At 38.2% G+C, this 144,179-nt stretch overlaps 6 protein-coding genes, 2 long non-coding RNA genes and 1 pseudogene across 12 annotated transcripts; 3 read left to right on the top strand and 6 right to left on the bottom strand.

Annotated features, from left to right (window-relative positions):
* Positions 1 to 65,599: 65,599 nt before the first annotated feature.
* nsun3 (NOP2/Sun RNA methyltransferase 3) lies at positions 65,600 to 71,448 on the bottom strand. The gene is made up of 6 exons (XM_052544893.1): positions 71,267 to 71,448; positions 71,011 to 71,120; positions 70,410 to 70,768; positions 69,091 to 69,245; positions 66,710 to 66,831; positions 65,600 to 65,883 (listed from the first exon to the last, which is right to left on the bottom strand). Exons 1-6 carry the CDS (start codon positions 71,375 to 71,377, stop codon positions 65,616 to 65,618), a joined length of 1,125 nt encoding a protein of 374 aa, XP_052400853.1. The 5' UTR covers positions 71,378 to 71,448; the 3' UTR covers positions 65,600 to 65,615.
* A 3,023-nt stretch (positions 71,449 to 74,471) lies between these two features.
* On the bottom strand, positions 74,472 to 88,414 carry arl13b (ADP-ribosylation factor-like 13b). 4 transcript variants are annotated; one of them, XM_052546490.1, is made up of 10 exons: positions 87,804 to 88,414; positions 82,982 to 83,052; positions 82,646 to 82,895; positions 80,075 to 80,180; positions 79,672 to 79,874; positions 78,637 to 78,751; positions 78,395 to 78,554; positions 78,088 to 78,207; positions 76,307 to 76,375; positions 74,472 to 76,152 (listed from the first exon to the last, which is right to left on the bottom strand). In XM_052546490.1, the coding sequence occupies exons 1-10, from the start codon at positions 87,860 to 87,862 to the stop codon at positions 76,061 to 76,063; spliced, it is 1,245 nt and encodes a 414-aa protein (XP_052402450.1). In that variant the 5' UTR covers positions 87,863 to 88,414; the 3' UTR covers positions 74,472 to 76,060. The 4 variants fall into 4 exon arrangements, with proteins under 4 accessions (XP_052402450.1, XP_052402451.1, XP_052402452.1 ...); XM_052546491.1 differs by having other exon boundaries at positions 74,472 to 75,783; positions 87,804 to 88,413; XM_052546492.1 differs by lacking the exon at positions 87,804 to 88,414 and adding an exon at positions 83,969 to 84,137 and having other exon boundaries at positions 82,982 to 83,048.
* Positions 88,415 to 88,819: 405 nt separating this feature from the next.
* znf654 (zinc finger protein 654) lies at positions 88,820 to 102,449 on the bottom strand. Its single transcript, XM_052545851.1, has 9 exons — positions 102,275 to 102,449; positions 101,328 to 101,473; positions 100,308 to 100,389; positions 100,021 to 100,156; positions 99,685 to 99,887; positions 94,469 to 94,605; positions 94,151 to 94,292; positions 90,103 to 93,877; positions 88,820 to 90,027 (listed from the first exon to the last, which is right to left on the bottom strand). Exons 1-9 carry the CDS (start codon positions 102,398 to 102,400, stop codon positions 90,017 to 90,019), a joined length of 4,758 nt encoding a protein of 1,585 aa, XP_052401811.1. The 5' UTR covers positions 102,401 to 102,449; the 3' UTR covers positions 88,820 to 90,016.
* Positions 102,450 to 102,917: 468 nt separating this feature from the next.
* Positions 102,918 to 104,443, top strand: cldng (claudin g). Its single transcript, XM_052546412.1, has 2 exons — positions 102,918 to 103,082; positions 103,646 to 104,443. The coding sequence occupies exon 2, from the start codon at positions 103,648 to 103,650 to the stop codon at positions 104,266 to 104,268; it is 621 nt and encodes a 206-aa protein (XP_052402372.1). The 5' UTR covers positions 102,918 to 103,082; positions 103,646 to 103,647; the 3' UTR covers positions 104,269 to 104,443.
* Positions 104,444 to 109,842: 5,399 nt separating this feature from the next.
* On the bottom strand, positions 109,843 to 111,253 carry LOC127949087 (5-hydroxytryptamine receptor 1F-like; annotated as a pseudogene).
* A 357-nt stretch (positions 111,254 to 111,610) lies between these two features.
* LOC127949311 (putative SCAN domain-containing protein SCAND2P) lies at positions 111,611 to 115,460 on the top strand. The gene is made up of 2 exons (XM_052546410.1): positions 111,611 to 112,837; positions 115,340 to 115,460. The coding sequence occupies exons 1-2, from the start codon at positions 111,716 to 111,718 to the stop codon at positions 115,340 to 115,342; spliced, it is 1,125 nt and encodes a 374-aa protein (XP_052402370.1). The 5' UTR covers positions 111,611 to 111,715; the 3' UTR covers positions 115,343 to 115,460.
* A 154-nt stretch (positions 115,461 to 115,614) lies between these two features.
* Positions 115,615 to 117,067, bottom strand: LOC127949312 (5-hydroxytryptamine receptor 1F-like). The gene has a single exon (XM_052546411.1). The coding sequence runs from the start codon at positions 117,052 to 117,054 to the stop codon at positions 115,936 to 115,938; it is 1,119 nt and encodes a 372-aa protein (XP_052402371.1). The 5' UTR covers positions 117,055 to 117,067; the 3' UTR covers positions 115,615 to 115,935.
* A 5,421-nt stretch (positions 117,068 to 122,488) lies between these two features.
* LOC127948546 (uncharacterized) lies at positions 122,489 to 125,274 on the bottom strand. Of its 2 annotated transcripts, none has more exons than XR_008152110.1 (4): positions 125,136 to 125,274; positions 124,404 to 124,477; positions 123,952 to 124,278; positions 122,489 to 123,544 (listed from the first exon to the last, which is right to left on the bottom strand). It is a non-coding gene; the product is annotated as an uncharacterized LOC127948546 (long non-coding RNA). The 2 variants fall into 2 exon arrangements; XR_008152111.1 differs by having other exon boundaries at positions 124,209 to 124,278.
* Positions 125,275 to 125,436: 162 nt separating this feature from the next.
* LOC127948547 (uncharacterized) lies at positions 125,437 to 126,346 on the top strand. Its single transcript, XR_008152112.1, has 2 exons — positions 125,437 to 125,568; positions 126,044 to 126,346. It is a non-coding gene; the product is annotated as an uncharacterized LOC127948547 (long non-coding RNA).
* Positions 126,347 to 144,179: the final 17,833 nt, after the last annotated feature.

The following is a 144,179-nucleotide window of genomic DNA, read 5'->3' as shown; positions in this document are numbered from 1 at the left end:
TAGAAGGCTAACAAGGAGAAGAAAGTGAGAAATATAAAGCATTTCATCTCAAATTGAAATATATAGAGAGAATCTATAGAGAATATAGAAAGAGAGAGATCGAGAAAAAGCAAGAAGAAAGAAAAGGAGATAGAAGACAGCTTACATGATAGGTTGAGTGTCAGGAGGGAATCATAAGAGATAATGACAGCGGTGCTGTGCTCTAACACACTTCAGCACTCCCGTCAGTGCCTGATGGATGAGGTCTGGGCTCTTAACTACTCGCTGGACTAACTCAAACACACTCCACACTGCTCCTGCTCCGCTCCTGCCGTCTGAACCACAGCCTGCAAGGTCATATAGGACTCAACTGATCAAATTACTGTTTTCTAATAAACGTTCAGTGCCAACACTTCAGGGGCTTTTTAGAGTCAAAGAAAAGAGTTGTTTCAGACTTACAGATTTATTTAAAATTGAACCAAAAGTGTTTCAAACAGCCCATTTGCTAGACATTTGGGCTTCTTTTTTTCAAGCCCATATGAATTTATTTTTATTTATTTTTTATTAAATATAAAGAGAGGTTGTGAAAAAGAAACATTCATGCTTGCTATTTTTAATACAATAAAATCATATGGTGAACTAGCTCTAGGGCTGCGTTATTATTCAAAATGAAACAAAACTCGCCATATGGTTATGTGCGATTATCACATTGAGAATCCTTAGATTTAATTAAATATAAATATACTTTGTTTTTCAGAATGGACTGACAATTATAAAATGCATTAGAACAGAACATGTGCCAACCATACTCCCAAACCTATAATGACAAGCACCTATAAAGTGGTTCTTGAAATAAAAATAAAATAAACTTACGAAAGAAAGAAAGAAAGAAAGAAAAACAGAAAGAAAGAAGTCATTATTCACAAAACTGTGTCATAGAACTCAAATATGGACTTTGATTTGATTTAAAATCATAATTGTTGATGACTGATTTATTTTTTAGATAAGGAAAAGAATGCTGTAACTTGGAGTGTGTCTTCTCAAAGTCCAAACACACACACACACACAGATCCTCGTGGCTCACCTTTCAAAATCCAGACTAGACTAGGCTCAGAAATTGTGGATTTATGTCATTGTAGTATACAATGTTCTACCTTCAGCCCTGAAAGGAAAAGCTCAGAGTCGACCGAGCTAGTCTTCTGTCTGCTTTGAATGTTTGTCCTGTTTCAGTACACTGGTTTTGTTCAAGGTTACTTTAACTATGCTACAGCAGGATCATGCCGGCCGGGACAGACTGATTTGAACTGAGAGAGATAACTGAGCCTTTAATGTCTAGGGAAACATTGGTATATTGCTAACACAATGGCCTTTCTCCCCGCATCGCTGATAACGCAGGGCCTCGAGCGACTCAACAAAAGTTGTTTTGAGAGCGTAGAAGCCTGTACATAAAGATCTGGGATTCTGGCTAAAGCATTGTGATTATTGTAATTTATTTGCGATTCATACAAGCGCGTCTGACCTTTGCTCCACGTCTGGCTCTGGTACAGGAGACTCGCATTAGTGTGATGCTCGACTTTACCGCTGGGGCTCCGTCTCTTCCGCCAGGACTCGCTTGATTCATTTCCCCTTTAAAGTAAATGTGTCACTTGTGGTTTAGCTACTTTGTGGTGTATTCAGATGCTGAATGAGGGTTTTGTGCCCTTGAGGCAGAATGCAAACAGGTCTCGAGGAGAGAGAGAGAGAGAGGGTAGACTGATGAAGGAACACAGACAATGAGACTGTCAGGTGGCCTCGGAGGCGTGGCGCAGGCCATCAATCATTCCGGCCATGAACATCAAAAACAACGTGAATATCAAGAGTGAAGGTCCGAGAGAAAGCCAGACTCTAAATATAGAGCCGCCTATTGGCGATGCAATTTTTCACGGCAGTTAAATGCGCCCTGACAAGAATGTGCAAGACGCTTTTCTCTGCGTCGGACGCTTGACCTTCGCGCGAACGTTTCTATATCATTACTATCCTACCTTTGACTTTTTCCCAGACATATTTTGTTCCTTTTCAGACTCACTTCATTTATCAAAGTTTGCATGGCAAGTCTTATTTAGGTAGTCCAAGGCTGACAAAGTTTGTGGAAAGAGATTCAATTACTGTGTTTGAATGGGTCCAGTAACTCGCAGGCAAACTAAAGTCTATATTTCCTCTCAGGTTATTGAGCGGATGAATTGGCCGAGAGTGCATTCTTCATCACCACTGCTTGTTATCATTAACGTGAAAGGTCTTGTACTCCACTAATTGCTTTTCAGCCATAAGTATACATTTCAGCGTGCTCGTTCTTGCTCTTTTGACCCAATGTGCAGACGGAGAAGAAGAGGGTCACAGAGAGGTGTGCCAGAAGTGAGAAAAAAGAGACAAGCGAAACAGACGAAGCTTCATTAGCTACAACACCACTTAACAGTATCCAATTTTGTCCAAATGTGCAGTATTTTATACAAGCATTCACACAGATACTAGTATAATTGGTGTTATTTGCTAATACAAACATCATTATTATTATTGCTCATACTTAAGGCTAAGAATCTGAACAAACCGGCAACCTTAAGCATTTTGGGTCAATAAAGACAAAACTATCAGGGTGATGCAACTGTGTGGAAACCATAAAAAGAAACTCATTTACTCATTCTTCCTGCAAAGAAACACCATAAATGCTATCCCAGATGTATATGACTTAACTCCATGCAAAAAAAAATAATAATAAAAAATACTCCATCTGTAGAATTTAGCTCCAGCACCAATTGAACACACCTGAACCAAAGTAATCAAGGTCTTTAAAAATTCTTCAATCTTGCAGGCAGTTTTTTGGGGGCAGGTTGGAGCTAAACTCTGTAGGACACTGGCCCTCTGAACAGGGAATGGACATCTGTTTTTTTTTATAAGTGTTGTGAGTGTTGCTAAAACACGTTTTTTTTATCCAAGCTCATATACATTTCTTTTTCTTTAAAAGGAGAGGTTGTGAAAAAAAAAAAAAAAAAAAAAACACTTCATGCTTGCTATTTTTATATAATGAAAGCATATGGTGAACAAGGTCTAGGGCTGCTTAATTATTTAAAATTAAACAAGAATTGCAATATGGTTATGAGCAATTATCACACTGAGAATGCTAAAATGTAATTAAATATATACTAACAAAAATACTTATGTCATGCAGTGCAAAAAAAAATAATCTAAATGAATAAATTGTATGTTATAGAGGTTTATTAATGATGTATTAATGTCTGATAAAATGTGGGACAGAAAATAAACTGAATTAAAATGTATGACATTTGAAAAGTGATTAAATTATTTTGTTGAAAAATTGTATGCAAGCTGCAAAAGAAATATCAACAAAAACAAAAAAAGTACATTTCTATATTGTTTAAATGCAATTTTGAAAAGGTTTTTGCTTTTCGGATACCTTAGCAACCACCTAAAACATGAAGCTTGATGGGGTCAATTTTTACATTGGCATTCGCATAAAAATAAAACCTAGAAATGGGTTTATTATTTGCCATCCAATATTTTACAGCTTCTTCCTGATTGGATGTTTTGATTCACATTTTCAAATTATTATTCTGCCTGTTTATTTATTAGAAAATGAATGCACTCGGGCTGATTTTCATAATTTGGTTTACTGCTGTGAATTACTGGAAAGAATTAAAGGTCTCCTCTGGCATGTGTCAACAAATACTGTCAACAAACATATTCAGGGTCATTTAAAGAGACTGTGTTATACCACACACACACACACACACACACACACACACACACACACACTACATCAGCCAGAAGCAAGTGAGGCAGGTGGAAATTTGCATCATGTCAAGCCTTGTCCTGTCTGCTGGCTGCAAGAGATTGTCTCTCTCTCTCTCTCTCTCTCTCTCTCTCTCTCTCTCAGAAACACACACACATAGTCAGACACACACAGAGACCTTGAAATACCTTGTTTACCTGGATTTGTGTGGCAGTCACAGTCAAACCTAATCCCATTTAAAGCTTATGTTTCTAATTCAACCTGACACAAAGCATGCAAATGAATCTATCCACAACAAACACTCACACGCAGACGCCAGTTCGCCTCATAACACTTTGTGACTCGTGGAAGATCTCTGTTAGACCAGCTGTTACAAATTAACACCTCTGTAACATACATATACAGAGCAGCATAAAGAATTATCACAGGCCTATCAGTGGCGTGTTTGGCAGGCTAAGCAAATAAGCAAGCGAGGGAAACAAAATGAGAACTTTAAGCCAGATGCACATTACAAGACTGATGATCATTGCCTTTAGATGTATTACACATACTATGAAACTAGATAATATTTAGCATATATACATTCATTGCAGTGCCAGAGGAGCAATCCCAGCTGTGTCTGATTCAACTCTTCCTAAACACCTTATGGAGGATTGTTTTATATATATATATATATATATATATATATATATATATATATATATATATATATATATATATATATATATATATATATATATATATATATATATATACAAAGCTGGAAGCTTTAATGCATTCAGACATAATTATCTGTAAAGCTGCTTTAAAACAACAATCATTGTTAAAGGCACTGGCTATACAAAATATATATATATATATATATATATATATTTTTTTTTTTTTTTTTTTTTTGTAAATATACAAATTTGTCTTTTCAAGACTTGTATTAAATGGCTTGAATCAATTGGCTTTTACAATGTTTTAAATAACTTTTTGAAGTGCAAAAGCTTGCATGGATTTTCACTGAAGAAATGAATTAACTTTTAAGTCACAGGTAACCAAACAGACTAGTCGCTTACATTAGGCTAAATTGTCACATTGCTGTACATGTGAATACAAAATCATAGGTAAGTTAACTGACGACGTGTAACAAAATTATGAATTTAAAGAGCTTCGGTCTTAATAGACAGATATTACTTTGGCCTCACAGCTAACTTAAAGCCTCACAAGGAGACCCTGTCAACATTTACTAATGCAGACTGTTGTTTTCCACAAACCTAGTACTACTGAATGTCTTTCATGTCATTATGACAGGCCATAAATTGTTGCAGGCTTGAGCTATTTTTATGCTTTATACAACATAACTTATTTTTTTAAATAACTCTTCTAATATTTTTAGTTTCCCACATAGTTTGACAGGTCTGTTTGCGTTTTGAAAGATTGCACGAGCTTCTAAAGACACTACAGACCCTTTAATATCCCTATCCAAACCATAAACTTTTAGGCAAACTTTGCAGTTGTACTAACACAGAGAGACATGCTCAAAAGTGCACGCGCAAACACCGCGGCGTATCAACCTCTAAACTTGTAATAAGTGTCTACTGAGATACGCCACATATCATAAATCCTTCATTAGTCATTCTCTCCCAGCGTGATGAATGTCTTCCCCCAAGTGAAATCTATATCAGATTACAGCAATATTAATGTTTCAGACATTTTCACAATCTCCCTCCCCTTTACATACACAGATCCCCCTGGAGACCGAGCCGTTCCGAAGCTTAGTCTATGTTAGCACAACTTGCACAATGCATACTCAGAGTTGCGTGATCGAGACGCTATACACGAGGCTTGCGTTTGCTATGCAAATGAAGGAAACAGAGACCTTGATCAAAGAATCATCAAGGTATACGTGCAGGGAGAAAAAAGCATACACAAATAAACCTCAATTGCTCTACAGTTGTCACCTTGGAAAGCCTTAATGAAGGTGTATATATTTGGTGAATATATATGTGAGTGAGTAATAAATGTGAATGTGGTTTATGTTACACTAGCCAAACATTGATAAAGCTACAGCTGAATGACAAATCTGCAATTCTCCTAGAAGATATAGGCCTAATATTAACCGTCAATTTCCTCACTCGGGGGGACTAACAAAAGTTATGGCGCTGCATGGATGTTAGCTTAAAATGGCAGCAATTTTGTGCTGTTGTAAGCTCATTTTAGCTCAATTTCATTAGCTAATATTGGACTCCTCCTTGGCAGCGCCGGATGTCTTCGCCTTTTTCAACAGCCAATTTTGCTGTCCAATATTAGCTAATGAAGTCAGCACACTGGAGCTCGGAGTGCAGACTCTAATGAGACAAAGCTGTGTAGAGTTTAAAATGGGATTATGTCTGTTTTACACAGTCTTTCTGTCAAATTAGCCCTGTGGCAGCAGACCCGTGAAAAAACAATATCCACTTCCTCCTCACATCCACATCGATTCATATTAAATGTAAAATTAAAACGGTATTTTAAAATTTTAAAGAAGTCTAGCCAAGGACAGAGGCTGCAAATGAGCTATTAGCTAGAAGCCTATGCACACAGCATCCTCTGCATTACGTAACAATGTTATCCTGCATTATTCCTGTCAAATAAACAAATATATAAATTAAAATATAGGGGTTGGACAATCTTATGTGAACATTTCTACCACCATTTGCCTTTAATACAGCTTAGCCTTCTTAGAATAGATTCATACAACTTTCGAATAGTTTAATGTTAAATTGTCTAACAACGTCTGCCAGTTGAATCAAAGATATCGGAGGACAGAATCTGCTTCTCACTTTGCTCTCCAAAACTGTCCACAGTGCTTTGATGATATTCAACTCAGGTGAGCTGCTTTCTCATGTTGGTGCTCCATCTGTCCAAGTTTAATGAACACCATATTGTTCATATTTTAACATTGGTTTATGTGCGTAAAGTTTCTGCAATTGCAGCTCTTTCATGGACATTGGTCGTTTTTCATGGAAACGTGGCTTTCAGAGCAAATACTTTTTCTCTGCATAGTTATGTTGTTTGGATACAATCCTTCTCAGTGTTCAAAGGGGTCCCTATAATTCACTCTCGGTCATCACCCATGGTCGGTTATCTCTGATGAAGTCTTGCCATGCTTTGTGTACACAGTCATAATCATAAAGACTCTGTTTAAATCGTCAAACAACTGGGCTGTTAAGGTTATAGATCCTTCTAAATGGGCTTTCCCATGATTTGCTCTTTTTGTAAATCTGATAAGTCACCATTTTTACCCATTTCATTTGCTTGCACTAAACACAACTTATATCATATATTTGAGGTGGTATTTTCCTGCCTAAAAAGCATTAGAGAAGTGGCTCCATATGTGTTCCCATGAACTATGAAGCTGAGTCATACACATGAATGGCCAAGAGAAATCAGGAACTGTAAATGATTTTATATACTGTATATGTTAAGAGAAAGAGAGAGAAACAGAGAGTGAGAGAGCAATGTATGTGTGGCCACATAATTAGATCGCATCTAAAGAAATGGAGCAGTGAGCAACACTTCTACTGAGATCCACACTACAGACTCCAGAGGGAAGCATGATTAACTTTAAACAATATCTGTTCCAGTCCGTGGGGGAATTTTCCATGGACTGTCATTTAAACTAAAATTTTCAGGCGAGCTAAGTAATCCCACGCAACCAAACTGACATGTTCAAAAATCGTATGGCAGATTTCAAACAGGTTTAAAATATATCAATTGTCAAATGTACATATTGTCCTTAGCAAAGAGCACCAATGAGAATGCACAACAGAAACTGATGCGAAACCAAAAAATATGATTTTTTTTTTTATAAATAACTGAAAGTGTCTCGTTTTTCAGCTCTTTTTATTCTCATTTCATTCTGTGCCAGTCCGTGCAAAAACAATTGTGTTGAATCAAGAATAAATTGTCACATTGTACAAAATCATAGTTACATTCAGGGCAAATGATGATGTGTAGTCACATACCAAAATTGTGAGTTTAAATATTCACAAGCCAAGTCTTATTAGACTGAAAATTATTGTGGTCTCACAGCTAAAGCTATGAGCTTAAAACCTCGCAAAGAGACCCTGTCAGCATGTACTGAAGTAGACCGTAGTTTTGCACAAATTTAGTACAACTGCATGTCTTTCATGACATTTTGACAGGCTATAATTTGCTGACAGGTTTGCAGGCTTGAGTTATTTTTATGCTTTAATAAACAACATACATAACTTATTTTTAAAAAGATGACTTAAAATTTTGCAACATAGTTTGACAGGGCGGTTTTCTCTTTGAAAAATAGAAAAATAGTATTACTAGTAATTACTATAATAGTAAACTAGTATTAGTTAAACCAGTCTCACTTGTTATGAGATCCCTTAATAATTGACATTTATTTAGGCTAATATTTTGGCTACATGTCACATTATCTTGACCACATGTAAGCCCCAATGTTGCGGGGAGGCAATTTAAATTTAACTTCTCTTACTGCATTTTTTACATTATATGCACCACCTGCATATCACATCAGTATATGAATAAATGAAAACAAAAGTTAAGAACATTTCAAACATATTTTTGAGGAAGACCAAATAACTTTGAATGATAATCATTCTTATTCATTATTATGGACCAGCTTCTAATTGGGTTTTATTATTATTGGGATTTATTAATTACCAAAACTCCCATATATGTGAAGTAATTTTCTCCTGTAGTGTTCCTAGATGATTCAGCGCAGCTATGTTGGTGTCCAGACCTGGGGCCTCATTTATAAAACTGTGCGTAGGATCCTTACTAAAACTCTACGTACGCACAAAAGTCAAAAATAGCGTACGCAAAAAAAATATTCAGATTTATAAAACCATGCGTACGCACACAAGGTTCTTGTGAGTGAGGTGGATGAAAGGAAGGCTATTTTGTTTGGTGGCCACAGCAGTGGAATTACCAATAAAAAAAATATTTAGAGTGGCAACACATCACTGCTGCGGTAAACGCAGTTTCTTCGGCAAACAGGACGGTTCCAGATGTAAAAAAGAAGTGGTTCGATCTTAAGGTGGGAGCAAAGAAACGGCTTGCCTCTCACCGACAGAGTGTGTGTGCGACTGGTGGGGGCAAAGGCGCTCCCGATTTGTCCCCAATGGAGACCCAAATGGCCTCGATTCTCGGCCAAACCAGTGTGTGTGGCATTGTGTCTGAGAGGGAGGGAGACACAGATGTGTTGGATACAGGGGAACCAGGTAAATAACTTTATTGCTTGTGTGCTCAATGAAACAAAATAAATTATATTGGTTTAGTCCTTATTCTTGCAGAGTATGCGGGAGACCGGTGTGACGAAACTCCCAGCGCAGAGTCTGCAGGGGCTATGGAGTTTCCCGAGGTTCCCAGCACAAGTGCGTCCCGACTTTATGGCACGGCGGGAAGTGGCCGGGTGCTGACTGAGGCTGTTCTGCAGACACAGAGAGACACCATTAATGCAATTACTGTAATCGCAGATGAGCTTAAAGGTCCCCTTCTTCGTGATCCCATGTTTTAAACTTTAGTTAGTGTGTAATGTTGTTGTTAGAGTATAAATAATATCTGTAAAATGCTAAAGCTCAAAGTTCAATGCCAAGCGAGATATTTGATTTAACAGAATTCGCCTACAAAAAACGACCCATTTGGACTACAGCCCTCTAGTTCCTGCAGGAATGACGTCACTAAAACAGTTTTTTTTGACAAACCTCCGCCCACATGAATTCACAAACAGGGGGCGTGGCCTTGTTGCGCTCCGACGGAGAAGAAGGAAGAGCTGTTTGTTTTTGTCGCCATGTCGTTGAAAAGCTGTTATTTTCATCTTTGAGTCCAATCACCTTTGTTTGGGCTTCCCAGGAACGCTGTACTTTGAGATTAATGGTTACAATTTATGTTTAACTCGGTTCCCGAAAATTATAATGCACATGTGAAACTATGTGCAGCACATTTTGCTGAGGACAACTTTCTCAATCTCAATCAGTTTAATGCCGGATTTGCACAAAGATTATTCTTGAAAGATGAAGCAGTTCCCTCTTTGTCTGGAGAAGGCGTTGTTAATGGACCACAACTGATAAGTGTATTTTATTATTTAAGTTGGTGCGTTTAACAGTTTCTGTAACTTATTACACAAAGGGCAACGCTGTTTAGCTTTGTTAACTAGATCTTAGGGCTGTGCAAAAAAACTAATGCGGTTTTCATGTGCATCTCGTCAGTAAAAACCTCCTGTGACTATAAATACATCTCCAGCACGTGCGTTCTAGCCCAATCACGTTACCAGGAGGGCAGCCTGCTCTCAGCTGCTGTCGAATCACTGGACGGGAACCGCTGGCCCAATCAGAACCCGTTACATATTTCTGAAGGAGAGGCTTCATAGAACAAGGAAGTCATCAGCCCGTTTTTGTGACAGTGAAAACAGCGGTATACAGATAGGTGAATTGTGTGAAAAATCCTGTGTTTTTTTACACGCGAAACATGAACACATGTTATATTGCCCATTGTAAACACAATCAAAGCTACAAAAAAGCGCTTAAAACGGGACCTTTAAGCAAATAAGGGTTGTGCTTGGTGACATTGCATCTACATTAAAAGATCTTGTTAAAAAATTAACCTTTGCACTGTTGTTCTTCACAAATGGCGCATTACTTCCTGACGGAGCCTTGCTCCCTGATGATGTCCTTCTTGTTGGGGAGGGGGGTGTGGGTCAGGCTCTTCATGCTATATGTATATATCTACATCCATTTAAGATATATACATATAGTTCCTTTTATGTCTGTAAACTAAACATGCATGTATGTATCTTTAGGACCCATAATGGTGATTTAATGTTATTTGTATTTTTTGTTGTAACCGGGACCTATGAGCAACTTGTAAATATTGTAAATATTGAAATATGTCAAAGTAAATTTTGCCATTTTGCAAAGGGTTAATTCCCTTTATCCGCAGTCAGTTCCTCAACTCACCATCAGTGTCGCCAAACTGCTTTGTCTTCAAAATGTGCGTATGCATGGGTCAGAGTTTGCGTGTAGGTGCGCATATTTTCACGTCAAGTTTTTCTTTATAAATCCCACCTTTTGCGCAAGAACTGGCGTACGCATGTTTTCAGCACCGTTTTGTGCGTACGCAAGCTTTATAAATGAGGCCCCTGATCAGGCTTGACGTCATTGTTATATCAATCTAATATAGATTCAGCAATGTATACTAATGAGAACTTGCCTATCCAAGTGAACACAAAACATTCATCTCACAAGAAAATAATCTATAGTAAATTTATTTTGATTCACAGCCGCCTCACATCCCAGATGACCATCCTGGTTCACTTATAGCTGCCTATCATCCGTTCCTTAGCGCCTCTAATCTGCCTTCTCATCAGGTCTTCAAAAGAGATCACACTCTGTTTTTAATTGACCTGATGCGTCAGCATATCATGAGCAATGAGGCAGAGCTCCCAAACGCTTGCCAGAGCTTGGCACAGGGCCAGAAGATGTTATCTTGCTCAGTCAGATCCCAGAAATTAATTGAACAGTTTTAATTCCCACTTTCAACAACCTTGGACCAAGTAAGCCATCTCCACATCTCTTGGCATTAAGCAGCTGTGCTTCATCGTCCGACCTCTTTACCCTAAATAGATGCCACTCTTCTTCTGTTGTCTATTCAATTGTACAGTGGAGAGAAATAAGAGTGTGTTTGTCCGTTTCTCTTGGTTCTCTTGGTCTAGACCAAAAAATAAAATAATCCTGGTTCGCTACGTGTTCACACTGTCATATTTTAACACCAAAACTAAAGATATAAAACAAAAGCCATACGGATAGTTACAATCTGGTTGGACAGATGTCTGCTGCATGAAGACAACAGTTTTGATGTCTGTACCAAACTGTAATGAACATCATCGCTCCTATATGAAATCTTTTACCTTTTTATGGATTCATCAACACCAGGTCCTGTTTTCGGATTGTTTATGTGGTCTATGTCAGTTGTACATCACTCGAACCACACCATTCAACATTCATTTGGAAGCAGACTGAGATCCACCTTTTCAGGGGTGTCTGCGTTCACACTTCTTCAAATGAAACGCAAACAGTTCGTTTTAATCAAACCAAACCTGCCAAGTGTGAACACAGCCAAAAATAAATTCAGGATGAAACAAGAAAAGCTCCTAGAGCTTCTGATCTGAAGAATTATTTTGAAAATTGTATACATTGCTTTCTTGAATGAACTTTGTACTGACATAGAGTTCCTTCCTAGATTCATTAGGATTCTAAAAATGTACATTGTAGCATTCACATGTAAAAGGGTATTTTAAAAGGTGTTTAATTATAGTCATTACTGACAAGCAAGGATAAGTTAGACATTCAGGTGCAAAATAATAACCCACACACTCCAAAGAATGATCCAGTTATGGGTGATAGCTCACTTTTGTCATAGCCTTCATAGTATAATTTAGGATAAGACTAAAGAAGTAAAATTTTTAAGCATTTATAACAACCTCTTTTTTATATAAAATAATATCACATAATCATAACACTGCACTGAGTATTACAAAATCTTGTCTGTTTAGTTGGCTGTGGGTGCAATGGCACCCACTGAAGCTACGCTATGGCAATCGAGGCAATGACTGCCTGGCTTCACATTTAGAAAGAATGATCATTTCTATATTCTTATATTTTTATGACATAGTCTACGAGGAGCTAAACTCTTGAGACGAGACTTATGACAGATAAAATATGTTACTAAATAAATACACAATTGTGATCTGATTTCTTCAAGCAGTCTCATTTACCATGTTTACTGTGGTTATGGTAACGTTTAATGCCTAGTGTGCATCTTTTGCATCGCTTTTAAATATTTTTGCCTTGTATGGTGATTATATTCAACATCGGATCAAGTTATTTCAAACACTCGCTGTGGACAGAAAGTGAGTTTTGAGCTCAATTTATTTTAAAAAGATTCTAATTCTGGTGTAAGCTGTTAGCTTTAAGACTTAAAGTTGTGGTTTAAGTTTATCACATAAATCGCCTTTTTATTATTATTACAAATTCAGTTTGAAACTATATAGCAGCGTGGCCCTCAGAGATATTCTCCCTTCGAAGTGCCCTCTGGAAGCATTAATCTTGCCGATTTGCCATTGTTTCGTTTGTGCGAAGAAACGGTGAGTTTGTCAAGTGAGTTAACTTTGTTTAATTTTAATTTTTTATAAACATTCCAAAATACATATCTCTCATATGACAATATTGGTAAAACAGTGTTATAGAGGTTTTCACTTATATAAAATGTTAACACTCAAATTACAGTATTTTTTATAGTAAATGAATTTTTAATTTTAAATGAATGTACCTAAATAAAGTAACAAAAAAATTATAAATAAGTGAGTGATTTTGTTGTTTTTACTGAATAAGAATATAGAATACTCTCTACAAATGTGTTAGTGTGTGAATACATATATATATATATATATATATGAAGAGTTCAGATGCAAAAGCCTCTAAATGCCATCTGAAATTTGCATCTGTCAGGACCGGGAACCAGAACTCAAATGCAGACCAGAGTGTAGTTCAATTGAAGGTAAATTTATTAACACCAGGTTTTTAACAGAGATGTATGCCGAGCCGGATATGTTCTCGCAGAGATGACGGTTGGTGATCCAGTTTCAGTAATCTGTGTCCTGAGGTTCTGGTGAGAGATTTGATTTCAAGGTTCAGGCTGGAGCACTGCGATCAAAAAAAGGAAAAACTTAGTTAGCTCTCAATTTCCCAAACAAATGACAAAACACAGATAACTCAAAATATTGGTCGGCTGACGTGTACTCGTACTGAATGGTACAACGATCCGGCAGGGACTGGAAAGTTGGTCTGGCTTTTATAAGAGAGTAGATTGCTTGAAATGGAACAGGTGTGCTTGACTGAGGTGATGAACTGCAGGTGAGAAGACAGGATCACTGGAGAACACGCCCACCAGCAATCTCAAATCAGCCAGAGCCAGGATCATGACCAAGGGTTCGTGACAGTACCCCTCCCCCGACGAGCGCCTCCAGGCGGTCCTCCAGGCTTCTCAGGGTGAGAGCGATGGAATGCCCGTATGAGAGCAGCATCCAGAACCTGCTGCCGGGGAACCCAGCTCCTCTCCTCTGGTCCATAGCCCTCCCAGTCGATGAGATACTGCACGCCGCGCCCCCGGCGACGGGAGTCCAAAATCCGGTGAACCGTGAACGCCGGATGGCCATCAATCAGCCGGGGGGGTGGAGGGGCCGGGAGAGGAGGGAGTAGTGGACTGATAACCACAGGCTTAAGCAGAGATACATGGAAAGCAGGGTGGACCTTGAGAGTGGGAGGCAGTCGGAGGCGGACGGTCACGGGGGTGATGACCTTCTCGATTACCAAGGGACCAATGTATTTAGGTGATAATTTCTTAGAGTCTGTCTTTAACGGGAGATTCCGGGTGGAGAGCCATACCTTGTCCCCCACGGAATAGGAGGGTGCAGGAGTCCGACGACGGTTGGCGTGGCGCTCATATTGGGCAGAGGTCCTCAGAAGGGTGGCCCGGGCTCGGTGCCAGGTGCGATGACATCTGCGAATGTATGCTTGGATGGAGGAAACAGCCAACTCTTTCTCCTGAGAGGGAAACAACGGGGGTTGAAAACCATAGACACATTGAAAAGGTGACAGACCTGTGGCAGATGTGGGAAGCGTGTTGTGGGCATACTCCACCCAAGGAAGCTGAGATGTCCAGGACGTGGGGTTGGAGGAAGCCAAACAACGCAGGGTGGTCTCCAGTTTCTGGTTGGCTCTCTCTGCTTGGCCGTTAGCTTGAGGATGGAACCCAGAGGTCAGGCTTATGGTGGCCCCTATGGCTCGGCAGAATGACTTCCAAACGGCTGAGGTGAATTGTGAACCTCTGTCCGAAACGATGTCCAAAGGCAGGCCGTGGACCGTGAACACCACAGAGACTAAGAGTTCAGCAGTCTCCTTAGCTGTGGGCAGTTTGGGCAGAGGCAGATAACGTGCAAACTTGCTAAAACGATCCACCACAGTGAGAACCACAGTCATACCCTTCGAGGGAGGTAGCCCAGATACAAAATCCAGTGATAAGTGAGACCACGGACGACGAGGTATGGGAAGCGGCTGCAGGTACCCTGGGGGGGGTCGGTTGGAACCCTTATTCTGTGCACAGACGGGACAGGCAGAAACAAAGGTCTGGACATCGTTCCTCATCTCTGGCCACCAGAACCGTCTGCGCATGAAGGCCAAAGATCGTGCCACTCCAGGATGGCATGAGAGTCTGGAGGAGTGACCCCACTGTAATACAGATGGACGGACAGAGAGAGGCACAAACAGACGACCCGGGGGGCCATTACCTGGGTCAGGCTGGTGCTGCAAGGCCGTTCTCACCACTCCTTCAATCTCCCAAATGGCTGCCCCAATGACACAGGTTCTTGGTATTATGGTGTCGGGACAGGAGGGAAATTAGACACGGACCCCTGTGCATAACAAATATCAACTTGTTTTTATTCATTTATTTATTTACGTATTTATTTATTTATTTTCCACCCAGGTACCAGGAAAACAGCTCATTTTACAGTCAGATTTATGGTTGTCGGGCCACCGTTCAGGTTCAGAGGTGTACTACAATGACGCCAAGTTTGTTTATTCATTCAAGAAGAATATTAATTTGTGGCTTGTTCCACTTCGACTTCCTCTGGTCTGTGTGCGAATTTTTAAAAGGATGCTAAATTATTTTAATTAGTAAAAACACCACGCTGTAATCAAAAGGGAAACAAAATTTGGATTAAGTTTGTGATTTAATGAACCCCCTTTTCCCTTAAACTAAAAGTAGTTATACACTATGAACTATGAGCAAAACCCTATGTGGCATCAAGTTCATTGATGTACAATACCTCAAAAGATAGGGCCATTTTTTGATTAATTATTTTTTATTTTCTTACTTTTATTTAACAACAATGGTGCATTAAATAATGACCAAAGTTGAAAGTAAAGATTTTTACATTGCTACACAAAAATTATATTTTAAATAAACTTTTATCTTAAATGTTCTACTCATAAAGGATCTTATAAAAAAAAAAAAAAGTACACAAGTTTCACAAGTATTAAACATTAATAATCATAATGAGAAATGTTTCAAAGAGTGGCAAATCAGCATATTAGAAGGATTTCTAAAGGATTGTGTGAAACTAAAGATTGGAATAATGGCTGCTGAAAATTCTTCTTTGAAAATTTTACATTTTAAAATATGAAGAGTTCATTTGCAAAAACAGACAACTCAGTTAAAATATCATTTTATTTCATTGTGTGCATTTCAGTTAATCTCAATCAAACGGCAGTTGGGTTTTGATTAGCTTTGAAAAGCTAAAAAATACAGCTAACTGACACAATAAAACACAATAAAAACATGATAACAAAGAAAAAAAATATTTTTGAAAATAAAACAATTTAGTTATCTGATTTTGCAAATAAACTCTTTGTATTTTCAAATACAAAACAGTTTAGCTATTTTAAATAGTAGTAATATTTCACAATATTAGAGTTATATTATATTTGTTTGAATAAATGCAAGCTAGCTGAGCATAAGAGACTTTAAAAAAATATTAATTAAATAAATAAATAAAAACTTACAAAGCCATACTAACTCTTAACTTTTGAACAGATCATCCATTCCAATCCCTTCCCTCTTTAGACTTTTATGTATGAAACAATAAACTGTAAAGAGTAAAGTTTTACAATAATGAGTAAAGTTCTTTATTTCTTAATCCCTGATTCTTTGAAAGCATGAATCTCTGCAGGAATTACATGATGTGGTTAGTAAGTATACACTGTTAATTTTTATCCAGGGACCTTGACTGACAGTACACTGATTTTCTCGGATAATGTGGATCTTGATTGTAAGAAAAGCAAACCAAATATTATTTTTACTGCAGAAGCTTGGGTGGTTGAGAGAGCCAGACTGTTTTGTCAGCTTTGTTTAGCTATTTCCAGGCTATTTCTAATTTAAAATGTAATGTTTAATTATGTTTGTAACTTTCTTTATTTGTGAAATGTATTTGTAATAGATGATCACAAATTGTTTCTACACCCCTTTTCAGTGCATTATATAATTATACTATAACTATATCACTTCTTTATATAACTTACAATCTAACTGACTACTTTCTAAAAATAATAACTTTAGTTTAACTATTTTATACAGAAGCTTACTATGGACCACAAGTGAGTGATTGACACTGCATGAAAAGAGCTGTATTTGGACCAGTAAACTCTTGTACACACCACTGATTTTTTAGACAAATATGGGAATATTACTGACCTGATACAGAAATGCAACAGCCATTTGTTGCCATTGCAAGTAATCCCCTAAATGAAGGGTACGTTGACACCTTTGTGCTATTGTGCCCTACCCTTTTGGTCATTCATGATAAACTGGATTGGTTGATTTGAAACTAAACCCCACCCTAAACCAGACAGCTATTGGGCCACTAACTTTCCTCAAAAGACATTTCACTGGTTTCAAAACTGTGGTTTATCCCACCCAAAACCTTAGATTGGTTGTTTGTCTTAATTAAGGGTAAACAGATAGTAAATAGTAAACCAAATCCAAAACGAGAGTTTATCCAAAAGTTTACCATGGCCAGATATGACCAGATTTGGCTCTTTTCATTCAGTGGGAAAGACAGGAGTGAATTCCCAGGCCTCAACCATACCATGTAAATTAACTGCTCTGTGGGGACCGTGCTAAAATATCCAACAGACAGTGTAACTGCAGCGGGAGGCAAAAGTGTCCTGTGGAGTTACAAAGATGGATTCATTTTAGGTTACGTGAGTGTGTGTTTGTCTGTGAGAAGGAGAGAAGAGAGACATTGGACTGGACTGAAACTGTAATAGAAGGCTAACAAGGAGAAGAAAGTGAGAAATATAAAGCATTTCATCTCAAATTGAAATATATAGAGAGAATCTATAGAGAATATAGAAAGAGAGAGATCGAGAAAAAGCAAGAAGAAAGAAAAGGAGATAGAAGACAGCTTACATGATAGGTTGAGTGTCAGGAGGGAATCATAAGAGATAATGACAGCGGTGCTGTGCTCTAACACACTCAGCACTCCCGTCAGTGCCTGATGGATGAGGTCTGGGCTCTTAACTACTCGCTGGACTAACTCAAACACACTCCACACTGCTCCTGCTCCGCTCCTGCCGTCTGAACCACAGCCTGCAAGGTCATATAGGACTCAACTGATCAAATTACTGTTTTCTAATAAACGTTCAGTGCCAACACTTCAGGGGCTTTTTAGAGTCAAAGAAAAGAGTTGTTTCAGACTTACAGATTTATTTAAAATTGAACCAAAAGTGTTTCAAACAGCCCATTTGCTAGACATTTGGGCTTCTTTTTTTCAAGCCCATATGAATTTATTTTTATTTATTTTTTATTAAATATAAAGAGAGGTTGTGAAAAAGAAACATTCATGCTTGCTATTTTTAATACAATAAAATCATATGGTGAACTAGCTCTAGGGCTGCGTTATTATTCAAAATGAAACAAAACTCGCCATATGGTTATGTGCGATTATCACATTGAGAATCCTTAGATTTAATTAAATATAATATACTTTGTTTTTCAGAATGGACTGACAATTATAAAATGCATTAGAACAGAACATGTGCCAACCATACTCCCAAACCTATAATGACAAGCACCTATAAAGTGGTTCTTGAAATAAAAATAAAATAAACTTACGAAAGAAAGAAAGAAAGAAAGAAAAACAGAAAGAAAGAAGTCATTATTCACAAAACTGTGTCATAGAACTCAAATATGGACTTTGATTTGATTTAAAATCATAATTGTTGATGACTGATTTATTTTTTAGATAAGGAAAAGAATGCTGTAACTTGGAGTGTGTCTTCTCAAAGTCCAAACACACACACACACACAGATCCTCGTGGCTCACCTTTCAAAATCCAGACTAGACTAGGCTCAGAAATTGTGGATTTATGTCATTGTAGTATACAATGTTCTACCTTCAGCCCTGAAAGGAAAAGCTCAGAGTCGACCGAGCTAGTCTTCTGTCTGCTTTGAATGTTTGTCCTGTTTCAGTACACTGGTTTTGTTCAAGGTTACTTTAACTATGCTACAGCAGGATCATGCCGGCCGGGACAGACTGATTTGAACTGAGAGAGATAACTGAGCCTTTAATGTCTAGGGAAACATTGGTATATTGCTAACACAATGGCCTTTCTCCCCGCATCGCTGATAACGCAGGGCCTCGAGCGACTCAACAAAAGTTGTTTTGAGAGCGTAGAAGCCTGTACATAAAGATCTGGGATTCTGGCTAAAGCATTGTGATTATTGTAATTTATTTGCGATTCATACAAGCGCGTCTGACCTTTGCTCCACGTCTGGCTCTGGTACAGGAGACTCGCATTAGTGTGATGCTCGACTTTACCGCTGGGGCTCCGTCTCTTCCGCCAGGACTCGCTTGATTCATTTCCCCTTTAAAGTAAATGTGTCACTTGTGGTTTAGCTACTTTGTGGTGTATTCAGATGCTGAATGAGGGTTTTGTGCCCTTGAGGCAGAATGCAAACAGGTCTCGAGGAGAGAGAGAGAGAGAGGGTAGACTGATGAAGGAACACAGACAATGAGACTGTCAGGTGGCCTCGGAGGCGTGGCGCAGGCCATCAATCATTCCGGCCCATGAACATCAAAAACAACGTGAATATCAAGAGTGAAGGTCCGAGAGAAAGCCAGACTCTAAATATAGAGCCGCCTATTGGCGATGCAATTTTTCACGGCAGTTAAATGCGCCCTGACAAGAATGTGCAAGACGCTTTTCTCTGCGTCGGACGCTTGACCTTCGCGGCGAACGTTTCTATATCATTACTATCCTACCTTTGACTTTTTCCCAGACATATTTTGTTCCTTTTCAGACTCACTTCATTTATCAAAGTTTGCATGGCAAGTCTTATTTAGGTAGTCCAAGGCTGACAAAGTTTGTGGAAAGAGATTCAATTACTGTGTTTGAATGGGTCCAGTAACTCGCAGGCAAACTAAAGTCTATATTTCCTCTCAGGTTATTGAGCGGATGAATTGGCCGAGAGTGCATTCTTCATCACCACTGCTTGTTATCATTAACGTGAAAGGTCTTGTACTCCACTAATTGCTTTTCAGCCATAAGTATACATTTCAGCGTGCTCGTTCTTGCTCTTTTGACCCAATGTGCAGACGGAGAAGAAGAGGGTCACAGAGAGGTGTGCCAGAAGTGAGAAAAAAGAGACAAGCGAAACAGACGAAGCTTCATTAGCTACAACACCACTTAACAGTATCCAATTTTGTCCAAATGTGCAGTATTTTATACAAGCATTCACACAGATACTAGTATAATTGGTGTTATTTGCTAATACAAACATCATTATTATTATTGCTCATACTTAAGGCTAAGAATCTGAACAAACCGGCAACCTTAAGCATTTTGGGTCAATAAAGACAAAACTATCAGGGTGATGCAACTGTGTGGAAACCATAAAAAGAAACTCATTTACTCATTCTTCCTGCAAAGAAACACCATAAATGCTATCCCAGATGTATATGACTTAACTCCATGCAAAAAAAAATAATAATAAAAAATACTCCATCTGTAGAATTTAGCTCCAGCACCAATTGAACACACCTGAACCAAAGTAATCAAGGTCTTTAAAAATTCTTCAATCTTGCAGGCAGTTTTTTGGGGGCGAGGTTGGAGCTAAACTCTGTAGGACACTGGCCCTCTGAACAGGGAATGGACATCTGTTTTTTTTTATAAGTGTTGTGAGTGTTGCTAAAACACGTTTTTTTTATCCAAGCTCATATACATTTCTTTTTCTTTAAAAGGAGAGGTTGTGAAAAAAAAAATAAAAAAAAAAAACACTTCATGCTTGCTATTTTTATATAATGAAAGCATATGGTGAACAAGGTCTAGGGCTGCTTAATTATTTAAAATTAAACAAGAATTGCAATATGGTTATGAGCAATTATCACACTGAGAATGCTAAAATGTAATTAAATATATACTAACAAAAATACTTATGTCATGCAGTGCAAAAAAAAATAATCTAAATGAATAAATTGTATGTTATAGAGGTTTATTAATGATGTATTAATGTCTGATAAAATGTGGGACAGAAAATAAACTGAATTAAAATGTATGACATTTGAAAAGTGATTAAATTATTTTGTTGAAAAATTGTATGCAAGCTGCAAAAGAAATATCAACAAAAACAAAAAAAGTACATTTCTATATTGTTTAAATGCAATTTTGAAAAGGTTTTTGCTTTTCGGATACCTTAGCAACCACCTAAAACATGAAGCTTGATGGGGTCAATTTTTACATTGGCATTCGCATAAAAATAAAACCTAGAAATGGGTTTATTATTTGCCATCCAATATTTTACAGCTTCTTCCTGATTGGATGTTTTGATTCACATTTTCAAATTATTATTCTGCCTGTTTATTTATTAGAAAATGAATGCACTCGGGCTGATTTTCATAATTTGGTTTACTGCTGTGAATTACTGGAAAGAATTAAAGGTCTCCTCTGGCATGTGTCAACAAATACTGTCAACAAACATATTCAGGGTCATTTAAAGAGACTGTGTTATACCAACACACACACACACACACACACACACACACACACACACACTACATCAGCCAGAAGCAAGTGAGGCAGGTGGAAATTTGCATCATGTCAAGCCTTGTCCTGTCTGCTGGCTGCAAGAGATTGTCTCTCTCTCTCTCTCTCTCTCTCCTCTCTCTCTCTCTCAGAAACACACACACATAGTCAGACACACACAGAGACCTTGAAATACCTTGTTTACCTGGATTTGTGTGGCAGTCACAGTCAAACCTAATCCCATTTAAAGCTTATGTTTCTAATTCAACCTGACACAAAGCATGCAAATGAATCTATCCACAACAAACACTCACACGCAGACGCCAGTTCGCCTCATAACACTTTGTGACTCGTGGAAGATCTCTGTTAGACCAGCTGTTACAAATTAACACCTCTGTAACATACATATACAGAGCAGCATAAAGAATTATCACAGGCCTATCAGTGGCGTGTTTGGCAGGCTAAGCAAATAAGCAAGCGAGGGAAACAAAATGAGAACTTTAAGCCAGATGCACATTACAAGACTGATGATCATTGACTTTAGATGTATTACACATACTATGAAACTAGATAATATTTAGCATATATACATTCATTGCAGTGCCAGAGGAGCAATCCCAGCTGTGTCTGATTCAACTCTTCCTAAACACCTTATGGAGGATTGTTTTATATATATATATATATATATATATATATATATATATATATATATATATATATATATATATATATATATATATATATATATATATATATATATATATATATACAAAGCTGGAAGCTTTAATGCATTCAGACATAATTATCTGTAAAGCTGCTTTAAAACAACAATCATTGTTAAAGGCACTGGCTATACAAAATATATATATATATATATATATATATATATATTTTTTTTTTTTTTTTTTTTTTGTAAATATACAAATTTGTCTTTTCAAGACTTGTATTAAATGGCTTGAATCAATTGGCTTTTACAATGTTTTAAATAACTTTTTGAAGTGCAAAAGCTTGCATGGATTTTCACTGAAGAAATGAATTAACTTTTAAGTCACAGGTAACCAAACAGACTAGTCGCTTACATTAGGCTAAATTGTCACATTGCTGTACATGTGAATACAAAATCATAGGTAAGTTAACTGACGACGTGTAACAAAATTATGAATTTAAAGAGCTTCGGTCTTAATAGACAGATATTACTTTGGCCTCACAGCTAACTTAAAGCCTCACAAGGAGACCCTGTCAACATTTACTATGCAGACTGTTGTTTTCCACAAACCTAGTACTACTGAATGTCTTTCATGTCATTATGACAGGCCATAAATTGTTGCAGGCTTGAGCTATTTTTATGCTTTATACAACATAACTTATTTTTTTAAATAACTCTTCTAATATTTTTAGTTTCCCACATAGTTTGACAGGTCTGTTTGCGTTTTGAAAGATTGCACGAGCTTCTAAAGACACTACAGACCCTTTAATATCCCTATCCAAACCATAAACTTTTAGGCAAACTTTGCAGTTGTACTAACACAGAGAGACATGCTCAAAAGTGCACGCGCAAACACCGCGGCGTATCAACCTCTAAACTTGTAATAAGTGTCTACTGAGATACGCCACATATCATAAATCCTTCATTAGTCATTCTCTCCCAGCGTGATGAATGTCTTCCCCCAAGTGAAATCTATATCAGATTACAGCAATATTAATGTTTCAGACATTTTCACAATCTCCCTCCCCTTTACATACACAGATCCCCCTGGAGACCGAGCCGTTCCGAAGCTTAGTCTATGTTAGCACAACTTGCACAATGCATACTCAGAGTTGCGTGATCGAGACGCTATACACGAGGCTTGCGTTTGCTATGCAAATGAAGGAAACAGAGACCTTGATCAAAGAATCATCAAGGTATACGTGCAGGGAGAAAAAAGCATACACAAATAAACCTCAATTGCTCTACAGTTGTCACCTTGGAAAGCCTTAATGAAGGTGTATATATTTGGTGAATATATATGTGAGTGAGTAATAAATGTGAATGTGGTTTATGTTACACTAGCCAAACATTGATAAAGCTACAGCTGAATGACAAATCTGCAATTCTCCTAGAAGATATAGGCCTAATATTAACCGTCAATTTCCTCACTCGGGGGGACTAACAAAAGTTATGGCGCTGCATGGATGTTAGCTTAAAATGGCAGCAATTTTGTGCTGTTGTAAGCTCATTTTAGCTCAATTTCATTAGCTAATATTGGACTCCTCCTTGGCAGCGCCGGATGTCTTCGCCTTTTTCAACAGCCAATTTTGCTGTCCAATATTAGCTAATGAAGTCAGCACACTGGAGCTCGGAGTGCAGACTCTAATGAGACAAAGCTGTGTAGAGTTTAAAATGGGATTATGTCTGTTTTACACAGTCTTTCTGTCAAATTAGCCCTGTGGCAGCAGACCCGTGAAAAAACAATATCCACTTCCTCCTCACATCCACATCGATTCATATTAAATGTAAAATTAAAACGGTATTTTAAAATTTTAAAGAAGTCTAGCCAAGGACAGAGGCTGCAAATGAGCTATTAGCTAGAAGCCTATGCACACAGCATCCTCTGCATTACGTAACAATGTTATCCTGCATTATTCCTGTCAAATAAACAAATATAATAAATTAAAATATAGGGGTTGGACAATCTTATGTGAACATTTCTACCACCATTTGCCTTTAATACAGCTTAGCCTTCTTAGAATAGATTCATACAACTTTCGAATAGTTTAATGTTAAATTGTCTAACAACGTCTGCCAGTTGAATCAAAGATATCGGAGGACAGAATCTGCTTCTCACTTTGCTCTCCAAAACTGTCCACAGTGCTTTGATGATATTCAACTCAGGTGAGCTGCTTTCTCATGTTGGTGCTCCATCTGTCCAAGTTTAATGAACACCATATTGTTCATATTTTAACATTGGTTTATGTGCGTAAAGTTTCTGCAATTGCAGCTCTTTCATGGACATTGGTCGTTTTTCATGGAAACGTGGCTTTCAGAGCAAATACTTTTTCTCTGCATAGTTATGTTGTTTGGATACAATCCTTCTCAGTGTTCAAAGGGGTCCCTATAATTCACTCTCGGTCATCACCCATGGTCGGTTATCTCTGATGAAGTCTTGCCATGCTTTGTGTACACAGTCATAATCATAAAGACTCTGTTTAAATCGTCAAACAACTGGGCTGTTAAGGTTATAGATCCTTCTAAATGGGCTTTCCCATGATTTGCTCTTTTTGTAAATCTGATAAGTCACCATTTTTACCCATTTCATTTGCTTGCACTAAACACAACTTATATCATATATTTGAGGTGGTATTTTCCTGCCTAAAAAGCATTAGAGAAGTGGCTCCATATGTGTTCCCATGAACTATGAAGCTGAGTCATACACATGAATGGCCAAGAGAAATCAGGAACTGTAAATGATTTTATATACTGTATATGTTAAGAGAAAGAGAGAGAAACAGAGAGTGAGAGAGCAATGTATGTGTGGCCACATAATTAGATCGCATCTAAAGAAATGGAGCAGTGAGCAACACTTCTACTGAGATCCACACTACAGACTCCAGAGGGAAGCATGATTAACTTTAAACAATATCTGTTCCAGTCCGTGGGGGAATTTTCCATGGACTGTCATTTAAACTAAAATTTTCAGGCGAGCTAAGTAATCCCACGCAACCAAACTGACATGTTCAAAAATCGTATGGCAGATTTCAAACAGGTTTAAAATATATCAATTGTCAAATGTACATATTGTCCTTAGCAAAGAGCACCAATGAGAATGCACAACAGAAACTGATGCGAAACCAAAAAATATGATTTTTTTTTTTATAAATAACTGAAAGTGTCTCGTTTTTCAGCTCTTTTTATTCTCATTTCATTCTGTGCCAGTCCGTGCAAAAACAATTGTGTTGAATCAAGAATAAATTGTCACATTGTACAAAATCATAGTTACATTCAGGGCAAATGATGATGTGTAGTCACATACCAAAATTGTGAGTTTAAATATTCACAAGCCAAGTCTTATTAGACTGAAAATTATTGTGGTCTCACAGCTAAAGCTATGAGCTTAAAACCTCGCAAAGAGACCCTGTCAGCATGTACTGAAGTAGACCGTAGTTTTGCACAAATTTAGTACAACTGCATGTCTTTCATGACATTTTGACAGGCTATAATTTGCTGACAGGTTTGCAGGCTTGAGTTATTTTTATGCTTTAATAAACAACATACATAACTTATTTTTAAAAAGATGACTTAAAATTTTGCAACATAGTTTGACAGGGCGGTTTTCTCTTTGAAAAATAGAAAAATAGTATTACTAGTAATTACTATAATAGTAAACTAGTATTAGTTAAACCAGTCTCACTTGTTATGAGATCCCTTAATAATTGACATTTATTTAGGCTAATATTTTGGCTACATGTCACATTATCTTGACCACATGTAAGCCCCAATGTTGCGGGGAGGCAATTTAAATTTAACTTCTCTTACTGCATTTTTTACATTATATGCACCACCTGCATATCACATCAGTATATGAATAAATGAAAACAAAAGTTAAGAACATTTCAAACATATTTTTGAGGAAGACCAAATAACTTTGAATGATAATCATTCTTATTCATTATTATGGACCAGCTTCTAATTGGGTTTTATTATTATTGGGATTTATTAATTACCAAAACTCCCATATATGTGAAGTAATTTTCTCCTGTAGTGTTCCTAGATGATTCAGCGCAGCTATGTTGGTGTCCAGACCTGGGGCCTCATTTATAAAACTGTGCGTAGGATCCTTACTAAAACTCTACGTACGCACAAAAGTCAAAAATAGCGTACGCAAAAAAAATATTCAGATTTATAAAACCATGCGTACGCACACAAGGTTCTTGTGAGTGAGGTGGATGAAAGGAAGGCTATTTTGTTTGGTGGCCACAGCAGTGGAATTACCAATAAAAAAAATATTTAGAGTGGCAACACATCACTGCTGCGGTAAACGCAGTTTCTTCGGCAAACAGGACGGTTCCAGATGTAAAAAAGAAGTGGTTCGATCTTAAGGTGGGAGCAAAGAAACGGCTTGCCTCTCACCGACAGAGTGTGTGTGCGACTGGTGGGGGCAAAGGCGCTCCCGATTTGTCCCCAATGGAGACCCAAATGGCCTCGATTCTCGGCCAAACCAGTGTGTGTGGCATTGTGTCTGAGAGGGAGGGAGACACAGATGTGTTGGATACAGGGGAACCAGGTAAATAACTTTATTGCTTGTGTGCTCAATGAAACAAAATAAATTATATTGGTTTAGTCCTTATTCTTGCAGAGTATGCGGGAGACCGGTGTGACGAAACTCCCAGCGCAGAGTCTGCAGGGGCTATGGAGTTTCCCGAGGTTCCCAGCACAAGTGCGTCCCGACTTTATGGCACGGCGGGAAGTGGCCGGGTGCTGACTGAGGCTGTTCTGCAGACACAGAGAGACACCATTAATGCAATTACTGTAATCGCAGATGAGCTTAAAGGTCCCCTTCTTCGTGATCCCATGTTTTAAACTTTAGTTAGTGTGTAATGTTGTTGTTAGAGTATAAATAATATCTGTAAAATGCTAAAGCTCAAAGTTCAATGCCAAGCGAGATATTTGATTTAACAGAATTCGCCTACAAAAAACGACCCATTTGGACTACAGCCCTCTAGTTCCTGCAGGAATGACGTCACTAAAACAGTTTTTTTTGACAAACCTCCGCCCACATGAATTCACAAACAGGGGGCGTGGCCTTGTTGCGCTCCGACGGAGAAGAAGGAAGAGCTGTTTGTTTTTGTCGCCATGTCGTTGAAAAGCTGTTATTTTCATCTTTGAGTCCAATCACCTTTGTTTGGGCTTCCCAGGAACGCTGTACTTTGAGATTAATGGTTACAATTTATGTTTAACTCGGTTCCCGAAAATTATAATGCACATGTGAAACTATGTGCAGCACATTTTGCTGAGGACAACTTTCTCAATCTCAATCAGTTTAATGCCGGATTTGCACAAAGATTATTCTTGAAAGATGAAGCAGTTCCCTCTTTGTCTGGAGAAGGCGTTGTTAATGGACCACAACTGATAAGTGTATTTTATTATTTAAGTTGGTGCGTTTAACAGTTTCTGTAACTTATTACACAAAGGGCAACGCTGTTTAGCTTTGTTAACTAGATCTTAGGGCTGTGCAAAAAAACTAATGCGGTTTTCATGTGCATCTCGTCAGTAAAAACCTCCTGTGACTATAAATACATCTCCAGCACGTGCGTTCTAGCCCAATCACGTTACCAGGAGGGCAGCCTGCTCTCAGCTGCTGTCGAATCACTGGACGGGAACCGCTGGCCCAATCAGAACCCGTTACATATTTCTGAAGGAGAGGCTTCATAGAACAAGGAAGTCATCAGCCCGTTTTTGTGACAGTGAAAACAGCGGTATACAGATAGGTGAATTGTGTGAAAAATCCTGTGTTTTTTTACACGCGAAACATGAACACATGTTATATTGCCCATTGTAAACACAATCAAAGCTACAAAAAAGCGCTTAAAACGGGACCTTTAAGCAAATAAGGGTTGTGCTTGGTGACATTGCATCTACATTAAAAGATCTTGTTAAAAAATTAACCTTTGCACTGTTGTTCTTCACAAATGGCGCATTACTTCCTGACGGAGCCTTGCTCCCTGATGATGTCCTTCTTGTTGGGGAGGGGGGTGTGGGTCAGGCTCTTCATGCTATATGTATATATCTACATCCATTTAAGATATATACATATAGTTCCTTTTATGTCTGTAAACTAAACATGCATGTATGTATCTTTAGGACCCATAATGGTGATTTAATGTTATTTGTATTTTTTGTTGTAACCGGGACCTATGAGCAACTTGTAAATATTGTAAATATTGAAATATGTCAAAGTAAATTTTGCCATTTTGCAAAGGGTTAATTCCCTTTATCCGCAGTCAGTTCCTCAACTCACCATCAGTGTCGCCAAACTGCTTTGTCTTCAAAATGTGCGTATGCATGGGTCAGAGTTTGCGTGTAGGTGCGCATATTTTCACGTCAAGTTTTTCTTTATAAATCCCACCTTTTGCGCAAGAACTGGCGTACGCATGTTTTCAGCACCGTTTTGTGCGTACGCAAGCTTTATAAATGAGGCCCCTGATCAGGCTTGACGTCATTGTTATATCAATCTAATATAGATTCAGCAATGTATACTAATGAGAACTTGCCTATCCAAGTGAACACAAAACATTCATCTCACAAGAAAATAATCTATAGTAAATTTATTTTGATTCACAGCCGCCTCACATCCCAGATGACCATCCTGGTTCACTTATAGCTGCCTATCATCCGTTCCTTAGCGCCTCTAATCTGCCTTCTCATCAGGTCTTCAAAAGAGATCACACTCTGTTTTTAATTGACCTGATGCGTCAGCATATCATGAGCAATGAGGCAGAGCTCCCAAACGCTTGCCAGAGCTTGGCACAGGGCCAGAAGATGTTATCTTGCTCAGTCAGATCCCAGAAATTAATTGAACAGTTTTAATTCCCACTTTCAACAACCTTGGACCAAGTAAGCCATCTCCACATCTCTTGGCATTAAGCAGCTGTGCTTCATCGTCCGACCTCTTTACCCTAAATAGATGCCACTCTTCTTCTGTTGTCTATTCAATTGTACAGTGGAGAGAAATAAGAGTGTGTTTGTCCGTTTCTCTTGGTTCTCTTGGTCTAGACCAAAAAATAAAATAATCCTGGTTCGCTACGTGTTCACACTGTCATATTTTAACACCAAAACTAAAGATATAAAACAAAAGCCATACGGATAGTTACAATCTGGTTGGACAGATGTCTGCTGCATGAAGACAACAGTTTTGATGTCTGTACCAAACTGTAATGAACATCATCGCTCCTATATGAAATCTTTTACCTTTTTATGGATTCATCAACACCAGGTCCTGTTTTCGGATTGTTTATGTGGTCTATGTCAGTTGTACATCACTCGAACCACACCATTCAACATTCATTTGGAAGCAGACTGAGATCCACCTTTTCAGGGGTGTCTGCGTTCACACTTCTTCAAATGAAACGCAAACAGTTCGTTTTAATCAAACCAAACCTGCCAAGTGTGAACACAGCCAAAAATAAATTCAGGATGAAACAAGAAAAGCTCCTAGAGCTTCTGATCTGAAGAATTATTTTGAAAATTGTATACATTGCTTTCTTGAATGAACTTTGTACTGACATAGAGTTCCTTCCTAGATTCATTAGGATTCTAAAAATGTACATTGTAGCATTCACATGTAAAAGGGTATTTTAAAAGGTGTTTAATTATAGTCATTACTGACAAGCAAGGATAAGTTAGACATTCAGGTGCAAAATAATAACCCACACACTCCAAAGAATGATCCAGTTATGGGTGATAGCTCACTTTTGTCATAGCCTTCATAGTATAATTTAGGATAAGACTAAAGAAGTAAAATTTTTAAGCATTTATAACAACCTCTTTTTTATATAAAATAATATCACATAATCATAACACTGCACTGAGTATTACAAAATCTTGTCTGTTTAGTTGGCTGTGGGTGCAATGGCACCCACTGAAGCTACGCTATGGCAATCGAGGCAATGACTGCCTGGCTTCACATTTAGAAAGAATGATCATTTCTATATTCTTATATTTTTATGACATAGTCTACGAGGAGCTAAACTCTTGAGACGAGACTTATGACAGATAAAATATGTTACTAAATAAATACACAATTGTGATCTGATTTCTTCAAGCAGTCTCATTTACCATGTTTACTGTGGTTATGGTAACGTTTAATGCCTAGTGTGCATCTTTTGCATCGCTTTTAAATATTTTTGCCTTGTATGGTGATTATATTCAACATCGGATCAAGTTATTTCAAACACTCGCTGTGGACAGAAAGTGAGTTTTGAGCTCAATTTATTTTAAAAAGATTCTAATTCTGGTGTAAGCTGTTAGCTTTAAGACTTAAAGTTGTGGTTTAAGTTTATCACATAAATCGCCTTTTTATTATTATTACAAATTCAGTTTGAAACTATATAGCAGCGTGGCCCTCAGAGATATTCTCCCTTCGAAGTGCCCTCTGGAAGCATTAATCTTGCCGATTTGCCATTGTTTCGTTTGTGCGAAGAAACGGTGAGTTTGTCAAGTGAGTTAACTTTGTTTAATTTTAATTTTTTATAAACATTCCAAAATACATATCTCTCATATGACAATATTGGTAAAACAGTGTTATAGAGGTTTTCACTTATATAAAATGTTAACACTCAAATTACAGTATTTTTTATAGTAAATGAATTTTTAATTTTAAATGAATGTACCTAAATAAAGTAACAAAAAAATTATAAATAAGTGAGTGATTTTGTTGTTTTTACTGAATAAGAATATAGAATACTCTCTACAAATGTGTTAGTGTGTGAATACATATATATATATATATATATATGAAGAGTTCAGATGCAAAAGCCTCTAAATGCCATCTGAAATTTGCATCTGTCAGGACCGGGAACCAGAACTCAAATGCAGACCAGAGTGTAGTTCAATTGAAGGTAAATTTATTAACACCAGGTTTTTAACAGAGATGTATGCCGAGCCGGATATGTTCTCGCAGAGATGACGGTTGGTGATCCAGTTTCAGTAATCTGTGTCCTGAGGTTCTGGTGAGAGATTTGATTTCAAGGTTCAGGCTGGAGCACTGCGATCAAAAAAAGGAAAAACTTAGTTAGCTCTCAATTTCCCAAACAAATGACAAAACACAGATAACTCAAAATATTGGTCGGCTGACGTGTACTCGTACTGAATGGTACAACGATCCGGCAGGGACTGGAAAGTTGGTCTGGCTTTTATAAGAGAGTAGATTGCTTGAAATGGAACAGGTGTGCTTGACTGAGGTGATGAACTGCAGGTGAGAAGACAGGATCACTGGAGAACACGCCCACCAGCAATCTCAAATCAGCCAGAGCCAGGATCATGACCAAGGGTTCGTGACAGTACCCCTCCCCCGACGAGCGCCTCCAGGCGGTCCTCCAGGCTTCTCAGGGTGAGAGCGATGGAATGCCCGTATGAGAGCAGCATCCAGAACCTGCTGCCGGGGAACCCAGCTCCTCTCCTCTGGTCCATAGCCCTCCCAGTCGATGAGATACTGCACGCCGCGCCCCCGGCGACGGGAGTCCAAAATCCGGTGAACCGTGAACGCCGGATGGCCATCAATCAGCCGGGGGGGTGGAGGGGCCGGGAGAGGAGGGAGTAGTGGACTGATAACCACAGGCTTAAGCAGAGATACATGGAAAGCAGGGTGGACCTTGAGAGTGGGAGGCAGTCGGAGGCGGACGGTCACGGGGGTGATGACCTTCTCGATTACCAAGGGACCAATGTATTTAGGTGATAATTTCTTAGAGTCTGTCTTTAACGGGAGATTCCGGGTGGAGAGCCATACCTTGTCCCCCACGGAATAGGAGGGTGCAGGAGTCCGACGACGGTTGGCGTGGCGCTCATATTGGGCAGAGGTCCTCAGAAGGGTGGCCCGGGCTCGGTGCCAGGTGCGATGACATCTGCGAATGTATGCTTGGATGGAGGAAACAGCCAACTCTTTCTCCTGAGAGGGAAACAACGGGGGTTGAAAACCATAGACACATTGAAAAGGTGACAGACCTGTGGCAGATGTGGGAAGCGTGTTGTGGGCATACTCCACCCAAGGAAGCTGAGATGTCCAGGACGTGGGGTTGGAGGAAGCCAAACAACGCAGGGTGGTCTCCAGTTTCTGGTTGGCTCTCTCTGCTTGGCCGTTAGCTTGAGGATGGAACCCAGAGGTCAGGCTTATGGTGGCCCCTATGGCTCGGCAGAATGACTTCCAAACGGCTGAGGTGAATTGTGAACCTCTGTCCGAAACGATGTCCAAAGGCAGGCCGTGGACCGTGAACACCACAGAGACTAAGAGTTCAGCAGTCTCCTTAGCTGTGGGCAGTTTGGGCAGAGGCAGATAACGTGCAAACTTGCTAAAACGATCCACCACAGTGAGAACCACAGTCATACCCTTCGAGGGAGGTAGCCCAGATACAAAATCCAGTGATAAGTGAGACCACGGACGACGAGGTATGGGAAGCGGCTGCAGGTACCCTGGGGGGGGTCGGTTGGAACCCTTATTCTGTGCACAGACGGGACAGGCAGAAACAAAGGTCTGGACATCGTTCCTCATCTCTGGCCACCAGAACCGTCTGCGCATGAAGGCCAAAGATCGTGCCACTCCAGGATGGCATGAGAGTCTGGAGGAGTGACCCCACTGTAATACAGATGGACGGACAGAGAGAGGCACAAACAGACGACCCGGGGGGCCATTACCTGGGTCAGGCTGGTGCTGCAAGGCCGTTCTCACCACTCCTTCAATCTCCCAAATGGCTGCCCCAATGACACAGGTTCTTGGTATTATGGTGTCGGGTTCTGCAATAGTCTCCTCCTTCTCGAACAGCCGAGACAAAGCGTCAGGCTTCACATTTCTGGATCCGGGCCTGTAGGTAAGGGCAAAATTGAAGCGACCAAAGAAAAGAGACCACCTGGCTTGACGAGGATTCAGGCGTTTCGCCGAGCGGATGTACTCCAGGTTTTTATGGTCGGTCCAAACCACGAACGGTTGATCTACGCCCTCTAGCCAATGTCTCCACTCCTCGAGAGCCAACTTCACAGCCAGCAGTTCCCGGTTCCCTACATCATAGTTTCTTTCCGTGGGGGATAAACGATGGGATAGAAAGGCACAAGGGTGAAGTTTGTTATCCTCAGGTGACCGCTGGGACAGGACTGCCCCCACTCCCACATCCGAGGCGTCCACCTCCACAACAAACTGCCGGGACGAGTCAGGGTTTATGAGAATGGGAGCAGATGTAAACCTCTTCTTGAGATCCAAAAAGGCTCCTTCTGCCTCAGAGGACCAATGAAACGGTTTAGCTGGGGAGGTTAGTGCAGTTAAGGGTGCAGCAGTGCGGCTGTAATTTCTAATGAAACGTCTATAAAAATTAGCAAACCCCAAAAATCTCTGTAGCTGTTTCCTTGTTTCTGGTCGGGGCCAATCTAAGACTGCTCTCACCTTCTCCGGATCCATCCTCACCTGACCTCTGGCAATGATGTGACCGAGAAAGGTGATGGTGGAGGCGTGAAACTTGCACTTCTCTGCTTTGACAAATAGACGGTTCTCCAGTAGTCGATGGAGGACCTGTCTGACATGCTGGACATGTTCCGCTTGATTCTGGGAAAAGATGAGGATATCATCCAGATAAACATACACAAATCTGCCAAGCATATCTCTAAGCACATCATTGATTAGACACTGAAAGACGGCAGGTGAGTTAGACAGGCCAAAAGGCATAACCAAGTACTCAAAGTGTCCCAGAGGGGTGTTGAAGGCCGTCTTCCATTCATCTCCTTTACGAATTCGGACCAGGTGGTAGGCATTGCGGAGATCTAGTTTTGAAAATACTGTGGCTCCCTGGAGAAATTCAAAGGCTGAGTTCATGAGTGGTAGTGGATATTTGTTCTTTACAGTGATATCATTCAAACCTCTGAAGTCGATACACGGGCGGAGGGTCCCATCCTTCTTACCCACAAAGAAAAACCCGGCTCCAAGAGGTGATGATGAAGGGCGGATAATCCCAGCTGCCAGGGAATTGTTAATGTACTCCTCCATTGCCACCCGCTCTGGTCTGGAGATGTTATACAGACGGCTCCGAGGAAACGTAGATCCGGGCAACAGGTCAATGGCGCAGTCATAGGGTCGGTGCGGGGGAAGTGAGAGAGCCTGTTGTTTACAGAACACCTCCGATATCTCGTGGTACTCCGTGGGGATTAAGGACAGGTCTGGCCGGTCTGGTTTGGGTTTCTGGCGGGTTACAGAAGAAGGCAGAGCAGACCGCAAACAACTAGCAAGACAGGCTGAGCTCCAGTTATGAACCTTAGCAGATATCCAGTCAATATGAGGATTATGTCTGGTTAACCAGGAGTGCCCCAAAACTAACGGTATAAATGGTGAGTCAATAACAAAAAAGGAGATTTCTTCAAAATGATTACCTGACAACTGGAGCTGGACAGGGCAGGTTCGGGTCGTTACTCGAGCAAGCAGCCTCCCGTCAAGTGTACTAGCCTCCAGTGGCTCCTTAAGCTGCTCCGTGGTTAATCCCAGCTGATTTACTAATGTGGTGTCCAAAAAACTCTCGTCTGCTCCAGAGTCAATAAGGGCCTGGAGCTCCAGAGTCTGATTCCTCCAGAAGATAGTGGCGTGTAATTGGGTTCGTGGACGGGAAGACAGAGGTATGGTTGCTCGGCTCGCTAGGATGCTCCCCCTGGTTAGCGAGCCCTCCGGTTTAACGGTCGGATGGGACAATTGGCGATGTAGTGGCCTGGTTGTCCACAGTAGAGGCAAGCGTTTGTTCCTCTACGGCGTTCTCGTTCATCTGCACTGAGACGGTTCCGACCCAGCTGCATAGGCTCACCCTCCGGGAACTCCTCTCGCAGCACGGGCTCCAGTGGAAGTACAGGACGAGGAAAAGATCTGGATCCTACCGGAGCTGGGGAGTGATCTCTTCGGCGAGGAATGACGTCACCGGCAGGGTTGCGTTGTCTCTGTCGTCGTCGCTCTCTACAGCGATTGTCTATACGAATTGTCAAAGCAATGAGATTATCCAGGTTCACAGGTTCAGGATGTGTCACCAGTTCATCCTTCAATCTTTCACTTAAACCATTGATAAACGCAGCCAGCAGGGACGCCTCATTCCACCCACTCTCTACGGCCAATGTTCGGAACTCAATGGCATACTCCGCCACGCTCCGGAGTCCTTGGTGAATAGAGAACAGTCTCATGGAAGCGTCATTACCTTGGACCGGATGGTCGAAAACCTTGGTCATCTCTGCAGTAAATGCAACATAAGTGGTGGTAAACTGGTCCTGTCTCCTCCAGTGAACTGAAGCCCACTCCAAAGCCGCTCCTCGCAGCAACCCGATGAGGTAGGCAATCTTGGATCTCTCTGTGGCATAGGTGAGGGGTTGGAGAGCAAAAACTAGACCACATTGCATGAGAAATGTCTTACACTGACCTAGGTTCCCATCGTACCTCTCCGGTGGTGAAACCCAAGGTTCCCTGGCAGGGTTAGCTGTGACTGATTCGGCCAGTTCAGGGGCTGGAGGAGGATTTCGCAGGGACTCCTGAAGGGTTCCCACACGGAGGGACAAGTCCTGAAGTCCTCCCATAATTTCCCTAAGTGCGGTACTGTGCTGATCCAGAATTGCTCCTTGAGTGGATACCGCGTGGCGAACTGGCTCTAGGTCTGCTGAGTCCATAATGGCCGGATCGTTCTGTCAGGACCGGGAACCAGAACTCAAATGCAGACCAGAGTGTAGTTCAATTGAAGGTAAATTTATTAACACCAGGTTTTTAACAGAGATGTATGCCGAGCCGGATATGTTCTCGCAGAGATGACGGTTGGTGATCCAGTTTCAGTAATCTGTGTCCTGAGGTTCTGGTGAGAGATTTGATTTCAAGGTTCAGGCTGGAGCACTGCGATCAAAAAAAGGAAAAACTTAGTTAGCTCTCAATTTCCCAAACAAATGACAAAACACAGATAACTCAAAATATTGGTCGGCTGACGTGTACTCGTACTGAATGGTACAACGATCCGGCAGGGACTGGAAAGTTGGTCTGGCTTTTATAAGAGAGTAGATTGCTTGAAATGGAACAGGTGTGCTTGACTGAGGTGATGAACTGCAGGTGAGAAGACAGGATCACTGGAGAACACGCCCACCAGCAATCTCAAATCAGCCAGAGCCAGGATCATGACCAAGGGTTCGTGACAGCATCTTAAATTAGGATTTTTATCAAGCTCCTATGCTTAGGTTCAGTCATTTTACTTTAATGGCAATGTGCAGGTCCTTTTCCAGGTTATTAAAGTGAAATAACTGAACATAAATATAGGAGCCTGATAAAAATCCTAATTTCAGATGAAAATTTCATATGGCATTTAGAGGCTTTTGCATCTGAACTCTTCATATATATATATATATATATATATATATATATATATATATATATATATATAGAAAGAGAGAGAGAGAGAGAGAGAGAGAGAGAGAGAGAGTACATTGTACACACAAAAAAAGTATTTTTTAAAAATGTTTTTAAGTGTTCATTTAATACATACCGGCAAAGAAACCAAATATTTAACAGAAATTATGTCAGCTTAAACAAATGGTTTAAACTCTAGTGGTGGCTGGATGCTGCACAGGTGACAGGCAAATGGGCGAAGAGGACATGTCTCCAGCAGCCAGCTATCACCAAAGCCATGCACCCTCTTCAGCCACCTGCAAACTGCAGAAGTGGCCCACACAAAAGAGTCATGTATGCTTCCATCACCCACCCATTAGGCCATCACCCCCCACCTCCATAAATTTCCAACAGTATAATAATGCAGTGTAGCTAACAACTGAATTTAAAGCATTGTTTCTTCTTATTGCCCTCTGAAGATGTGAAGCCTGATGTTGAAGGGCCAGACTGGAGAGGGCCTGATGTTGGAGGCCTGGACTTTGAAGGCAAAGGCCTGGTTGATGCACATGTATCCATATCTCCAAGGATCCTTCCATTGCAACAGGCCCTAGGATGGCCAAAACTGTCTCTTCCTCTGTAGGGACAGGAGGAACTGAACTAATACCGGATCAGTATTGTTTGCTTCCCTCTTACATCCCACAGCCCTCTGTTTTGTCACACTTGCGAAGTCCATCCACTTATTCCTAACTTTCTCTGGGCTTTGTCCATATCCATACCTAGCATTGTTTATTTTGAGTGATTTCTGCCCAGATTTTATTTTTGTCAGCATTTGTAATGCTATTTTTCAGCTTTGAAAATAGCTGGACTTTACTATTTTCCACCACCTTCTCGAAAAGAACTGCAATTTCAAGCTTTCAAAATTGGGGTTTTGGTGTCATTTTCATTAACACGTCAGAATGGCAAGAAGAAATAAATAGGAAAGATTGAGCAAAATAAGCAATCCACAACAGTACATCACAGTTTTTCAAAACCCATCTTTTTTCAATTGTGGTTAAGTAGCCTATCAATATTACATAAGAAATAGTATTTATCTGAAATTGTGAAATTATTGACATTGGGATCAGAAAAGAGCACATTTTTAACTCCGTGTGTGTATAATGTATTGCAGAACAAATGAATGATTCGTTATTACTCGACTCCTACGTAACGTCATTTCAAAAGCGTAATTCGAGTCGAAGAAAAGAGAAAATAAAACCAAATTACTGTAGGTGGCGGTATGTGCTCATGTCTCCAGTCAGCCATTAGATAGAAGAAGAAGAAGAACGACGGCTCAAACCAACGTAGTTTGAACTATGGATCTGCGACACAGGTACCATGGTTTCGGGAAACAGTCATGACTAGCTCATTCGTTTTCATAAAGATGCATCGTACTATGGTAGTCAAACCAGCGAGTTGCATCGTTGTACGGGAAACGCACCCCTGCTTTGGACCAAGGTTTTCGTTGGGCCAAAAACCCTGATGAGGCATGATCAAGCACTGGAAGTGAAAGTGGAAACGCAACTGGCCCTGGCATGCACTAGTACGCCCGCTTTTGGCCTGACAGTGGAAACGCGGCTAATGATGCCCTCAAGACCTCACACTTGATGAAAGACAGCTGAACTACGCCTCTTGTGTGTGCCAGGTGATGAGAGACTAAGCCAGGGCACAGAGAAGCTCTTGCCAGGGCTGTACGGTGTAACAAGCTTGACACACCAGAAGGGAATTTTGATTTGACGTGTATCAGAATAACATGAGAATGTTCTTCCATGCTGGTATTTACTTCTGCTTTCTCAAAAGTGAACAACAATGAAGCCAGTTGCCATTGTATTGCTTTCTTTATTAGAAGTCATAAAACACTTAAATGTGTTTGTGAGAAATAGCAATATAAAGTTAATGTTGTTAATTGTTATAATTGCACCTATTATGTGAAAAGCACAAATGAACGCACACCATGATTACAAGGTTTTTATATTAAGCTTATTTGTCACTGAATGTGTGGGTATTTTTCCTCTTCGATAATCTCCACAAGCAAAAAGTGAGGGCATATAAGATATTTTGCATTTCAATATTTCCGCAATCAAGTCTTGAGCCTATTACAGTAACATTATATTTTGCTGGCTATTTAGAATAACAATGAATCACTTTTGTATTCAGTTCCATTGAATAAACAAAGTAGCCAGGTCACCAGATAATTTTTTGAGCTGGTGCCAATGACAGACACAACTCCTTCCAACAACATTCACTCCAGCCTTTTTGTTGCTCTGAATAGACTGGAGGTTGACTGGATTCACGCTGTTAGCATGGCAACGTATGGTGCTCCATCCATTGTCAGCAAAAAGGCAGGAAATTAAAAGAGCACATTCAGAAACAGAATCCAACACTCTAATTCTCATTGTTTATTACATCAAGAAGCATTGTAGCCAAAGCCTGAAAATGGACACCATGAGTAAAGTGATAAAAATGGGTATTTTATATTAGCAAAGGGGCTCAACCATCTGCAGTTTGATGTTTTTTTCTGAAAAACGTTTAAAAAAAAAAAAAAAAAAAACTAGAACACAGTCTAATCTACCACACCATTTCTTTGATCTGGACTCAGAAATCACAAAGTTCATGAGAGACAAAGAGAAACCAGTGGCTGAGCTGGATGACCCGGAGTGGGATCGTGATCTTGCTTTTATGGTTGACATAACAGAGCACATACATGTTCTCCATGCAAAGATTCAAGGCCGTGAATGAATATTACAAATGCATTCGCACAATTTGACTGAATCTCAGTGGGTGACACAGCTGCTCCCAAGGTAGCCCAGCTCATTTCCCCACTTTAAAATCTGTGCACACTGTTTATGACCAAAACAATACAACACAACTGCTTCCGGGTCTTCAATGAACATGAGAAGAAATTCTCACTCTTCTGATCACCATTTAGAGTAAGATGTTCTAGAGGAACTCCAAATAGAAATAATCGAACTGCAGAGCAACATACCTTTGAAAGATAAATTTGCAATAGTCACTGTGGATTATTTTAACAACACCTCAAACCGCCGTTTCCCAAAATTACAGCATTTGCCTCTAAAATTCTCAGCAAGTTCAAGGCTGTAATGAACATTAATAAGTCCATCCTGTGCTCCACCTCACACACACATCTAAAATGACACTATGACAACTGCAACTGCACAAAAAAGATGTCAGTTGTCAGGAAGCAGAATTTAAATGCAAAATGCCTGCGTTTCATGATCTAAACTCCAGACTGTCGTTGTTACTGTAGTGTATATTTGATTTCATTTTTGATTTCAATGGAAGGTTAATGGTTTTGATTGCCATCAAGTATTGCCATTTTCATAAGTAATAACTGTGTTAATATTTTCTAGTTTTATATTGGTGCATATTAATAATTGTCTGTGCACAAATCACCTATAACATAGTTTTTCTAGTTTTTTTGTAAATAACTCTGTATTTTGTAATTTTTATTAAATTTTTAGTTCACAAAAGTTTAATAAAATGTCATTTGGTCTGCACAAGGGGAAATTTTATCTTATCCGACCCTCAATCTAAATTGAATTTGACACCCGTGATTCAATTAGAAGAATATTCCACATAAAATAAGAACCCCCTGTACTTTACTCGAGTATCATTTTTGGGGAGTACTCATGACTTTACTCAAGTACACCTGAAAGGCAAATATTGTATTCTTTACTCCGCTTCATTTCTATCCATAACCGTAAGTACCCGTTACTTCTTCGGCCCCGTCCACACGGAGACGGAGCTTACACCAATCCGATCTTTTTTCCCCTCGTCTCAAGAAATATCCGCGTCCACACAAAACAACAAAACGATGTAGCATAGATGCCAGACCAGCATGTAGCGCTGTAATTCTGCCATAGAGATACACTTAAAATGGAGAAGAAGACATGAACTATGCTCATAAACCTTGCACGTGGTAAATAAACGAACATGGAACAATACATTTATTAATCTGTGTTAATGTTAGTTAATAAAAAGACAAACGTTCAGTGTTTGTTCATGTTTTTGTTGCTGTTACGTGATGTAGCGGTGTCTGATTAGGGGCTAGACGTGGGCTGATGTCTTCATCGTTTCAGAAAATATATAGATTTCGCCGTCCAGACGATAACGCAAAGGCAGCGTTTTCAAAATTATCCACTATGGGACCCAGTTTCAAAAAACATCGGCTTCACTCTTCCAAAACGCCGGATTCCGTGAGGACGCAACGCCTATCCATTAAAAAAAAAATTGTGCATATTCACAGAAACGCATTTCCGTATGAAAGGGAAAAAAGAAAAATCGTTGAAACCCTAAATTTGTTGTTTCCCTCTCAAACATGATTGGATTGTGCAGGCGCCACTGATTGGGACAGCCTATCAGCAATCACCTTCAGCTTTCCGCCAAAGACTTCATGACATTTGATTGAATTGAAGTACAGTACACACACACACACACACACACACAGAGAGAGAGAGAGAAAGAGAGAGTTGTCACACATAGATTGTGTGTGTGAGAATGGTGTTAATTTAGCTGAAAGTACAGTATTTTCTTCTGCCTTTGCCTGTATGTCAGTGTGAGAGTAATGGGCTTAATACTGTCACTCAAATTAAACACAGCTGATTTTCTTTAATCATTATAATTTTCTCTTTTATGCTGCTTGTATAACACGGTAAGGTTCAGAGGTGGGTCAGAACATTGCTATATTGCCTTCTTTACTGGTTTAGGTTTATTGATTTGATAGATGAAAAACTCACATGTACACACAATTGTTAGCTGAATTTTCTTTTCTGATATTATGTGCTTTGATAAGGGGGGAGTCATGGCCTAATGGTTAGAGGGTTGGATTCCCAATCAAAGGGTTGTGGGTTCTAGTCTTGGGCCGGACGGAATTGTGGTTGGGGGGAGTGCATGTACAGTTCTCTCTCCACCTTCAATACCATGACTTAGGTGCCCTTGAGCAAGGCATCGAACCCCCAACTGCTCCCCGGGCGCCACAGTATAAATGGCTGCCCACTGCTGTGTGTGTGTGTGTGTGTGTGTGTGTGTGTGTGTGTGTGTGTGTGTGTGTGTGTGTGTGTGTGTGTGTGTGTGTGTGTGTGTGTTCACTGCTCTGTGAGTGTGCATTTCGGATGGGTTAAATGCAGAGCACAAATTCTGAGTATGGGTCACCATACTTGGCTGAATGTCACTTCACTCACTTCACTTTCTTGAGTATGCGGTGTGTTTAACACAGACAGGTTCAAATGTGGGTGCAAAAAATCCATTAAAACACTAGCAGAGGTTTGTCAGAGTTGCCATTGTGCTATTGCCTTGTGGGCAAGTGAGAAATGTTAAAGCAACATGGTAAAAAGATGAAAGTGGCTTGATTTTACTTTCAATTCCTTTTACATTCTCCAAGTTATTAACATTAACATTTTTCATAACATTTTCCATGTAGGATGTTTCTGTACATCTAAATGTTCTGTAAATGTAAGCACTGCGGCAGTAGTAATTAGAGGGCGACTGATAGAGTGGTCAGCCGATATATCGGGCCGATATTTGTCATTTTTTATATATCGCATCGGCCCATATCCGTGTTTGGTAGCTCCGATTTAAAGTCAGACATGTCGGCGGGCAGGCCCATGTTATTGGTGCGTTGGAAAGTGCTGCTGCCGCATGTGAAGGATCCCAAGCCAAAACTTTTGGAAGATTCAACAACAGTCCTGGGTCCTGGGAGATAAAGGTAGTCAGAGAATTTCACTCTCTAAATGGGGTGGAGAAGTTGGCAGCTCTCACAAACACTGCAGCGTGATTGAGGGCTACGTTACTCTGCCCCGCTCACAGACAGCACCGTGCTCGGAGAGACAGCTGTCCTGGAGCTGCCCAGAACAGTGAATGACATGTCTTTTGAAAGCATGGTTTGATGCAGACAATAGCCAGGTTTCCATCCAACTCATTCGCATTTAGGGATGTCAATATTCAATAATTTCCATGATCTATCGTCGTTTAAATTAATGATCCATTAATAACCTTAATGCTGCAAAATGCGTCTGCAGCGGTATTATTATTATTATGTGCATAAGCCACTTGGAAAAAAAAGCTTTCTTACCCGAATTAAAGGGGTTTTATTCTGAACAAAATGCTAGTAGCAGGACTGTAAAATGAATAGATGTGATTATGATCATTTGATAAAATGAAGAGAGCACGCCATACGTTTGAGATCATTTTACTTTGTTGACTGTTTCCCGTTTATATATTTAAAACTTTTATTGATTTGTTTGGTTAACTTTGGATACATTTTTTTATTTTAATACCATGCAGTGGACACAAGTAAGATTCGAGAGATGATTTAGAATTGAAGTTAAGAATTGTTGTGCATTCACTTATTATTAGTGTGACATTTTAGCATGCAAATGAAGGGGAAAACTTCAAGATATCGGTCCTAAAAATCGGCAGCACATATCGGCCATCGGCATCGGCTATAGAAAAACCCATATCGATCGATCTCTAGTAGTAATGCAATATTTAGAAAATGTACTCTTGATACTCAAGTACTTTTGAAAACAAGTGCTTCAGTACTTTTACTTAAATAGACATCTGACTGTAGTACTTTTACTTGTACTTGAGTAAAATTTAGCAAGGAGTATCTGTACTTTTACTCAAGTAATGAAGCTGTATACTCTGTCCGCCTACTGTATATATATATATATATATATATATATATATATATATATATATATATATATATATATACAGTAGGCTGCTGTTAAAAAATATATTATATATATATATATATATATATATATATATATATATATATATATATATATATATATATATATATATATATATATATATATATACAGTAAACTTTTTAACAGCAGTACTGTAAAAATACAGCACTTAATTTACAGCTCAAATAAATGAACATGCCATAAAAAAGTAGAAAGCAATTATTTGCCCATACTTGATTAATATAGAACTGGTAAACACACTGGGTATGTCAAATCAAATTCAGAATATGTTTATATAATAAAATTAATAAAATGGTCATATTGCCTGGTGACTCATACAAATAATGCCTCTGGCTATTAAAAAGCCCATTTAACGAGGCATTTAAATATCTTCTCCATACTCTCTTTTCTCCCCTACACATACAAGTCCCTTAGCCTTCTACTTGCATCATGCGGCACCATTCATTTATTTTTAATGGTAGGTTGGTCAGTTAGCTAATATAGTCAGCTTTATTAGGAATCATATTTAATGGGCTACATAAAGCAGGAGAGACTGTTATGGCCGCAGCTGGAGGGTGATGCTCTCTGTCTTCATGCCACCTTACAGTCAAAACCTCCTTCTGAATCTGCTGCAGGAAAAAAAGCCCATGACAGAACTGTAAAACCGGTCTCAGATCAGCAAAAGAACTGCTTCAACCCATTACTTTCAAGTGATGGACATTAAACAGTGCTGGACTGTGACTGACCCTGCTGATGAGGAGTTCACAGGATCTAAGGCCAGACCTAACTCAGCATTCCTTTCAGGCAGGATATTTGGACAGAAAGTTTTGTTATGAGCTCTGGGAAGTATTTTCTAAAAGCAGAAATGTCATAGGTTGTACATCTATGCTGGGTCTGAGCAGAAATGGTTTAATGAGGTTAATGAGATCAAGTCCATCTGCTGGTTCAAGAAGAAGAGCTGTGAGGCGAGATCCATTACAGAATAATCAAAAATGACAGCTTAATGTCAAGAGATTAATCATGACTGCTTGATCTGTTTTTAAGATTGAGTTTAAGAAATTTTCAACGCAGCCAGCAGGGACGCCTCATTCCACCCACTCTCTACGGCCAATGTTCGGAACTCAATGGCATACTCCGCCACGCTCCGGAGTCCTTGGTGAATAGAGAACAGTCTCATGGAAGCGTCATTACCTTGGACCGGATGGTCGAAAACCTTGGTCATCTCTGCAGTAAATGCAACATAAGTGGTGGTAAACTGGTCCTGTCTCCTCCAGTGAACTGAAGCCCACTCCAAAGCCGCTCCTCGCAGCAACCCGATGAGGTAGGCAATCTTGGATCTCTCTGTGGCATAGGTGAGGGGTTGGAGAGCAAAAACTAGACCACATTGCATGAGAAATGTCTTACACTGACCTAGGTTCCCATCGTACCTCTCCGGTGGTGAAACCCAAGGTTCCCTGGCAGGGTTAGCTGTGACTGATTCGGCCAGTTCAGGGGCTGGAGGAGGATTTCGCAGGGACTCCTGAAGGGTTCCCACACGGAGGGACAAGTCCTGAAGTCCTCCCATAATTTCCCTAAGTGCGGTACTGTGCTGATCCAGAATTGCTCCTTGAGTGGATACCGCGTGGCGAACTGGCTCTAGGTCTGCTGAGTCCATAATGGCCGGATCGTTCTGTCAGGACCGGGAACCAGAACTCAAATGCAGACCAGAGTGTAGTTCAATTGAAGGTAAATTTATTAACACCAGGTTTTTAACAGAGATGTATGCCGAGCCGGATATGTTCTCGCAGAGATGACGGTTGGTGATCCAGTTTCAGTAATCTGTGTCCTGAGGTTCTGGTGAGAGATTTGATTTCAAGGTTCAGGCTGGAGCACTGCGATCAAAAAAAGGAAAAACTTAGTTAGCTCTCAATTTCCCAAACAAATGACAAAACACAGATAACTCAAAATATTGGTCGGCTGACGTGTACTCGTACTGAATGGTACAACGATCCGGCAGGGACTGGAAAGTTGGTCTGGCTTTTATAAGAGAGTAGATTGCTTGAAATGGAACAGGTGTGCTTGACTGAGGTGATGAACTGCAGGTGAGAAGACAGGATCACTGGAGAACACGCCCACCAGCAATCTCAAATCAGCCAGAGCCAGGATCATGACCAAGGGTTCGTGACAGCATCTTAAATTAGGATTTTTATCAAGCTCCTATGCTTAGGTTCAGTCATTTTACTTTAATGGCAATGTGCAGGTCCTTTTCCAGGTTATTAAAGTGAAATAACTGAACATAAATATAGGAGCCTGATAAAAATCCTAATTTCAGATGAAAATTTCATATGGCATTTAGAGGCTTTTGCATCTGAACTCTTCATATATATATATATATATATATATATATATATATATATATATATATATATAGAAAGAGAGAGAGAGAGAGAGAGAGAGAGAGAGAGAGAGTACATTGTACACACAAAAAAAGTATTTTTTAAAAATGTTTTTAAGTGTTCATTTAATACATACCGGCAAAGAAACCAAATATTTAACAGAAATTATGTCAGCTTAAACAAATGGTTTAAACTCTAGTGGTGGCTGGATGCTGCACAGGTGACAGGCAAATGGGCGAAGAGGACATGTCTCCAGCAGCCAGCTATCACCAAAGCCATGCACCCTCTTCAGCCACCTGCAAACTGCAGAAGTGGCCCACACAAAAGAGTCATGTATGCTTCCATCACCCACCCATTAGGCCATCACCCCCCACCTCCATAAATTTCCAACAGTATAATAATGCAGTGTAGCTAACAACTGAATTTAAAGCATTGTTTCTTCTTATTGCCCTCTGAAGATGTGAAGCCTGATGTTGAAGGGCCAGACTGGAGAGGGCCTGATGTTGGAGGCCTGGACTTTGAAGGCAAAGGCCTGGTTGATGCACATGTATCCATATCTCCAAGGATCCTTCCATTGCAACAGGCCCTAGGATGGCCAAAACTGTCTCTTCCTCTGTAGGGACAGGAGGAACTGAACTAATACCGGATCAGTATTGTTTGCTTCCCTCTTACATCCCACAGCCCTCTGTTTTGTCACACTTGCGAAGTCCATCCACTTATTCCTAACTTTCTCTGGGCTTTGTCCATATCCATACCTAGCATTGTTTATTTTGAGTGATTTCTGCCCAGATTTTATTTTTGTCAGCATTTGTAATGCTATTTTTCAGCTTTGAAAATAGCTGGACTTTACTATTTTCCACCACCTTCTCGAAAAGAACTGCAATTTCAAGCTTTCAAAATTGGGGTTTTGGTGTCATTTTCATTAACACGTCAGAATGGCAAGAAGAAATAAATAGGAAAGATTGAGCAAAATAAGCAATCCACAACAGTACATCACAGTTTTTCAAAACCCATCTTTTTTCAATTGTGGTTAAGTAGCCTATCAATATTACATAAGAAATAGTATTTATCTGAAATTGTGAAATTATTGACATTGGGATCAGAAAAGAGCACATTTTTAACTCCGTGTGTGTATAATGTATTGCAGAACAAATGAATGATTCGTTATTACTCGACTCCTACGTAACGTCATTTCAAAAGCGTAATTCGAGTCGAAGAAAAGAGAAAATAAAACCAAATTACTGTAGGTGGCGGTATGTGCTCATGTCTCCAGTCAGCCATTAGATAGAAGAAGAAGAAGAACGACGGCTCAAACCAACGTAGTTTGAACTATGGATCTGCGACACAGGTACCATGGTTTCGGGAAACAGTCATGACTAGCTCATTCGTTTTCATAAAGATGCATCGTACTATGGTAGTCAAACCAGCGAGTTGCATCGTTGTACGGGAAACGCACCCCTGCTTTGGACCAAGGTTTTCGTTGGGCCAAAAACCCTGATGAGGCATGATCAAGCACTGGAAGTGAAAGTGGAAACGCAACTGGCCCTGGCATGCACTAGTACGCCCGCTTTTGGCCTGACAGTGGAAACGCGGCTAATGATGCCCTCAAGACCTCACACTTGATGAAAGACAGCTGAACTACGCCTCTTGTGTGTGCCAGGTGATGAGAGACTAAGCCAGGGCACAGAGAAGCTCTTGCCAGGGCTGTACGGTGTAACAAGCTTGACACACCAGAAGGGAATTTTGATTTGACGTGTATCAGAATAACATGAGAATGTTCTTCCATGCTGGTATTTACTTCTGCTTTCTCAAAAGTGAACAACAATGAAGCCAGTTGCCATTGTATTGCTTTCTTTATTAGAAGTCATAAAACACTTAAATGTGTTTGTGAGAAATAGCAATATAAAGTTAATGTTGTTAATTGTTATAATTGCACCTATTATGTGAAAAGCACAAATGAACGCACACCATGATTACAAGGTTTTTATATTAAGCTTATTTGTCACTGAATGTGTGGGTATTTTTCCTCTTCGATAATCTCCACAAGCAAAAAGTGAGGGCATATAAGATATTTTGCATTTCAATATTTCCGCAATCAAGTCTTGAGCCTATTACAGTAACATTATATTTTGCTGGCTATTTAGAATAACAATGAATCACTTTTGTATTCAGTTCCATTGAATAAACAAAGTAGCCAGGTCACCAGATAATTTTTTGAGCTGGTGCCAATGACAGACACAACTCCTTCCAACAACATTCACTCCAGCCTTTTTGTTGCTCTGAATAGACTGGAGGTTGACTGGATTCACGCTGTTAGCATGGCAACGTATGGTGCTCCATCCATTGTCAGCAAAAAGGCAGGAAATTAAAAGAGCACATTCAGAAACAGAATCCAACACTCTAATTCTCATTGTTTATTACATCAAGAAGCATTGTAGCCAAAGCCTGAAAATGGACACCATGAGTAAAGTGATAAAAATGGGTATTTTATATTAGCAAAGGGGCTCAACCATCTGCAGTTTGATGTTTTTTTCTGAAAAACGTTTAAAAAAAAAAAAAAAAAAAACTAGAACACAGTCTAATCTACCACACCATTTCTTTGATCTGGACTCAGAAATCACAAAGTTCATGAGAGACAAAGAGAAACCAGTGGCTGAGCTGGATGACCCGGAGTGGGATCGTGATCTTGCTTTTATGGTTGACATAACAGAGCACATACATGTTCTCCATGCAAAGATTCAAGGCCGTGAATGAATATTACAAATGCATTCGCACAATTTGACTGAATCTCAGTGGGTGACACAGCTGCTCCCAAGGTAGCCCAGCTCATTTCCCCACTTTAAAATCTGTGCACACTGTTTATGACCAAAACAATACAACACAACTGCTTCCGGGTCTTCAATGAACATGAGAAGAAATTCTCACTCTTCTGATCACCATTTAGAGTAAGATGTTCTAGAGGAACTCCAAATAGAAATAATCGAACTGCAGAGCAACATACCTTTGAAAGATAAATTTGCAATAGTCACTGTGGATTATTTTAACAACACCTCAAACCGCCGTTTCCCAAAATTACAGCATTTGCCTCTAAAATTCTCAGCAAGTTCAAGGCTGTAATGAACATTAATAAGTCCATCCTGTGCTCCACCTCACACACACATCTAAAATGACACTATGACAACTGCAACTGCACAAAAAAGATGTCAGTTGTCAGGAAGCAGAATTTAAATGCAAAATGCCTGCGTTTCATGATCTAAACTCCAGACTGTCGTTGTTACTGTAGTGTATATTTGATTTCATTTTTGATTTCAATGGAAGGTTAATGGTTTTGATTGCCATCAAGTATTGCCATTTTCATAAGTAATAACTGTGTTAATATTTTCTAGTTTTATATTGGTGCATATTAATAATTGTCTGTGCACAAATCACCTATAACATAGTTTTTCTAGTTTTTTTGTAAATAACTCTGTATTTTGTAATTTTTATTAAATTTTTAGTTCACAAAAGTTTAATAAAATGTCATTTGGTCTGCACAAGGGGAAATTTTATCTTATCCGACCCTCAATCTAAATTGAATTTGACACCCGTGATTCAATTAGAAGAATATTCCACATAAAATAAGAACCCCCTGTACTTTACTCGAGTATCATTTTTGGGGAGTACTCATGACTTTACTCAAGTACACCTGAAAGGCAAATATTGTATTCTTTACTCCGCTTCATTTCTATCCATAACCGTAAGTACCCGTTACTTCTTCGGCCCCGTCCACACGGAGACGGAGCTTACACCAATCCGATCTTTTTTCCCCTCGTCTCAAGAAATATCCGCGTCCACACAAAACAACAAAACGATGTAGCATAGATGCCAGACCAGCATGTAGCGCTGTAATTCTGCCATAGAGATACACTTAAAATGGAGAAGAAGACATGAACTATGCTCATAAACCTTGCACGTGGTAAATAAACGAACATGGAACAATACATTTATTAATCTGTGTTAATGTTAGTTAATAAAAAGACAAACGTTCAGTGTTTGTTCATGTTTTTGTTGCTGTTACGTGATGTAGCGGTGTCTGATTAGGGGCTAGACGTGGGCTGATGTCTTCATCGTTTCAGAAAATATATAGATTTCGCCGTCCAGACGATAACGCAAAGGCAGCGTTTTCAAAATTATCCACTATGGGACCCAGTTTCAAAAAACATCGGCTTCACTCTTCCAAAACGCCGGATTCCGTGAGGACGCAACGCCTATCCATTAAAAAAAAAATTGTGCATATTCACAGAAACGCATTTCCGTATGAAAGGGAAAAAAGAAAAATCGTTGAAACCCTAAATTTGTTGTTTCCCTCTCAAACATGATTGGATTGTGCAGGCGCCACTGATTGGGACAGCCTATCAGCAATCACCTTCAGCTTTCCGCCAAAGACTTCATGACATTTGATTGAATTGAAGTACAGTACACACACACACACACACACACACAGAGAGAGAGAGAGAAAGAGAGAGTTGTCACACATAGATTGTGTGTGTGAGAATGGTGTTAATTTAGCTGAAAGTACAGTATTTTCTTCTGCCTTTGCCTGTATGTCAGTGTGAGAGTAATGGGCTTAATACTGTCACTCAAATTAAACACAGCTGATTTTCTTTAATCATTATAATTTTCTCTTTTATGCTGCTTGTATAACACGGTAAGGTTCAGAGGTGGGTCAGAACATTGCTATATTGCCTTCTTTACTGGTTTAGGTTTATTGATTTGATAGATGAAAAACTCACATGTACACACAATTGTTAGCTGAATTTTCTTTTCTGATATTATGTGCTTTGATAAGGGGGGAGTCATGGCCTAATGGTTAGAGGGTTGGATTCCCAATCAAAGGGTTGTGGGTTCTAGTCTTGGGCCGGACGGAATTGTGGTTGGGGGGAGTGCATGTACAGTTCTCTCTCCACCTTCAATACCATGACTTAGGTGCCCTTGAGCAAGGCATCGAACCCCCAACTGCTCCCCGGGCGCCACAGTATAAATGGCTGCCCACTGCTGTGTGTGTGTGTGTGTGTGTGTGTGTGTGTGTGTGTGTGTGTGTGTGTGTGTGTGTGTGTGTGTGTGTGTGTGTGTGTGTGTGTGTGTGTTCACTGCTCTGTGAGTGTGCATTTCGGATGGGTTAAATGCAGAGCACAAATTCTGAGTATGGGTCACCATACTTGGCTGAATGTCACTTCACTCACTTCACTTTCTTGAGTATGCGGTGTGTTTAACACAGACAGGTTCAAATGTGGGTGCAAAAAATCCATTAAAACACTAGCAGAGGTTTGTCAGAGTTGCCATTGTGCTATTGCCTTGTGGGCAAGTGAGAAATGTTAAAGCAACATGGTAAAAAGATGAAAGTGGCTTGATTTTACTTTCAATTCCTTTTACATTCTCCAAGTTATTAACATTAACATTTTTCATAACATTTTCCATGTAGGATGTTTCTGTACATCTAAATGTTCTGTAAATGTAAGCACTGCGGCAGTAGTAATTAGAGGGCGACTGATAGAGTGGTCAGCCGATATATCGGGCCGATATTTGTCATTTTTTATATATCGCATCGGCCCATATCCGTGTTTGGTAGCTCCGATTTAAAGTCAGACATGTCGGCGGGCAGGCCCATGTTATTGGTGCGTTGGAAAGTGCTGCTGCCGCATGTGAAGGATCCCAAGCCAAAACTTTTGGAAGATTCAACAACAGTCCTGGGTCCTGGGAGATAAAGGTAGTCAGAGAATTTCACTCTCTAAATGGGGTGGAGAAGTTGGCAGCTCTCACAAACACTGCAGCGTGATTGAGGGCTACGTTACTCTGCCCCGCTCACAGACAGCACCGTGCTCGGAGAGACAGCTGTCCTGGAGCTGCCCAGAACAGTGAATGACATGTCTTTTGAAAGCATGGTTTGATGCAGACAATAGCCAGGTTTCCATCCAACTCATTCGCATTTAGGGATGTCAATATTCAATAATTTCCATGATCTATCGTCGTTTAAATTAATGATCCATTAATAACCTTAATGCTGCAAAATGCGTCTGCAGCGGTATTATTATTATTATGTGCATAAGCCACTTGGAAAAAAAAGCTTTCTTACCCGAATTAAAGGGGTTTTATTCTGAACAAAATGCTAGTAGCAGGACTGTAAAATGAATAGATGTGATTATGATCATTTGATAAAATGAAGAGAGCACGCCATACGTTTGAGATCATTTTACTTTGTTGACTGTTTCCCGTTTATATATTTAAAACTTTTATTGATTTGTTTGGTTAACTTTGGATACATTTTTTTATTTTAATACCATGCAGTGGACACAAGTAAGATTCGAGAGATGATTTAGAATTGAAGTTAAGAATTGTTGTGCATTCACTTATTATTAGTGTGACATTTTAGCATGCAAATGAAGGGGAAAACTTCAAGATATCGGTCCTAAAAATCGGCAGCACATATCGGCCATCGGCATCGGCTATAGAAAAACCCATATCGATCGATCTCTAGTAGTAATGCAATATTTAGAAAATGTACTCTTGATACTCAAGTACTTTTGAAAACAAGTGCTTCAGTACTTTTACTTAAATAGACATCTGACTGTAGTACTTTTACTTGTACTTGAGTAAAATTTAGCAAGGAGTATCTGTACTTTTACTCAAGTAATGAAGCTGTATACTCTGTCCGCCTACTGTATATATATATATATATATATATATATATATATATATATATATATATATATATATATACAGTAGGCTGCTGTTAAAAAATATATTATATATATATATATATATATATATATATATATATATATATATATATATATATATATATATATATATATATATATATATATATACAGTAAACTTTTTAACAGCAGTACTGTAAAAATACAGCACTTAATTTACAGCTCAAATAAATGAACATGCCATAAAAAAGTAGAAAGCAATTATTTGCCCATACTTGATTAATATAGAACTGGTAAACACACTGGGTATGTCAAATCAAATTCAGAATATGTTTATATAATAAAATTAATAAAATGGTCATATTGCCTGGTGACTCATACAAATAATGCCTCTGGCTATTAAAAAGCCCATTTAACGAGGCATTTAAATATCTTCTCCATACTCTCTTTTCTCCCCTACACATACAAGTCCCTTAGCCTTCTACTTGCATCATGCGGCACCATTCATTTATTTTTAATGGTAGGTTGGTCAGTTAGCTAATATAGTCAGCTTTATTAGGAATCATATTTAATGGGCTACATAAAGCAGGAGAGACTGTTATGGCCGCAGCTGGAGGGTGATGCTCTCTGTCTTCATGCCACCTTACAGTCAAAACCTCCTTCTGAATCTGCTGCAGGAAAAAAAGCCCATGACAGAACTGTAAAACCGGTCTCAGATCAGCAAAAGAACTGCTTCAACCCATTACTTTCAAGTGATGGACATTAAACAGTGCTGGACTGTGACTGACCCTGCTGATGAGGAGTTCACAGGATCTAAGGCCAGACCTAACTCAGCATTCCTTTCAGGCAGGATATTTGGACAGAAAGTTTTGTTATGAGCTCTGGGAAGTATTTTCTAAAAGCAGAAATGTCATAGGTTGTACATCTATGCTGGGTCTGAGCAGAAATGGTTTAATGAGGTTAATGAGATCAAGTCCATCTGCTGGTTCAAGAAGAAGAGCTGTGAGGCGAGATCCATTACAGAATAATCAAAAATGACAGCTTAATGTCAAGAGATTAATCATGACTGCTTGATCTGTTTTTAAGATTGAGTTTAAGAAATTTTCAAAGGTAAGCCTGTTTAAATGCTGAATTATTACCTCTTAGTTTGTCAGATTATTGTACTTTAAATTCTAGTAACATAGTGCTGTTAAAAAATAAATGAATATAGCAATTTAACTGTGTAAAGGCTATGAAACAATGTCAGAAAATGTTACATTTAAACAAAATATTAAGTTTGAATTTGTGTTTAATTGATTATCATACATGATACAACAGACTTTATGGCCCATATAATATAGTGAGAATTTGAGGACGAAAATAATTATTTTTTTCAGAGACCCAAATTGAGCCAAAAGATGCAATTTGGTGCAGTGCAGATATTTATATGGCCAAAAAATAAGATGAAATTCTAATGCAAATCACGGAAATCTTTATAACAGTAATAAACTAACGACTTATTATATAAAATGCATTTAAATATCAGATGTCACATCTCCCAATAATATGTCTTAGTGTATTAAAATGTGTAGTTTTGATTTCATGAGACTAAAAAATAAAATTATTTATATATATATATATATATATATATATATATATATATATATATATATATATATATATATATATATATAGTTTGTTTTTTATTTAAATGATATTCCAAAAAATTATATATAAATATGTAATGCAATGATGATTTAGAGATAAACAAATAAATGTAAATGATACATTATAGCATGTTTTTGTGTACGTACATATATATATATATATATATATATATATATATATATATATATATATATATATATATATATATATAATAAAATAAAATTATGCATTAACAATGTTATTCTTATGCTTACTTTAAAGCAAAATTGGATATGCTTTTAATGTTGATCATATAGAAGCTTTAGAAATTTGTGTATTAAATATGATACAGTATATGAGCTTTACAGGGTTAAAATACACATTTTTAAAGGTTTCTCTAAGACATACAAATAATACAAAAAAATAATATTATATCACTATAAAGGAGACACGATATATATCAGTATACATCAATATCGCTCAATATTATATATTTACCCATGTTTATTTCCCATTCTGATATTTATATATATTTTTCATCATCTAATTGTCAATAAGTTAAAAAGTAAATCTTTATGCTCTAACAGATTTCATAATTTTTTTATACTAAACAATAATAATAATAATAATAATATGGTTATATTAATTATTATTGTTATTATTTTAGACAAAATTATAATTTATAATATGTGTGTCTCTATAATATAATATTCAAGCTGGCTGGGTAACAGAAAACTTCAGAGTGAATTATTCATGCCATTTTACCCCTGTGAAACATTTGTTTACAAAGCCTTGAAGGAAATCATATTTTATTATGTGATTCTAAGTTCAATGTGAATAAACAGCCCTTTTTTAAGGTCTGTGTCCACTGAGCTGACAATGTAAGTGACATGAACGAACAGTTAAAAATTTTATATACCGTATGGCATTTAATCCTCAGTCAACATTTTATGAACTTGACAGCCTTGACTCTTGTACCAGCTTCAGAAGCTTGGACTTTCAGATCAAGGGAAACAATACAAGATAAACACATGACCAAAATCACGGCCAGACTCCATGACGAGGCTTGATATCCCATCATTCTCTCTTTTGTGCTGGGATGTTAGCAGCTCTGCGACTAGTGGTGGAGGAGAGATTATCAAATGCTGTATATTCCAGCTGTAGCTTCTCTGCTGAGCTTTTCGCTCTTCTTCTCTCCGCTTGATTATGCAAAGCAGGCCTATATTCTCCCTTTGAAGTGGGGTGAAGCTCGACACAGCTCAGCTGCCTCAGGGACAGCCTGCCAAAATAAGCAAGTAAAAAAAAGACGGTTCACGTCGAGGTCAACAAAATGGCTGCCATGGTCAAGGTAAGCTGATGCTGCAAATGTTGATTTCATAAAGACTGTGTCTAAAACAGCTGGCAGCTGCTCAGACAGTCAATGACTTAACAGACAAGGTTTTGTTTATGAAGGCACCTGACATCCCAAAGGAACTCGTTTCCAACGTGCTTCCAAAACACAACAATGTCATGGTCTATAATAAATGTAAATTCAATTTAAGTGAACTTTAAAAGAATCCCTTGCAGTGAATAGTTGCTGTCAAAATGAGATTCCAAACAGCTGATAAAATAAACAAATAAATCCACAAGACTCCAATCCATCAAAATATCATCTTGTAAAGTGAAAATTTGCATGTTTGTAATCACCACATCCATCACGATGATGCTTTTGTTTAGTTTTTTTGTTTAGTTTTGTTTTGTTTTGTTTTGTTTTGTTTCATTTTGTTTCGTTTCTTCTCTTGTTTTGTTTTACTTCAAACCATTGTTTATGATTAATTTAGAAGACTTCTATCCAAAATATTTCTTTTTTCATGTGAAAAAAAATAATAATAATAAAGCAGGAGACAAACTTGCAAAGATCAAACACATTTTACAAGCGAAACAAAACAAAATAGTCATATGTCTGGAAATCTTGATGCAAGAGAAAAAAATTATAATAATAATGGCATGTTCTCTTCTTATTAATACTGGAAAATAATTACTATTTTTCTGTACACTGTATTCAACATGTAAGGAAAAAAATATGTTCTATTAATTTTATTATATTTATTTTATATTAAATATTAAAAGAATATGTCAAAATCAAATATATTACATTTATGTTCGAGAGAGAGATTCATATCACATTGTTTGTTGTACATGCACTCTTGCTTTATTCACCCTATTAATTTTTATGAAAAGAAGATTTGATTTAATAAATATAGGTGATTGGAACATTGCTTGTTGTGGTCAATTGCAGGAAAGCACAGAAACAGTCATTGTTTTGAATGGACACAAATCTTAATGGCATAGTCTATTATGGATAAAGGGGTATATGCTCCTTAAACATAACCATCAAAGCAAACCAACACCTTGGAGAAGAACTTCCTCTGTGTCTCTCTGTACACCATTACCTGTGAACACACTCCCATCTGACATTTCAATGTTCTGGAGGAGACACACTTTGAAATCTTCGCCTGTTTGCCTCATAATTAGTCCCATAAGCAACAGTGCAGAATGTGTATGGAATAATTAACAGGCCAGATGAAGCCGACTCATTACAGCTGTTTCGCTTGTGCGCTCTGTCATGTCTGTTATCACAGAAACTGATCCGTTGTATCCTGAGTGATTCAGATATCTGATAAAGATACTGAACGGGCGACAGATGACATCTATTTAGATCAGCTATATATCTGTAATTACTGTTTCATTGTCAGCGTCAACAAAATCAAATAATCTTTTTAGTAACTGTATGCATCAATCGGTAAAATATTAATATCGTTATACATTAACACAGACATTGAAATATACAATATAAATGAATTTGTAACGACAGCATGTAAAATCTTTTTTTTTTTTTAAGGCCCAATTCTCATAATTCCAACTATGAATCTGAACAGTAATATGTATCTATAAACATATATATATATATATATATATATATATATATAGAGAGAGAGAGAGAGAGAGAGAGAGAGAGAGAGAGAGAAGAGAATCATCATTACTTAATCGTTATTGAATTTTAACTGTGTGTGAATGTTACGCACAAATATCTAAATACTAATGAGATAAGAAAAAATCACAAGGCCTCTTAATGGGGCATTGTTTGCAAAATAACAAGAGTCCCATATAACTACAATAAAATAAGACATAAATTATAAGTTAAGCCTCGCTAAGCACAGGCACACACACAGACCTTTGTTGGCATTGTGACTACATTTCCTCTACAAGCAGAGCCTGGCCAGTCATAAACAGACCCCCATTAACACTGGGTTCTGTGTAGCAACCCGCAGAGTTGGCTTGGTATCTGCTGTGCATGCCAGGCTAGCAATCTGAACATCAAACCCACAGAGAAAGAGAGAAAGAGCGAGACAGAGGCAGAGCAAAGGGCAAAACCAGATTAAATCAGATATCAGTATGGGTCGCCAGCGCTCTGCCACCCACATAAGGACGTAGCCGAGATGGTTCAGCTGCACATGATCTGAAGTGAAACACAGGGCCGTGTACACACTGTGCTTAATCCCGTTCTCTACACACAGAGTTCAGTTATTAACATCTCTGACAACTGCATTTCACAACTGGATTTACTATATGTGAAAATTCAGGAAATGACAACTGATTCATGAGAAAATCTGTGTAGAGCACACAAAAGTAGATGTAAAATGTTGCCACTCTCTTTGGACCCAGTGATCTTATAGTTAACTAAAAGTAAAACTTTGGGTAACAATTGGGTAAACTTCATAATAAAGTGTAATTTATTGAACAATTAGTTCACTTCCAGAATAAAAATTTCCTGATAATTTACTTACCCGCTGTGTCATCCAAAAATTTAATGTCTTTCTTTCTTCAGTAGAAAAGAAATTAAGGTTTTGACGAAAACATTTCAGGATTTTTCTCCATATAGTGGACTTCAATGGGAGCCAACGGGTAGAAGGTCTAGTTTCAGTGCAGCTTCAAAGGGCTCTACACGATCCCAGCCAAAGAATAAGGGTCTTTATAAGTAAAATGATCATCCGTAAAAAAAAAAAAAAAAAAAAAAACAATGTATAGATTATTTAAACACAAATGCTCTTCTTGCACTAGCTGGACCTCGTGCATTATGTAATCACGTCAGAAAGGTCACGAATGACGTAGGTGGAAGTACCGACCCACTGTTTACAAAGTGAACGTGCAAAGAGACTCAAACGGCATTTACAAAAAAGGTAAAACAACGTTTTTAGATGATTTTGAAGTTGGAGGAGAAAATGAGATGGAGTTTTTCCTCCCTATCTTAACTTTCTGAACCAAAGTACACAAATGAAGAACCAACCACATGTGACCTTTCCAACATGATTATGTAATGTGCGAAGATGTGTTGCGCATCGCAGAGCTAGTGCAAACCTAGCATTTGTTGTTAAAATGTAAATACAGTTAAACTTTTTTTTAGAAACTGACAGATCGTTTTGCTATAATAAGGCCCTTATTCCTTGGCTGGGACCTTGAAGTCCCCTTTGAAGCTGTATTAAAACTGGACCTTCAACCTTTCCACTGAAGTCTACTATAGGGAGAAAAATCCTGGAATGTTTTCTTTAAAACCGGACGGAATCAAAGTCTGAAGCTAAAAAATCAGGGTCTGTGACCAGTACACTAGCATCAACTTATCCAAAGTCTAAATAAATCACAAACTGTGTAGTGTATTCCAGCCTTTAGTCACTTCCTGCATCCTTTGTATTGCTATCCAGCTTACTTCATCCATTTCATTTACACTTGGAAGGAGAAATATGGGTTGCACTTTATTTTACAGTATGTGTACTTACGTGTACTAATAGTGTACTTACAGTGTATTTATCTAAGAAAGTTCTGGTAACACAAGGTAAATACATGAGGTAGGGTTAGGTTTAGGGGTAGGTTTAGGGTTAGTACCTAGTACATAGTTATTGTAATTACTGTAATAAGTACATAGTATGTACATGAGGAACAGGACTGTAAAATAAAGTGCTACCGAAATATGTCCACAAATATACTTCAGTACTTCCCATGTTGTATGCAAATATACCAACTTTAATTTAATCAAGATTGCAATGGCAGGACATTCGATTTCTGGTCTATTTAAGCTCTCGGCCCAGTATGCCACAGTTCCACATATGTGGTCTAAACAACTATAGCTGACATTTACAAAGCCTTCTATCCCAGATGTCTTCAACCCTGCTCCTGGAGACCCACTCAACTTAAAAGTTTATTTCCAACCTGCTTCAGCACACCTGCCAGTGTATCTCTAAGCAATCCTGAAGAGCTTGATTAGCTGCTTTGTGTGTGTTTGATTAGGGTTATAGCTAAACTCTTTAGGATAGTGGGTCCCCAGGAACAGGGTTGAAGACCTCTGTTCAATCCCACACCCTTACAAGACTCAAATGTATCTCAAAGGACATTTACATTTAGTCATTTCATGATTAGTTAAAATTAGTTAAAAATTTATATATATATATATATATATATATATATATATATATATATATATATATATATATATATATATACACAATGTGGTGTTCCTGGTCAATTCTTTTTTTTTTTTTTTATGTATTGTTATGCTCTATTACCATACATTGAATTCAATATTTTTTTTTTTTTTTTTAAGGTTTTGTAATTTTTGAAACTCATGACTGTAGGCCTCATTAGCTATGTTTCCATCCACCTATTGTTATGCACATTTTGGAATATCGCATAGAAGAAGAAAAAAATGCTGGATGGAAATGGCAAGATGCGCATAAATTTTAAAAAAGGAACATAAAAAAAACATATGCTCTCAACTAAGCAGGATAGATTTCTTATCCGGTAAAAAAAAAACATGCGCATAAACTACGATGGAAACTCCTTTACTGTATAAATTCAATAATGTGCATTAAAAAAGACTGGACCAACCGATGGACCGATTTAAATGCACAGCATCTGAAATGCTAGTTTTGGTGCACTTTAATTGCAAACGTTTTATGCAATGTTCTAATTTTGGTTTAAGTCTAATTTGTAACTTTGGATGGAAACACAGCTATTGAGCTTATGCTCCTCAGCTTTCACGTAAAACCTGTACACTACAAGTGTAACAAAGTGCGAAAAAAAATAAAACAACTGTCTTGGCAAAAATGACCAGAACTCAACATAATGCGGGTAAGCACAAATGTGAATTATTTCCATCATACAGCAGCAGTTCACCAAGCATGAAAAAAAAAAAAAAAATTTCTGTCAGTTGTTTTTAGAGAAGTGTGAGTGAAAGACCATCTCAGAGGGGAACTACTTGTGAAGGAAGCCGTTGGAGAGTACAGTTTAGTTTAGCACATTAGCAAAAAGTAAAAGCTTAAATTTGCTTAACCTTGTTCTCCCGCTCATTCAATTTCCTCGTATAACAGTGGAGAATTTCTGGACTCATCACAGGTGTGCACGTTTTTCTGTCCTTCTCAAAGTGGCATTATTAAAACAGCAGACGTGGGGAGCTAGTGTAAATGTCAGCGGCTATTTTAAAGTCTTTTCCACCAGCAGGGGCCCATTTCTCAGACCAGCAATGGACTCTGTGTGATTTTTACTGAGTACGCTTTTACGTTGCCAGTCTCTCAGCCCTCCCTTTCTCTTCTTTCCCTCTCCCTCTGAGAGGTAATAATTCATTTCCTGCACGAGTGAGCCGCTCACTGATTTGAAAGGGCAAGCGGAGCCCAATGCAGAAAATGGAAGGGCGAAGACACCCGCCGTCCCGGCACAAACTCCCACTGAGACATTTTTTCTCCTTCTTTCGCTCCTTCCATATTCAGGCGGAGCTGCTATACAGTGTAAAATACTATTTAGTCTCTATTATTGTAAATAAAAAGCAAGATGAGAATGTGCTTTCACCAGTTAGAACCTTTAATATTTTTGGAACACCAAAATATGATGTATTTAACTGAAAGATTATGCTGCTGATTTAAGAAAATTCAATAATGTCAAAAGCATTTTACAAAATAAATAACCCTTGAATGCTCAAGTATATAATAAGTAACTGAACAATGTTATAATATATATATATCTAAATGATCTTAAAATGCATGGATGTGTAAATCTCAACATTTTGAGAAAAGGAACTGAACGTTTTACTATTAATTGTCATGTCTCAGTATTTTAAGAAAAATGTTGGAGAGGGATGTCAAACATCTGGGTATTGCTGGGTGTGTTTATTTATTTATTTACTTTTAATATTGCTTTCAATCCCATGTGAAAATGTTTTAAAAAATAGAGTAGATATTTGCAAGTGCATGTTTTAGCAAATCCAGTGGATCATTTTATAGTCCAAAGGAAAATAAAAAACCCAGCTTGACAGCTAAAAATCTCAAACATGAACAATTGAATCACAGGACAAATTATTACAATTCCCTCCACAAAGTCATATTCACCATCTCAAATTATGTAATGTGTTTAATATCATTCTGGGAGACTGAAATAGTATTTTGTAGCAAAGCACTCCATTAAGAAAAAAAATCTATCTTTCTTTCTATCTGTCTATCTTACAGTGTATATGTGTGTGTGTGTGTGTGTGTGTGTGTGTGTGTGTGTGTGTGTGTGTGTGTGTGTGTGTGTGTGTGTGTGTGTGTGTGTGTGTGTGTGTGTGTGTGTGTGTGTGTGTGTGTATATATATATATATATATATACACTCAAAAAAATAACTCTTTGAACGAACATAAAAAAATCATGGAAAGGATTTCCACATGATTAATTTGCTTTATTTCAGCATTATGCAACTCTGTTACTCCAATTTAATGTACTTACGTTGGGTCAACTTAATTTATTAAGGTTGATTCAACTTATTTACTATGGTTGGGCAAAGCTTAATTTAATAGTGTCAGCCCAACTAATCTGCAATGTTTTGGACAATGTTTTTAATAATTAAGTTCATTTTACAAAATAAGTTTAAGTAAACTTAACAAACCTTAATAGAGTCAACAAACAACAAATGAGTTAATTGTACCTGAAAATGTTAAATAATGATGACATAAGATTTGAATAATGCCATTTTAGGAATGCCACCCCCTTGCATTAGGATCATGAACAGCTGATTAATATTACTTTTCATTCAAACCTTTCTATATTTACAGCTTATCAAGCATATCACAAACATATTAAAATTACAAAGCAACATTTCAAACTGTTTGTTTCTTTGTTTGTTTTGTTCTAAAACTTATTAGAACAACTTAATTGCTATTAATTGTATTACTCATCTACCTATCTAATGGTGCTACACTTCTCCAAGAGGGTGACAGAATAACAATTACCCATAATACACTGCAGAAATCCTCAGCCAATGAGATGCAAGTCTGTTTTGGTTTCACTAATATGTTACCTTTACACAAAAATGTTATGTTGGCTGAACAAATAATTTTTAAGTAAAGCTGACAATACACACTTTTTTGTTGAATGAACTAGATTAAATCAAGTTCACATTGTTAAATATTTTTTTTTAAGTAATCATAACATGAACGGATTAAGTAAAATTAGCAAAGGTGAAAGTACATTTTTTTGAGTGTATATATATATATATATATATATACAGTATGCATATATATTACAGTAATTGGTTTCACTATTTTCTACACATACTACATATTTATTATCATCACACAACTGTAGGACAGACATAAAAATAAAAAATAATAATAATCAGTATTACTTGATTAAAATAAATTGTCTTGGTGAGGGCTGCTTTCAGAACAATTGAACATTCAAAACACTTTTTAAACCACCAGCGAATATATTCAAATGCAGACTATATATATATATTATATATATATATATATATATATATATATATATATATATATATATATATATATAATTTTTTTTTTTTTTTAAGTAAAAAGACCTTGCAGACCACACATCACACTGCTTTCACACAATATTAAAATGGTTATTCAACTCTGATTACATCATAGTTTAAAATGTATAAAGATAACTATGGTACTAAGATAAATCAATATCTATAACTAAAAATGCTTTGAAAAATAGAAAATATCAATGATAAAAGTATAGAGAAACATGAATCTTTCATGTCACCTTTACATAACAAATAAATAGCAAATGTTGAAACGAGAAGCTATACGAGATATCTGATATAAGGAATCATCTGAATCCATCCAGAAATGTTAATTTTTCTAAATCTCAGAAGAAGGATATCTATAATACGCAAGACCGAAAGGCCTTTCATGACTAAAGAAGTTAAAGTCTTTGATGGCAAAGACATAGTGTTCATTCATACAAAAACAGATACATTCATATCTAACAAGGGAACGTGGCATTAAAAATGTAATGGGTTAAATGTGATAGAATGTGAAGGGCTCAACCGTCTAGAGGAACACACAGCGGTCTGATAAAGTGAACTTCTGGACCTCCATGCTGTTGAGCAAAACCCTAGTAGTACATCAGATGGAGAACACAATCCTCAGAGTGAAGCATGCGGTTGCAGCGTTCAGCTTTGGGGAGGCTTCTCTGCGGCAAGGATTAGAAAACTCATAAAGTCAGGAGTAAAAATGGATGGAGCTACGTACAGTAGAATCCCCGAGGACAGCGTGAAGCAATCCGCAAAAGCACTGAAATTTGGAAGACGATTCATCTTCCGACAGGGCAATGACCTAAAACATCCCGCAACAGAGCTTGAGCAATATTGCTCCGAAAGAATGAGCAAAAATTCCATTATCAAGATATGCAATACCGACAGACTTGGAGGCTACGCAGGCTCACAACTGTAATCCTGCCAGAGGTGATCCATCCAGCTTCAATCTCTGAATACTTCATACTTTTACTGGGGGTCAAACGTCTGCGAATACTTAATAATTATGTTTCTGCTCACTAAGGTTGCATTTAATTGATCAAAAATACAGTACAAAAACAGTAATATTGCAAAATGTTATTACAACTTGGAAGAAGTTTCTATTTGAATCCATTGTAAAAGGTAATTTGCTGCTGTAAGTGTCAAAACCAGCCATTTCTCCAGTCTTCAGTGTGATCCTTCAGAAATCAATTCTACAAATATACTGTTTTTAACACTGATATTAATAAGACATGTATCTAGAGCAGCAAATCAACATATTAGAATTATTTCTGAAGGACCATGTGAAACTGAAGACTTGAGTAATGGCTGATGAATAATAATAGTTGACAATGTTACTGTATTTTTTGATTAAAATATATTCAGACTTGGTGTTTAAAAACATTGAACATTCAAAACACATTTCAACCCCCAGTGTACATATTCTAATGCAGCTTACAGTTTAATAAACCACATGATATGCAATTTTAATTCTTATAGCAAGAAGCTTTTCTATTAATTAACATGAATGACTCTTGGGATAATGTTAATGCACAATCGGTGTACTCTAAAAATAAAACTATGATGGTGCTGCTACTGTACTTACAGACTGTTCCTTAAACACCTACACCTGGTCTAAAAGGTGTGTGTGATCTCATTTCCATATATCATATTAATGGTAAACACTCAAAGTGTGCTCTTACATGATTCAGGAAAACTCTTAAGTTTTATTAGACACAATCTGTCATTGACGTCAAAGGCTGACAACAGCAGAACTCCTGGAGCAGTGCAGCGGAGACGTTTTAAAACACTTATGCAAAAGAGAGAAGACCTGAGCTCACAGTCATTACTCAAACCTTGTTCAAGTGTTGTGTTCTGAGATTTCAAAACAGCTTTCACTTCCGAGAGATCATATTAAGTGGTGCTTCAGCTGGAGAGTTGCCAGAGATTAGCATTCGTGCCTAACCTGGGTTGTTTGTGCCTTTGTCGAGGCATGTCAATTCAAAGTTCAGTTTCTTGATCAGCAAATCAGCGTATCTGAATCGTTTCTGAAGGATCATGTGACACTGAAGACTAATTCAAGACTAATTCAGATCTGCCATCACGGGAATAAATCACATTTTGAAATGTAAATAGAAAACAGTTAATTTAAAATGTAAAAATAATTCATTATTGTTTTTTTTTTTTTTTTTCATGGAATGTAATTTCTCCTATGGAATGAAGAAATTAATGAATGAATGAATTGTGACTTTTTTCCTGGTAATTCTGAGTTTTCTGCACTTCTGAGAAAAACAAAAAAGTCAGAATGATCGGATAAACTCACTGACTTTCTTGCAGTTCCAAATTTTCATCTTGCAATTATGAGTTTACAGCTCATTATAATTCTAATTTTTTTCTAAGTTCTGATTTTACATCTCACAGTTCTTCCTTTTTGTTTCTACCCGAAAATAAAAAAGGTAATTGCGTCTTTTTCTCAAAATTCTGACTTTTCTTCTCTCACCTGTCTTTATATTTCATAATCCAGACTTTTTCTCATAATTTTGAGTTTAAATCTCACAATTCTGAAACTGTCTTAATTCTGCCTTTTTTTCTAAGAACTACAAGAAAAAAAACGACAAAACATTGACTCAAAATAAAACTGCAAACTTCAAAAAAAATAAAAAAAATCAGAATTGCAACGTAAAAAGTTGAAATTGCTTTTTTTTTTTTTTTTTTCATTTATTTATTAATTGCTATTGGATTGGAACGTTTAATGAAGAGGGCCAGGATAGACAGTTCTGATTCTGAATCAATCATCTGAGCTCCCCAGCTCTGATGTGTAAAGCACTAATACTGCACCACTGCACAATGTTTTTACATTTTTAATATATTCTTCGTAATCGAGAAACATACATAGGTCCCCAAGTTTGACCCTTTTGTGGGATCACTAACTGTCCCACTGAAGGATGAAAGTGAGCGAAGCAGAAATGATCAGACAGAGAGTCAATTAAGTGTGGCTCCAGTTCCAAAAGCTCCACTCCTTGATAAGATGCAAGCACCGCCTCCACAACTGATTGGTTCTCAGCTCGTGACATGGTGCATGTGGAGTACACGACCACTCCTCCAGGACGCACTGCTGCTAGGGCCGAACTGACAAACAACAACAAAAAAAACACAACCACATTTTTTAAAACCACATCAGAAAAAGGAGAGGTGTAATTGTTAAGTAAAGCTAATAAAAATCATATCTGTGATATATCTGACATGAAATACAAATATAACATGAAAAACGTTTAAAAAAAAATAAAAATAAAAAAACTGATTTGGAAACATACTGAAGAAAAAAAAAGTTCATTTCTTTCAATGTTAAAAATACTAAAATAAATGAAAGCTAAATACTAATAAAACTATAAGCACATACAACTTATAAACCTAAAATTAAAACTGGAAAAAAATAAATAAAAGTAAATTCAAAATATTAATTAAAGCAGGCGCTTAACTTTTAGGTCAACCCTAGGAGTTTAGACTAATTATTAGTCAAGTCATTTTATTCCGTTCATTTCACGAGTTCATAATTTTTTGCAGTGGTTCTACGATTTTGCCCTTTTCTAGCAATAAACAAAAACGTCTAAAGAGAAAAATATAGAATTGTATTTAATAATTTCACATATTAATTTAAGAATATTAATGTGAATTAATGTAATTATTTACCAAACAAAGTAAAACAAATAAAATAAAATAAAAATTTTGACACAGCTAAATATTGTTTCTGGTCAATAAATTTAGTTAATAATAAACAACAAAATGATCTTATACTAAGCCTTCACTGTTGTATGATTTCAATCGTTGCATGCTGTCTGGAAGATTGTAGAACTCAAATCAAGAATGCATTGTTTTGCGCGGTCTACTTGCCCACGAGTTTGTGTGTGTGTGTATGTGTGTGGGGGGGGGGGGAGTTCCCGTCAGAGATATTTACCAGAGCAGCTCCTTCTGTAAGAGCGGTAGCTGAGTCCTCTCCTTCAGCCACATTTCCCCTTGGTGGGTATCAGGGGTATAAAGCCAACTCCGGTCATTAGAGCACGGGGCATCTACAAGCACCTGACACAGAGGGACGGAGCGACGCACATCAGAGAACAGAGAGATAAAAACAGTGTAGCAGACTGAAGGAGAATATTTCGTGTTCACCCGGGGGGACGCTGAACATAACACAAAGAGGAAAGCAGAAGGACAACAGGGACCTGCCGGTATGGGCCTCATTAGCTCTTTAAAAGAACCAACACACTCACACCGTCCTCTGTGAAACCGGCTGAACAAATGAGAGAGCGGCTGAAGTAGAGAGAGAGAGAGAGAGAGAGAGAGAGAGACTGTGGAAACACTACACACACCTGGGGCTAATAATCACAAAACGCACCTGAGCTAGAATCTTCTACAGTGGTTGAACAAACAACCAACGCAAGCAGTGAGAATCTCTCTGAAAGATTCAGATGAGCAACAGACAGGACTGAATAAGGAAACACCAGCCATTCGTTCTGGTGTGGATCTCTCTCAGGAAATCCTGCAGTCCCTTACTCACCAAACCCATCGTTCTATGCTCTAGCTAAGCTTCCTTTGAGACTACTCTCTCCTCATTAGAACTGGCTGAGACCGCCTTGTCAAGCTGACAATTGAGCTCCACTGTTTTTCTCCCTGCCAGCTTTATATTAGAGCCTCTTAATTCCCTCTCTTAGCTCTGCTGCCTGTCTGGCTAAAAGAACACCGGGGGGCACTCTGGAGACCGACGTCACTGAAGGACATGATGCTATAGAAAGACCCCCGTGGGCCTGACAATGTGATCTAGGAACGGCGGCGCATTTAAGGAGGAAGAGTCAAACCTGTTCCCCTCATCTAAGTGCCAGTGGTAATAAAGAGACTTGATTATGGGCATCAGAGACATATTGGTTTGATATTTCGGGACAGGAGTTTTCATCATCAGAGCTCGAATGCGTACCTGTGTCCCCTCCATCGAGGGTCCCGGGGATCTTTAGCATCTGTCCGATGTGAATGGAGGTCAGTGAGAGTAAAACAACAACAGTGTCACCTGCTGGTGGGATGGGTGTATCACAGCCATGTGTGGTTGTGCTATATTCAATGAATTATACTAAAAAACAACAGACTCGTTGTAAAAAAAAAAATATATATATATATATATATATATATATATATAAAAGAATGTAAAAGTAGAAACCAATGAAACATGAGGCATGACATAAGAGCTCAAAGATGTTGGTGCCAATAGCCTACTAACAAAGTGCGCCGACATTTAATGCTGTTACGTTACAGGCGTCCCGAGTTTGAATTCCGGCTCGAGTTCCTATCTGTCGTATCATAACAAAATGCTAATCACCCCAAAATAATTTTAATAATAAAAGAGCTCCAGGATATGTAGAAGCAAGATAAATGGCATTTCTATCTCATGTTTGCTTTCATTTAAGGTGGTACATTATTTAAAAAAAATAATTAAAAAAACATCACGAGACATTTTTGAACTATAGTGCTACATACAACAACCAACATAAAACGTTGCCAGATTCCTGTTTATACGTTTCAGATAAAACTAAACGCACTGGACATTTCTCTTTGTAAGTGTTGAGTGATACTTCTAATAATAATATCTATTATTTTACAGAAATCTCGCCACAGGGATGTTTTTCCCATGAGCCTAGCTTCAACGCATTCACCCTGAACTGCTTTCATCTGAAACCATCACGACACCTCCTGTCGCATTGTGTATTCCTTTACCTTTCTGCTCAGTGGCCCAACTCTTTTCTCACGGCCAGAAGAGGATAATACTCCGTCAGCAGTATCTGGGAAGCTTAAAAGCGCCATATTCACAGCTTGATTGGCATGTTTGGCCTGGAGGGCTGCAAGTGACCTGCCTAGTGTCTCGTCACCTCATGATGAGCGGGGGAAAAATGCGAACATATGCAGCTTCGCCTTCAAATGACTGAGTGTGCAGAAAACCTCTGTTCCACCTTGCAGGTTTTTGGTTGCTTTGAGATGGAAAGTGAGGGCTTGCACTAACCGTTACGCCAACAGTGATAAATGAGGGAGTTTGGAGGCAGCATCGCTGTTGATGTAAGAGTGTCACTTTGACATTCACAAACAAGCAGTTTTTTTTCCCCCAAACACTTGAATGGATGACATTCAGTGGAGGTTAATTCAGTGAATTTGGCTTCTGCAGTCAAACAAATGGTAATGTTCTCTCCAATGAAGAAGTCGTTTGAGGATTCATTCTGTGTAAATATCAGCACTTAAAATAGCCAAACGATGGCTTAAAGGGTGTAATTCTGACAGATGAGCAGAGGTTAAGTGTGGTACCTTGTCGTAAGCCCCTGGCCGCGTCTTCCCAATGCTCCGGCCGTCCAGGTGAGTCACTGAAAGCAGATGTCGTAGCCGAGGAGGAACATAGGATTCCAGAGTCTTCAGTAGCCAATCATGTCTGTGCTGATCCACTTCATTACACTGCAGGAGCCCTGAGAGGTCAATTTTATCAACAAAAAAGAAGAAAGAAAATCTAATTGTAGGGTGCAACAGAAAGTCATTTACATTTAAATGGGTCATTTAATGAAAAACTGAATTCCACGTACTATGAAATGTTCTGTAAGTTTTAAAAATGAACAGTCATCAAGTCAAAGAAATGGAGAACAAGATTTTGGTATTGTGTACCAAAGTCATCTGATGATTAATTCATCAAAGGTACTGTGAAATATTATTACAATTTAAAATAACGGCTTTCTATTGTAATATTGTAAAAAAATATATAATAATAATAACAATAATAATAATAATAAATATATATATATATATATACATATACATATATATACATATATATATATATATATATATATATATATATATATATAAATAACATTTTGATGCAAATTAATATTTTCGTAAGCCATAACTTGTCTTTAGTATCCCATGATCCTTCAGGAATCTTTCTAATATGCTGATTATTTCCAATGTCGAAAACAGTTGTTCTGAATCTGTTATTTTTTAGTAAGTATAAAAGAACAACATAACTTGCTCTAACTATAAAAATGACTTGATAATAAGCTGAAACCGCACAAGTATGTACTGTTTTTCATTTCAGGAGACATTAGTAAACCAGCAGATAACACATTGAGTGATATGGCTCAGAGAGTACAATAGTACTAAAGCTGCATTATAATCATTATCATTCACTCTGACAGACTGAGGTGATGCTGTGATCAGTCGCTTCATTTCATGAGTAATATCCAAGAAGTGATTCCAATGGACTAAACTTAAAATCTTGTTTCTCCTTGTTCATAACTCAAATACATTTCTTAACACTTTATTTTATTTCCTTCTCTTTAGGTCAAACCCCTGTTGGCATCCTTTAAGAATATTATATGAAAATAGTAAGCAGTTACTTTAACCTGTAATAATTAGATGACAATATTTTAGTTTTCACTGTATTTTTGATCAAATAAATGCAGCCTTGGTGTGCACAAGTCATGTCTTTCAAATGGATCAAATAATCTTAACAACCTCAAACTTTTGAACAGTTTTACATACAGTAGTTCATCATTAGGCTTGTCTCAGTCACAGATCATTGCTCTTAGATCTAAGTATTATTTTGTTGATTGTTCCAGACTAGGTCTGGAACTTACCAGGAGTGGCTGTCTGTAATACCGCCAGACTTTTCCCCCCAGGAGCTGCACAAAGATCAAGCACACGCTCCCCTTCCTTCACATTCAAACTCAGTACTGGAAGAAGAGAGGCTGCGTTCAGGAGGTAGTACTGTTTTAACCAGCCGGGGTGGTGACTTTGGGTAGGAATTCGCACCGGATCTCTGTGAATAAAACACTGCAGGGGGATGGGTGTGGTTTGGGAACGGGATTCAGGATGCGTCTGTGGAAGGAGGTTCGTGTATCCAAGCTCTGTGAGGCACTGCTTGAGGTTGGTAAGGTCACTGAAGCGATTCAGCAGTACACCGTACTGCCATGAGAGTGGATTCAGAAGCACATCCCTGAAAACATCAAACATTTATGTTGTGCAGACTAGTTCTGAGATTGTTTAATACAATACACTTCTGTAAATAAAATAAAATAGCCTACTACATTTCCAGAAAGCTAATATTTACAAAAAACAAATATATAAATAAAAAATGTACTGTGGTAATGCCCTACATGTAATAACATAAATTTAAAAACAAGCTAAAAACAACTATTTTTACAGTTATTTTGCAGAATATATATACACACATCCCACCTTGCATTGCGCCACTGGTCTCCGAGCTCTTCACTGTACTGTGCATCAAAATGCTTCAGTACAGTCTTACAAACCTGCTTCTGAGGTTTAGATTTACACTGTGCTTCAAACTGTTGAGAACCGTTAAAACACATTTAAATATTTACAATTTTTTTTACACACACATACATATATATATATATATATATATATAAGATGAATATAACTACATAATTTACTGTATATTTTCAGTAGGCTAGTAATATAAGCCGCTCACCGTATTAGTGACTGTGCACTGACGATGAGACAAGGAGAGAAGAGCACGCTTCAGAAAGAGAAGAGGACTGCTGGAAAATCCCTTAATGCAGCATAATTTTGTCGAAAACATCGATAATTGTATATCGGTATTTCTGAGTTTATTTATTTTTCCGTGGTCCGTCTTCTTATCGAGTTCCCCCAGAAACGTCGATTATAACAGTTGTTCCGTTTTTCTGCGCAGCCGGTTTTCGTTAACTGATACGTATTCATTTTCAGTTCATTTATTGTGTTTTGGTGCTGCTTCTGTTAGCTAAATATGGGGTAAATAAGCAACTGTTAATATTTGTAAACATCATAATTAGTCTGTTAATTAATCTAACTTTCTTTTTATAGCCTTGGTATGTAGGCTATTTACAGTTATGCAAATTTTTATCAGAAAATTGAATCACAAATGCCAACTTCCCTTAATCATCAAAAAACCAAAGAATAGTTCTGATGTGCAGAACAAGATCATGCTTCATAAAATAATAAGTGGTTGTAAGAAAAGAAAAATTCTCCTCGCTCATCCAAAAACAAACTCCAGCATATTCAGTTGTCAGACACGACTGTATGGCACTGGCTTCTTTGATCAGAAGAAGAAGAAGAAGAAGAAGAAGAAGAAAGAGCTTTATTGCAGCAAACCCACCAGATGGGTTTAGTACATACAGATAAAATAGTACATTCCCACAGTTAAATATACTGCTGGAGGGAGGTCCTCGATAACTTGTTCACATGCATGGCATCATGGATTCTATCAAATACCAAAAGACAGAAAATCTAAAACTGACTGCCTCTGTTAGAAATCTTATAATGAGCCGTGGTTGGATCTTCTGTCAGAAAAATAATCCAAAACAAACATCAAAATCTACAAAAAAAATAGGACACTTAAGTCAAAATGAAGAATCTGTCAAAGTCTAAAATAAACTGTGATATGTTTTATTTAACTTTATGACAATATATTCCATATATGTGTACATATATTTGTGTAACACCAACCAACTTGTCTTTGAAATGTCTTTGAAAATGAAAATACTAATTTGAATTCATCACATCAAATTTGGCAGGACTGTTACACTGATGTTCGCATGCAACAAAACAAAACTGAACAAAAAATGCAACGTCATAAATGAGGATGTTAGAATGCTTCCCTTAATAAGCTATGAGATGTGGCAAAAACGTCTTCATTGGTGTTTTAACCAACAGCTACACACATTTGTGAGTTAGCAGCTGGTCTGGATTTATACTGATCTGAATGTTCCATTGTGGGAACACTATTGTTGCGGTTCTTTTTGATCTTGTATGACATTTGTGCAATGTTTCCATTAGTGTTTTAAAACATTATCATACATGTATTGCTTACATTGTTACAGTATTATTATAGAACGTTTATTGGACGTTACAAACATGTGCAAGATTACTTCAGCTTTCCTTCTCTTTGTGCTGTTGGCGGTAAACAGTGAAAGCGAGGTGAAGAAGCAGAAAGGTATGAACCAATTTCCTTTTGTCTATGTCTACTTGAACTGTAGCTAATGAGGAGGTTTATATTTCCAGTTCTCGGTTTATAAAGGATCTTTACACAACTTAAGAGAGCTCTGTCCCTTTGGCTGGATTAAGTTTGAAAGACAATGTTATACATATTTTGTATTTTTCCCCATCAGTTGGGAAAGGAAGTAAAAAATATGACTATATTCAAGACTCTCAAGTTAGTTTCAAGCTTTTTTTTTTTTCCTGGTAATAATTACAGGCTACATCTCAAAGTAAATAAATAATTCATAATAATAATCAAACTAAATTAAAATAAAAAGATTGGAAATATTTTTCTTTACATGTAATAAATATACTATTTATGAAATAAAAAATCCACAATATTCACATTTTTGAATACACTCCTATATGTAAACAAGTGAATGTTCTTCTACTGATGAAGAATATTTTCTTTAAGTTCATTAATGGTACAGTATGGTATTTATTTATTTAAAATGGGTTATTCTTTCAGAAATAATGTGTTGAAAGCAAAGGACATCTTGCATCTGTCCACAAACCAGACGTTAACGCTTTTCTAAAGAACATTGTGCAAAAACAAGCTCCTTAGGTCTGGATTGGAGCTCAGCTATTTCTTTTATTTTATTTTCTTTAAGGTGTCAGTCCACCGGATCATATTGTACAAAACGGTATAATAAAGTTCTAATATTGTTGTATTACACCACCACATACGCTAGTTTACCAACAAATAACAAAGTGTTAAATAAAGTTGGTTAGAGTTTATTTTTTAAGGTATACACTCATTACAGTGTAATCATGACTAAGAACTGACTAATATTATTTAATCAACAACACATAGCTTACTTTAGGGTTAGTGTTATCATTTTAAAATGTAATGCTCATAGTGATTAATAGGCTTATTATTTAATATTGCCATTGATTAGATGTAGGCTACATTTCATGCATCTTTGTTTTTATTAAAACCTATATGTTAACTAGGTGAAATCTTTACATTTGCATTCAGTGTTGCTCTTATGGCATACCTTCAATTCAAACATGGACAATTAAACATGTAAATATCCATATGCCCGTATAAAAGTTCTACCATGTCTGTCTGTAATCATTTATTCAATTACTCAACTAAATTGGCAGTAACTAAACTAGCAAACGTTACAATATAAAAGTAAATCCATTTTTTTTTTTCTTGAGGCATCTTACCTAACTTACCGCAATTATACTGACATAAAGTAGGCTATATTTGTGTAAATGTTTTTGTGAAATATAAATATATATGTTTATAGCCTATCCTACGAGAGGACTATGATACTGTATTGTTAAGTCAGTCATTTAAAAGCTGCCTGGACTTGGAGTGATGGGTCAGTTTTGCAAGGAACAATAAAATATGTGTGCAAACAACAGCCAACAAAGCTAATATATACGTTGTTAACATTTTGCTCCTATACCCAAGTAAATAAACCAAGAGATTTCAAACCTTGCACAATGTTACATTTTCTGACTGCACTAAAGCAGGTACACTCCACTGGAGAGATGAACTTTATTTGTTACAAAATGGCTGTCAAAGCGAAAATCGACTGAGCAATATTCTAATATTTTATATCCGTTTCAGATCTCTAAACTGTTCCAAATCACAAAGTGTAACAAACAAAGCGTTCCTTTGAAATCTGAAATCATGCTTGCACAAATCAAATGTTAGCATCTTTATTTCTTTCTTTGTTTCCATCATATAATGAGCCGTGCAGCTTTAAAAACAAACCATGATACCGTGATGATATAGTTCCTGCAGCGACCAGCAGGTGGTGCTACTAATGTGTGTCGAGTGAGACTGACCATAACAGAGTTTTTTTATTTATTCAGTCATTTATTTGACGTTCATATCGAGTGTAAACTGGGTACAAAAGGCGCAGGTATCGAAAGCAGAGCAAACTGGATGACGCACAGCACTTTGCATCAACTAAATATTAGTGTGTGGGGGTAAAATACAAAACAAAACATCAAACAATGTCAAATATAAAAATGGCAATAGCATCAAATAAATATGAAAGCGGCGTTTACAATAAATGACATCATATATTAAAATAAGCATTTATATTTGATGTTGAGTATTGTTACATTTACAATAAATCATGAAATTACCCACTCATCATCTTTCAGAAGATGGCAAACGTTTCCCTTCCTAATAAAGCAAAGTGTGCCGTAAAGCAAAAAATGCCGTTTCAAACTCGATGGGTTTGCAAAAACATTTTCCATCACATTTAAAAGTTCACTTTCTCCAGATCTCTGTATCTGTTGCTGGTGCTGTTTGAGAGTATGAATGTCGTTCTCAAAATTAGGACAGCGTAGTGTATAAATCTATAAATGCTGCTGGAAAAAAAAAAGATCATCTGATATTTAAAAGGCAAACTGTGTCACAATCAACTGCACATTATAGAAGAGTTTAAGATATGCATGTGGACCATAAAAACATGTTTGTACAATTTCAAGTACACAAATTTAAACTCTTATGTATTTACATACATTTCAGTTCTCTTAAAAAAAATAGGTCTGTGATATATTTTGATCCTAATTCAGTTTCATGTCTGTTAATACTGATTTGAAGTATTTTGATAAAAACAAGACAAACGGCTCCAAAGAAAACAAATGGTGAAACTTTTCAAAATTTGAACACATTATCTGATCATAAATGTCCATGTCCCCCATCTCATTTAAACACAGCTTCTTCTGACCACCAGTCAACAGGTGCTCGAGGTCATGTGATCCATCTGGGTTTGTCGATTGGGTATCAGTTCCTCGCTTCTGGGCAATTGCATCTGCGTAGTTTGCTATACTGCCCGTGCTTGAAGATAAGAACAAAACAATACTTTGATTGGTTGGGACCCTTGAGAATTGTAAACCAGTCAGGGGGGAAGCAGAGGCAGTGTTAGGAAATAACATCATGAGTATCGCTGTTCGGCCTCTGCCTAATTGCTACAGGTGGGAGAGGTTTGCCAAGGAAATCTGCCAATGAAAGAGAGTCATGGGGAAAAAAAAAGATTTAGGTCAGCAATGTCCTTTTTTTTTCAAATCAAGGATCAGCTAACTAAATACTACAAGAGTACGCTACATCATTAAATTCATAGATCAAAATGAAACACTGACTGGTTTAACATTCAAGAAGAGGACACGGAACATTACATGCAGCATTCAAAATGTCCAAAATGTTTCCTGGATGCATCATGAATCAAATAACACACATTAGTCACAGCGCAGTAAGTGAGGTGTTAAGGAGATCATGCTAGTAGCATTTATTAGGCACAGTATTTAGGTGGATGGTTGTGGTATTTCTGTTGACAGATGATTGTACAGGAAGGATGTGGCTGAGGCTTGCTGTGTGGATGGAGAGAAAAATCAGCTTTAAGAACAGAATTATGGGAGATGATAACATGGTTAGGAAACAAAATGGGGGAAAAAAAGAATGTTAGTGATGCGCATGCTTGTCGACATGCCGGACAGGGAACAGATGCGATGAACCAGCATTTACCAGAATGTCTTGTATCTCCAAGAGGCTCAAGTTTGGGGAGCCTAGAAGTTTTAGGAGTAGCCCATCCAACTAAAACACAATAAAAGTAGGGATTAGCTGTTAGAGTCATAAATATGAAGCAACAAAAGGAAAAACTTGATAAAATTAGACATTTTGCAAACATTTGCCTACGAAAATCCAACAGCAAATGATAGAAAAAAAGCTTCTCTGACTTTCCTGACGTATACACCACTGCAATGTGTTTAGAGCAAGCCTGCAGTTTACTATACTGTGTAATTAATTAATCACATACGTAAACAACGTATGCTGTCCTACGTCAGAAGCACCATTCGAGGATACGTTCTTAACATAAACAACATATCTGCGTACATACAGTACGTTATTTAGGTATGTGATACTCTCCAAAATGGCACTATAGGGTGACACAGAGGAGACAATCTGTTGAATGAAGGCTTTATTTTTTTGTTTTCTTTGCCCAAAAAAAAAGTATTCTTGCAGCTTTGTAAAATTACAGTTGAACCACGGATGCAACATGGATTATTTTAACTATGTCCTTACTACATTTCTAGGCCTTGATGGTTTTAGGATCCTTGCTGTCGATGGGAGGGTCAGAGAGCTCCCGGAATTCATCAAAAATATCTTCATTTGTGTTCTGATGAACGAAGGTCTTACAGGTTTGGAACGACATGAGGGTCAGTATTGACAGAATTAAATTTTTTGGGTGAACTCTCCTTTTAATAATATATCAGATTTTTTTTTTTTTTTTTTCAAAATGCAAATAGATGTAGAATGTCCCACAGGAATACACACATTCCCTCTTCTGAACATAACAGTTTTACTATGCTTTTTTCCTGTAGTTATGTTAAAGCTACACTATGTTACTTTCAGGGGTTAAATAATAAAATGGCATGTTCCTGCCGAAGAATGCTATTTTTGGTTGTGCTTTGGCTCTGCTCCTCTGCACAGATCAATGTGTTTCGAAGCAACGGTGTACATATGGATACAGGTCATCTTATCAGTATACAAATAAACAATCATACAAACCACAACCAGAGCTATTTTTTGTTTTGCACAGGCAAATGATGCATGTATACAATTTCCTGCAAAATCTGTCAGCTCTAATATATAAATCATTATATCAGAGTGTATCTGGTAAATTACATTGTTTGGAAAATCAGTTTTTTTTGCACACTTTCATTTATAGCATTTTGTCTTTATGGGATAATTTAAATGGGAAATTTAAAACCCAAAAACTTCATTTATAACCATGTTTGATTGCACTCCCTTTGTCATGCGTGCTTCATGACTACAGCAATATGCTTGGAACAAGTATTAGTTGTTTTACAAAATGGAAATATTTTCATTATAAGAACAGTAATATTACAGTAGCATATTACATAAAAGTAATATGTAAGGTAGGTCTTGACGAAAACCTCTCAAACACACTGAGCACAAGCACTTTGTTGAAGCAGTTGGCATGGCAATGAGGCCACATGAAACTGTTTTCTTATAGCGTTCTTTAAAGCATTTAATATAAAGTGCTCATGTTTTGTACTTTTTTTTTCTGCAGCTCAGCCCCTGGTCTCAGCTATTTTTCAAATGTCTGTGTGTTTTCAAGAGGAATGCTTATTCCTATTGCAAATGGCCATCACTGACAAAGGCCCTTAAAAGTGTAAAAGACACTTGTAAAACACATGTAAAACATGGAAATTTGATCGATTTCACCAATTAGTTGCCAATGTTCATGTATGAAAAACATCTTGTAAAGGACGCCTTATTACCTGGTAAGGGAGGAGGGGTTGGGCTTTTGGGTGCTGCTTCTTCCACTTTCAGAGGGTCGACTCTGTGCTTTCGTTTTAATCGTAATTTTCTAGTTTTCTTTTTGTTCTGGTCCACTGCTCCTGTTCAAAAGTGACAGGCGTTAAAATCACTTCATCCACTTCAAGAAATTGCAGAGGTAAATAGGTTCTTAATGCATTATAAGAGCAAAAGCTTGTATCTGAAATTAAATGACAATGCTAAAACTAACCTTTATAGACTTATTACCCTTGGCATGATGAAGCCCTTTTAAGGAATAAAATATACTACCTGTTTCTGTGCTCTCTGGGGTCTGTCTCTTGCTCTCTTCATCCTCCTCCTCTTCATCTTCATCCTCATCTTGAAGGACTGTCTGTTCTTGCAGACTGCCCTGCTGGCCATTTTCTCTCTGTCTTTGCATCGCTTTCTCTTTGTTTAGTCTGTCTTCATTCTGAAATGTTTATATTAATTTAGAATTTGCATCTTAATTGTATATACAACTTGCATTTAAAAGAAACTTTGTGATAACTAACCTCATTAACAACATTGTTTATTGCCTGGAAAGGGTTGGGCATGTCAACATCATCTAGATCTTCCTCTTTCAATGTCCTTCCTTCTCGCTCTGCTTCTTCTCGCTCCTGTCTGTCTCTGTCAGTGAAAAACATTTAATCTAACTGTTATTTGCATTTAGAACATTTTAAAGTAATGATGAAATGGAAGTAATTCCCCAGGGTTCTGTTCTGAGCCCTCTTATATTCTCCATTTTACACAGACAGTTATGTGGCCTTTCAACTCCATCTTGAATTTTGCTGTTGACTAGTGCTGGGCGATTTGACAAAACCCTATATACTGTATTTTTTCCTCTTTGGGTTCGTCTTCAGCATCTCAGCCATTTAAAGTTTGTTTCTTTGTCCAGTTAAAGAGTAAGTTCTGTGTTGTTAATATTTGTTGCTTAGCCACTTTTTTTACCAGTATGTTTTTATTATTTTTTTATCAATACCATTTGTGTAATTCAAACTGGTTTACCATTTGAACCGGTATATCACCCAGCATTACTGTTGATACAGTTTTGTTGGGCCTGATTGCTAAGAGAAATGCAATTCTTTCTAATAAAATGCCAGCAAGAATGCAGGGCGGGGACTTGGTTCATTGGCTGTTCTTTAGATCTTGAGATGTGAACTTGCAGTCAGTTGTTGGAGGGCCAGTTTTTAAGCAGATTTAAAGATTAAAGAAATCTGGCATATGCCTCCAGAGAGAAATCTGACACATTCACCAGAAGATCAAGTTTGGATTAAACATTATGACAATCAAACAATCAATAAATAAATGGATGAATCATTCACAAACAAATCCATGAAATACAAAATAAATAGTGTATTTACATGTCATGCTAACTTTAGTTACTTATCAGTAATTAGGAAAACATTAAAAAAAAACACTTTAAACAAATGAAAATAAAACCTGCTCAGTTGGTATTAAATCATTTCAGACCTAGACTACATTATCTCAAATATTTTTAATGACTATTCCACTAACTTCATACACTCAAATCTTGTCAGCTCACTGACCTCTCCTCTCTGATCCGTCGAACTCTCTCTGCTCTTTCCTTTTTGTCTTTTTCTTCTTGAGCCTTCTGCTCAGCTGTATCTCTTTGCACACGCTCTGAAATTGCCTCGTAGTCCTTGGCAATGTTATTCAGCAGCCAGTTAAGACCATTCCTGATGGATTTGTCAACCTTCTTACCATAACCCAGTACTGCAGAACAGGGTTCCTGAGAGTAGAGGAGACAATGTTTAGCTTTAAGTTTTAGTTTTGCAACATGTCTGCCAAGAGAATGTGATGAATTTGATGAAATTTAAACCTGTTAAAAGCAAATAATAAATAAATAAAGACTCAGGATTTCTGTGATTAAAAACCATAAAGTATATTAATATTAAGTATAATTTTATAAATGAAGAAATATTAACTTACAATCTGACAGAGGCATTTATTTTCATTGACCAGCTTCTCCAATGACAGGGTCTCAATGATATCTGCTTCAGCCAATGCCCCATCTTGGTCCTGTTTATTAGCCAGTCTGCAAGCCAATCAGAATAAGAAAAGAGCTGTTCACTAGGTGTGCAGGTCACTAGGTAAGCTGTCACGAACAAATGACCTGAGGTCTGCACTTCTGCCACAAACAAATGAGCTGAGGTCTGCACTTGAGGTGGACTGAATAATTAGCCTTGTTAAAGAGAACTCTTGACTTATTAGCACACTTAAGTTATATTTAGTCAAGGACTTCATCTGCTGCTCACTCCCTCAGTTAATTGGACCCACTTCAGCTTGACTAATGACAGATATACAGATGATGTATTGCACATTTATTGCACACCGCCCTGTTCCACTTGGACTAGAGGCAGGAATTATGTGAGGATGCTCTTCACTGATTACAGCGTGACATTCATCAAAGCCTCCAGGCTCATCAGCATACTCAAGGTATTACCTCTAAACTCTTTCGTATTTCTGACAGGCAAGCAATGTGGGTGAAGGAAGGCTGTAAACATTATCAGCAACCATTTAAAAATGGGTGTGCCCCACAGTTCTGTTCTGAGCCCATTTCTATTCTCACTTTTATACACACAGTTCTGTGTATAGAGTTCCATAAGAGTTCCATCTTCATCATGGGTTTTGCTGCTCACACAGTTTTGGTGGGTCTAAGGCAAGTTTCATAAACTTAGCTTCTAAGTTAATGTCTTAAGTATTAGTGTGACAACCTAGCAGTTACCAAAGAGTTAATGAGTCTTAATTTTTCGGATTCAAATTAGACCAGTTCTAAATTTTTATGTAACTGAATAATCTTAAATAAAAAAGAAAAAATGCTTGGATGATTAACTGGTAAGACTAGTCTAAACATTTTATGCAACTGGCCGCAGATTGCTAAGAGTGAAATATTAATGAATCCAACATGCTTGTGTTGGTATAATTACCAAATACCAACAAGAACAAGGACCCAATTGAAGGTTTCACATGAACCGCAGACAGCTTGCTTAGAAAAGCACATCAATAGGTATATTATCTCAGGCACCAGTGGAAATTGAGGATCGGCTCCCAAGTGCTGAGATCTTTTTACAGGTGTATCATTAAAATCATTATTTCAGGTAGTACTATTTCCTGTTAGAAGAGCTGGACAAATGCAAAACTGTCAAGGCATGCACAGGTTGGTGTAGAAAGATATATGTATCAACAAGGATATCAGCATGAATACTTGTCATTTACTGGTGTAAAAGCATTAAAGTTACTTGCATTTGTCACTGAGGACCAGCTATGATCACTTAATACATAATGGCAATACATCACTAATTACTGGAATAAACTGGCCCAAATTTATTTTTTAAGGTTATTAGGTCCATACACCTTTATAGCTTTACAGAGTGATTGCCAATTAAAGTTAGTACACAACAAACCAATATGAGCACAAGGGATATTCATTTTATCTACGGCCTTTGTGCTTTATGTTTTGTCTCATCTCTCATGTTTGATGATCTGTAGACATACATTTGTACACTACCATTTCAAAGTTTGGGATGAGTACGATTTTTAATGTTTTATTAATGAATAATGTTTATTTAGATCATGTGGTACTTAAGATTGTAGCACCAGCTGATGGAAATTCAGCTTTGCCACCACAGGAATAAATTATATTTCAAAGTATAGTAAAATACAATTATATATACCAATATACTATTTTTTTTTTTACTATATTTGATCAAATAAATGCAGCCTTGATTAGCATAACAGACTTCTTTAAAAAAAAAAAAAAAAAAAAAAAATGATACTAATTCCAAGCTTTTGAACTGTAGTGTAATGTTAGGTCTAGACATTAAGGCCCAATCCCAATTCTATTTTATACCCCTTCCCCTATTGAAAATATTGCCCTAAGGATTGGGACACCACTACCATGATGTACCATTTCCAGCGACGAGACGACAATCGCTGTTTTTAAATAAACTCAATCAAAAAAGAAAAATGTACAAATGCGAATACACGCAACTTCCATCTCTCTCTCTCTCTGGCAATATTTGAGAATATGGTTTAAAGATTTCTAATTATTGGGGAGATTAGCCCCTATCAGACATATGCTGTGGCACTATCATGCAGTCTGTAATAATATGACGTTAGCAAATATTAGCGAATTTTTGCAAAAATTTCTTTGTGTAACATGACCGTTAATATGAACTCACAATTGAATGTAACATAAAACAAATGACTACTTTTCGTTAAAAATCTTTATTTATGCCAAAAAAGCTTACATTTATGTTTCTTTTTGTTCGCTGCAGCAGCCATGTTGCCGAGATAATTCATACCCCTTCGTTTGAAGTGTGGTCCCGAAAAATCTTTGTTTGAAGGGCTTTCTGACCCTTCCCCTTACCCCTTACCCTCCAACCAAAAGAGAATCGCGAAACTGAGGGGTAGGGGAAAGTGGGAGGGCTAAGGGGTAGAATTGGGATTGGGCCTAAGATACGTTCAAAAGCAAGAGCATGCCATGTCTTGAAAACTTACACTAATACAGGTTTGCCTGCAATACGAGGGTGCCGGAGAACCTCAGCCATTGTGTCTCTGGTCTCCTGGATCCTTTGAACATCACTGGAGTCCACAACAAACACCACTCCGTAAGACTCAGAGTAGTAGTTTTTCCAAATCCCGCGGATACGCTTCCCGCCACCCAGGTCGAAGATTGTGACCTCAAACTTCCCCTGCTTCAGGTCCACCTTTGAGAAGCCCACTGTAGGTGCTACATCTAAAGGACTTTCTGTGACAGTCACAGAAATATACAGCTTGTGAGATAGATCTGGGACTATATCAAAAATACTTCAAAATATTAAAATTAATATTTACCTCCCTGGATTCCTCTGACAGTAGCAGTTTTTCCAGCATTGTCCAGTCCAACCATTACTAACGTCACCTTCCTGCAAGAGCACAGAGCACAGCTTCATTAGATTTTGTGTCTCCAAAAGACCTGGTTAAGGTCTAGGCAGTCCATCTAATAAAAAATAGAAAAGTACTAGGACTATATGTATTCAAATTGATTTAAAAGTATTAAAAAAAAACTAAATTTATACCATAAAAAAAAACACAAAGTGGTTGGTTGTAACCACCAAGTTAAAAGTAATAAAAAAATGTTATTCCTTTAATATTTGACTTTATCATTATTTAAGTTTCATTTATTTGTTTGCCTATTTATCATGATTTTTTTCACCATTTCATAGTTTTACTTTATGTCCAAATATATCAATGAATTTATAATACGGAAATAAATTGTATAAAAATATACAAATCACAGAAAGGTGTATTCGGTTGCACTTGTTCATGAGTTCATACAGGCATCTTTGAACTTTTTGGCATTTAATAAAACTTGACATTAAGTAATGAACAGCTGTGAGCTGAGCTAATACAACCTAAGCCTGCATGGTAATGCATCATCTCCTGACTGGCAAAAGCACACAGGGATAAAGAGGATGATTCAGCATACTGTGCACAAAAAGACAAAGTAAATAATGTGGCCTTTACCAACACTAATGACGTCAAAAATGTTCAATAAGTTTAAAGATAATCTGTCCAGGGCCGAAGAGTCACAGCTGTTTAAACTATAAGGCTTCCAGTGGAGGCTTAGTGGCATAATTAGACATCTGTGTGGAGTAACACAAATATCCTAAATTGACATGGGATTTCTGTTCACCATCATCAAACTATGCTTAATTCTTAAGAAATGCCAGATGAACACAAAAGGCCAGGCGGCGTAAACAAACCCCGCAGTCAAAACAAATGAACAACATATGAAAACACAAAGTCCTTACAGCAACCAACACACACACAAACAGATACTTAACTGCGGCATTTGCGCCGCAGGGACATCAAGCGCACTATCCAGGTGACCGTTCTCTGCAACCAGGAGGCCTTCATCAAAACAGATGACAGCTAGCTTTCCCTCGACTTCGGTTGTTATTGTTGATACACACACGCACGCACACACACAAACTTCTGTCTCTCCTGGCCTCTGGTTAGCTCTGTATATGAGGGATAAGCTGGGGATTTGGACTTACCCAACAAGATCAGTGACAGGGTGCTAGAGGACACACTACGTTCAACCAATGAAATTAAGACAATAAACTTAGAGACATAGCCGTCACCTCTGGGCCAGGAGCTGTCTGCAGAGAGTAACAGTCTCCATAATAGGGCTGCACGATATTGGAAAACATATAAATTGCAATATTTTTTTTCTTCTGCAATATATATTGTGATATGAAAAAGAAAACAAAAACTGATGACTTCAGTATATCTCTATTTGAAAAAAAAAATGAATTGGGTGATTTTGTAGGCGAGTAAATCAGCATAGGAAATAAAAAAAATTCAAGCATAGATAAATAACAGAACAAAGACACAAATTAAATAAGCAGTGCTTCATATTTGTCAGGTCAGTCTCAGTATTCAGTTTCATATCCATTTTCTTTCTCAGTTGTTTTACCTTCAAATATCTATGGTGGCAGCTGCCACTGGTCATTTCTGACAGCTGCCATGGTCATCATTTCTGCGGTTTGCTCGGTAAAATCTGTTCTTAGTGGCGTGCTGTGAAGTTGTTGTTTTTTTTAAATGATGATGTAAAGTTCCCACATTTGCATGCTCATCTGCTTGTTGGTGAGTAATATGCACCATCAATGTTTTATAAAATAAAATAAAAAATCTATTTATGTTACCGCACCAGTCTCAAAAAATGTTTTCCTGCTGTGAAAAAAGAACGTATGGTCAAAATATTCGGTGTATACTAATGTTACAATTAATGCATCAAATTTGTAGAGCATGCACGGTCCATGAAATTGTTTTTTTTTCTTACAATGAATGCTTTCTATAAATTTTATAAATATATTGCTACAGTTTTTCAGTATAAAACAACAGTAAAAATAGTTGCAAAAAAATTGCAACAACTTATGAAAATTACACATGGTTTTGCAACAAATAATAAAAAAAAAAAGTTATTACATTTAAAATATTTTGCTACACTTTTAATGAACTCAAAAGGACTTCTAAATGAATATCAGCCCACTGCTTAACTCCATATACATTTATATGTGACCCACACATTTGATTCTCATGTTTATAATCACTTCTGTGTGTCTTTTTTTGTAACGTTGAGTCTCCGACGCCTGACCTCGAGTGCCCGTTCAACTTCAACCAGCCACACAACTCTGCGTCTTCAGCCAACTCCCAACCACGGATTCCAAAGACGTCACTTCATCGACTACTGAACTTCCAGCCAATCAGCAACATCGGGGAACCCCCTTTCAACGACAACAAAGGGGACTCCCTTTACACAGGAAACGCAAGTAACTTTCCCTCCAGACTCTGATCTATACTGCTGTATCAAATATAATTTTAACCTCATTGAGGAACTCAATGCGAGGGTTAATTAAGTGATTGATGGCTGTTCATGTCTATGCAATTTCATATTGCTGTAAACTTGGGATTCCACATTTTCATTCTCTTATACTAATTATTCTCAAACTTTCTATCTTCCTGCAACTTGTGTGAATGTGTGTGTGTGCGTGCGTTTATGTGTTAGATTAGTTTATATGTCTTAGATTTATCTAATAAAGCCTTATTCATATAGAAAAGAGAAGTATCTTGTGTTTTGTGCTTACAAGTTAATGTCTTAAACTGCCGATCTTGTTACTGTGCTAATTGATAGTGTTTTCACTATAGTTTGGATATTAATATCCAGTGCAGATTTGATGTTAAACGGCTCGTTCAGTGAATCGCAGGGCATCTCGGTGATCAGCCGTAAAACAGTTATTCTGTTCAAATTGCCTTTAAAATCTTAATTCTGTTTATGACGAGCTAACACAAAATTAGACAGATTTTAGCTGATGCAGCTCGGCGCCACATGACAACTTTCGCGTCGGGTGTAGACACTGTGTAAGACACTGAGATGACTGAGAACGATGGGGAATGATTTACAGATCCTCAGTACCACTAACAAACATATAATCTTGTAAAATGTGTGGTAAGTAATGCTGCTCCATAGTATGAACGGAGTACGTGCGATCGCGAATCTCGAAAGTGATAGTGAAAAAAAAAAAAAAAAACGATCGTGCATTCAAAAAGGGGCTGGTGGGGGGCATCACGATGTCGTCGCAACATCGTGATGTCTATCAGCCATCAGTGATGGATAATGGCATCGTCTATTGGCCCAACCTTAGCGTAAACATAAAACCATGTCTGCATTTTATATCGGAGAAACGACAAACAACAAGTTCTGCCAGTTACTCTTCAGTGCTCAAACTCACATTTGAATCATCAGTGACAAATTATCTAAATATGAAAACGTACTTACAGGCTGTGAGTCAGAAGCACCAGACTGTTCTTGCAAAGTTGGAACTGCCCCACTTTATAGAAACAGACACCAACATTGTAGGCTAGTCTCAAAGGAAACGGTCCTCATTCTCCACAAAATGCACTGCACACATCTAAATATTTGAGTTGGACTGTTCCGGAACAGTGTTGAACCATTCATTTCTAGTTGTGTCCTCTTTAGGAAGGCCAAAAAAATAGTTTTCGCTTTCACAAGGAAACACACAGCGTCTCCACAACAAGACCACGGCGGCAACAGCAAGCATTGAAGTTACACCTTCTTTCTTTGCGTGAATGTTTGGGTGGCATTACGCAAATCTTACCGTATTGTGAGGTACAGTATACAGGTGTTAAGAATGAGCCGTTTTAGGTAGGAGTGGTTGACTCTTAATTTTTATAAATTACATTTTATTTATATAGCACATTTAAAACACAGCAAAGCTATCCAAAGTGCTGAACAATGTCAAATAAAATTAAAAGAGAAAAGGAAACGCAGAAAAGAAGCAAACAAGACAGACAATAAAACAACAATGAAGTGAAATTAAAATGCTATGGAGAAAAGATACGTTTTCAACCTCAATTTAAAAATGGTAATGGAAGACGCAAGGCAGTTGGTTCCACAGACGGGGACAGTGACTGAAAAGGCTTGTAACACTCCAAAAAGAAAAGAAAAATTGAAATTGCATTAAATAATCCCTTTAATGAGACTATGACAACCAGAAAATTAACGTTTTCATCTTCATTGTTGCTTCAATGCTTATGGAAATTTTGCTCTGCTTTGGTTGGATTTAGAAAATTGAATAAAATGAGTGCCTATCTTCTCAGGATACAAGGGATTGGGAAATTCCTTTAAAATAAATGGCACATAATATTTCTTATGGCATTATTTCCATTGCAGAATAATTGTTGAATCATAACCGGGAAAGTAAATATTATTACAAAACAAGACAATAATAATTTCTAGTGTTTTTACCCCCCACAAAATTATGCATTTTGAGAGTTACACAATGCACTTCCCATTGCAATACAAAATAATGAAATGAACATTTCAAAAGCACTTGGTGTGTGGTCACTTTCATCAGCTAAATAGAAAGTTTGTGGCCAATAAATAAACACAGTGACATACAAAAATAGAGGACAGTCGCACAGGTGAAGGTCAAAACTATGGCAAAAGTGTGGCTTATTGGGACCACTGTAGAAAATACAGGTAACACAATAACACAGTGACTGAACAGTTCTGCTCAGAAACAAGTTCCTAAATACTTCACAGTGTCTCTGACACGAGCACGAGATAACGTTAACTTAAGACACTCACCTTGCAGGTTCTCTCCATCGTTTCAACCAGTTGCAGCAGTTCGCCATCAGATTGAACATTTCACCCCAAGTGCTTGAACTGGGATTTATGATTTCATGACAGCCGTTCTGGCCGATTACTGACGTTCCTGATTCTTCGTGTTTTCGATCAACCCGTTATCTGCTAGCACGTTTATCTGATTCGTAAAGATCTGATTACAGACATTTTGTTTTCTAGCAACGTTAGAGAATTATTAAGTGACGAAATAAACTAATAAATATCAACTAAGATACATCCTCTTATTCGCAGACGGTCACTAACAATACTGACCAAACAGTTAAGTTTCATTTTGCTCACTAACGTTATCACCCGAATCAATGCAGCCTTACTGAAAGGCTAACCAGATTGCTAGTGGTTAGCTAACGTTACATACGATCATTGAAACTGTTTAATACATGTCATTAGAAAGAAAATGTCTTTAGATACTAAGTTATACCGTTCTGAAACTGTCCCCGCAAATGCTTTACTCTCAATTTTAGAACGTTTTTTACGAGGGTGACGAAGGTATTGGTATAACGGTTAGCCCGCTAGTTGTCCGCTTTGTTTACGAAGCTAAATCTGGCTGCTATGGCTGCAGCCGAGATTACGTCGAGGGTCGAGGTTGCCAAGTGTTTAGAAATTTTATGGCATAATAATGAAATTTTGAGGGGTGGAAAGCATTAAACTATTATTTTAAGCTTTTTGCACTTGCTTTACTCACATACTTTTTCACTTTACACAAAGGCAGTTAAAGGTACTGTATCGACCAAAGCGCCCTGAGAAAAAAATAAAATACAAATCGGTACGGAAAACGTTTATTTGGCAACAGCTATGATAAACTTAACCCAACACTGAACAGCGCCTCCCATGCCTGGAGACGAAGCAAACTTTAGTTCATGTCTACCACATAAACTGAGAAAATTAAAGCATGATGTTGTTCAAGTGCTAACAATATACAGTACAACGGCTGTTGTTCGCAATAAACCAAAACACACAACTCCCCTTCAAATATGTTTATTAACCATGACAACAAAAATCTCTTGATATATAAACCCAGTCACCCAATCCAATCATATACTATTTAAACTCTTCAAACATTTACAGAAGATACAAAAAAAAAAAAAAAAAGAATAAATAAGACCGTTACCGTTCATCAATAGAACAGCTATAAACATGCCTCTGTCTGAGACACAAATTAGTCCTCCCCTTACAATGTTCTTGAGTTTAAAGAGAAGTCATTTAGATTATGTCATGAGATTGTTCAATGAGGCTTTGTGGCACATATACACTCCTCCATTAACAGGAGAATCTGCAGACTTGAAGACTAGGCCTTTCCAGCAGCACCAGTTACAGGCCAACAGTTCTTTAGGCATTCTTAACCACCAAGCCAAGGTCCTTCATTTAAAAACTTGATGTCTTTAATTCTTCCCAAGTGTCCACTGACTTAAACATATGCGAGTTAATGACATTTGCAGAATATGCAATTAGTAACAATTTACAATGGTTCACATATTAAGTTTTAAAAAAAAAAATAATAATAAAAGAACATATTTAGAGTGTGTCTGCAATACTTAAAGTAGCCTACTAGCTTCCATCCAGTACTTCTGCTCATAAAGCACAATGTAACATTGGAGAATACCTGACTCACTGTCTCCAAACAGAAAGTTAAACCTTTCATTAACCACCATTAAGCACAGCATTTTGTGTTTTCTAGATCAGGTATTTACCCTGGCCAGAAAGGCAGACCAACTCATCTTGTAGTGTCATGGTCTTTGGTGGCCTCTCATATCCAGGAATTGAAAAGGCAAGAAAAAAATGAGAGGCTAAACACTGTGACAGGAAACGAGGAGAGTCAAAAGCATCTGTTGTGCATTTTTATAGAAAGACAAACTTATCCATTTTCTAGCAAAGATGACAATCAAGTAAAAAAAAAATAGTCTCAAGTCTCAAAAGACTTGAAAAAGTCAAAAAAGACAATGTCAATTTTTTAAAGAATAATTAACAGACCCTCGCTCTGAAATGAAGCAGCAGATCGGCCATAGAAGACTACAACAAGGGATAATTCATTTCCCATGTAGTTCTCGATCTAGTTCCATTTCGAGACGTTGACAAAGATGTTAAGCACACATAAGAACGCTGATTGCTCACAGCAGCATTTAGCAAATTTCTCAATAGAGAGACTTGCTTCTCCAAATTCAGGAGGCACCTGTTGAAAACAAAAACAAAGTATTCAATAAACAAAACATAAATAACTTGAGATTCATAATAAAAAGGTACTTACTTTCATCATCTGAATCAAATCCAAAGAGGGATGTGCATTTGTCCTTATGTGTCTGCAGCTCTTCCTCACTGTTGAAAGACTGAAAGCATCGAGAGCAGCGCTGACTGGTAGGCAGTATTTCTGGCTTTGACACAGAGCCTAATAATTTTGAGCCCCCCTGGGTTTCCTTCCAGCGTTTTGGCATGCTAATGTAAGACTCATCCAGATAGGCAGAGGGAAGAGGTCGAACAAATCGTTTAGTTACAGGTTTTCCTGAAACCAGTGGTTGCTGCTCTTTATTGACGGGATCTGAGAGTTTGGGAGGAACAACTTTGTCCCCCTCGCTATGCCCATTAACAAGGCTATGGTTTTTGCTACTGTAGTTTACAGAACCTTTATTGAGGACTAAAGGTTTTCCATCTTCTCGATTTGCAGGACCCTTCGAATTGGCTGTACCCAGAATTTGTTGACTGCCTGAAGAATCTGCTGGCACCTCCATATTATCTTCCTGGCTTCGAGAGGCTCCTTGCCCTGTTGGTTCAGATTCTTTGGGTAATGGATTTTTTCCTGAACTTGTATCAGGTTGATAATGCGTTTTCTCATGCTTATACAGGAGCATACCGCTCTCAACTTGCATAGAGCAGCCAGGAAAGCAGCACATCGCTTTCAAGGGATGATGGATTAACATGTGTTCACTAAGCTCCATACGTGTTTGGTACCTCTCCTTGCAGCCATAATGGTTGCATGGGAACTTCAGCTCACCTCTGTGGCATATCACATGGTCAAAAAAATGCTGAGGGTTGAATATCTTTCTGCAACAGAAAAGACATTTTTCCTTTCCAAAGTTGAAAAAGAACACAAGCGCCTTCTTGTCGCCATGGTGGTGAGACAGCACATGTGAAAGGACAAGGATTGACTTCGCACTAAATGTACATATCTCCACAGGGCATCTGACATGCGTAGATGCTCCGGTTCTTTTTCCCTGGAATGGTGTAGAAGGCTGTTTGGGTTTTGAGGGAGTCCCATTCTTATGCCCTATTAAATTAGTTTTCTTTAATTCAGTATTACTGTTTTTGGGTTCCTGATTCTCAGAAGTGGCTTCCAGGCTATCTGTTATCTTCCTCTTCTTTACATCTTCTCCATCCTCTTTTTGATCTCCAGGAGTAATCTTCTTCTTGTTCACCCCAGAGACCAGCATTTTATCTTTTCTTTTAAATTTTGTTTTGCTCTTGTCTTTTGTCACTTCTACATTCTCAGATTCAGTCTTGACACTGACTTTCGGACTTTCTACACTCTCAGTTTTCTGAGATGTCTGAACCTTTTCATCAACAGTATTTGTCTCAGGCTCACTCTTCAATTTTCTTTTTTTTCTGATCACTCCATTTACCTTATGAGTCAAGTTGTCCTTGGAATCTGAATGGTTGTCATCTGGAGTTAGTGTTTGCATAGTCTTTGCTCTCTTCCTTACTAGTCCCATTCTGAAAACCTTTTTGTTCTCATCTATGGACCGAGATCTCTTTGCTAACGCAGGTTTTCTCTTCATCTTGCAATCTTTCTCCTTTTGTTCTTCCGATATACTTGAGGGATCTGAATTCTTAACTAACCTTGCCCGCAATCTCACCTTAGGTTCTGAACGTTGTCCTTCCCTGTGCAAATCTTTGAGGTTCAAGGTACAGTTTAACCTCATTTTGAGGTTTCTAATCCTATTCTTCATGGCAGGATTCACACGTTTAAACAGTCTTTTCTCAGAATGTCGCAAGGTGTTCTCAGTGGCATTCTCACAAATATTTTCATTAAAAAGCCCATTAGACTTTTTCAGCTCTTGAATGTGTACTTTAAAATGGACCGACGGGCTGCGTCCATGAGTGTAGCGTTTGTGACAGAACATGCACTTTCTGTCAATCCGATGATGCCACATTGCATGCCGCAGAATGTATTGGTATTTGGTTTCTTTATTGCAAAGACTGCAGTTAACTGAAAGCTGGCAACTTGCATCACTTGGGGGAATAGGGTCAGGGACTAGACAATCAACAGCCACGTGCATTTTTTTCGGTGATGTCTCCTCAGGTCTTAGTGACAGCGCTGGCACCTCTGTACTCTCATGCACAATTTTAGAAGAAGTGGCAATTTCGCTTTCACTCAAAATAGCAACTGTAGCATCAGGGATCATCTTCACTTCAGTGAGAACTGGAGGAGCATCCTCATGAAGACCAGTGATGTTTTCTGGCGTATTATCAGATACAGGAATGGCATCAGCTGTGGTAAGAGTGGTCTCTTCTGGTGAAAGATCAACAGTAGTATTTTCTGGTGGACTAATAGGACTGTAAGGACCATATTCTGGATATTTGGGGTTTGCATCTTGGGGACTTGATAACTCATTAACTTTTGGATGTTCAATTAATTCTTTAACTGGCTCAAGAATGGCTTCAGCAGGAGTGGATGGTTCCTCATTTGTAACCAGAATTGATGTAGCCTTGATTTCCACAGCATTATTATCCTGTGCAGCTGCTTCAAGGCTTTCACATTGTTGCTCAGCAGACTGTCTTTCTTGTTTGGATTCATTGTGGTCCACCTTAACTTCATCTTTAGGTAAACTCTTGATTGATAGTCCTTCTAATTCAACTGGTCTTGAATATGTGTGGAATTTACAAACCATAGAAAGGCCTTGCTCCTGAAAAACAATCTCCTCCATCACCCTGAATTCCTTTTTCCTACATGGAGTAGGTTCTGTTGATAGTAACTTGATAAGAGACGTAGTAACGTCAGGGCATTTCAAATTCTCTTGAGGTGCGGTTTTGTCAGTACTGCTTTCAGTCATCTGATGGGTGTCCGCAGAAAACAGTGAGGCCTGGACATCAGAAGAGAGGTCAACTTCATTATCAGGGTAGGAAAATTTCATTGTAATTTCACTTAATGGCTCCTCAGCTGAAATATTCTTTAAAAGATTTGACTGCTTTGGTTTCCTTCCTGGTTTCTTGTCTTGTTGAGGTTCACTGTTTTCTGCTTGGGCAGCCAACTGGTCCAAAAGCCATTGTGGTTTCCTTCCCTTGCGCTTCATAGTGTTCATCTCAGTCTGCCGCGAAAGAAGTCTCTGGCGTCTACTATTAAGTTGCCTGGTATGATTCTTTGCAGAGTCCAATTGCCTAAATGAACGTCGAACAGGACAGGCCTCTGAATCTTTTACAAGCCGTGTCCCTGGCTTCCTACCCCGCCTTTTGCCTGGAGGTTTGGAGGATGCTTCCCCAGAGGCAGAATTAGCACAAGTTTTCACTGACTCCACTTCCTGTTTTTTTCGATTGGTATGTTCCTCTGCTTTACTGATTGTTCCATATGTGTTTTCTGTGTAACACTGACAACATCCTTTCACACAGTAGCTTGGCATCCACTTGTCCCTTTGCTTGATTTCACATAAAGCTGCTTTACCAACCTTATCGCTCATTAGCTTCAGACAGTTTGTTTCAATGTTGAGAAGGCTCCAGAACTCTGGGTCAAAGTACAGGTCTTTTTTCAGGATCTGGAGAACCTCAAAGCGTACACTGTTACCCACAAGACTGGTGTCTGCATGGTACTCTTGATCAGGGTGAGTATACAGGAGAAACACGTTCTTGTATGACTCAACAGTTCTCTCTTGGAAGAAAACTAGCAGTGCACAAGCCCTACAGACCTCTAGGTCATTAGGGAGCAGGTATGCAATGGTTTTGTAGATAAGAGACTTGGCGACTGGATCATTCTTAAGGTCAGTCTGCAAGGCTCCTGCACAAAGCTCCACACAAAACCCCAGGCCATCTTTTCCAAACTGAAAAAATAAAACCACAAATTTTATTGCTGGGATCATTTCAATAAAATACAGTTAAAAATAACTTTTTATAGTCCAGTGATTTTAATAAAAATGTATTTTTTTTTAAATGTTTAAACACCTGGATGGTTTATTGATGAATCTACACAGACCGATCACTTAAAAAGAACATTTCATAAACACTACATTACTATAAATATTGAGGTGTGTGTTCAATTATATTTTTGTCTAGGTCTACAATTAAATGTTTAATGCAACGACAAAATCTCTTACCTCTGCCAAAATCACCTTCATAAATGGGAAAATCGCTTTTATGTTGGTGGCTGACAGGATCATTATTTTGCATTCCTCTAGGAAGCCCTGCTTGGAGAGGTTCAATCGCAGGTAGAGTCTGCTCCATATGAAGACCAAATCCCTTTATGGGAATAAAAAAATAAAATAAAAAAAGTGCAAGAAATAAGACCTGTGGTCCTCTACATCTTCAGTACCATCTTCTGGTCAAGCTATAATAAAACATTAAATGCTACAAAGAGGGGCAAGACACTTAAGACAATTCCCCTTTTAAAAGTTCATAGAGCTTGAAAGACCCACCAAAGGTAGTACATTTCTCCAATCTGAAGCTTCTGAGATAGGAAGCCTTTACTCATCATCAAAACAGTCTCATCTTTCTCTTCATTCTCCATCATGCAGAGTATCTCTACAGCATTTTTCCCATCGATGTCTGCCATCTTTAGGAAAGAAAAACAATATTGTGATCTTTGATATTGTTCATCATATTCCAATACTTTAAAGCAATATAATCGAATGGATAAAAAAAAAAAAAAAACATATTTGGACATTTTTTATATCTTTTTAAGACCACAAAATAGAACAGACCATTAAAATGTAAGTCAAATCAACCCTAACGTGATAAACGGGTTGGCAACCCATGGCAGTTGCAGAGGCATAATCACTGGCACGTAAGCAACAGGGAAAACTGCATACTGATGTACATTTTGAGGTAATAACTTCTCATAGTTACACAGCCTTTTAGGAGCTATAAATATATAGTGCTGGTTAATCCAAAAATTTAAATTAGGCCATAAATTACTCACCATCAAGGTGATTAAACTGAACTGTTTTAATGCATTGGCCTTGTCACTAGGGCTGCAACAACTAATCAATAAAATCGATTATCATCAATAAAAAAAAATCATCGACAACAATTTTCATTATCGATTAGTCGGGTCTGACAACAGTGCAAGTATAACGGCAGCCGGTCGCATCAAATTACTCAGGGTGAAAGAAAATAGATACACGTGAGCATCACGATAATTTGTTATAGATTCTCAAAAATGTAATATATATATATATATATATATATATATATATATATATATATATATATATAGATATAGATAGATAGATAGATAGATAGATAGATAGATAGATAGATAGATAGATAGATAGATAGATAGATAGATAGATAGATAGATGGCAGTCTTCATCTCTGTACAAATCCTGAGTGACAGGAAATACTAGCATTAGAGCACGACACTAATGTTGGTATAATGTAGTTCGCTGCTAGTAATGGAGGGTGAAAGATTTGTCCACTGCTGCGGCAGAACCGAGGCTGCAGCTGTCTCAGTTGGTGCAGTGCTCGCGTCACGGTTTTCGACGGCGCTAAAGTTAGTTTGACATTCATTAGACATTAGTTGTTTTTTGTTTTTTTGCCAATTAAACTCTTTAAGGCTGTTATGTTTTGAACCCAAACTAACTCAGATAGTCATAAATCTGTGCCCTTTACATTGCAAAAGGCTTCATTTCTAAGGGGGAAAATTAACAATGATCCATTTAAATTAATTAAATAATTTGACTACAAGACATTATAATATAAAACTAATACTAAAATGTTCAGAAAAACATCCCTGTTATTGCACAAATTTCCGTTTTCTGAATTACGTTACCATTTTATATGTTTAATAATAATAACTTTAAATGTTTGCAATAATATAAATCTATTAAAAGACAACACCATTGAATCTAAAAAGGTATCAAACCAACTTTAAAATATACAGAATATTATTCAGTATAATGTACAAGGCATATTTTTTCAGCTAGACAAACAAACATTAAATTTCAACAAGGACACTTACATTATCATTTCGTGCACCACTAATAAGGCTTCCCTAGCACATCTAAAATTTGGTTGCACCGGTTTTGCATTCAAATTCAAATATTAAAATGTAAAATTCTACTCAGGGTTTCATCAGTCAAATTTAAGACCTTTTAAGACCTTTTTATGACTATTAGGATTTGAATTACGACCTACACGAATTACGATAAATAACTTCAGTCATTAAAATTCCTTTTTATTATTGACTTTCATTGAAAGCAACAAGTTTCATTATTTAAAGAGTTATTCTTTTATTTCTTAAAATTAAGAAACTGAAGCCATCGCCTTCTTTTTCTTGAGTATCAAGAACACAGGAACACTTAACAATTGTAACATTTTAAAGTAACATTGTAAATTAACAATTATTTTATGGCATTACTTTCCAAAATAACAAGTGTTATTGGTGTTTGGTCACAGTATTCAAACACCCACACCCAGGGCCATAGCTGGGGTCAGCGGGGACCCGCTGAATGTTGTACCAGTGACTGTGGTTGTACCAGTTTGTTTAATTTGTGTGTTCATTAATTTTTATTAATGTTTTCTATTTACACAACTTTTACGTTTTTTCAAGTTTGTAGGTGTCCAGGTACAGAAACCGAATAATTAAATGTAAAATAGCACTGGATAGTCTTCAATGTAAAAATTGAATATACAATCAAACCAAAATTTATTCAGACACCTTCAACATTTCTCACATTATTACAGTTAAATTGCTATTGCTTCTAAAATGGTTATAAAATATGACAAGAATTTAGAGTTAAACTCTGTCAGAACAAATTCGTCTTGATAATGTCATAACTTTGATAGAAATGTACGTAATGGATTACAAATCACCAAAACTACAGATAACTGTTATTATGACAATATTTACACAACTAGCAATACTTTGTTGACCAATTACCAAGCGATGCTTCATTTTGTTCAGACTGTGGTGTGAAAAGGTTGCATTAGCAATTCAGAAAAAAGAAACGCACATAAGCAATGCATGGTGCTTTACAAGGTGCTGAATAATTTTTGTTCCCAATTTTATATATAGATTGATAAAACATTTATATCTATCTATTTCACTAGTAGTTCACTGTATGAAGATTCTTTAGGTATATGTCACAGTTTGTTTATACTCACTTACATAAATGTATTAGTGTCCTGTACCTACTAGTAAAATATGTATATAAAACATTATATCTGGAGTCTGGAAAATTTTTGGTTTGACTGTGCATAAATTCTGGTTAAAACTACAAAGTAATGCAGTCAAAAGCAGTGAGTGATTTTTCTTTCATTTTCTTGGATTAACATAACAGCAGCTAGTAGCTAAATTAGGCGCTGTCACTTTAAGAGATGATGAACGCATCTTTTTCATCAACTGTTTAGTTTCACTTAAGAAATAACTGACAAATGTAAATTGTTTCGAGCATACTTTCAAGGCGGGTATTTTGACATTTTGTATGTTTTTGTCGGCACAAGAGCAAAAAGAAGCAAATTTGGTGTACAAGCGTTCTGAGATGCCTTTCTCTGCGTGAGTCCTGAACACCTGAACACCGTGGTACTGAATTGGGCATTTACACATTACACATCCTTTTCTTTTTGTTCAAAACTGCGATTAGTATTTGTTCGTTCATGTGCAGGAGAGACTGTCCGTGATACGCGGCTCTCTCTCCACACCGAACACAGCGCGCGAGTAACCAGCTACTCAGTTCAGCTTTTCCGCATCTTGTGTTTGGATGCTTGATACCAATTGTTAGCGAAGGGCTTGAGCCAGCTACTAAACGCACCATCTTCGAGCCATATATCATTAAAGGTAGATTTTCCCATTGTGATAGCCAGGATGATTTCAATTAAGCTAAGCAGTGACTCAGTCAGTATGACAGTATGTTAGGAGTTTGCGCGGGTTTCTATGAAAGTCTTTCTGACAAGTCTGTATGCTGCCGCATGGACCTTGTAGTTCTGGAACGCTGTGATACCAGTGTGATACCACCAAGATTCCTCATACAGAACTACAATAGCCAATAACAAATGAATGCCATTGCCGCAGCAAGCGCATTTTGATGGAATAACAAATTAATGGACTAGCATATCAATTTAAGACGTGGCTAAATGTTTTTTTATGACTTTGTATGGAAAATCCAGACGTTTTTATGACTTTTTATGGCCCCGCGGAAACCCGGTCTACTAATATAATTTTTTTTATTCACAATCTTCTCATCACAAGGTGGCACAGCACCAGTGATGGGAATAACGGCGTTATAAATAACGGCGTTACTAACGGCATTACTTTTTCCAGTAACGAGTAATCTAATTGATTACTCTTCTCATCTTAATAACGCCGTTACCGTTACTGCCAAAAAATGCGGCGCGTTACTATAACTGATGATGAAGCTGTTTTTTTTTTTTTCATCAGACCAACTAGATCTCTGAGCGAGAGGCAAATACTTTTTTTTACTGTTCTCCCTTGGTTAGTGGGCAGAGCACGAGACAAGCGCATAAATGCTGACGATTGGCTGAGGTAGAGTAAAATTTCATTGTAAGCCAATCAGAGGTAGAGTTGGGCGGGTTTTCGAAAGCACGCATAGTAGTGATGGGAATTCGGCTCTTTTGACTCAGCTCACTGAAAAGAGCCGGCTCTTTGGCTCACAAACGGCTCTTTAAATGACTTTGACTATAATATTTCAATTTTTATTACATAATTATTTAATTTCTATAGGCTAAATTTGAAAAAAATTCAGTTGGCTCTTCAGATATGCGAGCCAGCTCCCGAAGTTCAACTAAAAAAGCTGGCTCTTAGAGTCGGCTCATTCGCGAATCGCGAACGAGTCGATCCATCATCACTAACGCTCATTCGCGAACGACCCATCATCGGACAGGACAGGACACACAACGAACAACACAAGCCAGTCAGTCAACGAGAGACAGGTATGGCGACGAGCCCCAATAATCCAAAAGTAGCCTTCTCTAAATAGAAGTATATACATTACTTTTTCCTTCAAGAAACTAAAGAAACAATAAAAGGAAATATCAAAAGTTCCCAAAAACTATCGTGTTATTTGCATTGATCCACTATATAAACATAATATCTACATACATGCCATTTGATTGGAGGCTAGTCTCACTTTGTCCCACAGCAACTTTTTTTTTTAGATGTGTGTACAATGTTTCATGTTTCTGTTAATAATGTATTGTATTAAGTGTCCATTTCATTATAATATTCAGATTTATCATAAATAATTGAACATGCACATGTATTTTAAGTTCCTTTAAAGAGGGGTAGAGGTGGGGTCACGTTTGAGCATTTAAAATTTAATTTTACTTGAAAGTAACGCAATAGTTACTTTCTTAAGTAACTAGTTACTTTAAAAATTTGTAACTGAGTTACTAATTTAGTTACTTTTTGGAAGAAGTAACTAGTAACTGTAACTAATTACTTTTTAAAAGTAACTTACCCAACACTGCACAGCACTCATTCAGTGGTGTTCATGTGTGCTGTCTGCTTGTTACTCATATCATGTAACATTAAACAAAATTAGAGCGTAACTAGCGTGCGATATAGCTAACATTTTTGTAGTGTTATCTATGAAGGTGTACCATCAATAAATACAGATACCGTTTTATTGCCCAGACCTAGGTGTAGTTATTAATTAAATAACTTCTCACTCACCCCCTTGTTCAAGTGCTCATGAAGAGAAGCCCTCCAAAGGCAGATGAGGTAGGCTTGCTTGAAATAGAGATGCTTCCCTACAACGGAGTGCCGGATGCATCTCCTTGTCAGTGCCAATGCCTCCGGAAGCCTCTCACATGCCACCAGATAACGCACGCGTAGCTCAATGAAAACGGATACTTCTGAGCTCAGATATTTGTCCACTGTAAAGGAAAACAATAAATAAGACTTATAATAAGTCTTATGATATAATACTCAATTCCATTAACAGTTTGGGAAATGTGCATAGATCATTTGATGATGCACTGTTTTTAAACAAAACCTTGATTGACTAACCGTCTTCTTGTAGTAGTTCTGAATCCTTGAGAATGGCCTGAAGAACAGGGTTTGCCCAAGGACCTCCATCTTTAATAATATGTCTAACCTGAAAAAGGTAAACATTATGGTGGCTTGCCAGGCTCGCATAGCAGTCCTAGAATAGAGCAGAAAGACCACTTTAAAACATCAAACCATATACATGGAAACATATGAGTAAAACAACACAATAAGCACTGAAAATCCAGTAAGCAGAATTCAACATGATGCTTCCCCCAAGAATAATAGGATTGAGGTAATGCAGTTACCTCGAATGAGTCTAGAATGTCTTTTAAAGGATGCTCAATGAATTCATCTTTTCCAAAGAACAACAGCAGTTCGAAGATACTCCTGTAAATAAAATAAAAGTTATTCTGTAATTAATTTATTTTACAACCTTTTGCTCCAATAAATTATACTGTAAGCCTTTTAGTGACTTCTATAACTTCCAGTGGATTTAGGTCCTAATCAGACAGGATTAGCTTTATATTCGGAGGTGGGCAAAGATGTTTTGGAACTTACACTGCATTCACAGTCTTCTTGAATTTCTATTGTCGACTCAACCTCAGTAATTTCAACACACCATTTACCCATGAATGGACAATTACATTACAGACATCCAAAGTAACAAATACTTAAAAAAAAAAAAAAAAAAAACTATTAAAATGAATATAGTATTTTGTAAAGTGTATGTGTGTCATGTCAAACTGGAACATACTTTACCTTGCTTATTGGGTTGTTATACTACGGGTTATGATGGACAATATCAGTATGACAGTTTCATTCAGTTTATTTGAATAAACATGTCTATATTAGCTGATGTTGATTAAATGAATGCTTAAGTTTAATACACATTGAATATAAAGCAAGACAAGCAAACTGCATGTATAAAACCCATTTTTCATCAGCATTCAGTATTAAATTTGGCTCTATGATACATTAAGATATTTATTAAGTCACTTTTACAGTTTTACAGACTGTTGTTAATGTCTGGGTGTCTGTTTAAATGCTAAATAAATGAGGAACCCTACACATCCTTATTCCAATCCTTTATGACTTTCTTCTGTGGAACAAAAAGGCTATTTTGAGAAATGTCTCTGTGTTTTTTTTTTTTTTTACTCTGTCTGTTTGGCAACCAACATTCTTTAAAATATCACTAATAAAGTCGCAGAGGTTTATGACATGAGGGGGAATAATGACGACTGTCTTGTGACTTCAATGTGTGCTCTACTTCCTAAAAGTTTTACAGCATGTATAAGTAAGACTTAAAAGCAGAAGTATATACTCACAGGGCCAGACTACTCAGAGTGTAGCGTACATGCTCGCATTCTGGAGGGAATGATGCTGCACCATGGACAAAATAGCACAGGGCACTGTGCAACACCTGGAGCTGGGGAAGAGGCACTTGCCATCGGCCGGTTTGCTCCACCACCAACTGGAAAAAATAAAGAGAGACAATTCATAGAAAAAGAAAATATTGAAAGAATATATTAATATCGTGGTGTGTTCCTAAAGCCAGACTTTTAATGTTTGTTTATAGTCATAGAAATCACTAGCATTTAATTACAGTAACTACATGAACTTACTAACACAAATTAGATAACAGTTAACGTCAATCAAACTTTCGTAAAACACCATAGAAGATTTTATTTCCACAGAAAGAAGGATGGATTCATTAACTTAGCAACATTTTCATCAGATATCAAAAGCTGCATAGTAACTGTTGGAACTAAATAAGCATTTGCAGAGACTGGTTAATAATACATTAACTATTGCTAACACAGACAGCATGGAGTTGTTCTATCATTTAACACCCTTTAGTAGTGCATAAGGATGAATCAAACTGAGTCGGTCCGTCGTCTGTTTTATGAGATCGATGCCAAATAAAATATGATGAAGTGTATAAGCTAATCTTTCGCAGTCTGTTTGTTTTGGAATGCAACTTTGGAATGCTAACCGTTAGCCACTTAACCAGCTAATGAAGCGAACTGAAAGAAAGTGACTGCCCGATTTGTATCTATCGTGATTACAAATGAACTGTTAGATTATTGAGATTTACTCCTAGACTATTTTGAAGACACCCGTAGTAAGTGAGGTAAAACACGGGGAAATTGTGGCTCACGATGGCTGTACACTGGGGGATGGGAATCTGCTGTCATGATGCTAACACTGTTAGCACGTCTGTTTGCCTTTTATATAAAGCTTGCAAACGCTTTCGTCTAGTCTGCCATCTTACCTCACAGAATCTGTCACAGAACGTCTTGCTCTGTAGTCCGCGTTCGTCGCTTGCACTAGTGTTCAACAAAGTCTCTAGCTCTTTCTTAAACCTGTCTAACTCCAATTCACTCTCTTCTTCCGCCATACTGCTTGCCTAAACCAGCGCGTACAACAGAGACCACGACTGTTACCGTGAGGCTAAGGACCGCCCACATGGATCATCTAATTGGTGGAATGCCCTGTAAACTGTGCCTTGAGCAGTCAGTTTCTGCTTTGTGATTGGACGATGACCCCTTCAATCAAATGGTGGCTCACTCTGAACATTTTATTGGTTGGTCTGGAATGTTAATCTTTTATCTGTCTCGTAATGAACACCCCAAAAACAAATAAGTTCTCAAATCACTTTAACTGTGTTATTTTAGTGAACTAAGTTTTCCAAACAGGCGCACTTCAGTCACATCACTCGATCACTCCTCTTGGCCATTTGATTGTAGTTTAGTGAAAATAAAAGAATAATCGAATAAACTATTATTTATTTTATTTCATTTTATCTGTAACCTGATAATTATCAGTCATTATCAGCGTTGTCAGTACAGCGTGCTCCACTACAAACCATTGATTCATTGATTGATAATCACCCAATCACTGTTGGATAGTCATTAACAGCAGAGTGAGTGGAGAGTACAAATCTTTTAAAAGAGTTCTGATTTCGTGCACATAATTATCCTACACGTTATTTGGTTTTTCTTCAAGATATTGTAGAAACCATTGTGACTGGTGTGGGTGTATTTAGTTGCAAGCTCATCTGTATCTTTGGAGGTTCCCAGGTAAGAAAGTGTTTATTGTTGATATTTAAAATTTAAAAGTCTGATTAAAATCTTTCCAATTTCTGTAACTTTATTATTCTTGATTTACGTTAAGATCTGTGTAAGATTATTTTTAAGTAAACAAAAAAAATATATATGGGTTGGGGGGCTTTTTTTTTTTCTTTCTCCCCACACACCTCCACATACAATTTTAACTGGTTTCTTCACAAATTTCTCTGACTGTTCTAAAACACGAAACACTAGTGTTTTAGAAGTCTAGGAAACCAGTAGATGCCAGTGTTTTCTGTAATTGCTATGCAGTATTTATATATATATATATATATATATATATATATATATATATATATATATATATATATATATATATATATATATATATATATATATATATATATATATATATATATATATATATATATATATATATATATATATAAATACTGCATAGCAATTACAGAAAACACTGGTAGATGCCAGTAGATGCCAGTGTTTTCTGTAATTGCTATGCAGTATATATATATATATATATATATATATATATATATATTTTTTTTTTTTTTCAGACATGTCTACCAGCTTACAGCTCCTCGGAACTACACTTGGCATTCTTGGCTGGTTGGGCATCATCATATCATGTGCCCTTCCTCTATGGCGTGTGACTGCTTTTATTGGGACCAACATCGTGACTGCACAGACCATGTGGGAAGGGCTGTGGATGAGCTGTGTGGTGCAGAGCACTGGCCAAATGCAGTGTAAAGTGTACGACTCCATGCTGGCTCTTCCTCAAGACCTACAGGCCTCTCGGGCAATCCTCATCATTGCTTCCCTTGTTGGTTTAATTGCAATATTTGCCAGTTTTGCAGGTGGTAAATGTGTTAACTGCTTGCCAGACGGCATTGCAAAGGCCCGGGTTGCTGTAGCAGGAGGGGCCTTCTTTGTCACTGCGGGGGTCCTGGGGTTGGTGCCGTCTAGTTGGACTGCCCATCAGGTCATTGGGGACTTTTACAATCCTCTAGTGGCCCAATCTCAGAAGAGGGAGTTGGGAGCTGCTATCTTTATCTGTTGGGGAGCAGCAGTTCTCATGCTGATTGGTGGAGGACTCCTCTGCAGCTCTTGCCCAAAAGGAAGAAAGTCCCGTGGGGGTCGGTATATGGTAGCTTCTCAAAATGGAAGGGAGGGCTTGTAATATGTGTGACTGCAGGATGTCTCCCTGTAGAAAACTGATCTGTGGCTGTTTTAAGTGTCTTTAAATGACTGTGTGTGGCTTTTGTTTTATTTCCATTTTTATTTTTTATGTGACCGGAATGTCAGCCTGTTGCAGAATTGCTGTCAGTTGAGCTAATAAAATATTTTATCCAAGAGAGGGCAGTATTGATTGACTTTGCTGTATAATTATGGCACTTGAAAAATGACCAATTCCGAATACTGGCACGACTTTTCAGACGAATAAGTAAAATTTGCACTTACCCTCCGAGGTGTACAAGTCTGGACAAAGCAAACATTAACATCATCTTTGGGAATTTTTTTTTTTTTTTTTTTTTTTTTTTTTTTTAAGAAGGTAACCACTTCTATCTCTGTAAAGGGGAGGAAGTATAACTCAAGGTTTTTAATGTTTTCCATCATTTAGACAACGTGATGGCGTACCTTTTGTCAGCTGTGGCCTAATGGTTAGAGTCTGACTTGTAACCTGAAGGACACCGGTTCAAGTCTCGGTGCTTGAAGGAGTTTGCACTCTTCTACCCTTAACCTTCTGAGGTCTAACGGTATTTTGGAGGCCTGGAAAAGTGTTGTCATGCCCTGACAAATTTTTATTTATTTTTTTTCTCCGTTGCTTGACGTCTAAATGGTTAAAGTCTACTGTCACTGTAATCCACACAAACTGGGCTATGATATGTGACCAGTATGTACGTGATTGTTAAATTATGTGTGGTTTGTAGAAAAACCACAAATGTTAAATCGCTTGAATAAGGCCATAAAATGCATACAGACCATTGGTTCCTGGGACTTTTGAGAACTGGAGCTTGTAGCCTAGAATTTCTTTCTAAATTGTGAAAGTCATCTTGTGTACTCACAGAAAACAAAACCCAAAATGAAGCCAGTGCATCACTTTCAATTTCAGGTACGTTCATAATTCTGTGGAAACCTTTTTGGCTGTTGACATGTTTTCATGTCGATAATTTCATCATTTCATCAATATTCTCTCTGAGTTTCCATGTTCCCTAACAAAAACTTAGCCATGGTTTTACTACTACTACTACAAAAAAAAATCATGGTTCATTGTAGCCAGGGTAACCATAAACTAACAATGGTTCTGTGACTTTATTTAAATTGTGTATCTATAATTATAAACAAAAGCCTTTAAAACCACTTGAAATTCACTAAAAACAATGAGGCAAAAATGATTGGTTAATTAATGATTTCACTGAATGACACAGTTTATGTACATTGCATATAACAAATGCCTACAAATGGCACCAAAGGCCTGGTAATTGCTGTTGTTACACTTGCAAGACGATCAAATCCTTGTTTAATATTGCCCAAACATTTAATTCAAATATCCACTTAATCTTTAATTTTTGACCACTTTTTCGCGATATAAATGCAACAGCCTATACAGTTTGAAAAATTTATAGGAAAAATGGAAAACCATGGTTTTATCATAGTAAAACTGCTTATTTTTCTCTTTGTGATTCCTGATGCTTGAGACTATAAAATCAATCAGTAATTGTCTTTTGATGTCATTGTAGTTGGTAAAACTATGTTTTATTAAACTGACTGCTCTTAATTTGCTTATTCTTTTTTTTTTTTTTTTTTTAAACCAACAATAACTGTATTTAAAAGTGCACTCGGTAATGCTTCATTTAATGCAGGGTCAATGCTGAAATTTGTTACAAAAGAGGATGAAGTGGTACCGTCATGCACTGGAGGGGGCACAATAATATAATTCTGCTTAGGGCACCCATTTGAACTGAACCCAGTTGCTCCCCGGGTGCTGGAATTTATAGCTGCCCACTGCTCCAGGTGTTTGTGTGTGTGTGTGTGTGTGTGTGTGTTCAGTTCTCACTGCTGTGTGTGTGCACTTGGATGGGTTAAATGGAGAGCACTTATTCTGAGTATGAGTTACCAACTTTCACTTTTTATTTAGATTTTTTTGAGCTAAACTTTAAGGTCCTCCCCTAGGAGAAGAGCTGTGTCTACCATCTTTGCTCAATGGTGCTCGGTTCTGTGTTCCGTTCCGTGCTCAGATTCTTCTTGAACCCTATCAAAGCAGCTGATGCTGCCTTCAAGTGCACCTGGAAAACTCACACCTCTTACTATGTGTTAGACATTCAAGATGAAAACTAAAAATAATTATTAACGTTTAACTCATAGCATAGTCAAAATTTGAGGTGGATCAAAAAAGTTAATCAGAGTTGTTCTAAGACAAAAATGCTTTTAGGTTTTAGGACCAATTTGCTGAAAGATTTTGATCCACTTCAAATGTTGACTAGTGCATAATAGCATCTGTAGTATAGTGTTTCCAGAATGTTTTAATGTTTCTTCACCCCTTTTCTAACACCACAGCAACTTGTGTATCATTTAGAATTACTAGTTTCCCACCCATAAATACAGTTTTGTTCTGTCATTTGTGTGCTCAAATCTCTTAATTACGATAATTCCAATTCCACTTGAAGGACACAAAAATTACTCTGGAGCAAGAGGAAAATGACATCATGAAAAAAAAATGGAGATGCGATCCAAAGGCCTTCACTATAGCTGCACTGTAAAGGCATTCACACTTTTCACAGTTTTAGAGGGAGAGCTCACCCCAAAATGAAAATTCTGCCATTAATTACTCACCCACATGGCATTCCAAACCTGTAAGACCTTTGTTTATCTTCAGAACACAAATTACGATATTTTTGATGATATCTGAGAGCTTTCTGACAGCTACAGAACTAGCACATTCAAGGCCCAGAAAGGTAGTAAGGAGTCCGGACGTCTTTAAAATAATCCATGTGACATCAGTGGTTCAATCTTAATGTTAAGCGGAAGAGAAGAAATTGTTGAATGAAGTCATTATTTAAATTTTCTTTTTGCACAAAAAGTATTCTTGTAGTTTCATACATTTACAGTTGAACCACTAATGTCACATGGACTATTTTAACAATGTCTTTACCACATTTCTGGGCCTTGAAAGTGCTAGTTCTGTAGCTGTCAGAAAGTTCTTGGATTTCATCAAAAATATTGTAATGTGTTCTGAAGATTAACAAAAGGCTTACGGGTATGGGGGTGAGTAATTAATGAAATCATTTTCATTTTTGTGTGATCTATCCCCCCAAAAATGGTCACCAACAAAACATTTAATGTAATATACAATAATTCTGAAGATTTATATGTTTCAAAAATTGTATTTTGTCAGTATACACAGTAACTTTCAAATGGCTGTTAATGAAGAAAAATTATTTTGGGAACCAGATGGTGTACAATGTATCAGTAGGGGCAACTGGACCATGCTAACCAGCAAACACTGAAATCTTTAAGTGGAGCAGATGGGTTGTTTTTTTCCATGCATTTATATCACACAGCACTATATAAACCAGTGGTTCTCAACCTTTTTTCCACTAGGCCGCACTATGGTCCAAGTGCAAGTCTCACGGGCCGCACGCATATCATTTACATATTATGTCACCGATACAAATCCACCAGATTTATAATAGCCTTTTATAGCCTAAATATTAGGACATCTAATCATTTACATTCATTGAATGACTTGACGCGTGACATTGCAGAAAATGTGCATTCACAAATGTAGCCTATGTTGATCCAAATTAATATCAAATATTGATGTGCCATCATCACAGATGAACAGTTCTGCATTCAAATGCACACAATAAGCTAAAGCTTGCCACAATGCTCCTGCAAAAGTAATTTCCATGAATGTGTGAGGGGGACATAGTAAGGAGATATTTGAATTATTTGCTAAGAAACTAGTGTTTTCTGAGTCTGTGTCACAAGGATGAAGTTGCCTCATTAGACGTGCCTTTAGAGATAAGTACATCTTTATGGATTATGATTATAATAAGAGTTTTTGATTTGTTTTATTTTGTTTAGGATTAATTAAAAGCTTTCTGTAGATATATTTATCATGTATGTGAGGCATGTAGCCTATTCATTGAGCTTCGGTTCATTTCTGTAAGTGCTCCTGTTCAAGACGAGACTGCAGAAAGCACATTGTGTTTGTTTTCTTTATTTTAAAGAAGCACAATGTTTTGTTTATATTGTGAGTGCACACAGATAAAAGTAAACCCTATACAGTTACGAATTATGTATTACTCTCACCTTTATGAGCAAAAATTATGGTATATCCACTTAAAAAAACACAAGTGATCACGCTGGCGCGTCTGTCGTATCTATGTAAAATATTAGATATAGCGCACATTTATCTAGGTTTAATGTAAAACATTGTTATATTCTTGAACTGTTTTCTATCTATAGATTTTATTTTGGATAAGTCGTGATAATTTGAGAAGGCTATATTGATCAAACATAGGCTATGATCAGCTCACTTTTTGCCGCTGGCCGATTGGTCACTAAAACTAAAACGTATATTTTACGACCAAAAATCTCTAAACCATTTTTCTAAATTAACCTAATAAAAAACGAAACGAAAGATAATCACTTTGCCATTACATGAAAAACAACTATTTTAATATAGCTAGAAAAAAGTAGTAGGGTCTATAAGCTTGTGACGAGTGGGGCGGGGCCAAGAGTAGTGGGAACAGGAGCAAGGCCGGTGGAGTGATTGGGAAATGAGCGACACCTGCTCGACCCACCGGTCTCGAATCCCACGGAGGGGATGGAGGTATATAAAACCAGAGCGACGACAGTGACGGACGAGAGAGGACCAGGCCTGGACTTTATTTTGTGTTTTGGTTTTTATTTGTGCGCATCAGTCATCCGTGAGGGGTTTGTGTTTATTTTGAATTATTAAAATGTCATTTGATTGTCCGCCGGTTCCCAGATGCACTGCTGCTGGGCCCTCCACCAGCTGGGTGATCTCCTCCGTGGTGCCTGGCGGTGGCACTAGACGGCCCTCGGTGGAAAGCACGACACTCCTCCGCTGCCCGGTGGACGGCAACGGCTCCTCCGGTTTTGGGCAGCCGGCAGGAGTCCCCCGTTCCCGGCTCCTCCCCGTTCAGGTGGAGGGCAGCAGGCTCCGGCTCTCTGGCGAACAGCGCCAACTCCACCGCTCCGTCACAGATGGAAGCCGCCCCTCCACATCACATGTGGTCCGCAGCGAGCTCGCCCGTTCCCGGCAACTCACTCCAGCCCACCGCCTCGAGAGTCCATGGCGGCACACTCCCTCGCCTGCTCGATGGCACCGTGGATTCACCACAGCGGCGAGGGATCTTCAGTAGCGCCTCCCTCCTTCTCCCGGGTTTCGGCACCACTTTAACAATATAACCTTCGTAATCATCGGGAAGAAGGAGACGGGAACCGGCGGACAATCAAAATGAAACTTTAACTACAAAAATAAAGACAAAACAGCGCAACAGCCCCTCGCAGACGACTGTTACGCACAAATAAAAAGCAAACACAAAATAAAGTCCTGGCCTGGTCCACTCTCGTCTGTCACTGTCGTCGCTCTGTTTTTATATCCCTCCATCCCCTCCGTGGGACTCGAGAACAGTGGGTAGACCAGGTGTCGCTTATTTCCCAATCACTCCACTGGCCTCGCTCCTGTTCCCACGACTATCGGCCCCGCCCCACTCGTCACAAAGCTGTTTTGGGAGAAGGGGAGGAAAAAGACAAGCTGAACATCTTCAAGTGAGTGGCGGCAGAGCAAACTGAAAGTTTATGCCGAAAGTCCATCACTCTCCTTCTTTCACTGCTGTGATTACTCTTGTTGTATGCGTTTCTTTGCTGCCATTTCATTTTTCTCCCTTAATAACAAATGTGTCCATTCTGATGCTCAATTGTACTGATACTAATGGCTGCTGATGACTATATGAACTGAATTTTGCCAAAGTGTTTGTTAAATGCATTACGTTAATTAAGTGCATACAGGTCTGCTCATGTCTGAAAATAATATATGAAAAACATTATAGCTTATATTTGTTTAGGACATTCTTATATTAATGTAAAAACTAAAATGAATTGTAAAACTGAAAGTTATTTTCATACTTTTCATAACTTTCGTAAATGTTCAGCATGGTGGGTCACTTTCGAATTTGTGATGGGCTGCGTGTGGCCCACGGGTTGAGAACCACTGATAAAACAATATAATGTCTCTGAAAGATGTCATTCTTGAAAGAAGTCCAGTGATTTAGAGTATTACAGTATTGTCATTGTTATTTGCAAGTTATGTCCCTTAAAACCATATATTTTTCTTTCCCTCCCAGTCAGTTTCACAGGATATTGCTGCAGCAGAGGGGCAGGAGTCTTTTAAATGTTTTCTTAAAGTCCTCGTTAAAGATGGCATATATTAACAGCTTGATGTGGGAATTGAGGTACCAGAGCCAGGTGAGGAAATCTGCGAGTACAGCGGAAGTGCTGCAGTTTGGGCAAATATTCACAATCACCTCCTTCAGGAGGAACGGTAGCCGACAAATCACAAAGGCTCCCAAGATTAGTCCTAATGTCAAAGCCGCCCATCTCTCCCTGGCCCCAGGGTTCCAGCGGACCTTGATGAGATTACCTGAAGAAGAAGAAGTAAAATGCACCCTTTCCCCATCTGTCGACGGATCGGAAAATGACTTCTAGACTGGACAGAATGAGTCAGGACTGAGGGCGATGTCTTTATCGGAGCTCATTCCAGAAATCATGACGCTGTTCACTGTCTGTTTGACTAAACGGCTGCTCCCTCAATGGCTATGCAGCGTCTCCGCCGCCTTGTAGATCTTGTAGTAAAGAACTAAAATGAGGGTCAGTGGAATATAGAATGCTCCCAAAGTGGAGTAGACAGTAAAAGCCACATGGTCGAGCTCAATCAAGCAGTCCATGATTTCCCTTTCCCCATCTTTGTGTTCCACAGGAAATTTCCTCCACACTAAAGGTGGTAGAGACACCAGCACATAAAGTGTCCAAAGGGCAAAAATGGTTAAGATTGCTCTTTTATATGTGCGTTTCTGGGAATAGACCACGGCATCTGTAATGGTGCTGTATCGATCAAGCGCAATGGCGGCTAGGTGTAAAATTGAGCAACGTCGACACCCAACAAAAGGTGACTGTGGCGAGGGGGGCGTGGTTTAGCGGAATCCGCAACGGGAGAGAGACGGAGGGAGCAGAGCGAGGCGTAAGTAGGTCAAATGCAATTAACGAACACGTGTGTTTGATTGCAGTAATTGGCGTGGAGAGACCGGATATAAGCCGAGTCACCGCAGAGAGAAGGAGAGAGAGACACGCTGGGACCTCGTTCTGCACTAGGGAAGCTACAACAGTGCGTTAAAGTTATTGAAGTTATTGACCGTGTTTAAGCAATCGTTTGCTGTCTACGCCCAGAGGGCATCGTGTTTTTCTTATTTTGTATTACTGAATAAACGAGTGTCCCAGCAGCAAGCCGACCCCTGCCTTCTTCCTTCCTATTGAGACTGTGTTGAACCTTGTTACAGTGGTGCCGAAACCCGGGAAGGAAGAAGAGCATCGCCGCCATGCAATCTCCGTCAGGTACGCCATTTGCGGACATCATCCAGTCGCTCGCCGGTCTTCATCAGGAACAACATCAACACATGCTGGCGATCAAGGAGGAGCAGGACAAACGCTTCGAGGCGCTCCTCCGGGCCCAGCATGAAGACCGCGAGCTATTCCGGAGCTGGGTAGACCGGGAGGCCCGGGCCACCCCTTCGTTTAAAGACCAGACATCTCCTCTGCCGCTCAACAAGATGGGGCCTCAGGATGACCCGGAGGCCTTCCTGGACCTGTTTGAAAAATCGGCAGAGGCTCGAGGGTGGCCCCCTGCGGACTGGCCCCTGCGGCTCATTCCCCTGCTGTCCGGGGAAGCGCAGGTGGCCGCTCACCAACTGCCAGTCCAAAACCTCCTGGCCTACCAGGACCTCAAGCGTGCCATCCTCCAGCGGGTCGGTCGGACTCCGGAGCAACATCGCCAGAGGTTCAGGACTCTAACCCTGGAAGAGTCTGGCCGGCCCTTCGTGATGGCACAGCAGCTCCGGGATTCCTGCCGCAAGTGGTTGATGGCCGACAGTAGCGACGTCGAGGACGTGATCGATCGTGTGGTACTGGAGCAGTTCGTGGCCAAGCTGCCAAGGAAGACAGCGCAGTGGGTCCAGTGCCACCGCCCGACGTCGCTGAACCAGGCCATCCAGCTGGCGGAAGACCAAATGGTGGCGTGTCCAGGGGTCGGCGACCCCTTACCATCTGCTTCTCTCTCTTCTTCTCTCTCCTCCCCTCCCCTCTCTCTCCCTAAATCTGTCCCTCTCCCCAGGTCCCGTGGGGGGCTTCCGTCGAAGCTAGCCCCGAGGTGGAGGACGAATTACGGGGCTGAGTCACCAGCAGGTCCCAGGGCTCCTCCCAGGGGTGGGACCTCGCCCATGGGATCCGTTCCCCAGGCCCCGGCCTCTCCGCTCTCTCCTCGCCAATCGCTTGACCTACTTCCTGCCGCCAGGGTGGCGGTAAAGTCTGGGCCGGCCTGTTGGCGTTGCGGGGACCCAGGGCATTTTATCGATAGGTGTCCGGTGATGGAAGTGGGGACGTTGATCCGGGTCCCCGACGCGCCAAAGGCTGCCCTCGATCAGGCTGGCTTATACCAAATACCAGTGAGTATCAGGGGGGGTACATATCAGGCTTTGGTGGATTCGGGATGTAACCAATCCTCCATCCATCAAAGCCTGATTCATCCGAAGGCATTGGATAATAGCCGCATGGTTAGGGTTCGGTGTGTACACGGGGAAGTGGTGAATTACCCTATTTTGCCTGTGGATATTAAATTTAGGGGAGAAAAACATAGAGTAGAGGTGGCCGTTAACTCGCACCTCAGGCATCCGATAATTTTGGGTACGAATTGGCCCGCGTTTAATGAATTATTGGGCATTAGATCGATTCGAACAAGCGTCTATCACCCACAAACAGACGGGCTGGTCGAGCGATTTAATCGCACATTAAAATCCATGATTCGTAAGTTCGTTCAGGAAGACGCCAAAAATTGGGATAGGTGGCTAGAACCCCTCTTGTTCGCTGTACGGGAGGTCCCGCAAGCCTCCACGGGGTTTTCCCCCTTCGAGCTTCTTTATGGGCGCCAGCCCCGCGGGGTCCTTGACGTCCTTAAAGAAACTTGGGAGGACGGACCTTCTGCTAGTAAAAACGAAATTCAATATGTCATGGACCTGAGAACAAAACTCCACACGTTGGGGCGGCTATCCATGGAGAATTTGTTGCAGGCTCAAGACAAACAGAGTCGGTTGTACAACAGGGGGGCTAGGCTACGTCAATTTGCACCGGGGGATAAAGTGCTTGTATTACTCCCTACCTCTAGTTCAAAGTTACTCGCGAAGTGGCAAGGACCCTTTGAGGTCACACGGCGGGTTGGGGATCTTAACTATGAGGTAGCTCGAACGGATAGGGGCGGGGCACATCAAATATACCACCTCAACCTATTAAAAAAATGGTCGGAGGCGGAATCAGTGTTGCTGGCGACGGTAGTGAGTGAGGAGGAGGATCTCGGTCCAGAAGCGAGTTCAAAATCCCAATCTCTCGCTCTGGCCCCTGGAGGAGACCACCTCTCACCATCGCAGCTCACTGATATCAAGTCCATTCAAGCAGCCTTTGCTGATGTGTTCTCGCCCCTGCCTGGTCGAACGAATCTCATTCAGCACCATGTTGAGACCGAGCCGGGCGTGGTAGTTCGCAGCCGGCCGTATAGATTACCTGAACATAAAAAAAAGGTGGTTCAGGGGGAGTTAGAGGCAATGCTAGAGATGGGAGTAATAGAAGAATCCAACAGTGACTGGGCGAGCCCGATCGTCTTAGTACCTAAAACAGACGGCTCCGTGCGGTTCTGTGTGGATTATAGAAAGGTGAATGCTGTGTCAAAATTTGACGCATATCCAATGCCCCGGGTGGACGAATTGCTTGATCGGCTAGGCTCGGCTCGCTTTTACTCGACGCTGGATTTAACTAAAGGTTATTGGCAGATCCCCTTGTCTCCCATGACCAAAGAAAAAACAGCTTTCACCACGCCGTTCGGGTTACACCAATTTGTCACTCTTCCGTTCGGGCTATTCGGGGCTCCAGCCACGTTTCAGCGTCTCATGGACAAAATTCTCCGTCCGCATGCTGCATATGCCGCCGCCTACCTGGATGACATCATCATCTACAGTGGGGATTGGCAGCGACATATGCAGCATTTGCGAGCGGTCCTGAAGACGCTGAGGAGGGCTGGGCTCACGGCTAATCCGAGGAAGTGTGCAATTGGGCGGGTGGAAGTAAGATATCTGGGTTTCCACTTGGGTCATGGACAGGTGCGTCCCCAAATTGATAAGACGGCAGCAGTTGCAACTTGTCCAAGGCCTAAGACCAAAAAGGAGGTTAGACAGTTCCTGGGGCTGGCAGGGTATTATAGAAGGTTTGTACCTAATTTTTCGGATACTGCTAGCCCGCTGACTGATTTAACTAAAAAGGAGGCACCAGATACGGTCCAGTGGACGGAGCAGTGCCAGCAGGCTTTCACCCAGTTAAAAGCTGCCCTGTGTGGCGGACCGCTCCTGAATGCACCTAACTTTTCTCTCCCCTTTATCTTGCAGACAGACGCGTCGAACAGAGGGTTGGGCGCAGTCCTGTCCCAGGAGGTGGAGGGGGAAGAACGGCCGGTGCTGTACATCAGTCGGAAGCTCTCTAAGAGAGAGACGATGTACAGCACCATAGAAAAAGAATGTCTAGCGATCAGGTGGGCTGTTCTTACCCTCCGGTATTACCTCCTGGGGCGGGAGTTCACCCTCTGTTCGGACCACGCTCCTCTGCAGTGGCTCCACCGCATGAAAGATACCAACGCGCGGATCACCCGGTGGTATCTGGCTTTACAACCATTTAAATTTCAGGTGATCCACAGGCCGGGTGTACAGATGGCTGTGGCTGACTTCCTCTCCAGGAGGGGGGGGGGGGAGGCTGCAGGCCGGACGGCTCCCCGGCCTGAGTCGGGCGGTGGGGGTATGTGGCGAGGGGGGCGTGGTTTAGCGGAATCCGCAACGGGAGAGAGACGGAGGGAGCAGAGCGAGGCGTAAGTAGGTCAAATGCAATTAACGAACACGTGTGTTTGATTGCAGTAATTGGCGTGGAGAGACCGGATATAAGCCGAGTCACCGCAGAGAGAAGGAGAGAGAGACACGCTGGGACCTCGTTCTGCACTAGGGAAGCTACAACAGTGCGTTAAAGTTATTGAAGTTATTGACCGTGTTTAAGCAATCGTTTGCTGTCTACGCCCAGAGGGCATCGTGTTTTTCTTATTTTGTATTACTGAATAAACGAGTGTCCCAGCAGCAAGCCGACCCCTGCCTTCTTCCTTCCTATTGAGACTGTGTTGAACCTTGTTACAGTGACACACAATCGGACTGAGAACCCACGTCTCTTCTGCTATGTACACAATACTGACGGGCATCACCAGAACAGCTACTAGAAGGTCTGTCACAGCCAGCGAACAGATGAGGTAGTTGGCTGGTTGGTAGAGTTTGCGGGTGATCAGGATGGCAGTGATGACCAGGGAGTTGATTGCGGTGGTTGCCACAGCCAGGAAGGAGAGGGTCAGGGAGAGGAGGATCTTTCTTGCAGAAGTCTAGTGATTTAGAGTATGACAGGATTGTCATTGTTATTTGCAAGTTATGTCCCTTAAAACCACATATTTCTCTTTCCCTCCCAGTCAGTTTCACAGGATATTGCTGCAGCAGAGGGGCAGGAGTCTTTTAAATGCTTTCTTAAAGTCCTCATTAAAGATGGTGTATATTAAAGGATTTATGAGGGAATTGAGGTACCCGAGCCAGGTGAGGAAATCTGCGAGTACAGCGGAAGTGCTGCAGTTCGGGCAAATATTCACAATCACCTCCTTCAGGAAGAACGGCAACCAACAAACCACAAAGGCTCCCAAGATTAGTCCTAGTGTCAAAGCCGCCCGTCTCTCCCTGGCCCCAGGGTTCCTGCGGACCTTGATGAGATTACCTGAAGAAGAAGAAGTAAAACGCACCCTTTCCCCATCTGTCGACGGATCGGAAAATGACTTCTCGACTGGACAGAATGAGTCAGGACTGAGGGCGATGTCTTTATCGGAGCTCATTCCAGAAATCATGACGCTGTTCACTGTCTGTTTGACTAAACGGCTGCTCCCTCGACGGTTACGCAGCATCTCCGCCGCCTTGTAGATCTTGTAGTAAAGAACCAAAATGAGGGCCAGTGGAATATAGAATGCTCCAAAAGTGGAGTAGACAGTGAAAGCCACATGGTCATGCTCAATCAAGCAGTCCATGACTTCCTTTTCCCCATCTTTGTGTTCCACAGGGAATTTCCTCCACACTAAAGGTGGTAGAGACACCAGCACAGACAGTGTCCAAAGGGCCAAAATGGTTATGATTGCTCTTTTATATGTGCGTTTCTGGGAATAGGCCACGGCATCTGTAATGGCATGGTATCGATCAAGCGCAATGGCGGCTAGGTGTAAAATTGAGCAAGTGCAGCATGTAACGTCGACACCCAACCAAAGGTGACACACGATTGGACCGAGAACCCACGTCTCTTCTGCTATGTACACAATACTGACGGGCATCACCAGAACAGCTACTAGAAGGTCCGTCACAGCCAGCGAACAGATGAGGTAGTTGGCTGGTTGGTGGAGTTTGCGGGTGATCAGGATGGCAGTGATGACCAGGGAGTTGATGGCGGTGGTTGCCACAGCCAGGAAGGAGAGGGTCAGGGAGAGGAGGATCTTACTGGGACTCATCTTGCTGGCCAGAACATCAGAGAGATCCACTGATGAGCAGTTAATGGGGTCCATGGTGGGTTGTGGCCTGTAAGGGATGGATGAAGAAAAAGTATGAGCAAGAGCAAAACTCATTTCCACTGGAAAAAGAATACACATTGACTTTGTAATTTACACCGTGTGAAATTAAAAACGTTAATACCAACACAAGTCTTAAATCAGTCAAACCATGACACAACTCTAGAGAATTTGTTTTCTATAACCTCATTATTTTGCTGGGTATTACTTGAATATATTTCCCAAGTGGTTTATTTTTAGAAATGAGTCTAGCAGACAGATTTCAAAACCGATTGTATTTATAAGAAGATCATAGTAAAACTGACATGTAAACATGCTTTTAATATTTATTAATTCAATAATTTTTTATATTATCTACAATATATTTGTTTAACTTTCCCCCCTTTTTAACAGCAACTATATGCCATATAATATGGGGTGCTAGTCTTTATCATTTATTTTCAAATGGTTTAAATGCATCTGATTTATTGTTTATACTTTGTTGCAGACGTTTAATCTTAAACTATGAAATCTTAATCTAATAGAAATGTGAAATATTACCACATTTAAAACTAAAATCACATTAGCACCAAAAATAAACAAATAATTTCAACATTCATGGTGTGAAAATTATTTAATCCATTTTTTAATAAAATACAATCTTGGCCTTTCTATTTCATAAATGTAAAAAAAGGGATAATTCACCCAAAAAGAAAAATTCTGTCATTAATTACTCACCCTCATGTTGTTCCAAACCTGTAAGACTTTCATTCATCTTCAGAACACAAGTTAAGATATTTTGATGAAATCTGAAAGGTTTCTGACAATGCATAGACAGCAAGGGAACTACCATATTCAAGACCCAGAAACATAGTAAGGACATTCTTAAAATAGTCCATGTGCTCTGAAGATGAACAAAGGTTTCACAAGATTGGAATGACATGAGGGTGAGTATAAATTCACATTTTTCATTTTTGTGTGAACTTTCCTATTAAACACAATATAGAATTTTAAGTTGAGAAAAGAGTTTTTCTGTGATGTACACCATTGGACATTGTTAGTGGACAAACTAAATAATCTGATTGTGGCCATTTAGTGGCCATTGCTGAGCGTTTGCCCTAGTATGTTTGAGGTAAGTCAATTTCAAATGTAAACTCCGGCAGTGTATTTGATACAGTTTGCTATGCAGTTCTTAAAGTGGTATTTTTGTTTGCTCGCCCCCTTGTCCAAATTTAGCACATCATATGAGCACAAGATGGTTTTTAGCATTACACGGCATGTTTAAAAATATTCTGGTTACATTACTTAAAAGGTACTTATCACTTTTTAGTTTTCTCTTTGGGTTAATAGGATTTATGCTTATGCATGCCAAGCCAGATGAAAGCATTTTAAAATGTTTACTATTTGCGTCACTGCCGGTGAAGCTGTAATCTGGCCTGGCAGTAAGATGCTGATAACACTGAGAGACGTTGGAGCCACCCTGTCAATCTAATACGCTCCACATAAGTTTTGGTGATTCATTTTTCACAGTGCAGTGGAAACACACCAGTGAGCATGTTGACTGCTCAAAAAACTGGGAATAGATGGCAACCCTGTCTTTCTCAATGCTAAGCCATGCTAGTCAGTGTGATCTTCAAGTCATCCCAGCTAGCTATTTTCTCTTGCCAGCCACATTTCTCACTTCCTACAGTTCGTTAGAACAGGATCAGACTGTGCTAATCAGGTTGTTTATTAGCACTCCGATATTTTTAAGATTAGCACTATAAAAACAGCTTTACATTGCTTAGTCTATAAACTGTGGGGCTGTTCCAAAAGTAGTGAGCTGCCTTCCTTTTTTTTTTTTTTTTTTTTTTTTTTTACTGACCTATTTAAAATACTTTTCATAGGCACCAACTTTATACATCATACAGGTAGCGTTCCTCACACAGCATGCATAAAATCCTCCATTCGAAATTGATTCTAACAGACTCTGGTATTAGCATGTTGCTTTCACACTTGATTCCAAAACTGAGTTCAACAGGGTTCACTGTATTTTTGGGGTCTGAACTATATATTTGTGTGATTGTGTCATCAAAGTAGTAGCTTTGGGCATATGTCATGTATATTTATATGCGGATTAAAACCTGCCAATAAATGGTAGACCAATAACTGATATTTTGAACTGATATACTGCGTATGTCTGGTGTAAAAATGAAAATGAAGGATAACAATTGCCGTGACAAAAACTTTATTTAAATGCTTTTAGTTGATATAATAACTGATACCGATAACCATAAAAATACTTAATATCGGCACCGATAATCAGTATAATAAACAAATAACCAAACAATACATATAAACATGCATGTATATTTTGATATAATAAAGTTGCATATATAACATATATGCAATTCATATTTTATTTACTTCCCTCTTTATATTTATCAATCAATAATAAACAAGATCAAAGTGACAGAACTCTGACAAATTTAGATAATTTACATGTATGAAAGTTCTATTTTGTCTCACAAGTAACATATTTGGCAATATTACTCTTGATGTTGGACAACGTGTGTCATACATTACACATCTATATGGGTATGCTCCTCACCACAGATCGAGAGCTGTAGTTTTAACCTCGCAGCATTTCAGAAAAAAAACATATACACAGCTAACAACAGAACTACTATTGATCATAGTCGGCTAAAAATGTTTTTGGCAAATGCACCTCAGCTTATCATGACCACTTGTTTTTACTGGCCTCATAATGCACTATGGGATTGCAGGTGAAGCTGCCTTTGGAATCAAGGCCAAAATAAGGTATCTTAAGAGGCAGTAGAATTATGCTGAATACCTTGTGGAACAACCTTCATGCAGTTACAATGCTTAAAAATGCTGCCAACAGAGATAGCTCAGAAGGTTTTTAATAAACAAAGCGTAGGTTAAACTGAATATAAGATTAGCAGTTGAATATACGTACAGCAGTTGCTTAATAATGTACAAATACACTTTGATTTTGATCCTCATCTGACTTTCTTCGCCTTCATGCATTTAAAGACTATTTACTTGGTGTACTATTAATTTTTTTTTTTTCTTGAGTATGTAGAAAAAAATATTTATTTCCAAATAATATGCAAAGTAAAAGGCATATTCTACTAAAGAAAACAAATCACAGGATCCATTCTAGGTGTGCATCAATAGGGACTATATATCTCACACCAATAATTTCTTGATTTACACTCTATTAAAAGTATTTGCCTATCTACGGAGCCCCTCTGGTCACACTTTGTCAAAAAAAAAACATATAACTAACTCGTGGCCTCAAGATAAGTTAACTCGTGCTCTCAAGATAAGCTAACTCGTGGCCTCAAGATAAGCTAACTCGTGGCCTCAAGATAAGCTAACTCGTGGCCTCAAGATAAGCTAAGTCGTGGCCTCAAGATAAGCTAACTCGTGGCCTCAAGATAAGCTAACTCGTGGCCTCAAGATAAGCTAACTCGTGGCCTCAAGATAAGCTAAGTCGTGGCCTCAAGATAAGCTAAGTCGTGGCCTCAAGATAAGCTAACTCGTGGCCTCAAGATAAGCTAACTCGTGGCCTCAAGATAAGCTAACTCGTGGCCTCAAGATAAGCTAAGTCGTGGCCTCAAGATAAGCTAAGTCGTGGCCTCAAGATAAGCTAACTCGTGGCCTCAAGATAAGCTAAGTCGTGGCCTCAAGATAAGCTAAGTCGTGGCCTCAAGATAAGCTAAGTCGTGGCCTCAAGATAAGCTAACTCGTGGCCTCAAGATAAGCTAACTCGTGGCCTCAAGATAAGCTAACTCGTGGCCTCAAGATAAGCTAAGTCGTGGCCTCAAGATAAGCTAACTCGTGGCCTCAAGATAAGCTAACTCGTGGCCTCAAGATAAGCTAACTCGTGGCCTCAAGATAAGCTAAGTCGTGGCCTCAAGATAAGCTAAGTCGTGGCCTCAAGATAAGCTAACTCGTGGCCTCAAGATAAGCTAACTCGTGGCCTCAAGATAAGCTAAGTCGTGGCCTCAAGATAAGCTAAGTCGTGGCCTCAAGATAAGCTAAGTCGTGGCCTCAAGATAAGCTAAGTCGTGGCCTCAAGATAAGCTAAGTCGTGGCCTCAAGATAGTGAAGTGTCTGACACATGGACCCTTTGTTATTAAACTTGACCCTGTACTGTAGTGCAATGTAATACTTCACATTCTGTGCAATATTATCTGTTTTAATATTCAGTGTAATAGAATTTGCTGCAGTTCTGTTTCTATTAATTTACTAGTACTGTTCATCACAATCAATTCAATTCTGTTAATACAGTAATATAAATCTTGTAGGCTGCATTCCCATAGTCCTTTATAATTCTTCTTCATATTTTATAGCATATTTTTATACTTTTTACATGTATATAGGCTACTAGTTTATTTACCTACTTCTATTATTATTTATATTCCTTTAAATGTCTTGATGTGCACATCAACTCTGACACAAGAATTGTCCCCTGGGTTATCAATATCAATAAAGATCAAAGTATTTCTGATTCTGATTTTAAGATAGCCTGTAGTAGTGTGCAGACTGGTTCATTAATTATTGAAATGTTTCACATTTTGGAAAAGCATGTCTGTGAAGCCTACGATAAAACGTCAGCAGAGGGCGTTCTAGGCTTAGGTCACGGTACCTCCGTCTAGGTGTATGTATTTATGTGTATTTCCTGGTATTTCCCAGTTGATGGCAAGGAGTTGCGGGATGAGAATGCGTTAGATGATCATATAATTAATTGTGACGGCTTTACAGAAGTAAGAGTGTTTTAATTAGAATGGTTAACATTTAGTTAGATGGCAAATTACTGAGTTAAGATAACTGCAAGACATAAGAGATCGCTAATGTGTTGTCATCATGACGTTTTCCCTGTGGTGAACGCAAAGCATTTTGGGAATCCGCAGCACAAGTATTAGGTGCTAGACTTCTTTGCATGAGGGAAGAACAGTGTTCAAGATGCTGTCTACCTATAAACTGCAATAGTCGTTCTCACGATAGAAGTGGCATAAAGCTTAAGAATGGAATATCATTTTATCGTTTTCCAGCGTGGAAAAATAATAGTACAAGCCATGTTTCAGAGGTGACAAAAAGGCGACGAATGGCATGGATAGGGTCTGTCTGCAGACTGCAAGACGGGAGCTTAACTTGAAGTTGTTCAAATCACACAGAACCACGCAAGATCTCAAAACGAGATTTTGTCGGGATGCGTTAGAAACCGCATACCCTTTAATTAGGCACTTCATTTCAATAAGTACTAACTTAAGGAGCGATAAAAAAGTTTATACTCTACAGCCTAAATGCATATGTATGAGGTATGAATCCAAATTGTATATCATCATCCGCTATGTTGATCATGTGACCTACAAAGTTAAAACAAGCACAAAAACGTAAAAGACATAAGTGACAGGTTTACTTATTGTATTTGTAATTGATAATGAAGAACATGTTGCAGAAACGGCTGCCTTTTTATTTTGTGATTGTAGTATAGCCGATATTGTATTTTTAACTCCACTAATGTGATCAAGTGTTATCCTTAAAGCATTTTTTTATTAGAAAACCCAAAATCGTTATCTCTTGAATATTTTTTTTAAATAATTTTACGTGAAAAACGTTTTTCTTTTATAGTATTTACTGTTTTATCGCATTATTATTGTTTATTGTCAGATACAACCTCTTACCATGATCTTTTATGTAATAATTTGGCAATAATAATAAAAAAGTGGGTCAGGTGCACAAACACCTCACAGCGACTCTGCGATATCTGCACAAAGGGTACTTCGATCAGCTGCTCGAAGATCTCACCTTTGGAGAAGACTGTTGATTTGACACTCTAAAAATGTAAGTATTACTACTCGAAAATTAACATTACCCCATAATGAATTGCATCTTTTGCCCACCCCAACACTTACCATGCAATAATAACGATAAATGCCAACCAATAATTATATATTTTTTTTCTTAAAATGACATTTTAGTAAAAAAAGCCAAATGTATTTTCTTTTGTGACACAGCTATACATGAATATATACTAGTTAAATAAATGCAGTCGATGTGAATACATCCATTTTCAGTCAAGCAATTAATACATATAAAATATTTATATTTTATTTACTAAGAACAAAAAAACATGTCTAAATGATTAAAATAATGTATAAAAGTTATCATCACAATAAATGCATACATGCACAAGTCAACAACACATGATACAAAGCTTCATTCAAACTTATTGTTCTAACAATCAAGTATTTAGAGATGGTGAACCCAACATCCTCCTGAGATCTGAACACAGCTGATACAGTTCTGCTGCTGCACTTCACAATCTCACTCTTCTCAACAGGGATGTCGTTGAGCAACAGGATGAGGAAGACCATGATGACGGCTCTCTGAACCACACAACCTTGAAGCGAGAGAAGAACAACACTTGCAGGACAATCTGACCTCTGTGTCTGCTCCGAACTTTCATGTGCCTGCACCCCATGAGCACGACTACCTGAAAAACATTTACACAGAGTTTACAAGTATATGCATTGATTTATTACTTTTGTAGTGGGCTAAACCTCTGAAGTGGTTCAAATTTATAAATAAATTATACATTTATCCAAAGTGACTTACAGTGCATTCAGACTAACAGTTTTTACCTAACATGTGTTCCCTGGTATTCGCACCCAAAACCTTGCACTGCTAACGCAATGCTCTACCACTTGAGCCACAGGAACACCAGTGTGTCCTTGGGCACGGCTCTCTTCTCCAGGTTGATCAGGGGATTGTAGGCCCCTGTTATAAGAGCACTGTCAATCACTTCAGATAAAAGCTCCATCACATTTTTTGATGATGCTTTTGAAGCTTCTGAAAGTTGGCCTTCATTGTTTAAACATTAACCAGCTGAACAAACATTACCAAAATCACATCCTCAGTGTCTTGTGGTCTTTCTCTAGATGCTCTCACTGGCTCTGGGGTCACTAAGGATGAAGACACCACAGCAGCATCTGGTCCTGATGAGACAGTAAGAGCTGGAGTGATGGAGTGTCTCATCTGTGACTCTCGATCATTTCCAGGATGATGCTGTAGTCTTCTCCATCCTCAGTGCACACACCAGTCTACAGACATTTTCATATCCTACAAAAATACACATACACAATACAAAAAGTCATTACATTATTCTTTTGTTTCAGGTTTTTCCTCTTTTTCATCTTTCCTTGCAGGTCCTGCTCCACCACAAAAGATCTGCAGCAAATGCACAGAAATCAAGAATAAGAAAGGAGGTGTAATAGTTGTTTAAAATTACATTTATTAAAATAAAATAAAACTTAAGACTTAAAATGTTTCATTTATTTTTGTAGTGTACTTACACAAATCCTTTGATGGCAGCATTCCTTCATCAGTTACTCTACAGCAGATAAACACACATGTGTCTCATCTGTCCCTGTAACATCCAGACAAGAGTCAGTCTCCTCTGTCATATATCTGTGATATACTGCATTTACATGTTGAGCTAATAACTGATGCAACTCACTTTTTATCCAACAAAAATGTTCCTTAAATTATCAATATTGCAAATGGACAAATAAAATAGATAACTTATGTTTAGTTACTGTATGTAGATTTGTTTGTTTACATGACTCACATTCATCTATAGCAGTGTTGACAAAAGTGAATTCTACACAATATCACACACAGATATCACTCAGACACCTGTTTCATGTCTGTTAGATGTGCTCATCTACAATACTTATCAAACATCCAGTCAGATCATAAATAGACATTTTAGTAATAGTCTTCAAGAAGTATATATAGTTTATGTAAATCTACTATTGAGTCGTGTACTTAATGGAGCTTCACTGTTAGTTATGCATTATAAAACATGTTTACAGCTAAATCACAAATATGCTATATTATGTAGGTCACAGACAGATCGAGCCTGTGATACCTGGGGATGGCATCTTTAGACCTTTTGCTTATATGTTGCTTACTTTACGCCTTAGTTTTAATAAATGATTAACTCCAAAAACAATACCACTGTATGAAAATGACTTATACACTTCAACTGAAATAATTATTTCGGAAAAAAAATATATTCTCACCGTTGTCTCTCACAGCAAGCTGTCATATTCATCTTCCTTCCAGTTTAACGGCGGTTGGCATCCAGCTTATTGGTGCATTACCGCCCTCTTCTGTTCCGGAGTGTGGGTCACGTAATACGTTTTCCTACTAAAACGTACACTCTCACATTGTCCCCTAACATTAATATCTACACACACATCATGAATCAAATCCTGCCTAAAATCCCTGCCTCCCTTAAAACGTAACCAATATTCTACTCTGTTCCGCCATATTGCCAACAATTTATCGTTTTGAGGTCTCGCGCGGTTCTGTGTGATTTGGACAACTTCAAGTTACGCCCCCGTCTTGCAGTCTGCAGACGTACACGCTTGTGGATAGCAGCGGTAAGGAGGCCAAGCTTACCTTCGATAACACTCCACCACACATGATGGTGTTCAAAGCATTTTCACAAAGGTAAGTTACAATAACTCTCTGTAAATGTTAACTAGCATGACATGGCTAGAAAATGAACTTAAGTTACCTGTGTATTAAAGCGTAACGTTAATCAGTTTTAAATGTTGTACATCTAGGCTACATTGCAATTTATTTGGTGACTGTGTTTGCAGTCAAACCTTCCTATGAAATGTTGGAGTGTGATCCTGCTTTGATTACAGGAATACATTAGTTTAAAATATATTAAAATAGAGAAGTCATTTTATATTGTCATAATATTTCACAATATTACTGTTTTTATTATTATTATTTTTTTTTAATCAAATAAATGCAGCCTTGGTGAGCAGAAGATGCTTCTTTTAAAAACATTTTAAAATCTTTAAAAATCCCAAACTTTTGAACAGTAGTGTATGTTGCCCCCTGTGTATAGATAATCTGGAATCCTTAGGAATAGAGGTTGTGATATGACACGATTTCTTTATATTGTTCCTGTCAGACACTACACCTGCACCTGAGATGGAAGATCCTGAGAATCCACCTCCATCGCCGGACACTGTCCACACCACTCATGAGACTGAGCTGAAGACTTTGCTGGATAATAATTGTGGTTGTGTGCTGTGCTTTGACCAATGTGTCCAAGTATTGTTGTGAAGGTGTCATGTTAGAATTATACACCATGCTCACATCTAATATGTAAAATGTTTTGTTTTTTTTTTCTAAAAAAAGATTTTGTAATGTCTCTTCTCACATGTAATGTTTTTTTAGCCATGTCTGTAAATAAAATACACAAAGATTGAATGTAATTCTGCCTCCTTTATCTTTATTAAGGAAGAATTGTGCAAAATCAGTGTTCTTTGGTTGCAAACACAATTACATAACTTAAATAGTAGTAACAACCAACTTAATTTCAGTTTCTTTACATATTTAACATGTAAATACAATTAGATGAATACATTTACATTTATAAAGAGTCAAAAAAAAAAATGATGAGAAACTGAAAATGTATGAGACAGTTCTGATTATCGCAAGCAAACATGTCATCAAGCTCTTCAGGCTGTCTGCAAAAGCACCACAACACAGCCTTTTCACATGCCCTTCTTTTGGGCTGGAGGGTGTTACCTTGACCAGACGCTCTGCTCGTAACGATCGAGTCCTTTGATTCTCTTTATTTTCTCATCATATCTCATCTTTGCATTAGGATTTAGTTTTAGGCGGTATGCTCCGACAATGTTTTCTTTAGCCCGCTGCATTTTGTAGGATTATATTCAGTTTTCACGCTAATTTTTCATTATTTTCATGCCAGAACGCTAGCCTGCTATGCCAGAAGATGGCCAAACATACCCATAATTCTTTGCATTCGGATGACGTTGCCGCCCAGTTGGTCACATGTGTTGGCGATCTCTTATAGGTGTTCAGCTGGAAGCATTAACGATTAGAATAACAAGTTAAGCAGGCTAATTCAACGTTAATGGCTATCAAGTCACTGCTATCTTAGTCTCTGTTACTAATGTTACAAATTTTATCGGACTTGATAGCCATTAATGTTGAATTAGCCTCCTTAACTTGTTATGCTAATTATTCATATGATCATCTAACGCATTCTCATCCCGCAACTCCTTGCCGTCAACTGGGAAATACACATAAATACATACACCTAGACGGAGGTACCGTGACCTAAGCCTAGAACGCCCTCTGCTGACGTTTTATCGTAGGCTTCACAGACATGCTTTTCCAAAATGTGAAACATTTCAATAATTAATGAACCAGTCTGCACACTACTACAGGCTATCTTAAAATCAGAATCAGAAATACTTTGATCTTTATTGATATTGATAACCCAGGGGACAATTCTTGTGTCAGAGTTGATGTGCACATCAAGACATTTAAAGGAATATAAATAATAATAGAAGTTGGTAAATAAACTAGTAGCCTATATACATGTAAAAAGTATACAAATATGCTATAAAATATGAAGAAGAATTATAAAGGACTATGGAAATGCAGCCTACAAGATTTATATTACTGTATTAACAGAATTGAATTGATTGTGATGAACAGTACTAGTAAATTAATAGAAACAGAACTGCAGCAAATTCTATTACACTGAATATTAAAACAGATAATATTGCACAGAATGTGAAGTATTACATTGCACTACAGTACAGGGTCCAGTTTAATAACAAAGGGTCCATGTGTCAGACACTTCACTATCTTGAGGCCACGAGTTAGCTTATCTTGAGGCCACGACTTAGCTTATCTTGAGGCCACGACTTAGCTTATCTTGAGGCCACGAGTTAGCTTATCTTGAGGCCACGACTTAGCTTATCTTGAGGCCACGAGTTAGCTTATCTTGAGGCCACGACTTAGCTTATCTTGAGGCCACAAGTTAGCTTATCTTGAGGCCACGACTTAGCTTATCTTGAGGCCACGACTTAGCTTATCTTGAGGCCACGAGTTAGCTTATCTTGAGGCCACGACTTAGCTTATCTTGAGGCCACGAGTTAGCTTATCTTGAGGCCACGAGTTAGCTTATCTTGAGGCCACGACTTAGCTTATCTTGAGGCCACGACTTAGCTTATCTTGAGGCCACGACTTAGCTTATCTTGAGGCCACGAGTTAGCTTATCTTGAGGCCACGACTTAGCTTATCTTGAGGCCACGACTTAGCTTATCTTGAGGCCACGAGTTAGCTTATCTTGAGGCCACGACTTAGCTTATCTTGAGGCCACGACTTAGCTTATCTTGAGGCCACGACTTAGCTTATCTTGAGGCCACGAGTTAGTATCTTGAGGCCACGAGTTAGTATCTTGAGGCCACGAGTTAGTATCTTGAGGCCACGAGTTAACTTATCTTGAGGCCACGAGTTAGTTAGTTTTTTTTTTTTTTTTTGACAAAGTGGTTCCAGAAGGGCTCCGTACCTATCTGATATGCCTTGAAGACTTTTAAATCCATGCCTGGGTTACCTGCTAGATGGCAATTCCCTTCCTCAGAGAATCTCAAAAGACCAAAGGTAATTGCGAGTAGTTTCAGTGAATATGCAAGCGTTGGAAGGTCTCACAATTGACTGTCATTTCACTGAGCTCTAATATGGTGCAGCAGATTCGTCACTGTTTTGTTGATGCTGTAGCTTCATCAGCCTTGACACGTTACCAGTATAAAATAGCAAATCAGAAACAAGTAAACAAATATGGTGATTCAGAAAACACAGATGTGAAAATGTGGGAATTATTCGGTTCGGCTCTAAATGAAGGTTTATAATATTTAATGTGAAAACCACGTGGCGTATTTCCAGATGAGACAGGAAATTCAGTGAATGTAGGGCCAGACTTTATTTTATCTATTTTTGATTGGATTGGCTCATGAGAAATTGTTGTTATTCAAATCAGAATGAAGCCAGGTGGTTGGAGGGGAGGGGTCGAAAAATAAATGGATTAATGAAAACAGCCGAAAAGGAAAGTTATTTCAGAGCAAGAGCAAGTTATTACATTCTGATAAAAGATTCCGAAGCAAATGAATCAAGCATAATGACACCAGCACTGTATATTAAAAAGTAAATAGGGTCAATTTTGATTTCATACTGGCACCCCACCATCTCTTATCCCTTTTCAGAGTCGGAATAATGCTCATGGAAGATACCCGACTGCTTGTCTGTTGGGGCTGGGAAATATATAACTAGAATTTAGCCAAGCACATTATTTGCAATCAGTAAACTAGGCACTAAATGTAAATAGCAGATGGATGCCATTTACATTTAGTGCAAGTAGTGTAAGATGCTATTGTACCAAACTGTGTTTATAGCAAATTATTAACATGCAATAACAACATGGTTAGTGTATATTTATTCAAATCATAAATGGATGCTGCCTGATTTGAACGTTATTGTCTCTGTCCCTAAGCCTACACTTACCCATAACCCTAATCATATTGAACCTACTGTACAGTAGGTGTCTTCATATGTCTTGAAAGTGAGCCACAATTTTGAGCATAGTGACAATATGAGCTGCACATGTAGCAGTTGATCTGCCAGTCTTGTCAATATAAGGACACAACATTCAATTTCAATTCTAGGCTTATAAATTACCTATTAAATACTTTATTCCCACTATTACAGACATGCAGGGCAAAGTTTATCCAATTGCCATTGCCAATAAGACAGGTATTTTACATTTAATAGAGCGCAACACTGAATGAGCGCAACAAAGCACAATACCATACACATAAAAGTATTTAGCAATAAACAGCAATATCTACCAACACATAACACATGAAAAACTTCAGGAATCCCAGCCAAATGCACAAATTCATCCTAGAAGGCCCAAATTCAAACATGTGGCTTGAAGGTAATGGAAAAAAGGTTTAAACACAGAAACAACAAAAACACAGCTTCTCGTGGTCATTTGGCTATTCACATTGACGTCAATGGAAAAGGAAAGTCATTTTATAAGAAGAGCAAGTTATTACATTTAGATTAAAGAATACAGAAACCTTTTTTTTTAATAGCAATGGATTATTCACAATAAAATGGGGTGTGCATTAAAAAATGAAAGCGCATCAATTTGAAGTATAGCTATACTGACTTCCAGTTCTCCCAAAAGAAAGTTTTACACATTAACTTCTATTCATCCCAAGGTCTGATGTAACTGGGAGTTGGGATTTCACTCAGCACTCGCTCATTTTTAACCAAAATAAAGAACTTTGCCTTGGAGTAGGCTACATAAATCTTATGCAACACGTCTCGAGAGGTTATGAGATTTTTTGCAATCTCTGCTTCAGAGAGCAAACAACAACAGACTGTCACGGAGAGATATCAGAACACATTGCCAGATGCAGAATGACTGAAGATCTGTCCTTCACAAACGTCCAGCACTGACTGTTCCAAAAAGCCTTCTGGGTGATTGACTGGTGATCGCACTTCAAGGCTGGAGTCTGCCTGGTTGCATTGATATTCCTTTAAAGGAATAATGGAAATGTACTCACCCTCAGGTCATCGATATTAACTCTATTTAAAATGTAGTGTAACTTTTTAAATTACTTTAATAAAGTAATGTAACTAATTACTTTTTTGTACTTTTTGATTACTTTTCTAAATTTCTAAAAGGAATAATGGAAATGTACTCACCCTCAGGTCATCGATATTAACCCTATTTAAAATGTAATAGTAGTGTAACTTTTTAAATTACTTTAATAAAGTAATGTAACTAATTACTTTTGAGTACTTTTTGATTACTTTTCTAAATTTCTAATGAATATTTATTTGCAACTGTTAATAATTTTCAAATATTTACACCTTACAGGTTTAACCTTAAAGTAGTGCTTAATACTGTCAGACTTTCACCATCCTTCATCACTTGAATTAAGATGATCACATTTGAACACATCCACCACACAATCAGACTTTAGTATTGCCTTTTACTTTGAGATTGATCTAAAGTTCAATGCAGATTTAAAATCAAAAGAAATAGTTTATAGATACTGTTTTTGAAACCAAATCTTTGCATCACTACAGGAAACAATGCGTCTAACAATGGTTTGGGGAAAAAAATGTTACTAAAAAAATAAAATCATATACTCATCAACTCAAATATGGTTATCTAATAAGCATGTGTCCTATTCTGTGTACTAAATTCCTGAAACATTGGTGTCTTTCTGAAACACTGCTTTCTCTTTGTATATAATGATAGTTTCTCAAAATAAGTAAAATGCTCATGAAGTGACTCAGAGCAGTTCTAGAGATTATATTTGTGTTCATGTACTCATATATTGAGGCGGCAGAGGCCGAAAACACTGCGAGCTTCAGTAGGCCTATGTGTAGTAAATGAAACCGCATGTCAGCGCCATTAATTTCCACGAGGGGTGGACTGGGAAAAAAAAAAAAAAATGCTGGGAAATCTCACACTCATACACCCACAACACATTATGAAACATGAACAACCCTATTTTGTGTATGGACCTGACATGAAAAAGATTTCAATCTTTAGGTTGGGGACATGCATCATAATTAAGAGTTCTCTCCTGAACTGCACCTTCACTTCCATTATCCATCCATCCTCTCATGACTTTAATACTGAAGATTTCTATTTGACTTTTACCATGTTTTGTAAGTGCATTTTAGTTTTTTTGGCAAATTAATTACCACTTCTATTTATTTTTACTACAGATTCCATGGTTAAACCACGTTAGTGCCATACCATAGGCTACATCCAGTCTGATCCCAACCGCTTGGCGGAAGCGCGCGAGCCAAAGCACTGTAGTCATGATTAACCGATTCATGATTTATTAGAGACTTAATTATCAAATGGCAGATTCGGAAATTATCACTTTAGGACATTAGGCATGCAATTATACAATAACAATATTAAAATAGAAGGCCCAATCGTCTGCCAGGCCACTGGGAATTGTCCCGGTTCTCCCGATGGCCAGTCCGCACCACAGACACGCAGAACATGCAGGATTCATTGATTGTCATTTTGTGACTTAATATTCACAGGCACTCCTATATCGCATTTTGATTCAAGTGTACTGACCTACTTTTGATTTATTCGTCCAAAATGTGTCATATTCCGTCTGCGTTAGGTTGAATGCTATTTTTATGACTGGATTCTTCGAACCAGACTGTGTTTTCCGCTTCACTGAGATTATGGGCCGTATGTTTTAGTGCAATTTGGGAAAGAAATAAGCTGTATGTGAATGTGTGTTAATATTCAAATGTAATCCCCTTTGTAATCGTACATTTTTTTTATACGTAACTGTAATTTAATTACTTATTTTTTCTTAGTAACTGTAACTGATTACAGTTCCATTTATTTTGTAATTAAATTACGTAACTCCATTACATGTAACTAGTTACTCTCCCCAACACTGTCCATAATATTGGTTTCTCCGATTAAAAAAATCATCTTGTCTGAATCAGGAGAGAAATATGCACAACTGAAAACTATTCTAAACAAATATGATGGTTAATATCTACATGTGATTAACTTTTTTTCGCGAAGAAGCATAATTATGGATCATGAACTTGTATTTGTTTTGGCCAGAATTTACACTTCTCAATGTTTTTTCACTTCACAGGATGTTAAGTGATGGACTGCAGTCATGTAGATTACTTGTGAATTATTGTGATGTGTTTTTTATTTTTTTTTTGTTTGTTTTTTTTTAATCAACTGTTTGGACTCTCGTTGGCGGCACCCATTCATCACTGAGGATCCATTGTTGAGTGATGCAATGCCTGTTCCCATGAAGAAACCAATTCATTTGTATCTTGGTTGGCCCAAGGGGCAGTACATTTTTAGCACATTTTCATTTTGGGTGAACTATTACTTTAATACTGCTCAAGGCTCTACTACTCTATAAAAATTCATGTCATGGGCAAAAAGAACAAAGAGTAGGATTAGACTCAGCCTGGTGCAGTGGGACTGTCTCTGTAAAACCTGCTAAATGAAGCCATGGTGTGGATGTTTGTACACTTAGGGCCACCTGGGTCACCTACGGGTAACATCCGATCTTGATTCAGATGGAAGTCGACAGATGGAATGCTTCTGGGCACTAAAATCTTTATGGGCACGATAACAAGATCATTACGGGCTGTCTGTCCACATGCCCTCAATCAATAATGTCACACTCTCCTGAAATGAGTTGGATGTGCATCAAACACAGTCTTGTCCTTCCCCTTCAGAAACAAAGTGTAATTGCCTTCATTTGTGCATCTGACGGTTCTCAATGATGTCCAATTAACTCAAGTGTGTGAGGTGCTAAATAAGATTTTCTTGTGTTACGTTTTGGTTACATCAACTCATGGTCAGTGGATTTTTCTGAGTTATATCAAAGCCATTCATTAGTCATTTATGATAGATAGGGTTTAAATCACCCGCTATTTGTAACAGATGAGAATATATTTCCTTTCATTATTCAGTTAAGATGGAGACAAACAATAAAATAGATACAGAAGAGCAATTACATATTTCTTTATACATCTCCACATATTTAATACAATATTAGAAGATATCACCTCATGGTAAATGCTCACAAAAAGCACCCCATAGGAGATTCAAGCAATTATTTAGCTTCTTAGAAGGAATTTCATTTAGTTTTAATTTCACTGTTTACTTGACTCACGGGATATTTCATACTTCACTACTTGCACACAGTCACACTATCAAAACCCCATTCTTCATTCAGTAATCAAATCTCCATTGGGTGTGCATTCAGAGAATTAATGAGAACTAAATGTCAATCATGTTGTGCCAGTGCACTGTCTGTAGGTGATTGATATCTTCAGGAAGCAAGCGAGAGGAGTTGATGTTCTACTAGTCTGAAATCAAAAATCAATGATACGTGGCTAGAATGAAACCTACCGTCATGCTTCATTTTATCAGCCCTGTGAATATCTGTTTGACTTTTTGTATATACCTGCTATATCACTCCACCACCAGCAGTGAGGTGCCATGCTTAGTCATATAAAAACAACTACCATAAATGAACACCCTTTTATTGAATGTATTTTTCCCCTTTTAAAAGTATTTCCAACAGTCCCACAGATCAGTCCTTACATTCATATTACTATGATCATCATCATCATCATCTTTTGAAACTCTTTATTTTGAACAGTCTGGCAAATTGCAATCAATATCTTTTATAAATGGCCTTGTGTGCACATAATAATGGCTAAATTATAAGGAACAAAATGTACCTGACTGGGTCTGAATAAAATATGAGCCAGCGTAGGGCATCTGGCTATTGGCCAAAAGGGCAGGACAGGCAAAGATATGCCGCTCAATCTATTGATATGCACAGTATACATCAGGCTCTTTACTCATCTTCAAAACCTAAAAACTAACATCTGAGACAAATGAGTAATCATAACTTGCATTCTAATGTGCTGCAGATAAAGGTCTTTGCATTTTTTAAAAGAAGCTCTGAAATACCATTACAATTTATCATGCATTCAGCCCCAGAGCGGTTTCTCTTTTTTTTGTTGTTGTTGGCATCACAGAGAGTCACAGCGCAGTTCAGAAATAACTTCATGGGGACCACCAAAACAGTGTCAGATCTGTTGTTCATATTTTCAAAAACATGTTGATGAATCATACAGTCTGTCTCTATACTACATCTTTGTTGTTTTCTGAAGGAGTATTTTCCCTGCCTGATATGCAAGCATTCCCCTGGTGTTCTGAATATACTTTTATTGGGCATTTCCATTTTCCTGCAGCTAAAATATCTGATTTGTGGGGACCCTTAAAATAATAACATTTGTATAAGTACCTTAACCAGTCTAATCCTTCAGCTGAATAAAAATTGTGGTATAATTTTTTACACACACACACACACACACACACACACACACACACACACACACACACACAGCCGTTCAAAAGTTTGTGATCAGTAAGACTTTTTTTGTTGCTGTTGAGAAGTCTCTTATGCTCATCAAGGCTGCATTTATTTGAGCAAACAAAAAAGAACACCTTGCAAAATGTTATTACCGTCACGGTTGTACTACAATGAGGAGCTTGGAACGAGGAGAATTCTCAAACACAGTCTTTAATCCTTCTGACACTGGATACACAGGGCTGACAGGAACAGCATAAGATGAACATTCACATTAAATACCGGACAAGGGAGAATGGCACAGGCTAGAACTTAAATAGGAAAGATAACGAAGGGCAGAAGGTGAGGAGAATGAACTAATAAATAAACCACACCAGGATACAATGAACAATAAAACACAGGAAACGTAGGTCACAGAGCAGAAACATACAGACATATCCGTAGAAACACCGTAGAAACACCATGGGGAGGGGTGGGTGAGAACTTGGGAGATGGCTCCGGAGAAGGACAGACACACAGAAGGGGGCCGTCAGACAGAGACCAAGGAGGTGATGAAGGAAGGAGGAGCCATGGAGGGACCTGGAGCAGGAGGAGTCCAGCTAGACCCAGGCCACAGCCATAATGACTGCCCACGGGTGGAGCCGACAGAGGGAGGAGCATCGGAGAAGGAATAGCTGCTGACTTCAGGGGACCAATCAACGGTGGCTGAGCATGTAGCAGAGGACCCCAAGCCAGAGAGCCGATGGGCGATAGGGAGGATCTGGAGGTCCTATGTGGAGCCGTTGGTGCTGGCAACTGACGTAAAGGTGTGGATCCAGGAGGCCGAGGTGGAGCCGGACCAACAGGGGACTGAGGTGGAGCCGAGGGAATGAAGGAGCCTGATGGAGCTGGAGGGACGAAGGGACTAGGCATAGTAGGTGGAGTGGAGTCCTGCAGCGCAGGATGGTCGACACCAGACCAGGAGGAACGAGGTAGCCCAGCGAAGCTAGCGGACTGCCACGATGGAGAGGAGGGAGCTAGGAGCCATAGTGGAGCCGATGGGTCCACGGGCCAAGGCGGAGTCCAGGCCACGGAGGCTGGACGTGGAGTCAAGGGAAACTTCAGCCACCGCGATACTGGAGGATGGCAATTCTGCAGGGCTCACAATGCATAGATGGTGGGCTGAGGGTGAGCAGAGGGGCTGCCAGACGACAGCGGAGAAGGAAGGAGAAGGACAGGAACACAGGGCTGACAGGAACACATGTAGCACAAGACGAACATTCACATTAAATACCAGACAAGGGAAAACGGCACAGGCTAGAACTTAAATAGGGCAGATAATGAGGGGCAGACAGGTGAGGAGGATGAACTAATAATGAACCAATGAACAATCAAACATGGGAAAACAGAGCAAAAACACACAGACAGTCCAGAATCCTGACAATTACCATATAAAATAATGGTTACTATTTTAATTTCCTTTAAAATTTCATTTATTTCTGTGATGCAAAGCGGAATTTCCATCAGCCATTACGCCAGGATAAAGTGTCACATGATCCTTAAGAAATCTTTCTAATATTCTGATTTATTTTTATTATTATCAATGTTGGCAACATATATATATATATATATATATATATATATATATATATATATATATATATATATATATATATATATATATCAAAAAAAGAAAGAATACAAATTTACTGACTCCAAAATTTTGAACAGTATAGTGTATATTGTTAGAAAAGATAAATGCTCTTCTTTTAATCATTTATTAATCAAAGAAGCATGAAAAAAGTATCACAGGTTCCAAAAAATAAAAATAAGCAGCACAACAGTTTCCTGGAGTGACGATGCTGAAAATTCTACTTTGCATCATAGGAATAAATTCGATTTTAATGTATATTAAAATAGAAAAAGTTATTTTACATCATAATAGTATTTCACAATATAACATTTTTCCTGTATGTTTTATCAAATAATTGTAGCTTTGATGAGCATATGAAACTCCTGTTAAAACATAAAAAATCATTCGGATCCCAATCTTTTGACTGGTAGTGTGTGTGATGTATATACTGAATAGAGAGGCTATTTCATAAATATATTTCATTTACTGGTAATTTATTATTAAACCCCATGTTGGAGAAAAGGCAATTCATTTATTCTGTAAGCATGTAACTGCATTTTAAGCCCATTTTTCACGTTAGGAAGATTCAAGTTAGTAACATCTGTCTGCACTTATTCATAATAAATAATAACACTCTTACCTGTCACTGGGGTCCATATTACCTTACCTTTACTTTATAGTACCTAAAACATAACATCCCAGCGACAGCCTTTGTTTATATATATATATATATATATATATATATATATATATATATATATATATATATATATATTTCTTATTTCCCCCTGAGAGTGTATTTTAATGGATACAAATGAAGGCAGAACAATAGCAAACAATTGAATTACTGATATCAATAATTGAATCAGGATTAAAATGTACACGGAGTCAGAAATAGCTAGAAGATGATAAATAATTCCTTAACATCATATTCCGGGTTCTCTTGGACTTAAACCATTTGGGAATTTAGGATCCTGGAGCAAGAAATTCTCATGGATTCATCTACTGCTTGGAGAATAAGTAGCCTACGTTTAAACTAAAAATGGGTTATTCAAGTGGGTAACGTCTGTCTCTACTTAATATAGCCTAAATAATAACTATAAATAAATACAAATAATAATTATAAATAAATATTTAAAAAATCTAATTATAAAAGTGCTATACATTTGCTGTGTAGTTATCACATACACATTCATTCACAAAACAGTATATTTGCGTTAGTCTGTACACTTCACGAGACGCAAATACACCTCAGCAAACAGGTGGTCAAAACCTCATTTAGTAATTTGACTTAAGTAGCTACTTACGTTTAGTGATTCGGAAGTCTTCGCTTCAGCACGGTCTCTCTGATAAAGTATTCCCTCCACTGATGGAAATGAAAAAACGTCGGTGTTCGGAGCTGCGCGGCGCGCGACTGCGGTAGTTCAATGCTTCTGATGAGAGCGCGAGAGATTCATCTAGTGCGTGGGAGCCGCGCGCCGCGGAGCGCCTGACAAGATGCTTAATGAGAAGGAGGCACTGCTTCATCATCGAGTGAAGAACTGCTCAGCGATTACGAGAACACGTGATATTTTAATTATCGTTTTCAACTACTTTATCTTTTCATGTTCTTTTTCTATTAGCCTACTATGTATTTATTTTTCTTTTCTTTTTAAGCTCCGTCAGCAAAGGGAATTCGCTTTTTTAACAGTGTCCTTAGCAAATGTACAGTGTATCTTCTGGACATAGTATGGTAAGATAAGATATATGTAGCTACTGTGGTGATCATTGGGTCTCTGGATGATTGGAGGATGCTATCCAAGGTCCTCCAGGGCGGTTCAATAGTCTATGATTCATTTTCAGCCAGGAAACCTGCAGTCTAGCTGTTATGTAACCAGTGAAGCTCAGATAGTCATACCTCAACAAGCAGAACAGATCCCGCCAAATATCAGCACACTCAATAAATGATAGGGTTCGTGCCTCATGACAGCCAGTGGTGCATATTATACAAATAAACTCTACATGAAAGTAATGCATTCTAATATATGTGCATATTTACCCAGAGCGAAGATGGAGGGAAGATTGCGTCTTAGAGGCAAACGAAACCATGATTGGTCAGGATGTTTTGCTCACATCAAAAGTTTCGCTGCAAATGTTGAAAGAGGAAATGTAGAGAATGGGAGGTCAGAGATGCAGGGAATTGGATTTCTAATAAGGCAGGGACAGAGATTGGGATCTGGACACGATGAGTCTCTGTAACAAGGCCAGGGCTTTCTTGAAAGACAGGGGAGAAAATTGAGCGAGACACAAAAATGAGTGAGTGAGGGATATAAACCAGCACGAACAGGTGGGCTATTATGAGGCAGGAGAGATGGGAAACCTTTGTGATGATGCTCTCTCACACGGCTTGTCACTTTCCGCTCATTCTGTCAGTCTTTCCCTGGAGCAGAGATTCGTCATTATAGCTTATCTCGGAAATAACAACCCCATTCATCTGAAGCCTGTATAAAAGCCAAAGCTAAAATTCCTCTAGTGGAACAGTGGTTTCTGTAGGCTTTGTTTACAGCAGATGTCAAGTCATTTCATTTAACCTGTGGAGGATTAACTGTTTACGTCAGGACATTTTGTAGAAATTCAGAACAGCTTTGCCTCCAGGATAAATGCACAGATTCCCACATGGAAACATTATTTCTGTTTGCTAGAAAGTAAGCCTTTTCGAAAGTTTAAGCCTGGGAATGTTCTTGAAGGAATTATGCACCCAGAATTGAAGATTGTCTCATTACTCATTTACTCACCCTCATTTCATTTAAAGCTTCTTTCCACAAAGAGAAAGTTTTCAAACTTTCCCTAGAGCTGACTGCATGATACCTTTCCCAAAATATAAAGGCAGCTGTACATTTCAATGTGTAAATCAAACACATGTGCATCAAAAATAGAAGTTTTGTTTACATAATATATGAGTGTGTACTGTGTATATTTATTATGTAGCCTATATATATATATAAATACAAACACATGCATGTATAGATATTTTAGAAAAATATGCAATGTTTATATATTAAATTTATTTATCTATTATATATATATATATGCAAATATTTTCAAAATATATACTGTATGTGTGCGTATTTATATAAACAGTACACTAAACACATATATATATATACACACTCATACACACTCATAAACATGTATTTTGGAAGCAATTAATCTAAATTAATCATTTGACAGCACTAGAAATTACCCACTTATACTGTATAAAAATGGAAAATGGATCCTGTCTATGTGCTAAGGTTCAAGTAAATGCTTTTTTTACCTTGCTAAACGTAAAACCTTGCCTATAAGCTTTTAAGTGATTACTGGGCTTAATGTCAACTGTTACCACCCCACAGTGGGATTTGTGGCCTTTTGACCACACAACACTGTATATCTTCCTAAATGTGTTTCTGATCCTTCTTATTTCTCTATTGTAGTACCACATTGGCCTACAGCACCATATTTTCTAAAGTGAAATGGATACATTACCTGAAGGTCAAAATAGGTGAGATTTACCTTGTATCTTTTTCTTAAAGGGAACCAGCTCCAGTTCATGCTATGTTTTCTAGCTTCAACCTCTTCACATGTTTGTAGAGTTGGAAGATTTCACTTAAGGACTGATCTTCACACAAAGACGAGTATTAGTCATGAGGCGGCACACAAAGTGCTAAAATCAAGTGACACTGAGTTGGAAACAAGAAAATGCAATCCATAGAAAGACACTTTTTATTCTCCTGTGAATCTCTTTGGTGTCTTTTACAGTATATAAATACTGTTTGCTATATGGTTTTATCCCTTTGTAATAGTCATGATTTACTCACCCTGTCAGTCCAAACCAATAGTTTCTTTCTTTCTGTAGAACACAAGAATATTTCATGAATGAAGTCAGTGGGTTTTGTTCAGGCTTGAATTGATGAACTTGTACTTGTTCTGAAATGACAAGATGAAAAGGTCCAAATATAATCTTAAATCAAATCAAAACACTGATTTGTCTACAGATATACCGTACAGACTACATCAAATATGTTGGCATAAATGCCAACTATAAGTTAAAGTCAAACCGTTCTCACATGTGACCAAATATTAAATTTTATATAGTGTACAGTCAAGAACAGCTTCTTTAGAATATCTTTAAAATAAAGCCATTCAAGCTCAGAATGACATGAATAAGTAAGGTCTTCCTTTAAGTTTAGCCATGAAATCTGATTTATTGCTACTCATTTAAACAGAAATGTGCAACCTGAGGAACCAACCACTTTATTTTTTTAACAAGATGTTTAACAGTTAAAACCAAAATTGAAGATACCATTCTAGAATATTAGGGGCAGCTGATTCAAGTATTTCATATAGCATAATACTATCTAGGAATGGTTATAGAAAGGGAAAATCGCAATGCCATATGTTTGTCAAATTCAGTAAGTAGCTGTTTCCCAGTCTTGTGCCTTGTAAGCAGGACTTTATTCAGTTTATCATGAGTGACTGTAAAGATATTTATAAAATACTTTTATTTCCAATAAATGCTATTCTTTTGAACTCTCTATTCATAAAAGGACCCTGTTGCCATCAAAGGAAAAATAAATACACTGTAAAAACAAAAAGTTATTTTTTAAACTGCAATATCATTCATTAAAATTTCATAGAAGCCAGCCAAACAGATTTTAGCTTGGGATTTTACTTGCCATGTTTTTATGTAATCAGGACGGCAGTTCTTGGGCCCGTTACAAAACCGTCATCACAGGCTCCCTTAAGCCCGGCTCGGCCCCTTGTCGGCAGCTTTGTGTGTAATATTCATCAGATGGTCTGTGAGCGGCCCATGGGCAGCCCGTCTGAGGCTGAGACAAGGTTAAGCAGATTGAAACACAAATTGGTACAAATGAGTTCTACAAACTTGGTGCAATCTGGGTTAAGGTGCCTTATTCAAGAAGCTTATTTCACAGGTCAATTCTATCTTGAACCAAACCTGTGATATTTACATCACACACCCAGAAAGGGCACTACATACAGCATTGATCATAATGTCGGTACCGAGATGAAATAACAAATAACCAAGCAATATCTTAACCATAAGGCAGCATGGTTGAATAGCATAGCAGTGCATCACTTTTTATGCTATGCCACATGGAACTGAAAATAAACCTGGGAAGGAAAGTCCCAATGGAACCGTTTTTGTGCCAAGATTCCTGCCTTTTGGGTGACACCATTTGATTGACATGTGAAGTCAGAGATAAAAGTGTTGTATTTGAAATCTCTGCATTTTTTTTTTCTTACCATTTACATATTGTTGTAATGAGTTCACAAAGCTGATTCTACAGACGAACCGCTATAGTTTGCTCAGAACTCTTTCAACTTACTCTGCCAGTGTCATCTGTCTATTTCCATCATTCTTTGTCTTTCTCTCACTCTCAGGTAAACCAAATGTGAACAGATATAGCTTTGTAGATACTTTTTTTTTTCTTTTTTGCCAAGTTCACACAACCCAGACAGAGATCCAGACACCACACCTCCATCTCTTCTCTGAACTAACTTTCTCTGTCTCTTAAAAAACACACCAATGCTGCGCTTTGATGTTGCTCCTGTGTAAAAAACAAAAAGAAAAACCTGTGAGAAAAATAGGCTTAAAAATGTGTGGAGAAAAAACAATAAGATTTATTGAGCTTACCAATGATTGAATGAGCATAATATTTTATATACACTATTTATCTTTCTTTTTGTTTTTTGTTTTTTTGATCATTTTTTTTTGGTTCTATGGATGAGTCTGTGTCTGGTGCAAAAAGAAAAAGAAAAGAAAAAAAAAAGTCTTCACAATAAAATGGAGTGGGACCAGTCTTGTTATGGGGGTGCTTGCTATTACAGGAAGTGGAAATCTTGACTCTTTTATGGATTTTTGAAGTATCAGGCCATTTTGTCAAATATTGTGATGCCTTTGGTGCAGAGTCTGAGGTTTGATGATCATTGGACTTTCCAGCAAGACAATCATGCCAGAGTGTACATAGGTTCAGGGATCGTCATTGAATGTTACTGAGTGGCCTGTTTAGTCTCCAGATTGAAATCTTATTAAACGTATTGAGTGGAATTTGAATAAAGCATTAAAATGCAAGCACTGTCAATGTAATGGCATTTCAATTCTTAAAATTCTACATGTTTTTTGTTTCAAAGACTTTAGTTGATAAATTTGCTTACATAGATTCTCTAGAAAATTTCTACATTCTCAAAATCACTAAAATGTGTATTAATAAACTATCTATAGCAGTTTACTAATAAATTGGTTGAACTATTTTAAAACAGAGTGGAAGGGGCCTACTAAATGGAAGATATTTCTGTCCTGCATTATATAATGGCTGGTACATGGGGTGTTTCTGCTCAGGTGTCTAAAGGATCTGCCCAGGTTTTGCTCTGCAAGAACACAGATTAGACGGAACATTGACCATGGGTGTGTTAAATCAATTTAAATGCAAGGAGTACCCAGCATCTGCTACCCCTATTTACCAAGTGCAGACAGAAGAACATAGATGCCCCCGCACTGGACTGAAAATATACTGCTGCTTTGATCACAGCTGTATATTATTACAACCATAACAACAACATACAGAAATACCCATACTTGACATTACACCTACAACCCCTGACACAATGCAAGTGCTTGTGGAGTTCATGATTGGATACCATTGTAAGGTAGCCATAATCCATGAAAATAAAATGGAACAGTTCATGCCTTATGAAAGATAATGACATACGGGCCTTTTAGTCATTTTTGCAGGCGGTGTTAATGCAAATGGAAGTTTTTTATTGAATTGTTAAGTCCTTTATTGTTGCTTATTGCTTCACTGCAGAGGATCCATTGGTGAGCAAGACATGTAATTTATCCAAATCTGTTCCCATGAAGAAATACAGTATCCACATTTTGAGTGTCCTTAAGGGTGAGGACATTTTCAGTATTTTTTAACTATTCCTTTAAATATATAGCTAATTTGTTGGGTTATCCCCAAAAAATTTAACTGTCTGAAGTAACGGGGCGAGTTTGACAAATGGGTGTTATATAAAATATAGCCCAGACACAAAACATTGTCTGAGCTGTGTGCTGAGGGATTTTATGAGATCATACAAGGATTCTGGATTGCCAAAAAGGTATTAGCAGTATATCTTGCTCATACTTGAACGTTTAAGTGTTGTTCATTGTTTTAGGGTATGAAAGGTTATTGCTTAGTCATCAGGAGTAGTATGCCAGTTATTGATTTGTTTTCTTGTTTCGAAAGGGAAATTGACTATTAGCATACACATTTTTTTTTTTTAATTAGCACATGTTGTCTCGGAAAAACTGTGGAAAAAAAAAGCTAATTAGAAATTCCTAGAAGTTGCATGCAGAACAGCGTAAATTTACTTTAATTAATAAACTACTTTAAATAATTCATTTAAAAGGAACAAAAGCACAGTTGATGATGTTCTGCAGCGATGTAATTGAACCATTATCCCTTCCCATGAATAAGTAGAGATGTGTGCAGTAAGTGAATTTTTTAGGAGTGTTTTGTACACCATTAATTACTTCTTTCCCATCTAGGCTTTTTTCTCCTTCACTTAGTGGCATCACATGGGCGCACCCCCTCACCGCTCTCTTTGAAATGCTTGTGATAACATGGCCTAACCACCTCTTTAACACTTAAGATATCTAAACCATGTGACCTCCA

The sequence above is a fragment of the Carassius gibelio genome, chromosome B1 (assembly GCF_023724105.1).
Source record: "Carassius gibelio isolate Cgi1373 ecotype wild population from Czech Republic chromosome B1, carGib1.2-hapl.c, whole genome shotgun sequence".
Classification (NCBI taxonomy): Eukaryota; Metazoa; Chordata; class Actinopteri; order Cypriniformes; family Cyprinidae; genus Carassius; species Carassius gibelio.
This window is presented reverse-complemented; position numbering and strand designations above follow the sequence as displayed.

What these genes read in the sequence shown, in the direction of transcription:
- nsun3 (XM_052544893.1), bottom strand. Translation starts at nt 71,377, where the DNA reads ATGTTTTCGACAAAATTATGCTGCATTAAGGGATTTTCCAGCAGTCCT. An exon ending in AGTGCACAGTCACTAATACG is followed by an intron (nt 71,121 to 71,266) that starts GTGAGCGGCTTA and finishes GGTTCTCAACAG; the next exon opens with TTTGAAGCACAGTGTAAATC. An exon ending in GGCCAGGGGCTTACGACAAG is followed by an intron (nt 66,832 to 69,090) that starts GTACCACACTTA and finishes CCTCTGTGTCAG; the next exon opens with GTGCTTGTAGATGCCCCGTG.
- arl13b (XM_052546490.1), bottom strand. Translation starts at nt 87,862, where the DNA reads ATGTTCAATCTGATGGCGAACTGCTGCAACTGGTTGAAACGATGGAGA. An exon ending in CGACGGATCAGAGAGGAGAG is followed by an intron (nt 78,752 to 79,671) that starts GTCAGTGAGCTG and finishes TTTCACTGACAG; the next exon opens with AGACAGACAGGAGCGAGAAG. An exon ending in CCCAGAGAGCACAGAAACAG is followed by an intron (nt 78,208 to 78,394) that starts GTAGTATATTTT and finishes ACTTTTGAACAG; the next exon opens with GAGCAGTGGACCAGAACAAA.
- znf654 (XM_052545851.1), bottom strand. Translation starts at nt 102,400, where the DNA reads ATGGCGGAAGAAGAGAGTGAATTGGAGTTAGACAGGTTTAAGAAAGAG. An exon ending in AGAACTACTACAAGAAGACG is followed by an intron (nt 99,888 to 100,020) that starts GTTAGTCAATCA and finishes TTTCCTTTACAG; the next exon opens with TGGACAAATATCTGAGCTCA. An exon ending in GGAGAAATGTACTACCTTTG is followed by an intron (nt 94,293 to 94,468) that starts GTGGGTCTTTCA and finishes ATTCCCATAAAG; the next exon opens with GGATTTGGTCTTCATATGGA.
- cldng (XM_052546412.1), top strand. Translation starts at nt 103,648, where the DNA reads ATGTCTACCAGCTTACAGCTCCTCGGAACTACACTTGGCATTCTTGGC.
- LOC127949311 (XM_052546410.1), top strand. Translation starts at nt 111,716, where the DNA reads ATGCAATCTCCGTCAGGTACGCCATTTGCGGACATCATCCAGTCGCTC.
- LOC127949312 (XM_052546411.1), bottom strand. Translation starts at nt 117,054, where the DNA reads ATGGACCCCATTAACTGCTCATCAGTGGATCTCTCTGATGTTCTGGCC.